This window comes from Phyllostomus hastatus, unplaced genomic scaffold, assembly GCF_019186645.2.
Source record: "Phyllostomus hastatus isolate PE091 unplaced genomic scaffold, TTU_PhHast_1.1 phas_contig_34, whole genome shotgun sequence".
NCBI lineage: Eukaryota > Metazoa > Chordata > Mammalia > Chiroptera > Phyllostomidae > Phyllostomus > Phyllostomus hastatus.
Window position 1 is genome coordinate 45,691,768 of NW_025333857.1, and position 142,089 is coordinate 45,833,856.

At 46.5% G+C, this 142,089-nt stretch overlaps 4 protein-coding genes and 1 pseudogene across 12 annotated transcripts; 1 reads left to right on the forward strand and 4 right to left on the reverse strand.

Annotated features, from left to right (window-relative positions):
* Positions 1-918: 918 nt before the first annotated feature.
* Positions 919-13,864, reverse strand: CUNH9orf24 (chromosome unknown C9orf24 homolog). Of its 3 annotated transcripts, none has more exons than XM_045840833.1 (7): positions 13,730-13,864; positions 6,676-6,820; positions 4,301-4,413; positions 3,238-3,313; positions 2,781-3,015; positions 1,517-1,603; positions 919-1,064 (listed from the first exon to the last, which is right to left on the reverse strand). In XM_045840833.1, exons 1-7 carry the CDS (start codon positions 13,862-13,864, stop codon positions 977-979), a joined length of 879 nt encoding a protein of 292 aa, XP_045696789.1. In that variant the 3' UTR covers positions 919-976. The 3 variants fall into 3 exon arrangements, with proteins under 3 accessions (XP_045696789.1, XP_045696788.1, XP_045696790.1); XM_045840832.1 differs by having other exon boundaries at positions 4,301-4,416; XM_045840834.1 differs by lacking the exons at positions 4,301-4,413; positions 6,676-6,820; positions 13,730-13,864 and adding an exon at positions 3,402-3,437.
* A 554-nt stretch (positions 13,865-14,418) lies between these two features.
* Positions 14,419-67,433, reverse strand: FAM219A (family with sequence similarity 219 member A). 7 transcript variants are annotated; one of them, XM_045840747.1, is made up of 7 exons: positions 67,056-67,433; positions 23,052-23,202; positions 21,592-21,691; positions 18,806-18,908; positions 18,491-18,571; positions 17,796-17,850; positions 14,419-17,259 (listed from the first exon to the last, which is right to left on the reverse strand). In XM_045840747.1, exons 3-7 carry the CDS (start codon positions 21,626-21,628, stop codon positions 17,101-17,103), a joined length of 435 nt encoding a protein of 144 aa, XP_045696703.1. In that variant the 5' UTR covers positions 21,629-21,691; positions 23,052-23,202; positions 67,056-67,433; the 3' UTR covers positions 14,419-17,100. The 7 variants fall into 7 exon arrangements, with proteins under 7 accessions (XP_045696703.1, XP_045696702.1, XP_045696699.1 ...); XM_045840746.1 differs by lacking the exon at positions 23,052-23,202 and having other exon boundaries at positions 21,643-21,691; positions 67,089-67,433; XM_045840743.1 differs by lacking the exon at positions 23,052-23,202 and having other exon boundaries at positions 67,089-67,433.
* Positions 44,930-65,379, reverse strand: LOC123819822 (annotated as a pseudogene).
* Positions 67,434-89,293: 21,860 nt separating the features above from the next.
* On the forward strand, positions 89,294-125,682 carry DNAI1 (dynein axonemal intermediate chain 1). Its single transcript, XM_045840827.1, has 19 exons — positions 89,294-89,323; positions 90,658-90,756; positions 90,954-91,034; positions 91,529-91,655; positions 91,913-92,034; positions 92,311-92,427; positions 93,487-93,546; positions 94,823-94,957; positions 99,790-99,874; positions 103,248-103,365; positions 103,646-103,689; positions 112,201-112,448; positions 117,010-117,099; positions 117,231-117,318; positions 117,972-118,051; positions 119,487-119,635; positions 119,752-119,851; positions 122,259-122,444; positions 125,467-125,682. Exons 1-19 carry the CDS (start codon positions 89,294-89,296, stop codon positions 125,563-125,565), a joined length of 2,058 nt encoding a protein of 685 aa, XP_045696783.1. The 3' UTR covers positions 125,566-125,682.
* Positions 125,683-125,847: 165 nt separating this feature from the next.
* ENHO (energy homeostasis associated) lies at positions 125,848-127,919 on the reverse strand. The gene is made up of 2 exons (XM_045840665.1): positions 127,590-127,919; positions 125,848-126,640 (listed from the first exon to the last, which is right to left on the reverse strand). The coding sequence occupies exon 2, from the start codon at positions 126,468-126,470 to the stop codon at positions 126,240-126,242; it is 231 nt and encodes a 76-aa protein (XP_045696621.1). The 5' UTR covers positions 126,471-126,640; positions 127,590-127,919; the 3' UTR covers positions 125,848-126,239.
* Between the last annotated feature and the right edge of the window lie 14,170 nt (positions 127,920-142,089).

The window sequence follows — 142,089 nt, forward strand, 5'->3', positions numbered from 1 at the left end:
GGTTGGCCCTTGGGACTCCTTCCCATCCATACTTGGACAGGTGGAGGCTGTCTTGGTATAACGCTCTCCTCACTAGCTCTTCCATATGGAAAAAAGTTTCCCATATGGCAAAAGGGTAGCGGAATACCGGGAGAATCTCAGCGGCTCAGTAGAGAGCAGATCCAATCGAGAACCCCACCGAGGTATCTTGGTTTCACCAGAGGGGAGGTCCAGAACAGCATAAGTCAAGGTTAGGGACCTAGAAGACTGACTTCTCCTGGGTGTTTTGCCCCCACCCGCGACAACTGTTGGAAATTCCTGTGCTGCAAGGAAGTGGGCATGCCCCGCCAAACGCCCGCCCCAGGAAGGAGTGGGATGCCCAGAGATTCCAGAACACCCAACCCCTTGCTCCCTGAGGGACATGGAAACAGAGTTTTGTTTTGTAATTTGAAATTTCTTGGTCATGAAACCCTCCAAAATTGTTTTAGACCTGGGTGGGGGAGGGCAGTGAGGTGTCTGAATATAGGTTTTGGGAGGCTGTGATTGACTGCGAGTACACATCAAGAGCTATGGGTATAGGGACAGGGCCCTGACTGCAGATTGGAGGATTCTGGGTCCACTAAGATGCTGGGGTGAGGACCATCTAAGTTTAGGAGACGGAGAAATGTTAGCTGGAGGGTGTTCCCTGCATGGCCAGGTGGACCTACTAGTTTGGGCTCTGGGGTGGAGGAGATGAACACACCAGGTGGATATGGCGTGTGGCACTCAGGGGCACCTAAGGTAAGTATTGAGATGATGGGGGTGGGGAGGGCTCAAGGCAGGTTGTCTTTGAGAATATGCACATCAGTGTAGGGGGCTTGACAGAGGCCTGAGTGAATGTTTCCTCCCTGACAGATCTTGCTGGGTGAGGACACAGGAGGCAGCCTATGGGGTGAAAAGTTTATTTATTGCTCAACCTCCTTGGCCTGGCTGGCTCAGGCTCTACCAGCAGCGGTAGTCAGAAGGTTTCCGACACAAATTCAGGGTGGACAACATAGTTGTTTCTCTGGGCCGCACCAGTCTTCTTAAAGTGACTTGTGTCCCACCTGTGAGGAGAGATGGGCTAGCCCTTTTGGACCCTCATCTGTCTGATTCCAATTTTCAATGTCAATGCTAACCTTATCTCAACATTTTACCCCTAATGCTGGTCCAACACTGACCTCGGGTTCAACCGTCAAATTTTTTATTTCCAATACCTGCTCCCTAACATTGATTTCTTACCCTCTACTTCAAGCCCTGAACCTAAAGCGTTGATCCCTTGATTCTACGTCTAATTGCCAACCTGTAACCGCTCAATGCAGACCTCCCCGCCTTCATGGGGTCCTCTACGTCCTTGCCACTTTTCACTTCCCCATGGCACTCGCGCCCCCTGGTGGTACCTTCCAATCAGTGCATCGCAGTGGACAGTTTCCACCCCAACTAAACCCGGAGTTCCCCGCCACGCCAAGAAAACAGCCTCCAGTGTGCGTGTGCATTTGCGGGTGTGCTCCAGACTCACCTAAGGTTAGGACATGGGTAGTATGGTGGCGGGGGAGTTATGACAACACATTGCATTCCGGGCCGGTGGTCGTACGGCAATACACTCCTGGAGGAGGAAGCAGTGGGAAGGGAGGGGTCAGGCCTTTTGATTTTCCCCTACCCTCCAGCCAGGAACAGGACTCCGAGCGACGCTTCAGCAATCAGTCCTACGGCTCAGAGATTCTCCCCTCAGGCCTCCTGGCCCTTCGAGAAACCAAGAAACATCACCTCTGGGAAGACACCTGGAAGTCCCTCTCCCCGTAAGGCCTCATTTCCACTCCCAGGCTGGGCTGTGCAACATGCTGGACTCTAGGGAGGGTCGTTGAGAACCTGGGAGTTCCCGGATTCTAGCCAAGGTACTCCCCACTATCGACGGGGTGACATTTCTGAGGCTCAGGCACATTCTCTCCCCTGCCCTTGTAAGGGATAAGACCCAGTCTCGTACAAGGAATCAGTCTCTCTCTGCCTAGGAAGGAGCGGAGGGTATCACCATGGGATTAGGGACAGGGTTCGGGAATAACCCCTGCATAACTGTCTAATCTGATGTGGACATTGTTGTTTTCCCAGGTTCAGCCCTCCTTGTCTGCCGCCGGGTGCAGAGAGAAGGCTGCGCGCGCCACAGTCGGCTGCAACTGGGCACCTGGGCCTCAGTTTTTCCAGAGGTGAAAAGCGAGGCTGTCTACGTCCGGAGGTGGTGCAAGGCTCCAAGGAGGCCGGGGCCGTTCTGGTAATCCAGTCACCATTTCTTTGCTCACTTACCACTGGGCAGTAACCCTGCCCATTACTGACAGTGACCCGAGGCCCAGGAATAAAGGGCACTTCTGAGAACAGGTCCCCAGGGCCGGGTGTCCAGGTAGGGAGTGGGGCTGGAGAGCGTGGGTAGGGGATGTGACTGATGTGCAAGGTTTCTTAACAAAATCCTCCGGCGGGGCCTCCGGAAGAGATACAGGAGCCAAGTTGGCCTTGAGCACGGTTCTGGAGAGACAGGATCGGAAACTTGGGGGAATCTTCCTGCAGGTTTTCCCCCTTCCGCAGTCAGTTCAGGCCGTGGAGCGGAGGGCAGAACAGGGCGGGACCCAGTGAGGGAGCCTAGCGGGATGGAGCGGGGTGGGGCCTGGTGTAGAGGCAGGTCCAGGCTAGAAGTGGTGCGGGATAGAGAGCTTGCAGCCAGGGTAAGGCTGGACTCTGGGGACCCGGATTGTTTGGGGGCACGGCCCAGCTGAGCAGGGCGAGGCCCTGCGAACCTTACAGTCGGCTGCACTGGGTACAGAGGCCGCTGGCGGCATTCGTTGCAGGGTGCCCCGGTGACGCAGTAGTCCATCCCGCGTAGACAGTAGTGGCGGCCGGAGCAAGCGCTTTCATAACCCTGGTAGGGCAGGCGGCCCGGCAGCGGGTCTGCGCACCCGCATCGGGATGCGATCTGCGGCAGTGGTTGGCTCCGCGACAGCGAGTTCAGCATGTTCACCACCACCTCGCGCTCTGGGCCCGCAGGTCCCCAGACCCGCAGGCCCCGACAGTCACAAGAATGGGAAGGGACAGGGTGGGAGACAGGGAGAGATACAGACAAAAACAGGTAGACAGGTAGAGACAGGGTCACACCCTCTCCAGGGCCCTCGGCCTCCACCCCATCGCACAGGTCCCCACCCCACTCTCTTTCTGGCCTCCCGCCCCGTTCCCTTCCACCACCTCACCACCCGTTACCATAGGCATTGAGTCGCTCCGGCTTAGGAGGGTACTCCAACGGCATTCCTCGAACTACTGTCTCCATCCCGGCCTCCTGGAAATGGGACACAGGCTACCTCAATCTCTGACTCAGAAGGACCCTCTTTCGGGGGTTCTCCCTCCCAGAACACGCAGACCAGTACCAGGCCGCGCCTCATCCCGCCATCCACGTGCTGGCGTCTCCCCCTGGCACTGAGTGTTTAGAGTTGTCGCCGGGCAACGCGTTTACTCCGCCTACTTGGGGGGCGGGAGAAGGGAATGAAACTAGTTGGAACCCACGGGGGGACCTGAACCTCTGACAATCCTGCCTCAGCGTTTGCTTTTGATTTTACCCTTCTTTGTCTAGCTGACTCTGTCTAGCACTGTCTCCGTGTTTCTCCCTCTTTAAAAAAAAATTCGGTGTCTCTAATAGGTGTTTTCAATATTGCCTGCCCGTCAGAATCCCCTGGGAGAACTTGTGAAAAGTTCTGATTCTTGAGGAGGTTCTGATTCAAAAAGGTTCAGCCATCAGCCTACAGTTGAGAACCCCTGCTCTGGTCTCAGAGCCTCTCACGTTTCCTCTTCCCTTAGTTCTGGGGCTGCCGCTGGATTCCTTCCTCTCTCCTTGAAAGACTCTCCTATATTTATCTGCACTGCTTACGAGTGGCCTTGTTCTACCTCGGTTTGTCCTTGCTTAGGTCACAAAGGAAGAGAGAGATGAGCAGGTTGACTCAGCCTATCACTGATACTTTGGCCAGACACGTGGGAAGGAGCTAAGTGGCAAGCTTCAGGAAGGCAGCACATCAAAGAGTGCACACTAACCATGTCCCGGTAGAACCTGGCCAGAGATTGGAACCCAGAGACCCAGCACAGCTCCACTCCTGGGTTCCTTTGTCTTCTAGGAAATACAAACCCTAATTTCACATATGGGAAAGAGCCCTCGGTCATTTTTAATGGCAAAAGGATGAGTAATTAATGGTGAATTATCAGTCACTGTGGTTTGGGAGGTGCATGTGTGTGCTCGAGTGTCCGAAACCCCATCTGTGCTGGGCACAGCAGATACCTTAGGCAGCCGGGGAAGGCATGTGGTGTACTTGTTCCAGTCAGTGCAGTGGTAAGGTCCCATTCTCCATGTGTTATACCGGTCACTACACAAGTAGTTTGGGTTGCATTTGTCTGCTTGATTATAGGGGTGGAGAATAAGACAGTGTTACTCCTTACTCCATCCCAGAATCTGAGACTCCCAAAATATTTCTCCTCTGATCCCCAGCACAAAACTGGACCCCCACTGATTTCCCTCAGGCCAGTCAAAGCCCAGCTTGGTGTACACTTTTCTTAGTGAGATGTAGCTCATTTTCTACCTAAGACTTGCTTCTGAGTGGGGTCTGGATCCTTTGAGCTGATCACTTTCATACTGGCATCACCCTCTCGATAGAACCAACCTGGAAACTGGCCCTCCTCCCAGTTTCTCCCTATGTCTCATCTTCCACAACCAGTCTCTAAAGTTTGCTTATTCTGCCTCCTTAAAATCACTTGAATCTATCCTATGAGTCTCCTATAATCTCCCCTGTATCCACGCAGTGCCTTAACCAGGAGACTATATAATGTCTTGATTAATAGGATGGACTCTGCAGATAGACTGCCTGGCTTCAGGTTTTATCTCTACAGATATTAATTATATTGACCTTCACTGAGTTAATTTCACTATATCTGTTTCCTCAGTTTTAAAATGGGATAATAGTGCTATCTACTTCATAGGGCTGTTGTGAGACTGAAATGAATGAACATATGTAAAACACTTAGGACTTAGAAAACTATTATTTTATTAGCCTACTGGTCTCCCTACTTCATCTTTGAATCCTACAACCCAAACTCTACATAGCAGTTTGGGCAGTTTTCACAGATGAAAATCTGACCAGGACACTCCCCTACATAAAACCCTTCAAAGCCCCATCCACCCAATAACCTTTAAGTCTGTCCAACAAGGCCCTCTGCAATCCACTCTCCTAACAGTTTGAAAGAACACATGTGAGAGAGAGACATCAGGAATGGAGGTCTAGGAGCCCTAGAGGAAGAGCAGCTGTGTGTATGGGGCAGGGTATTGGGATTGGGAGTTCTGGGTTGGTAGGTTGCACATACTGAGTTTGGGGTATTTGGGACATTCAGGTAAAGATGACCATAGTCAGATGGAGAATAGAATTTGGATGAGAGGCCAAAGCTAGAAAGAAAGACTTGGGGTTGCAATTAAAGACATGGATTAGATAAAATGGCCTCAGGAGAGGAGTAAGGAGAGGAAAAGGCTCAGATTAGTACCCTGAGGAACCCTCATGTTTCCAGAGTGAGTGGACAAGAGACCCAGGAAATTGAGGCATCAGAGAAGCTGGAGAAGGAAGATATTTCAAGAAGTAGAGAGTGGTCAGAGAGTGAAGCGCATAGGGTAGGTCTCATAAGGTAAAGATTGAAATCTGGTGGATGTGGTAGTTAAAACCACACAAGAACAATTTTAATGTCTGAGCATAGAAGATGCAGACCCCCAATTTCAACTAGATTAAGAGTTGTCATCTGTTCATTCAACAAATACTTATGAAGCCTTGTGCTGTTCCAGATGGAGAGGGCATAGTTGTGAATGAGACAAGAACCTTTACTCTTCTGGAATGTACAGAGTGAAAGACCATTAACACCCAAGCAAATGAGAAAGACTGTTTCTCATAAAGTGTAAGGAGTGAGGAAGTAGATAGAAACAGGGAGCACAGTCTGTTTCCGAGAATCTTGGTTATGAAGGGGAGGAGGAAGAGAGAATTTTTAGGCAGGAAGATATTGGACAAGGCTTCCAGGTGGAGAGAAAGAGGTGTGGTGGGAAGAGGGATGCAGCAGAGATGGGGAACTTGATGGAACAAGATGAGAGGAACTTGATGGAACTTGATGAGAGGAAAGTGTCGCAGGTTTGATTCCCAGTCAGGGTACATGCCTGGGTTGCAGGCCATGACCCCCAGCAACCGCACATTGATGTTTTTCTCTCTATCTCCCTCCCTTCCCTCTCTAAAAATAAAGAAATAAAATCTTAAAAAAAAAAAAGATGAGAGGAGATGGCACTTGGACTTGTTCGGAGGAGGTTAATATTCCATCTCTCTAAGAATAAGATCCATATCTTACTCTTCTAGTTCTCTGGAAGGCAGCTTCCAGTCCTTTGGAAGCAGACAAATACAACAGAAAAGGAGTTCCCCAAAGGCAGGGCCTGAATCACCTCCAGGGTCAGTGTCAGGTCAGATGGTTTGGGAGTCGAGCTGGAGCAGGTGAGGTCAGAGAAGAAGCCCAGGCCATGGGTGGGAATAAGAGTGATGTATGATCAGGGTGGTCAAGATTCAAGTTAGATTCAGGTTGGGGGTCATTATTAGGGTCACTGAATGAGGTCAGGGTTGGTGAAGGGTGAGGCCCTACCTTCCTTTTGAGAGAGCCAGTATTTCTCAGGCAAGTAGGGGTGGCCTGGTATGGAACTCTTATAGCTATAGTCCCGCACAGCACATTTGACCATCTTCTGAAGGGCTTCAGGGTTCACGTGGCGCTGCCTGGTCTGAGTCAGGCCCTGTGCAAGGGAAGAGTGAAGGAAATGGCTAGGTACACAGGGACTCCATCCAGGCTTGGGGTCCTATTGGACTTAGATCAAGCCCCTATTGAGAAGGTCAGCCCTGGCCAGTGTCCTAACACCCCTCCCTATGCTAAAGGGATCCCCATGCCAGTCTTGGCCCCTCTGCATAGTTCTCTTATTTGAATTACACTTTGCTTTTCTCTCCATCCAAGGCTAGGGCCTAAAGTCAGGCATTTTCTGATATTTTCATTTCTCATCTATTGACTGGGAATTCTTTAAAGGCAGAGCTGCCTGGAGCAGGGCCTGGTGGATCACCCCCGACAGAGGAGCGGGGCCCCTGGTATAATCTTAAGCTTCAGGAAAGGCTGGCTGCCCTGGGAGCTGGCTACCTTGTGTAGGTATTTTTAACAGGACGGGCTCCCTTGAAATCTGACACCTTGAAGGAGAATGGGACTGGAGGGGCCTCTGCTTCTGAAGTGGTTCTGATTTGACCCTGACACTCACTTTGCCTTGGTCCTCATCCTACCCTGACCTTGGTTCAGGCCCTGGGCCCCTCTGCTTCTTGCAGTTCACTTCACCTTATCCCATAATTCCTTGTTGGGCTAGATCTGTGGAATCTCAGGTCAAGACCTCCCTTTGGGCTCCTTTGTCCTCAGCTGAAGGCAGAATGCCAAGTTAGTTGTGGGCCCGTAGGTGTCTGTAGGCAGCTAGTATGTAAAGGCAGTTGGGTCACAGGGGCAGGACACCCAGAAAAGCCCAGAATGGACTTCCTTATTGCGGGCAGCAAGGTGCTGGGATGGTGACACTGCCACCCACATTGCCCCCTTATGATCTAACGAGGAGAGGGTTCTCTTGGCCAGGGATGAGACCTTGCTGCTCCTAGGTCTCCAGGGATGAGACCACCCTGAAAACCCCTCAGTTAAGGGGCTTCTTGGATCCTCTGTGCCAGCTGAGGTTTTGTTCTGTGGGCAGATCCTGCCCAGTCATGTTTCATATGGGTGGAGGAGTCCTATGACTTGTCACCACCCCCCGCCCTGAACTTTACACACATTCACACGTCCACACATACACATAGATCTGTGTACCCAGATACATTCATAGACACTTACAAATGTACATCTATACATACACACTCAGACATGGACACGTATTTGCAAAGACAGTCGTTTAGAAGAACTCACAGAGATCACTTTTTCCATTCAAGCCTTCCTCAGATGTCTATAAAATCTGTAATTGTCTGCTCATGTTTATGAGTAGGATTTAAAAAGCTTATTGGAACCTCTGAGCTGTGGGTGGACTTTGTCAATCATGAGCCTCATTGTAGGGTGATCTGGCTAGACTATTTTTTACCCACTCTGTCAGTATCTGTAGGTCTTTCCTCTTGGGCTGATCATATCTTTCAGAAGGGACTCTCAATCTTTGGCCTGAGGGTAGTGACCTAGCTGCCAGTGTTCTGAGAACTAGTGGACAAGAATGCTGCTGAAGGTTTTAGCATTCAGTATACAGAGGTTCACCTGTTTTCAATATGGTACATTGCCCACAACTGGGCCTGGTATCCCCAGTCCTGAGATCCTCACCAAAAAATAAGCCCTCTGACTTTCGCAGAGATGGGGTGGGTAGTCACCCTATGAACTGCTTCTTAAACAGTTTTCAAATCATCCTTATTTTAGCCTTGGTCCTCTTCCATATTTAGTTCCAGAGAAGCCTAGTATTTATTATAATAATGCCTGAGGCTTGTGAAAATTCTGTACTTTAATGTTGATTTATGTCTTTTGTTTCTCACTGTTGACTTTGGATTCAGCTTTCTCAGATTTGCAGAGTCAGTTACTACTTATCTATCACACTTCCTACTTTCTGAAATTTTGTTGCCATGTCTCTTCTTTCTCACGATTCTTGAGAGTTTATGTCTTAAATATCCATTTACTGTAGTTGTTGAGAGTTTCAGGAGGGAGTCAATACATGTGTTTAAACTTAACCCTGAGACTTACAGTTCTTTATATATTCTATATACTAATCCTTTGTCAGTCACATGTTGCAAATATGTTCTCTCAGTTTGTGGCTTATATCTTCATTTTGTCTGTGAAATCTTTTGATGAACACAAGTTCTTAATTTTAACATAGTTGAATTTACTAATCTCTTATGTAGTGTTTTTGTGATTTAAGAAATATGTCCACACTCTAAGATAATGGAGATAACATCTTTTTTTTCTAAAAGCTATAGTTTTACTTTCCTTATTTAAGTCTTTAATCTGTCAGGTATTGCTCTGTGTGAGTTAGCGATCAATTTTAGTTTTGTTTATATGGATAACCAATTGTCCCATTGAGTACCTATCTTCTCACACAGATTTGTGACACCAAGCCTGACATAACTTTTCCCATAGCTTTATTTTCCGTCAACTCTGTTGGATATTGTCTCCATATGTGTGTGGCTCCAATTCTGATCTGTTTTATTTCATTAATAAATTTGCCTATCCATACAGTAATAGTATGCTTAATGCATTTATATAGTTTGATAATAAATATTAATATCTAATTGGCAAGTCCTCTTCTTTTTTCCGTGTGTTTTAGCTATTTCTTGAGCCTCTGATCCTCTCTATAAATTTTAGAAACAGCTTGTCAAATTCTTGAAAAAGATCTTGAGATTATTTTAGTGACTTTTCCTATCCACAAGCATGTGATATCTCTCCATTTAAGTATTTTTAAAAATATTCAAAGTTTTATAATATAATTCATATAGTCTGCACACAGATTTATTTCTACTTTTATTTTTGTTGCCAGAATATGTATATTTTAAATTGTTTCCTAAATATTTGTTGATGTAAATATGTGATTGTGATTGACTTTATATTAATCCAATTTTCTAAATTCTTATTCTAATAATTTTTTTAAAGATTTTATTTATTTATTTTTAGAGAGGGAAGGGAGGGAGAAAGAGAGAGAGAGAAACATCAATGTGTGGTTGCTGGGGGTCATGGCCTGCAACCCAGGCACGTACCCTGACTGGGAATCGAACCTGCGACACTTTGGTTCGCAGCCTGCGCTCAATCCACTGAGCTACGCCAGCCAGGACAAGTAATTTATAGATACTATATACACAACTGTATCATCTGTGAATGACAGGTTTTTATTCCTTTCCTATCATTGCATGTTACATGATATTATTTTCCAATATACAACTTACCTGATATTGTTTTCCAATATTTTGGTTTTTTATATAAATTTTAAAAAATAAGTCATTATAATTATTTTCTATAATTATTTGCTTAAATTTATCTCATCTTTGCCAGTTTCCTAGCTCACCATTTCTTTTCGCATCTCAGACTGTTCTTTCTGTGGTAATTTTTGTTCTACCCAAAGTATGTCCTTTAGAATTTTCTTTACTATGGGTCTGATGGTAGTAAACATTTTATTTTTTGTTTGCCTGGAAATGTATTTATCTTTTTTCTTTATTTTGTTCCTGAAATGAGAACACTTGGCAAACAACTTTTCTCTGTTTTTAAGGTCATCTCTGGAGCTGGTGTTGTGCAGTTCACGGTGAGGTACCTAAGTGTGGAATTCATTCTATTCATTCTGTAACTGTAGATTAATTTTTTTCATTAGTTCTGGAAAATTCAGAGCTTTTTCCTCTTTAGATGATGCCTATTCTTTCTGTTTTTTCTTTTTGGGACTCCAAATAGATGTGTATGGATCTTCTTCCATATTTCACATTTCTTAATGTTTGTTTCATATTTTCTCTGTCTCTCAGTGCTGCATTCTGGAAATTTTCTTTCATTCTCTCTTTCATTTCACTGATACTCTTAAGCTGTGTCTAATCTGTTCTTTAACCCATTCACTATCCCAGATGGATATTTGGTTTTAACACATATAGTTTTTATTTTTAAGATTCCCATTCAGTTCTCCTTTACGTTTGTCTGGTATTTTAAATATATAATCTCTTGTTGTTTGCTCATTTTGATAATTCCACATTTTATTTGGAAAAATTCACGATTATTTTGTACTCTTTAACTGTTAATTCCAATATCTGAAGTCCTTGGAGGTTTAAATCTGTTGTTTCTGCTGGCTGTCAGTGGTGGTTTGTTTTCTTATATCTCTTAATTGTGAGCTCTGATTTGATTAACCTTACTCTGAAGGATACCTAGAAACACACATTGAAGATATTTTTCACCATGAAAGCTATACATTCATCATGTGTGTGTATGTGTGCACACTCTGGGGAGCAAGAAGCCAGAGGTTACTGAACTTTCAGGTTCAGTTTGGAATTTACAGGTTTAGTTCCTCCACCTTTTGGCTAGCTTAAAGCTTAAACTCCTGCTGGTAGCGCTGATATTGGCTTTTGTCTTCAGGGCAACTCCAGTTTTTAAGTATACTTATCACTCACCTTCATGAGAGTCCAAAACAAAATAAAAATTAATTTTTATGCAGGACCTCACTGTTTTGAAGCAGGAGGAACTTTCAGTTTCTGGACCACCATTCTGCCAGAAACAGACGACTTTCCTTCATTTTTAATTCCACTGCTATCTGGCTTTCACTCCTCACTACCCACCGAAGCTCTCTGGCCAGGTTACTACATCCAAGAGATTCCTTTCTGTGTCGACAACATTGATACTGACCTTTGTCTAACAATGCTATGTTGACTGGTTTCTCTTTGACCTTCCTCATATCACTCTGTCTCCTTTTATGGCTCTTCTTGGTTTACCTACCCCTTAAATATTGATATTCTCCAGAGGTCTGTCATTGGCCATTTTCTTACCCTTCCTTGGCAATCCTATTCATCCCTATGACTTTAGTTACCACCTGTGCACTGATTTAAAAATCTATATCTGGAGTCCTAACATCTTTCTTTTGCTTCAGAGCTAAGTATATCCAACTATCCACCAGAATTTTTTTCTGAAAGTCCTTAATTATTTTTGTCCCAAATGAACTCCAAATCTCTCTCTATGATCTGTGATTCCAAATCTCAGTTAGTAGCACTACTGTTCCTCCAGGCGCCAGAACCCCAAAGCCAGGAATCAATCCTAATCTCTTCCCTCCTCTTTATATCCTGATGGTAACCAAGATATGTTGACTATTTCTTAAAATTTCCTTCTATCGATTATGGAAGAGCAGGCAGGCACTCTCATATTTTGCTGGTGGGCATGTAAATTATCACAAACCTTTTTACAGCAATTTGAAGTATATATGAAAAGTTTTAAAAATGTGTATATCTTTTCTCCTACCAATTTAATGTCTAGGAATTTATTCTTAGGGAACAGGTGATGTATACAAAGATAATTTTGTATTAGCAAAATTATATGAATACTCTAAACTTCCAATAATATATGACTTCTTAAATATATTTTGGTACATGCATAAAATAAAATACCTAAGGTCATGAAAATTATAAAATGTTTTGGATGAGGAAAATGACCTGATATATGGCTATATATTAAAAAACTTTCAAGATTAAAAATATTAGTATACAATATGACACCTTTTTCATAAAAAATATTTGCTTCCTAAGAGCATGTAATAATAAATTAACAGTGGTTATTTAGGGTAGTGAGATTATAGGCTTTTTCTTTGTGTCTCTTTGAGTTATCACCATGTTCTGCATTGAGCATATATTTATTTTATAATTATAAAAATTATTTTAAAAACTGTTGCCTATATTTAGGACTTCCAATCAAAGTGGAGGATATGTCAGCTGTAATTGAAAAATAAATTTAAAAAAAGAAAAATTCTCTTTTATCCAACAAAGTCCCTTTTCACTGCCACAGTGTCTCCTCGTCTCTCACCTACATCCTCCTCCCTCATCCTTTACCATCTCACTGGGCTTCCTGCCCTCAGCCCCAGCCCCTCCAATCTCCTGCCACTGTAGCTGGAGTGGCATAACTCACAATCTAATCATGTCACTCACAGATTAAAAAACCTGGAGCATTATGTTCTAGTTGCTTAACACAGCCTGAGGCCCTCTGTGGTCGCAGGTTCCTCTCTTATGGTAGGGCAAGCCTCTCCGGGTGCTCCAGCAGTTCTCAGTTCTTGGTGGGTCCCTGCCCTCAGGCTGCCCTTTCTTATGCCTTTCCTCTGCTGGAAGCCCCCTCCCCCTGGCTCTCTTAGTAGATCTGCCTTTCAAGTTCTGGGAATGTTCTCCCCTTCCCAGCTCTTATACCAGCGCCTATGCCTCTGCTGTTCCGCACGGGGCAACCCTACTTAGTTCATTTGTTTGCTGAGAGTTTCTGAAAGGCAGGGTTGGGCCCTTCATTGTTGTATCCACATTGTGCCTGGCACTTGTAGATCCCCAACAAAGTTTGTTGGATGGTGCACACAGATAAATTCCCTTAGGCAGTCAGTTAGATTCACAAATCTCTCCATTTTGTGCAAGCTGCACAGACACACTTGGCTACCTGTCTTCAAGTACAGACACACATCTACAAGGAGACTGTGATACACATGCATGAAAACATGCCCGTTGGACATTTTCTGGCATATCCCACTGGCAGCCTCGGTACCTTTGCACTTCCTGATCGTCCTGCCGGGAACTCTATTCTTTCAGCCCTTCACACGGCTCTCATCTAGGTCTCTCATCTAGGTCTTCTGTGACCTCTCTATTTAAGTAGCTCTCTCTGGTTACTTTCCATTTCCATTACCCTCTTCCTTTTATAGTGCTTTCGATAATTTATAAATGTCTTGTTCATTTCTTGATTATTATCTAACTCTTTCCATCTCCTACCCTGGTGTAGTAGGCACCATGAAGGCAGGATCTTGTACTATTTTATATATTATTATAAATTCCACACCTAGGCAAAAGAATAAAAAACACACATGCAAAGCTACAAATAATTACAAACTTAATGACAGCCACACACTGCTGTTCACCCAGACAGGCATGGCCGTACACACTGGCCTGTCCCCCCAACCTCTACTTACCGGGGTCACAAACTTGTTGGCTTCCCAGGCCCACAGAGGTGGGTCCTTATAGACCTCCTTGATGGAGGTAGGAGCCCTGTAGGAGTCAGTGTAGGTGCTGATAGGGGTCTTGGTCTTTTGGGAGAAGAGGAACATGGTGGGGTTTAGGGAGTGCTGTGGTGGGCTCTACCTACCAAGGGCTCCTCGCAAACCATCAGTGACCATCCCCTCTCCCAGAAAGCCCACACCTCTAGCCCAGCAGGTGCCCCTAGCTGCTGTGACCCCTGCTCATGTGAAGGATCTCTCAACATCCCTCTCCCACAGCCTTCCTGCTTCTACCCCACCCCGCTTCCCTCTCCAGGGTGGGCACTGCCCATTATGATATCACCTGGCTTAGTCCCAGCCCTGGAGAGGTAAGGCCAATTCTCTCCCTACTTTCAGTCTCTTCCTCCTTCAAGCCTCTAAATAGAGCCCAATTTCTAGGAGTTCAGAGGCCCCTGGAGATCTATGCCAAGCTTCTCACTTTGATGAAGAGACAGGGAGGTTCCGAGGGGCCAAGTGACTCACCAAGGTCATGCAGCAGGTCAGTGGCAGGCCTGGCCTGGGAACCCATGAACGGAGGTAGAGTGAAATGTACATTCAGAGGATCAGCTTTCTCCCCTTCCCAGCCCATGTGCCCCTTGCCCACACCCCAGGTAGGGAGCTGAGGCTGGCTTGTTTGATGCTTTTAATATCATTATTTGTGTTACACGATACACAATCAAGGATGATGGTCAATACTGCGATGGAAATGTTAAAAAAAATATTATACACGGCTCATGTCTTCCACACACCTTCCTGGAAATAAATTAGTGAGCGCGGAGAAACCTGGCTGGGTGGCAGCCAGAGCTGAGGGTAGAGGGAGTGTTAAGGCAGTATCTACAAGGGGGAAGGGTGGCAGGGGGCAAGCTAAGGCCTCAAGTCCTCCCCTTCATCCTCCAAGACACTTCCTAGACCCAGAAGGTGCTGGCTGCCAGCTTTCTACCTCTCCCCACCACCTACCTGTACACTGCTCTAGTTAGAAACTCTTGCCTGCCAGGAAACTAGGCATGTCCTGTGAAAAGGGAGCTTTTCCCTAATTCCTCAGGGCCAGAGGGCCATAGTCACACGGGAAATCAGCAGCAAAGGTCTGAATGAGCCCTGGAGGCGGCCCTGTCTGGAAAAGAGGAGGTACCCATGTTCTGGAAGGGTGAGTCAAGGAGCCCAGGTGGTGGTGACAGTAGTAGGAGGCTTGGCTCTGGGGCCTGGATGACAGGGTGTAGGGATCTGACCAGAGTGGGAGAGATGGGCACAGATGGGGGCTGGTATGGGCCTTGTGGGCCCCACAGGGACCGTCTCTGTCCTTGCCTCCCTTTGGCATTTTCTCTTCATCTAACCAGGGCCACTGTACTAGAGGAGGTAGGGGTGGGTTGGAGGAATTGAGGGTGGAGAGCTGCATCTCAGCACTTTGAAGCTGGTAGCCCCTGGGTGTGGTGCAGGGAGAGCTGCTACCCTTCCTAAGCTAGCAGCCTTGCTCTTTCCTCTCATTGCCCTCTCTCCCTTCCAGGTCCCACCTCCCAAGGCTGGCATCCGGAGAAGGGGCTGTGGGATGACAGCACTGAAGAATGGCGGGCATACACCCTGGCCCTGGGATATGTGGTTTGTGGGGCATAGACCTGAGCGGTCTTAGGCTAACTGTGCTTTCATTTTTCTTCATATGGGGGCAGGTCTATATTGCCCAGTCCCAGGGGAGGGCCTTGATCACCTCCTCCATCTTGACTTTCATCATCAGCTTTTCTGGCATCTTCCCCACTCCAGCAATGGCAGCAGAAGCAGTAATACACACATTCTGACTCATAGACACCTCATATAGCTACACACACTATATATACTCACATACATACTATATACCCACATACATATACGCATTCATAGACACACGCGTGCATTCCCAATAGATCTGCATGCACTCAGGACATACGCAGGTCCCATAGACCTTCCCCTTCTCCTTTCACACGGACATACAACTCAGGAAGCCTCCCAGGTATACTCAAAGACATACAGAGAGTTCCCTCTATACCTCCACAGAAATGCCTATCAAAAATTCCTCCAGAACATTAATAATTTCAGACGCTGCTCATTTTACAGTTGAAACCCAGTGAACACAAGTGGCTTGCTGAAGACCACAGGGACAGTGCCAGAGCCAGGACTAGAACCCAGGCTTCTGACCCCCAGTGCAGGGCTCTCAGTCCACTGCACTGCTGCACAGCCTCTCACACTGTTAGCAGACCACACAGCCACTTCCTCACCATCTCTGACAGAAACAGACATTTAGAAAGACAGGCCCAACACAGAGACACAGAAGCACACCTGCACAGCTTCAGGCACACACACAGTCTGCCAAGCTCTCCCTGCCACACACATGTGGCCACAGTGTTCTCCTAAGCTTGCTTCCTTAAAAATTCGCACTGGGGAGAAGGATCTGAAATCTTAGGCTAGACTGAGATGGGAATAGGGCATTCGAGGCCCACCTTACCTCCTGCTTCCAGCCTGGGACAGAGGCCAATGAACAGAAACTGTGTGTGTGTGTCTGGGAGTGGGACGGGGTGGGGAGGTGTATTGGCAGAGAGATGAATTGGTTAGGGGCCGGTGAGAATAGATCATATCATCTCAACCATCCCAAATTCTGGCCTCTTTCTAAGACCCACTTTACTTTCTAAGAGAACTAAGAGAACAAGGGAGGAAGGGGTGAATAGAGCAAAGAGAAGGAAGAAGGCAGTGATCTGATAGGTGGGGGACAATATTCCACTGGGCGACTTTGCCAGGCTTCCCATCTAGAGATGAGGGGAGAAATGCAAATAGGTACACGGGCAGGCAGGGGGTGCTGGAGGGGGCTCTAAGGTACTGGGCCCTGCCCCACTGCCTTGGGGCCTTTCTCCCTCAAAGCCCTTTTCCTTACTGGGCTGGAGGATTCATGGCTTTGCTGGGGTGGGGCCAAGCCCCTGGCTTTGATCCCTCTCCCCACTTCACTACTGTCAGCCTTCTGCTGTCCAGCCCCCCACTCCCCCACTGGACTGCAGCTTTGGGAAGGTGGACAAGGTGCTGGGCAAAGTCCCCCAAGTAACTGAAAAAACAGCCCCTTCCCCTCCTCAGCCCCTGGGGTGGAGAGAGACCCGGTTTTGGTTTCTCCGGCTCCATGAACACACAGAGGTACACGTCCTACCATAGGAGGAAGCAATGACTTTTACGAGGTTGGTGGCTGTAGGGGACGCAGGGCCGGGGGGCAGGCAGAGGAGCTGGGGAGGGGTCGGCCCCTGCCCAGTCTGACCTGGCCCGCGGTGGCCCGGCTCCGTTGACTGTGGCAGCCCTACCCGCTACTGAATGTGGCAGGCAGTGGAGGACGTGGCCTGGCAGCACATGCAGGTGGGGTTCACAGACTTGGGGGGAATGAGGTCCAGGTCCTCGTCATCAGGGATCTCGTCTAACCGGTAGCCATCCTTCAGCAGCTGGATGTTCAAATCTTGGTTGATCTGCTGTAGACAAAGGGGAGGGAGGTCAGGCTCAGGGCGACCCAGAGGCACCAACCACAGCCTGGTGGCATCCCCAGGCCTTCATCCCCCCAGAGCCATCCCCTCCCAGCTCTCTCTGATATCCCTGGCTTCACCACTAATTCAGTTGTGGCCTGGCTTTCTTTACAGACCCTTCCTTGTGACACACCCCACCCCATTCTAAGGGCAACTTCTCACCTCAGGTCCTGCCTCTGTCAGGGCCCTGCCCCTATTTCAAGCCCATCTTCATAAGGTGTCACCTGTTTTTCACACTGCATTCTATTTCACCCTGGGCTGAACCCGCCTCAAACCCCAGCACCCACTAACTTGAGGCCAGAGTCTGGCCACCTCACCTTTTTTCAGACTGCCTTCCCAGGCCGTACCCTGTTAAGTCCCTGCTGCTCCCACAGGGGCTCTGCCTAGCTTTGCTCATAGCTCCCCTCGGGTGTGATTTGGCACCAGATCCTATCCCTTCTCCCAGGAGGAGGGGTGTGTCTAGGGTGGGAAGGGTGGGGCCTCACCTCAGCAGAGGAGTAGCCAGAGGAGGAGTATCTGGACATGTCAAAGTCATCATCGCTAGCCATGGAGGAAAGAAGACAGAGGGGAAGTGATTTCTGGAAATTAAATAGAAAACTCCCTGCACTCCCACCCCCATCAGTCAACACCAACCCCTCCCCCACACCTCCAAATAAACAGCATGGTCTAAGTAAAAACTGTGCTTGCTGTGCAAATGCAGTTTTAAGATAAGTCCCCTAGCCCCCCACCCCCCACCGCCTTTCTAAATAAACTGTCACCTTTAACTTCCTAAATAAAGATGCTATTCCTTTTCCCCAACCCTCCCCCTCTTTCTCTAGGCTCAAATTACCCTGGCTTGTCAGGTTTCCCAAAGTCCTGGTCAGCCAGGTGTGTGCCCAGTGGTAAGGCTGTTCCCTTGCAGGGGACAGGGCAGTAAGCATCGAATCAGGGCCCATTCTCAAGACAGCCATTGGATCAGTTGTCCCGGACCGCAGCAGACTGTGTCAGTCCGCTTTTCCTCTCTCTGCCTTTCCCCATCTCTGGGTAAAAAAAATTCCACTCCCTGGGAGAACTCCTGGCTATCCAAAGAACATCCGAATTCTGACAATAGAACAGTTGTGGCCTGTACAGTCCACTCCATGTTCATACATCAGCCAGATTCCTGTGGCTTGCCCAGCTGCCCCAACATCCCTGTACACACCTGTCAGTGTCAAGGGCTACCAGTGGCTTCTCATCTGGGCTCTGGTCAAGCGAAGAATAGCCTTTATTGGGAACGACCAGCCTGTGTGGAGAATTTGGGGGATTGGATTGGCAACTGGGTCACACAAGCCTGGAAAGGGACTGGTTTGGGCCCTGCCCCACCACTTCCCTCCCCCCACCCCCTTGGACCCTGTTGAGATTCTCTCCTCTCAGAGAGGGGCTGGGCCTGAGGAAGGAGGGAAGTGGGGAAGGCTCAGGACCAGGAGAGATACATGCTGGCTGGCAGGGTCCAGGTGGGGTGGGGTGGGGCCTCTACCTTGTCCGGGCCATGACATTGTTCTTCTTGGGTTGCTGCATGACAGGGCTACCCATACTGCCATTCTTCAGGGAGCCCTTCCGGGCCAGCTCCCGTTGCTTCTCTGCAGGGGAACAAGGGAAGGAAGCTGTGTCCTGCCCCCAGGGCCATCCTACCTTACTGCTGGGGACAGCCTAGGCTGGGCCTCCATTGGGAAACCCTTTGCTTCTCTAGGAGCTGTGGCAGGGGTCCCAATTCCAGGCCCTGCTGTTTGGTGGAGACAGTACTTGGCCCTACACAACCCAAAACAGATAGTGAGGGACAACGGAAGGAGGCTGACCCGTCTTCCAGGAGCTGTACTCCCATGTGGAGCAGCAGTAAGTGTACGCCTGCTACCAGAGAAAGGATAGAGGCAGAGATGGATGCAGCAGAAGGATGGAACAGTCAGGCTTTCCTGAAGATGATACCTTTAGAGGTAGAGAGAGCAGGGCATTCTAAGAAGGTGGGATAGTGTATACAAAAAATGCATTTAGAAGTGAGCATAACAAGTCTGGATCTGGATGGGATGGAGGGGTGCAGATGGAGGGAGGATAAGTTGAAAAAGTAGGATAAATTTATTCAGTCACTTATTAACAACATCTGTGTCACCAGTCCCCAGGTCCTGTGCTGAGGGGTTGGGGACTTGCTCTGATTACAAACCCAGGGCATGAACTTAAATGCCAGATAGAGGAGTTTGGGATTAGTGTGGAAAGAAAAGGAGCGACTGAAGGTTGTGGAGTGGGAGAGGCAGGATGGGGCTGGCAGGGTCAGGGGCAAGAGGCTGTGGGAGCCCCTCTGGCTATGCTTCTGACTCCTCTGCCAGCCTCTGCGTTCTCCGAGGCTCCAGTGCCTACCAGATTCATGGGGCTGGCCAACCGGTGACCTGTCTGGTGTGTGGCATAGTTACCAGTAGCTGCGCTGCCTGGGCTCTGGAGGAGACCTGTCAACCCTTTCCTACTCATCTCAAGTAAAGCTCAAATGTAGGGTAAAGGACTATTTTGGTAGAGAGGGATGCTAGGGGAAAGCTCTCATAAAATAACGGCAAGCTCCGCAGAGGAAGTATGGTTGGGCATTTCCAGCTACTGTGACTCTGGAGTTTCCCCAGACTGCTGTATCTTTTAGCCTCTCACCTCCCAGTCACCGACCCTTTTTCTTTGCCATTGCTCATCAGCCTCTAGTTTTCCTCCCTGCCTCTTTTCAGCAGGCAGCAGCTACCATTACTACTCCAAGCCTCTAGGGGGTGCAATTTGCTTTAAAATGGTGGTGATTTTTCCCTTAGTGCAACTGAGACAAGGTCGTGAATTTAAATGAGGAGCTTTGGTGGTAATCTGATGGAAAGGGGAAAGAAGTGTTATTTTAAAAGTATGTTGGAATTGTTTAAAAGTGAAAAATGCAAACAATATACTGGCAAAACCAAATTACAGTCTACTATGCAACCATTTAAAAGAATGAAATAATTATATACTGACATTGGAAGGGGCTCCAAGACATTAAGAGAAAAACAAAACCAAGAAAGTTTCAGATAATGTTAAAATACAGAATAAAACTAAAAAAAAAACAAGCTTTAAAAAGTTTGGAATGATTATCTTGGGAGGAGAATGTGATGGGGGAGAGTAAAAGAAGTTCTACTTGTTAAAATACCTGTATTTTAAAATTAAACAATAATACATAAAACTTGCTGCAGTATGAGTTTGGTGTCTTTGGAAAATGAACAAATTCCATTGAGAGAACTGCACTCTCATTTAGAAAAACAGCCTGAGGGGTTCCCTAGGTAGGGTCTGAAAGGAGAGAAGCAAGGTAAAAAAAAAATTAAAGAACAAAACTATGTGAAAAGGAGTCCTGGCACCTGCAGTGCGTGGAGGTTTTAGCGCAGATGGGTAAGGGCTCTGCTGAGGGGCCCACCACTGGTGGGCAGCTCGAGCCTGAGGAGAAAGGGATGGCGGAGGAGATTTGAAGGATAGCAATGACTTGTGTTTAATTGTAAACCCTTTCCTGGATGTACTGTGTTGTAATTCCTCTTCACAAAACCCAATCTTTAGTAGAAGTCTATTATATGATGCAGCCTGGATGAGCAAAACTCTAGTCCCTGAAGAGAGAGGGGCAGTGTTTGGCCTAGGGTGGGTGGGAACAGCAGCAGCAGAAGCTATGGGCAGTCGGTGGCTGGGAGCCAAGTGACTTCAAAGAGAAGGCTGTAGCATAAACTGACTTCAGAGTGGACATGAGAAAAACCCCAAGGGAAAGGTGACCCTGGAAAGGGGGGAAATATTTGAGTTTACTAAATCAAAAACAACGAAGAGAGAATTCCCCCAAACAGGAGCCAGTCAGTTCCAGGGATCTCCGGATGAGCTGAGGAAGGAGTGTGGAGAGGGCTCGGCTTCTAGGCTTTGGAATCCTCTTTCCTTCCTAACCCTCAGACATAGCAACTAACACCCCATCTCTAAGGAAACTTCTCAGCCTGGTTCAGTATTTAATGGGACTTCCGGCCCTCTCTCTAGGGTTCCATGTTTTTATCCCTGCAGCTACCCCGTGGAATAACTGGAGCCATGTTGGCCTCAAAGATGCCTCCTAGAGTTTTGGGTCCTGCAGAGAACTGTAACTTCCTTCGTTGCCTTGCAGGAGACAAGGTACCTGGCAGTGCCAATGACTTGGTGGCTTGAGTCTTGGAATGAGTTAGCCTGAGTTGGTTTATCTGTGGCACCTCGTTGCAGACCCAGCCCAGAGCACCTTGTCCACTCCCCACATCTCTCTTACCCGCCAGACCCACTCACCCAGCTTTACTTGGAGCGGGGATGGTTTGTAATTCATGGCTACTGACTCACCCTCCCGGCCATCACAGTCCCCGTCTGAGATGGAGCTGGCAGCTGGGTCCTGGCGAGGAGAAAGCAGAGAGATAGGGAGTTGTTAGGAAGTGAACCCAGGGGGCTGCTCTCAGCACTGAAGCTGGCCTTCCCACTTATACCCTGGGTCTCTGAGGGCAATTGTTCCTGGCAGCAAGCAGGAGATTCAGGGAGGGAGAGGCAGATTCATCCACCTTGAGAGGAAGACCCTGCACTGGGTAGAAAAGGCAAGAATCTCAGCCTCACTTGCACTCATCTAGGTGTCTATCTTCAAAGTCCTGTGTAATTCAGCCTCCACTAGAAAGCCCACTGTAATTCTTTAAACCCACGGGACCTCCTTCTCCAGCCTCCCAAACAAGTTTCCTGCTCCTCTGGGCCTTTCCTGTGCTCTTGTTTGGAAAGGTCTTTCTAGGTTCCCGTGAGTTTAAGTCTGTGTTAGGTCAGAGTTGGTGTTCCCCAAGAGAGGCCTTGTCTTTGTTTCCCCTAGCACTGGACAGGTCCCTTCACAGGATCCAGAGAACTGACTGGCCAAGTCAGGTCATACTTCATGGCTGCAGCTACTGGACAAAAAAAAGTTCTCATGAGGATTTCTCTATTTCACAGATGAGTTCTAAAGAGTGTCTTTTGGTAAAGCCTGAAAGTTTGGCTGAGTATGCTAGGTGAGAAGACAAATAATGATAAATCAGCTGGTGGCCAGTTAGTCCTGTGCTGCTTGTTCCTTAATCTAGCCTCACTAGATTATCCCTTCAAAATACCACAAACCTATGCTACAAGACCTAGGGTCCTGGAGCACCCTGCTTCAGTCAGTTGGAAGGGGCTGGAGTTGTTCACATTCTTCACGAGAAACTGATGACCCATTGATATGAGTGCTGCCATCCAAGGTGTCTACATAGGACCAGAATTTGAGGACTGCTCTGCTCAGAAAGGGTCGAGTGCTGCAGGGTGGGTCCAAGGCTGTGCCTGTTCTGATTCTGGGGATGCAGAGAACAGACAGGCAGGTAGAGTGCTCCAGGACTGGTCCCACAGAGATAGGCTCAGAGATCTGAGTGGCTGCTGATGACTCAGCAAGGGAAGGATGTATAACAATTATGGTGGCTTTTGGTCCCTTTAGAATGAGGCAGTAGAAATGAAAACATGCTTGTTACTAAAGGGAAAGGGAAAAGTCTAGAATGTTTGGGAGGAAAATACTGACCTTCTTTGTGTTCTCTCAGGCTACCCAGAGTGCAGGGCTGTGTTGCCACAGTAGTTTACAAGCTCCAGAGGGCAGAACCCAGGCTTCTGTCCTCTGTTCTGACCCCCCCCCCAGCCCTTAGCTGTGGTTAATGACAAACAGTAGGAGGCTCTGCTCAAAAGGGTCGGGTGCTGCAGTGGTAACTTCCCATGCCACAAACCTTTCCAATCCTTCATCCTCTGCCTCTTTGGCTCAGCTCCTCCTTGGGAGACTCCTTACTGACAGCACCTGTCCCTTGCAGCCTTGGAGAAGCAAGCCTCTAGTGGGTTTTACATGGCTCTCTGGAGGCAAAATAGCCTCACAAGTGCTACCTGTAGGAGACATGGAGACCTGAGAGCTAGGCTCTGGCTTTCCCCTTAGGCCGCAGGGAGGGCTCACTCCCAAAGCAGCCTGAGGGGGGCTTCCAAAGGGTAAATCCCATAAAAGTAACTATGGGACCCCACCAGGGAAGCATTACCACCTTCCCAATTTCCTCAGTCACATTACTTTTTCTGTAGCATTTGTCACATGTCATACATACAGCATCTACTTGGAAACCGTTTCCTTCACTGGCTTTTGGAACACTCATTTCTGTCTCATCCCAAAGCCCTTTGTTTCCTTTGCAGGGTCCTCACCTCAGCCCCCATCTCTCCCTTTGGGGAACACTGATATCTCCTACAGTTTGGATTAATACATTTACGCTGGTAACTTCTAAGTCTATGGCCTTCCAATCACGCATCTCCTGCATAACCCTCCACCCCATCTATCCCATGAGAGTTCTAAGCCTCACTGTCCTTTCCCTGGGCTGACTTTTAAAGCATAAGCCCTCAGGCATTTGGGGCTAACTTTTCCCCTCTCAGTACAGATGAGTTCATCAGTTTCTTCTCTCAGGCTGGACGTACTTGGCAGCAATGGTAACATTGGAAGGAGGCTGTGCAGGAAGGACAGGGCCTGCATGGGGGCTGGGAAGCTGTTGAGCAACTCTGGTCACAGGGACCCACATGTGGTCCTTAAAGACACTGGGAAGGTTCTGGTGTCATCTGATCTCTGAGTGAACCTGCCAGTCCTTTTGGGTCATGAGTCAGGGTGCAAAGCCTTAGACTGAGAGGTCACATGCAAGGCAAACCATTCAGCATCTCCCCGTCACTGTCCGTGATAAAAGACCATCTCAATGGCAAGAACAAGATCTCTGGCACTGTGCCTGAAAACTCAAGTCTTTACTGTGGACTTCCTGTATGTCTTTCCTGAGAAACGCAGCCAATGCACTATGATCATCACATGGAAATGTAATCAGGGAGCTTAAATGTGAAATATTCATGAATATAAGTATCAGAGAGGAATCCAGGCAGAAGGAAGCATCTGGCTCCAAGAAATCAGGGAGAATTTAAAATGCCCCCAAGGACATCTGATAGGAGTTAGATCCGGGAACTAGAGTGGGGATTAGCAAGATTATTAATAAACACTCAGCAGAGACAGACATTGAAATTCATCTCTAACAGCAACCCATGTTTCTGCAACCCTTTACAGTCTCCACCGGCTACAGAAATGATTAATAGCCCTGTCTTACTGTTTCTGGGACAGGATATATAGGCTAATGGCCAGTGCAGAGCCAACATAATGAGAGGAAGGCAAAAGTGCGAGAAGAATCCTTAAACTTAGTTCGGTCCACTGATTTTCATTAAACTGTGTTCCCTGAACCCTGAGCCTTGGGAGGGGCTGAATACAAGAAGGGAGCATAGGAGGGAGTCTGGCTTCTCTGAAACCAGAGTAGATCTACTTTTATTTCATTTACATATCAGCCTTTCTGTAAGATTTTTGGTTGGAGAAAGGGTTCTGTTGCTTAAAAAAAAAGATTAAAATCCACTGATTTAATCCAGTCTGGTCCAAACATTAAAAAATGTTTTATTATGGAAATTATTAAACTTACACAAAAGTAAAGAAACCAATATAGTGAGATCTGGGATAACTATCACCAGCTTCAACAATTATCAACTTATCAACCCATTCTCTTTATAAACCCCAGCTCTTCTATTTACTAGCTGTGTGATCTTGGCTTCAGTTTCCTCATCTTTAAAATGGGACTAATACTAATACCCATGTCAAAGGTTCTTGTGAGGCTAACATCAGTTAATATATGCAAACACATAGTATAGTACTTAGTATAGTACATACTGAGCACTATATATGTGCTAACTATGAAGTTATTACTAGTACAGGTTCCATGAGGCCTGCACAATCATGCACAGTATGCCTGTGAGTCACTGGCCCACAGCTGCAGCCCTGGTACCACGCAGGCTGGGGCTTGGCTTATGTGGGGAGGTATCTGTGGAAAGGTGTTCTCTCCGCAGGGTGAGGAGGGCCTGACCAATGTGACATTCTGACTCCTCTCTCTCCTTACTCCACTATGCTTCAATTTTCCCTCACTTATGTAACAATGGCAAGTCTGGGGATCATAAAGGAAAATAGACAATAGGCCCATCCTTAAGGAGCTTCCAGTAATTATCAATAAAGGTAACAAGAGCCATAGAAAATAGAGGGGGAAGTGATGAAGGGAAGGTGATCAGAGAAAAACTTCACAGAGGAAGCCACCTTAAAATATTTCAAAACATTAGTTCACCAGTTGGCTTAAGAGGGAGAAACAACATTCAGGAAAAATCTGCAAAGGCTCAGAAGCATACAACTAACATTGCATATTCAAGGATAAGTCAGTATTTTGTTATAGTTGAAACCTAGAAGGTATGATGAAAAGTTGCAGGAAATAGTGTCATGGGATCAGGAGGATTTAGATGGTGGTGGAAGATGGGCCTTGATTTTGTTCTTTACTCGGAAGATAATGGGGAATCAATGAAGCCTTAAGCAGGAGAGTAACATGGTCAGATCTGAGGTGTAAAAGGACCCTCTGAGGGCCATGTAGAAGATGGATGGCAGGAGAATTAGACTGGAGGAAAGGATAATTAGGAAACTATTGCAACAGTGCCAGCAAAAGATGACACTAAGCAGAAGCAGAAGTTAAAAGGAGAGAAAGGAGGATGTTAAAAAGAGTAGAATTGGAAGATTCTAGAGATAAAATGTAGGAGGAGGAGTCCAGACATTCCTAGTTTATTGCCTGGATTAATTAGGAAAAGGGTGCTATGCAGTAAGACAGATAACGAAGGAGAAGGCATGGCTACACTGCCAGGAGAAACCAGATGAGTTCCGTTTGAGACATATTGTGTTTTAAAGTGTCGTTTGGACACCTGCTTGATATCATTAGTAGCATTTTAAGTTTGGGATGTCAGGAAAGAGGTATGGGCTGGTGGTGATGGAAGCCACAGAGGATAATAAGTCATCTCAGAGAGACTGAGGAGAGTTTTAAAAGTCAAGAATCAAGGAGGGGACCCTGGGACATATCCAACTTTAGGGAATGAGTGGAAAAAGGAGACCAAGTAGAAGAAGAAAGATGAAATGTAGGAAAAGATCTAGAAAGTCATTTACATAGTTTCAAGGTGGAAGAAAAACAGTGTCAAACAGATGGATCCATAAAACAAAAACCAAATATTTAGAAATAAGGAAGTCATAGGTGGCCTCAACAAGCTAAATTTTAACTGAGTAGGAATAGAGCCTAGATTACAGGGGATTTAGGGGGAAATAGGAGATAAGGCAGTAGAAATGGAACACAGGCTATTCTTTCAAGGAGCTAGACTCAGAAGTGAAGAAATGAGAATGAATAACAGCCAGAGGATGATTTGGACTTTTAGCCTTTTTTTTTTTAAGGTAGGTAACGCCACTGTACTAGACTGAGGGGAAGGAATCTGGGTAAAAAAGATGATTGATGAGAAATGGTCTTTGAGGAGTCAAGAGGAGATAGAACCAGAACCTTGGACCAGAAGATGAAGGTTTCTTACCAAAATGCAAAGGAGGTAAGTATAGGTGGGGTATGTAGATATCATGGAGGCAGAAAGACGAGTGGAAAGTTAAGGGAATTCATTCCTAAAAGCCTAGTTAGGTAAAGGAAGGTGTTGAATACTACAGGATGGGAAAAGAGGGATACTTGGTAGCTGGACAGGAGTGGAAGGAGATCAGACGGGCTGGGCTCCCAGCTACAAATTCTCATCTTTCACCCACCCTTGATCTCATTGCCAGAAGGAAAGACGCTCTCCGTGGTGCTGAACAATTTTGCCTTTGTCTTGTGGGCTGAGCATGGATGATTCAGGGGACAGACATGATTCAATTTTAATGTTTTCCCACAAGAAAGGCAACCTGTGTCCTAGCCTCCAAGCACTAATTCTCATGACTATGAAAATTCAAGTGGATTTAGAATGAAGTATGAAGACCCACAGTGCTTATACAAACATTATCTAACCTTTCTTTGCTGAACACACATGAATTTCCTCTGGTTTTAGGAGGGAGTTGGCAGAGGCAGTTCTGAGCTGTGAAATGCTGGAAGGAGTACTTCTGGAATGGAGTACTGTCTATACCCTGTTCAGTTCCCCTGGATAAAAGCCAGGAGCACGACAGACTTAGTTCAGGAACAGGGCCAGGAGGACAGTGCTGATAAGGAAACAGGAAAGTGGGGAAGACCTGGACCTGAGACCACTCTCTGACAGGTGAGTGCAGCATGATACAGTATCAAAGACCAATTCAATCTGTCACAAGTTGTCCAGAGATGAACTCAGAAACTACCTGGGGCTGTGGTCCCTCTGTTCAGGGTAATGCCACTCTCCCAAAACATCTTTTGGCAGGAGATAAGCATGTTTAGATACCATATTTTAGAGGGATATACAATGTCTTTATGTCCAATGTCTGTGGCTGGGCAGAAACTTAATCTCTTGTCCAAAAATACTCAGTGGCAACCAGGCATTGGTTACATCTCTCTACTCTCTTGTAGATGGCTTTTCATTCATCTTCTAAGACATTGCCATCTGTCTCTGACTCTACACCTCAACATGAGAATCATTAGGACAGTAACAGCTCTGTGGTATGGCCCGAAGTCCTGAGTCCCATTTCCTGAGTCCACTTGTTAACCAGCTCCCACTTTTATTTCCCCATTTCTCTCTCTCCAGGATCTCTCCAGGAACTGCTTGCAGTGCCAGGCAATTGGTCAGGACTTATATCCCTTTGGGACATGTTAAGACTCTAGGGATCTCACTTATAGGAAAGAACAAAGACTTCTCACAGGGCTAAAGTCTTTGGGAGAAGACCTAGAGGAGAGTCCATGGAAACATAAGGGAGATAGTTTCTCCAAATGTTTAGTGTCTCTTACAAGGAGGGGAAGAAGGACAGAAAAGCTGGAGAAAAATCTGTGAAGCCTGAATTTAGGAGATGGGGCAGAGGATCCTATGTAGCTTAGGGAGACCTCTTTCACCAGTCTAAATCTCCTCAACCTTCTAGGTTTTTCTTTAAAAGATGACTCAATTCAAATAAAGTCAACACACTGAGTGTCCACTCTCTTTCCAGTCCTGGACTGAGTGCTGACAGCAGAATGCAAAGGAGGAAAGCACTCTCTTTCTTTATGCACAACACATTTCTGAAGAGCATTTGGGACAAAGTTTGCCAAAAAGAAGTGAGGAGGATTCTTATCCTCATGCTAGAGTTTAAGAATTCAAATTGCCCTGTAAGCAGCTGAGGATTTTCTGTACTCTTAAACAGTTCCTAAGGGAGAATTCACTACTAAAAACAAGCACCACCAAACTTTAGTATTTTTGTGGTGGCTGTTATTGGGAAAACAACCAAAATGGAGGAGGGTGCTGCTGACCCCGGGCCTTAGTACAACCAATTGTAGCCACAATAAGTTTAATAGACCCATTATAAGGTAATACATGCTAAAGGTTAGAAAAATCACCTTAATAGTTTCACTACCTTGAGACAACCTCTGTTCATATTCTAGTGTATTTCTGTTTTTTTTGTGTATACTAATGTAGCAACACTCTGGAGTTTCCTCTCTCTGGGAGTTAGTGCTACTCCTGTCCTCCTGGTCAGCAGTGGGTCTCCAGGTACAATGTTGGTTCTATGTGGTCCTAACCCTGCTTGGACCAGGTGGAGCCAATCAGAGTCTCTCCAGAATTGGGAAGTGGGACTAAGGGGAGATATAAAGCTGAAGACTGTGGATTAGATAGCGGAGAAAGCCACTAGGCTTGGAGATGAGAATAAAGCTGATGTTCAGAAAGAAGCAAACACAAGAGATAGAAAAAGTGTTCCCTAGGTTTTAGGCTCTAGTTCTAGAACTTACCCTACTCTTCTAAGACTTGCCTACATGCCTGACCCCTAGACACTATAAGAAACCCTAGTGTCCTTAAAGTCCAGTTTCCTCTGTAGCTTTAACTAGCTTGAGTTGGATTTTGTTCCTGTAACCAGAGAGTACAAACTAATACATGCACATGGAATAACATTTTAAAATACACTGTGTCTTATAGTGTGTATTTTAAAAAATTAGTATTAGAAAATAATTAACTTTCCATATTTTACATAGTTTTGTAATCACCAATTTAATGGCTGCATAATGTCCACAGAAATGATATTCAATAATTTTTTTTAAAAGATTCATTTTATTTTATTTTTAGAGAGGGAAGGGAGGGAGAAAGAGAGAGAGAAGCATCAATGTGCGGTTGCTGGGGGCCGTGGCTTGCAACCCAGGCATGTGCCCTGGCTGGGAATCGAACCTGCGATACTTTGGTTCGCAGCCCATGCTCAATCCACTGAGCTATGCCACCCAGGGCTATATTCAATAATTTTTTAACCATTCACTTATCTGGGACATTCAGGCTGTTTGCAAATTTCACAATAATAAAAAGTGCTACACTGAAATCCATATTTATTTGCATTTAGGATCATTTCCTACATTAAGTACAATTTCTAAGTCAAAAACATGAGCATTTTTAGGATTCGTGATACACACTGACAAACTGCTTTCCCAAAGGATTGTTCTTATTTACAATGCCTCAAGTCATGACTGAGAGCCAAAGCTGATTTTTAATATTTTATTCTTCACTGTGTGTCAGAGAATTTCAGGTCATCATATCCATTATCTTCCAAGAGAGCTCTGCTCCAGTCCTTATTTACCTGGTTCCCTCTCGGGAATCTTCTATAGTTTCCTCTGGGCATCACCTGCCAGACAAAATACTCCTGACTTGAGGCCACCAATCAAAAATGAAAGGAGAGAAGACTGTTACACTGAGGCTTGGGAAAGGCTCTAAATGAAGCATCAGTACTGCCAGGCAGCTGGCCGCCAAGCTTCAGCCGGTCCTTGGCCTGTGTAAGCATGTCAGCCATAGGAACCGCGACTGTAATTGCAGAGCCAGGAGGCAAACTTCACAGAGTGGGTCTCCCTTGCTTTCAGACTTAGGGTGGGAGAATTAGCCAAAATGGCTCTGAAGTTATCCCATGGGGGCAGGGAGGCAGCTCCTACTCCCTTTCCCATTATTTATTTTTTCAAAAATAGCTACTCAGAAACACAGAGAGAAAAGAATAATAAAGGATATAAAGCTAGTACTAGGATGGCAAAGAACTGGATTCATTTTTGAAATGGGGAGAAAAGAGACCAGTCAATTTTTAAAAATATTTAGAATCCTGTTCTAGTTTTTTTTTTTCCCCCATGGGTAGGACTGTTTTTCTAGATTGATGTTGTACTATTGATTCATGTTCCCACTCATAGGGAATCCCTATAACCAAGAAGCCTTTGTTTGGGATATAGGACAAATACTTCAATTCAGGGACACCCACCATAGCAGCTGTGGCTTGAGGAAAGCCTGTGTATAAAGGCCTAAGGAACAAGCCTAATGACCCAGGCGACAGGAGCCATAGCCAGAAGTTGAGAAATCTTGGTTTCTCTGGGAGACCTGACTTGGCTTGGCCCCTTCATTCCTACCCTTAAGCTCATAGCCTGAGTCAGATGTTGAGGAGGCTCCTGCCTTATCTTGAACCAGCTGGAGACACAGGTGTTACCTATATAGTCTTGTGACCTAAAAGGTTTTTGAGCCCCACATCCTGCACTCACCCTCCTCCCTCCATTTCAACCTCTTTAGAAAAAAAAATTTCGATTAATGGACAAAGGGATCAAGGTGTAAACTTCTTTAAAAATAGAAAAACAATGGTTAAAATGGTAAATTTTATGTTGTGTATATTTTACCTTAATGATAAAGAAAGACTGGTTGGCAGGGCCCGAGGTAGGAGAAAACGGTGTGAGAGTCACTAGTGGAGAAGAAGAAGTCCCTTCTCCTCTTTTTAAATTCAGGTTCAGACAACACAGATTTGGGGGATGAGGCCTTTCATAGGAGAGGGGAAATGATTATAAAATCAAGGGAGCTGAAGGGGCTGGGGACTCTGGGTTGAGTTTCCTCTGACCTGGGGTGCTCCTCTGGCAGGGCCCAGAGGAGGGAAAGAAGGGAACCAAATATTCAGGGCTAATAGAGCTTTAGGGAGTGTGGTCCAGAATATCTTTCCATTTCCTTCCAGAATGTGGATTCCAGTTCCCTAAGGTAAGAAAGGAGGCATAGGACACTGAGGAGAGATACTGCCCAATAATCAATAAAGGTCATTTGGTTGGACAGCCCCGCTCTGAGCATGGTAGAAACCTGAAGAAGGAAAAACGTCAGTGGTCACTGATGTTTAGCCTGGGCCAGGCTGACTTATAAATCCTCATCTAGATCTTGGCCTCAAATCTCACTTGAGGATTTTGGTAATTTCAATTACTCAAGTAACTCTGCTTGGCCTGCAGTGGTCCATGAATCTTTTGGACTTGTTGGTTTTCCAGGAAAGCAAAGTAATAGTCCGGCAGTCTATGGGATGCTTTCACAGAGCTGTCATCTCTGATCCCTTTCTTTTGGCCTTTGAAGAGTAAAGAGCTACTTGTCTGCAATGAACCATGGACTAGAAGGGCTGATATTAAACAGCTTCTCCCCTCTGTGGCATTTCCTGCTCCTGTCCTTCCTCTCCTTTTCAATCTGTCCTAACTTTCTAACCTCCATGATGCCTAGCAAGCCCCACTTTTTGCTCACAAAGACAGCTCTAAAGCTCAGCTCTCTAGCCAGAGCAGTCTCTTGTTCTTTTCCTGTTTGTCTTCCCAATAATTAAACATGGGTAAGCTCACCACAGATTAAAAAAAGCTTGATATTCACTGAACAGCAACAAGGGGCAGGCAGGGCACAATGTATTTGGGAAAAGAAAAACACCAAGACCTGATTCTTGTCAAGCAAACTTCAGTTTAAGAGGGGGAGATGATAGGCACACAAATGTATTTTTAAGGTGGAGAAAAGAGGGTGAGAGGCAGGAAGGCATGAAGGGTGGTCAGGCCCGGGCAGAAGCCTGGTTAAACAAGAAGTCTGGGTATTAGGTAACTGGGTACTTCGGAAAGAGGATTTAGAACAATAACTGGCTCATCCCTGGGGGTCAGACTCTATTTTTACTACTTTTAGTTGCTGCTGCTGCTACAACCCCTACTTTGCCACAGGGGTGGGCTGAGTACAGCAGGGGCTTTCCTTTACCACTGAGATGCACAAACAAGTCTCCCACAGAGAGTTAAGAGGCTCTAGGTGGGTGGCTGAGGAAGTATTTTTATTGGGTAGGCAAATAGGGATTCAGTCCTAAGAGTACTTAAGAGAGAGATCTGTGCTCTGGCAAAACAAACCCTCACTGCCTCCAATGTAGCTTAGGGCCAGCAGTCACTCTTGCCAGGCCTGCTTTGCTTAGCAGGGAGGCCAATGCTAAGAGACCCTGGAGGCTCAGGGCCCAGTCCAAAAGTAAAGGAGGTTGGAGAGGGTTGACCAAGAAGTCAGTCTGTGTGTGTGTGTGTGTGTGTGTGTGTGTGTGTGTGTGAGAGAGAGAGAGACAGAGAGAGAGAGAGAGAGGAAGAGAGAGAGAGGGAGAGAGAGGGAGGGAGAGATGAGAGAGAGAGGCATAGGTACCAGTTGGTGGTAGAAGAGTAGGAGAAAGGGAGATTCTAGCCTAGCACAAGCTCAAGGCAAATTTTCAGTCATGAAGCTAGCCAGTTGCTGGTTATACATCTCTCCAGGTATACAATACTTACCTTCTAAGCTAGATGATTCTGTGGTCCCTGGCTAAGGAGGATAGACAGCCTTTTTCCCTGCCTACCTGTCATTCCCTGGTTGGTGCAGTGACACTGACTGGCTAACTCAAGGGTACAGCTGCATTCCTGAGGAACCCATAGGAAGGGTCCCTGAAACAACCAATAACCAACATTCACCCAAAGAGCTCCCCTACAGCTCTGAAGTCCACATCTCTAAGGAACACTTCCTCCTTTGCTGTTAACTACAACCCCCACCCCCAACTCCTCCCCACCTGTGCTGCCTTCACCAGACAGCTCTGACACACCCACACAGCCCACATCCCTCCTTACCTGCTGAGCCTATCTATGTATCTCTCGGATAGTGCTTTTTAAGCATTAGTGTGCATACAAGTCATCTGGAGATACTGTTTAAATGCAGATTTTAATTCAGTAAGTCTGGGGTGGAGCCTGAGTGTTTGCATTTCATACAAGCTCCCAGGTAATACTAATGCTTCAGTATAGGGACCACACTTTAAATAGCAGGGCTCTAGGCCAGCCCCTCTACACACACATCATCCCCAGACAAACCCCTCAAAGAGCTCTCTTCCCCAGCCTTAACCTGGTTATATCCTTAGTGTGAAAAAAGAACAATAGTTTGGTGGGGGAAGATAAAGGGGGACTACCCAAAGCTCATGAGGCACCTCTGCTAAGAGCTCTGGCTGGGCCCAGGAAGGGAGTTGTTCAAAACAGCTTAGCTCAGGTGTGGTTTTTCTGGAATCCATCAAATCATTTATATAACATTCCTTGAATACCTACTATATGTACAGCTGTGGTAATGGGAGCTTTATATATATTATCTCACTCAACCCTCCTAAAAGACCAATGTAATATTGATCTTTTAGTTTACCTAAAAGAATAAGGTAAATATTCCATTTTGAAAGTGAAGAACCAAGTTGTATAAAGTAATATATTCAAAGTCACACCTTAAAGGCAGTAGCACTAGGATTTGAATCTAATTTGCTCATTTCTTGTAACCTAGTCCCTCCTCAGAGACATCAGATAAAGTCATGAGATTAACAGCATATCAGAACCACACAGCTGTGGGACTGTTGTCTTGTAAAGCAGGCACTTGAAGGCTGGCACTAGTCTAATTATGTCTTCAGTGCTCAGCACACACTTGAAGCTCCTTTTTAGAAAATGCCATGGATGCTTTCTGATCACCAACTTCCTGCTCAATGAGTCTCCATAGGAAGGAAATACTGGAGCCACTTAAGTAGTCAATAACTCAAGAAGCAGAAAGAGAGAGACACTGGCAGGAAGCTGAAAGCAAGAAAAAACATTGAGAACTAAGAATGCTGAGCCCAGGAGAGAAAAGCAGAGGTCAGTACAAGAAAAGAAGATGGAAAGTCTCAGCTACCAAAATTCAGTTCTGGTCCCACATTTTAGGGGCACTTATATTGTAAGCACTATAATGGGTGGTGTGGATACAGAGATAATATGATCTCTGCCCATGAAGAGCTCACAGACCAGTGAGTAGGGCAAAAGAATAAGCAGATAATTTTAATTGTACACCGAGTGCTAGAACAGAGGTTTGTATTGTATAGAGTGTTGTAAGTACATAGGACAAAATTACCTATCCTACCTTGGGAAACTAGGGAAGATTTATTCAAAGAAAACTGAGGCATGAAGGATGAGTAGAAGGTAGAAGTGAACCAGATGAAGAAGAAAGAAATAAGGGAGAAAAAAGAGAAAGAAGCAGGGAGGAAGACATAGCAAAAGAAATAGCTCAATTTTCTTGGAATGTTACAAAATAGGAGGTAAAGTGGCAGGTAATGAGACTAGAATGGGAGGAAGGCTTAATATTGTGGAGGGCTTTATAAGTCATATTCAGGGCTTTGGACTTTAACTGGAAATAATGCGAAGCTATTGAAGGATTTTCATCTCATTGTCAGATTTATATAGACAGATCACTCTGGGAGTAGCGTAGAGAGAAAAATGGGAAGGAACGATTAATCTGTAGTCAGGGAGACCAGATAAGAGGCATTGCAAGAGGTGATAAAAGCCTGAAAAAAGGCAGAGTCAGTGGGGTTAAAGAAGGGGGAATGGAGAAGAAAAAACACATTGAGGTCAGACTGCCAGGGCTCAGTGGCTGATTGGATTTGGGTTTGAGGGAAACGACGTAGGCAAAGATAACTCCCAGGTTTTATCCTGGCTCAGGTGACTGGGTGAATTGTGGTGCCACCAAACAAGACAGAGGAACAGAAATAAGAGCAAGTTCTAATGATTTTGTTTTGTGCAGGGGTATGTGTATATCTATAGTTATGAAAGGTCAAAGGAAAGAACTTGGGGAACACCAATAGTGAAGGGGTAGCAGAAGAAGATTGACAGCTGTGGTCAAAGAGACAGGGGACCAATGAGAGGCTGGTGTCATGGTTGTCTGGGAAGGACAAGTTTTTGAGAAGAACAATGTTAGAGAACAGGGAACCAGAACTAGAGTCCTGGAGTAGTACTTGTATGATGGGAGAGACTAAATGGCTGAGGGTAGGGGAAAGAGCCAGCAGAGAAGGACGAGTTGTTTGAACATCGACTAAGAGAACTCAAGACATACTGTTTTTTCTCTAGTTTCCTGATATTTTAGCAACAATTTTATTTTGTTCTCAGTAATTATGAGTCTAACTCTTGGGAGGCTTGAGACTCTCCACAGAGAGAAGCCACCCATTAGGGAAGTCCAGGCATGGTCCAGAGACCATGGCAGTTCTGCTGTTTCTTAAGAAATGTGGGTGGACTTCCAGTCAAGATGGAAGTGTAAGTAGACATACTTTGCCTCTTTGTGCAACCACAGAGAAAATTACAACTAAACCTCAAAACAAATAACAAAAACTGTCAGAAAATCGAACGATATAGAAGTATGATAACCAAGGATTTAAAGAATCCACATTCATCCAGATGGGTAGGAGGGGTGGAGACGTTGAAACAAGCAGAGAAGTGTGCACAGAGATTCATTGTGGTAAGGAGAGATGGTGGCGGCAGAATGGGTGGTCCTATATCCATGTGTGGTGGATAAAAATCAGGAGGGTTACCTTGGGAGCCAGTGATCCCAGCCCAAGTCCAGACTGCACAGCCCAGCATTCCAGCATTGGGAAGATAAATCCCCATAACTTCTGGCTATAAAAAGCAGTGGGCACTGGGGTGGTGGAAGATTTGGCCAGATTTTCAGAAGACTCCGCTTAAAGGGACTGCACAATCTTAGAACACACAGAAACCTACCCACTCTGGGATTCAGCACCAGGGCAACAGCTGGAAGGGTGCTAGTTGCATACAGGGAGTGGGTGAAGTGACTAGAAATGGGGCAAGGGCCAGGCAAACCTCTAGAAGCCAGGAAGCATCACTGTCCCCTCTCCAAACCCACCCCCCACACAGAGCCACAAAGCAGTGAAGCAGGTTGCCCCACCCTGGTGATTACCTAAGGCTCCACCTCACACAATTTACAGGTGCCTTTTCTACTATAGACCACGGTACTAAGACAAGAAGTCAAAGCAGCTCTACTGGATACACAGAAACAAACAGGGAGGCTGCCAAATTGAGAAGACAAAGAACTATGGTGCAAATGAAAGAAAAGAACAAAAGGCCAGAAAAATAACTAAAGGAAATGGAGATAACCAACCTGTCAGATGCAGAGTTCAAAACAATGGTGATCAGGATGCTCAAAGAACTCATTGAGTATGGCAACAACATAAAGGAAGGAATTAAGGTTACACTAAGTGAAATGAAGAAAAATATACAGGGAACCAACAGTGAAGGGGAGGAAGATGGGATTCAAATCAATGACTTGGAACATAAGGAAGAAATAAGCATTCAACCAGAATAGCAAGAAGAAACAAAATTTCAAAAAAAAACACCCCCAAAAATGAGGACAGCATAAGAAGCCTCTGGGACATCTCCAAACATACAAACATCCAAATCATAGGGATGCCAGAAGGAGAAGAAGAGCAAGAAATTGAAAACTTATTTGAAAAAATAATGAAAGAAAACTTCCATAATTTGGTGAGGGAAATAGACATACAAGTCCAGAAAGCACAAAGAGTCCCAAACAAGTTGGACTCACAGAGGACCACACCAAGACACATCATAATTAAAATGCCAAGGTTAAAGATAAAGAGAGAATCTTAAAAGCAGCAAGAGAAAAGGAGACAGTTACCTGCAAAGAAGTTCCCAAAAGACTGTCAGCTGATTTCTCAAAAGGAATTTTGCAGGCTAGAAGAGACTAGCAAGAAGTATTCAAAATGATGAAAAGCAAGGACTTACAACCTAGATTACTCTATCCAGCAAAGCTATTTAGAATGAAAGGGCAGATAAAGTGTTTTCCAGACAAGGTGAAGCTCTGTCACCTTGTCATTATCACCTTGGTGAACATTTCATGTGACAATGACACCAAGATTATCATCATCAAGCCATTATTACATGAAATGTTAAAGGGACTTAAGAAAAAGATAAAAACTATGAACATTAAAATGGCAATAAATTCATAACTATCAACAACTGAATCTAAAACAACAAACTAAGCAAACAACCAGAATGGAACAGAATTATAGATATGGAGATCATTTGGAGAGTTATCAGCTGGAAGGGTGAAGGAGGAGAATGGGGAAAAAGGTGCAGGGGTTAAGAAGCATGATTGGTAGGTACAAAAATAGACAGGGGGATGTCAAGAATAGTTATAGAAAATGGAGAAGTCAAAGGACTCATATACATGACCCATGGATATGAACTAAGGGGGAGATTATTGGAGGCAAGGGTGGTACTAGGTTGAAGTGGGGGCAAAGAGGAAAAGATTGGGACAACTGTAATAGCAAAATTGATAAAATATATTTAAAAAAAAAGAGGAAGAGTAATTTAAAAAAATGAAGTGTGTGCAAGGGTGTGTTGAAGGCAAGGGAGGGTGACCAAGGCCTGACCAACTCTGAAGTAACTGCAAGCAGAGAGGTGAGTGGGTACTCCAAATTTGGGCTGTACTACATGCCCTCTGACTTGGCCTTTAATCATCCACCCCAGGTGGTGGCAAAAAACAGCAAAGACCATGGTTTTCTAGTTCTTGGGGCAGGAGGCCTGCACAGACCTAACAGAAACAGCCTGGAAACCCAGGACATAGTAAAGAAGACTGTATTGAGATTTTCTAGAATGCTGAATCACTGTTTCACCAACTATGAACATCCAGCAGAGGCTCAACCTTGGAACCTATACTCCGAGTGATACTATGATTATGTGATGGTTATGATTTCTCACTTTAAAAACCATCAGTAATATTTTTCTGTAAAAACCAAGTAAAGAATTACTTGACTGCAGTATTAATCCACCCCTCAGGTATAGTAACAGAGTCAGTAACTGTATGCCTTCACTGTGAGGAAAGTTAAGAACTATGCAATTAGAGTTGGGGTAGATCCTAGTTCTTCTGTCTCCTGCATCTAAACACTAGAACTTATGGGCGAGTGGGGAGGGCACTGAGGTCTAGGAAAGCCAGGCTTGCGTTAGGGCAGAGGACTGGCAACCTCAATGAGGTTAGACTGACTGCTCCCAAAACCTTGACCTTGGGGCCTATTGCTTTTTGGGGGAAAAATCATATTTTGGGGATGGGCAGACTGTTGACTATTTTCAGAAACAGGTCTAAAAATGCTACCAGAGTTGATTGTTTTATGCTATTTGATGCATTTGAAATAAGCTGATTTTTTTTCCATGAAAGGATGCTCGTTCTGTTGTGTTAAATCTTGGTTACAATTAGAGAGGAAACTTCAAAAGTTCCTGTTTCCTGGCAGGGGAACAATGCTTTCTCTTTACTCCACAGCCTTGTAGTAGTCAGAAGGTTAGTTATAAGGCCTCACATCTGGGCTTCAAAGAAACACAGAATAACCATTTCCAGGCCTATTTTCGCCTTTATATGGACACCTAATTTCATAGGTGTCCTGCCTTGTTCATGTGGTAACTTCCACTGCCCTCCCCCACACCCCACTCCCTTCCATCTTTCACTTCAGTGAAAACCTGAGGATCAGATCCTCAGTGATTTTATCTTATTCCAATGTTCAGGAGAGTAATTTTCAGCTCCTTGTTACATCCAGGTAGGACTAAGATGAGTTCTCTCTCTGCAGACAGGAGAGAACTAATGGTCTACGGAAAGAACCCGAAAATCCTGGATCCTAGGCTACACTCAACCCTGGGCTGCTCTGGATTCTGAGAGAATTTTGCCACCCTTGCCCCTCCCCCGCCACCATCAGGCTCCAGCCAGCTGCAAATTGTCTGGATCGAGCTGCTTTGACACGCTGATGTTATCGGCCTCACAGTGCCTGGAGCATGCAGATAGGAACAGGCAACGGCGCCGTCTCACCGGACGTAGTAATGTAATTTAGTTTCTGAAATCCAAGTATAAAATCTTGAAAGCTGACGTTTTTTATCTACCTCAGGAGGGGGGTGATGGTGTGGAATTCCCAGTGGAACCATCTAAATAGGGAAATGGCTTCTGTCATGTATTAATAAACAGTTCAAAGCAATGGAAAAGCATACAGAGAGTATTTGTAGGAAAAATAAGTATCCAGTCTTTCCTGCCTCCTCCCTCCTTCCTCCCCTGAGCTGTGCTAACAAGTGAGGAGCGCCTCCATTTGTGTGAATCCCAGGCTGAGGGCAGAAGTGTGTCTCATGAGCATTCCTGTGAGAGTCCCCTGTGCTACAGAGATGGAACAAGCACCAGCTTCCCCCAGGGGCAAACGGTGGCACTTTTGGGTGGGTCTCAAAGACCTGTTTTTTTTTGAAAGGAGTCATTCAAACTGAGCCAAGAATGGTGGTAAAGAAGCAATTACTCACCTTCCTTTCCATTTCCCCAACCTTGTCTCCTGGACTCTGACCCCACCTCACTAAACTTTGTATCGCCAGTCTTCCTTGGTTTTGGTGGGGCACCAAAATCCTTCCCACCTCTCGGCTAGATCTTACTTGTCCTTCAGGCCTTGGCTGACACATCACTCCTTAGAAGAAGCTTCTCATCAATACCAGGCTAGGTAGGTTAGGCCCCTCTGTTATGTACTCTCACAGTCCCTCCTTTCCAAACATTTCTTTCATGCACTTATCAAATTTTACTTAAATGATTATTTGTGTAATTTATCTGTTTAATAAATGTTCACAAAGGCAGGGATCATGCCTTTCTCCAATGTGTCCTCCCAGTGCTTAGCAAAGAGAACAAAGGGCCATAGTCTGATAATAGATTTCCTTTACTTGGTTTGAGCCCACAGCAAAAATATTTCGGCAACAGAGGGGTGGCAAAAGGCCGGCGGCCTGCCAGGCTGTGCCAGGGCTTATCTAATGGTGTTGCAGACAGATGTTGCATTGTGTACTTCTTGTAGTGCCTCTTTATCTACATAAGCCTCTGGTCGAGGGCTAAAAGATTACCTTCCAGGAAGTTGTTTTGGAGAACAGCCAAAGTAGGAGTCCCCAGAACCTTTCCTCACTTGCTTCATTGAAACTTGGCCTAGCTAAAACCCCACTTAAGGTCCATGGTCAAAGCAGCAGCTCAACCCCAGGTCAGCTTTTGTGGGGACTGATCACCAGCTGAGCAGACAGAGCTTTCTCCATGACTTAAGGGCCAGGTTCCAATTTTGCTTTCAGGTCAGATATAGACTCCTACTTGGGCCTTTACAAGAGTAAGGCTCAACTCTTATTGTTGAGTATTAGAGGAATGGGCAGTCAGCTTAGAATCTAAACCAACAGAAAACCCTTTGGAGGGTATAGGGGTGGGGCTGCTCTCATCCTGTCTGTTCAAAGAGTTTTTTCATAATGTGGGGCTTGCAACCATGTTTACCAGGCAGTGCAGTGCCCAAGGCAGGGGAGCTCTTGGAAGTTCAGACCTAAGGGCAAGGAGACAGCAAAAGAAAACACAAGAAACCTCCCTGAACAGTAAACAAAACCTCTGGCTGGATAATAGGGCCTGTGGATTCCAGTTTTGCCTATGAGCTGCACTGCCTTTGACAGTCTAGACAGGTCGATTCACTCTCCAAGCTCACAGGTCTGTTTTTATTCAGACCCTGAGATTCTAGAAAGCCTCCAGGGCAGAAAATAAATGAGTTGTCCCAGGTCAGTGCCAGATGGCAGTCCTGGGATTAGAATTCATGGGCCCTTCTTTCCAGCCAGCTGCTCCCTCCCCTGCGTCCTGAACTGTTTTTTTCTTCTGAATGCTCAAGATTGCATTCAATTAAGTAAGGTTTGTGGTCACATAATCACTGCTCCTAAATGAAACAATGACTGCAGGGCATTCACTGTAAGGAAGGCAAACATGGGGGGTGGGCACCTTTGCTCCTGAGAGAACAGGCCAAAAGCAAGCTTTGGATGAGGTTAGACCTGTTCTACTTTAACAAAAACCAACATAAACAACTCTCTTGGGGTTTGGCAGAGTCCTCATCTGTTCTCATTTCTTCTCCAGGCTTCCTTCTGTGTCAAAAGCCTGTGCTTAATCCCATAGTAAAGGCCTCTCTTGGAAGCTGGAATACACTATTTCTAGAGGCAAGAGAGGGGCTGGGCTGAGAGACAGTTTGGATCCAGATCCTCTGAGCATCTTTCCATCAATAAATTAGTTACCACATTGTTAATGTTCCCAATCTCCAGGAGTGCAAGGGGTGGCGGCAGCCCTAGTCCTTCCAGCCCAAATTCTGATAGGTCCATTCATGGTTTAGGAAACACCAGACATTCTTTTCTCCTCCCTGCCCTTCCCTACCCCACTGACTGGCTGACTAAGAGAGGGAGCCTGCAGCTGTTCTCTGGTGGTTTCAACGTGGCCTTACCATCTATTTCTTTGGCCAGGAAGTTCCTTTTTTTTTAAAGATTTTTATTTATTTATTTTTAGAGAGAGGTGAAGAGGGGGAGAAAGAGAGGGAAAGAAACATCAATGTGTGATTGCCTCTCATGTGCCCCACCCTGGGGACCCAGCCTGCAACGAAGGCACATGCCCTGACTGGGAATTGAACCGGCAACCCTTTAGTTTGCAAGATGGCACTCAATTCACTGAGCCACACCAGCCAGGGCAGGAAGTTCTTTTATATAAGAATGTCAATGGCCTTCAGGCTCAGAGATTGCCTTCAATAAGGGACCCAGGAGCCTAAAACAGGTGAAGAAAGCAGTGGAGGAGAGACTTGCACAAGAGCAGGGCTGCTTGGCAGAGATGGGATCCTGAATGTTTTTACTCATATTCAATTTAGGCAGACTTACCTTCTTCCTCACTCACTAGCCCAGACAACCAAAGTGAGAGCATAGTAATTTCATTTGCTTGTTCCAATTCATTTAGCCATGGAAGAGGCCTGGAGGTAGAGGAAGAAATTTCAACTAGAAAATCAAATTCCTAGTAGATGATTATGATTCTGCCCTTCCAGACTCCTCACACACACAGCCCTTTTCTGGATAATTTGTGGGAATTGGGAAGAAAACCCCTCTACAGTGGTAATTTAATTCTCCTCTGCCTAGGGTCCACGTCTAGGGTAGGGGTGGCAGGCTGTGAAGCTCCAGACTCACTAGTTTTATTTCTGCAGTTTCTACTTGCTATATCTGTGACCTTCCACCTTATGTCAATGCCCTTCCCCTAAAAGTGATGTCTTTAAATCAAGTGTATTCCCAATGCCAGGCTAAAGGTACAGTGATATAAGGCTGCAGGTTCAGGCCTTGAAACTTGTTCAGTATTTCCTTTGCCCCTTCCTTCTCATTCTCAGATTGAAGAGGGAAGTGCAGGGGTATTGGAGACAAAGGCCCATTTCACATTCCTTTGTTCCACTACTCTTACCCTCCCCCAAGACTCCTACAGCTCTGAGGTATCAGGGTGTCAGGTCCTGGCTAAGGACACCTTAGAAGTTGACACAGTTGTCTTGAAAGCTTATTTCATCTTCAAAGTGATGGTGACCTCAGTAGAGAGCTCAGTCAGGCTAGATATTTGTGAGGGAAGGTGGGGCAGGGGCTAAAGGGGATATGGAGGAGTCCTTGGATCCATCGGGCTTATCTTCAAAGGAGAAGATAGCAGCCCCTCTCACAGCTAGAGACATGTGCAGGAAGGCTGTTTAAAATTAAATAAGCAAGGCCCTTAAGGACTCAGTCACCAAGGCTTTTCAGACCTGGCAGGGACTGGGCCCCTCGCTGGAGCTATCCAGGGTCCTGAATTGCCTCCACCTGACGACCTGGGCAGCTTAGGATGAGAACCCTGTCTGTCGGTTAATGCCATATTTAAATGCTGTTGGCCCCTCTCTGCCCATCCTTAACACCAACTGCTTGTTTGGACCATGTCCTGCACGGCCTGAAGTAGCTCCAGAATAATTCCAATCATTCTCTATGGCTGTAGCCTGGGCTTCATGCCAGCAGCCTGGCTCCCTGGCCAGATTTACAACAAAGTGTAAAGTTGAGGATCTTGGTATATGTGAAAAATATCTCAAGTACCTCTGGATGCTCAGGACTAAATGGGCCTGGCTCAGGGACAAGGTGGCTGTAGGTGAGGGAGAGAGTTCTCCATCTGGCACATCCTTGGATAACTCCTCCCCTCCCTTCTGCAGCCGTTGCACTCACATGCTCATACACACACGTGCAGACACACATGCCAGATCCTCCGACCTGTCACTGCAGAGGCTGTACTGCTGCAGAGAAGGTAGAGTCTCCTTTGTCTGCAGCTGAACAGAATGCACCTGCTTTGTTCCTATCATGGATATTACAGAATTTTGGCAAAGAGCACCCAAATTAAACTTATATAAAATAAAATATTGATTTCTTTTTTTTGAATTCAAGAGGAATATGTAGTCACTGTATGAGATCAGGACAAAAGAATATTAAAAAAACACCCTTAGTCATATCACCCAGAGTTATATTCCATGTTAACCTCCTGGCACACAATCTGGTTCCTTCTGTGGCCATGCGCACACACGGGCACATGAGTGTCAGGAAGAGGCAGTATAGAGCAGTGGTTAAGTGGGTTTTAGAGTAAGTCTTAACTTTGCCATTTACTTGTCTGTGTGGTCTTGATTAAATTTCTAATCTGTATGTGTCTGTTTTTCATCTTTAACTGGGGAAATAACAATACTCATCTCATAGTGCTGTGAGAGGATTAAATGGGATAATGTACACATATAAAGTTCTTACCATCATCCCTGACACATGGTAAGTAGTCAATAAAGGGTAGCTTTTACTATACACACATATACCCCATAGAATTCATGCTGTAATGCTGTTTAATGCCTAATTTTAATACACAAATTATTCTCCATATCAGATAAAAGTTGAAGACTGGGTGAATTAAGTTCATTACTTCATCTTACTTCTTTTCCTGTCTGGCATAACTTTCTAGGCCACAGTGGGGTAAGCTAGGGCATGGGAAACAGAATGACTTCCTAGCTCAGAGGGGAAAAAAAGCAATCCTTGACCCAGGGCTCCTAGCTTTCAGCCTGAGTCCTGCAAAGGAAAATGGCAGTGCCTTTCTTTTGGTCAAGGTTCTCTCTGCTTCTTGAGCTTTGGGCCTCAACCCTTTGGCCCACCTGCGCTCACCAACACTTTCTGCCTCTCTGCCCAGGAACGTCCCACTTTCCTCCAGGTGCTCCTTCCCCTTGGCACCCACACAAGTCCATTTGCTTGGCTTGAGCAAGCCTGCTTCCCCTGAGTTCTGGCCATTTGATTCCTATGTCTTCTACCCAACATTTCCATACCTACTCTACTAATACTGTTCTCTTTGAGGTCAGCACTGAGCTCCTACTTAAAATCCAGTGGTCTTTTCTCAGGTGATATTCCATTACCTTTCAGTATCATTGGACAGTACTGACCAGATCTTTCTAGAAATTCTATTTTCCTTTGGCTTTTTTTTGGGGGGGGGCAATTTGTATCCTTTATTATCTCATGGTAGCCAGGGGTGGGGGTGCCAGCTGCGAGCCAGGCTAGGCTGAGGGCCTTTCTCCCACAGGGTGGCACATGGGGTTCTCAGGTCTGTTCCACCAGTGGGCTGGTTTTTAGACAGAATGTCATGGGTGCTGGGTAGGAGGCTCTGAGGTGTGTGGGCAGTGGGTCTGGGTAGGGGATACACACTTGTGGAACTATAAATAACAAGGCAGGTACTTCTCTATGATTAGGGACTCTTCCTTGGGACTATGTCACTTCACCATGCCAACTGTTCTTGTCAATGAGGAACTTAGTGAAGTTCTATTTGATGGCATTGCCCAGGATGCCCCTTCTCTTGGACTGGACTTTTGTCCACTTCCACAGTGGGTGGGTGTCATCCCCGTTCACACAGATCTTGCTATACATATTGAATTTGACATTATAGCCGGCTGCGAACTCTTTGATCTCGGCATTAGTCCCTGGCTCTCAAACTGGTTGCAAGGGAAAGCCAGGATCCATAAACCACATTCAGCATATCGGCTAGTTGAGTGTAGCTTGTGTCTATTTTGCCTCATTGCAAGAACACGTTCGTGATGATGCACATGAAGCCCTGGTACTTGTCCATGCGCCTGTCGATGTCTTTGGCTGAGAACTCAGTGCATGGACCGGGCACAGCGCCAGTCATAGCAGGATTCGCACACGGTGCTGGCCAAGCCAGGGCTGCCGGAGACCTACACAGTAGGGAAGGCTTTAGCAGGTGGCACAGACGTGCCTTGGCCTTTTTGAAAACACCCCATATCTATCTGTTTTGACCATCCTCCCTACTGTTCCTCCAGTCATGCTCTAGACATAGAACCTTTCCTTAGTAACTGGCTTCTTTCACATGTTCTCTTCTTGCATGTGGAAATATAATAATGGTATAAACTTATTATTTCAAGTAATATCTTTTTGGGTTTTACTCCCAAATCTATGTCTCTAGCTCCGACCTCTCTCTTCAGCTCCAGACCCACATTTCTAACTGCTTACTACTTCCATTGATCTCATACCCCTCTGACCTGTTTCTACCTTTTAACTACCTTTCTCTTGTTAGTGGCACCACCATTTCCCCAGTTAACTTAAAAAAAATTGAGGGCCATTTAAAAACTTTTTATTTTGAAATAATATTATATTTATAGAAGAGTTACAAGGACAGTGTGGAGAGTCCTTGCACACCCTTCATTCAGCTTCCCCTAATCTTAGCATTTTAGATTGCTTGAATCTACACCATTTTCTAAAGTACAGGGTATATGCAAATTTCTCCAGTTTTCCTATTAATATCCTAGGATCTATATTGCATTTCATCAATATGTCTCCATACTCACCTTAGTTTCTCAGTCTTTTCTTGACTTTCATGACCTTGACTTTTGAAGGGCAGACATATTCTAGAATATTCCTCCAATTTGTATTTGCCTGATGTTTTCTCACGATTAGATTGAGGTTACGGATGTAGGGGGAGAATACCACACAGGTGATGTGTCTATTGCATCACAGCATATCAGGGGGTATATGGCTTATTATTGGCACTGTTAACTTTAATCACTTAGGGTGGTATTTGCCAGGTTTCTTCACTGTAAAGTTATTGTTTTTCTCTTGTTCTGACCGCATTTCATTGGTCAGAAGCAAGTCACTAAGTCTAGGCCACAATCATTGGGAAGGGAATTAAGTTCCATTACCTAGAGGGAGGACTATCAGAGAATTTGTGGACACGTTAAAACAACTACAGTAATTAATACCTATATTGATTGGGATTCTTATAGGATATGCAAATATCGTGTTTCTCTTTAAAGTTTTATTCATGAGTTTTAGCAATCAGTAGATCTTGTCAGCAGCAATTATTACTATGATGTTCTAAAGGTATTTTTTTAAAGATTTTATTTATTTATTTTTAGAGAGGGAAGGGAGGGAGATAGAGAGAGAGAGAGAGAGAAACATCAATGTGCAGTTGCTGGGGGTTATGGCCTGCAACCCAGGCATGTGCCCTGACTGGGAATTGAACCTGCGATACTTTGGTTTGTAGCCCGTAAAGGTATTTTTTAAATTTCTCTCATTCTTTCTACAAATAAAACTTTTGAATAAATTTTAGTAACTTTTTAATACATAAAAATGATAATTCTAAAAAAACTTGCCCCTTTTCCCCAGTTTATTTATTCATCTATTATATCAGTATGGATTAATGTATATTTATTTTCTTTTGTGATTATAGTCCAATACTATCATTATTTATTTTGTTGCTCAAATTGCTCCAGCTTTGGCCCCTGAGAGCCCTTTCAAGTTGGCTCCTGTCTCCTTTTGACCTGCCTAGGAGGTCATTTTAACCCACCTCTTTCCCTTTTAGCCTTCTGGTAAACTAATCATGAATCTATGGTAGCACTTTCTTCAAAATACCTAATATTCATCTTTTTATAATCTAATTAAATTAATTTTTTTACATACTCTCTGCCAGCATCTTGCTTCACGCCCTTACCAACTTATCCCAGGACATCAGGACCACTGCAGCGGTAGCTCACTCATCTGCCCAACCTGCCTCTTCTTCCTTCAACGCATCCTGTGCATCATTCTTATATTACCCTTCTGGGAATTAAACACCGCTCTGATTACAGTATCCCTTGCTCCAGATGCTTTAATTGCTCCCACTCCTTAAAAACTCCTCAATCTGACATTCAATAGTTTTAATAATATGGCTCCAGTTTGCCAATCAGGCCGCTTTTTCAATTGCTTATCTTTCTAAAACCTTTGTTTTCTGCTCCAGCTTTCAGCCTTATCTGCAGATGACTTCCAATTTTTATCTCTGATGTTAATATTATCACAATTTAAAAAATCTTCATTGATTTAACTTACAAAAGTAATACATGTTTGATGGAGTAAATTAAAACAATACAGAAGTGGTTAAAATAGAAACTTTTTATTTGGAAATAATTTTATATTTAGAGGAAAGTTACAAGGACAGTGCAGAGAGTCCTTATATGCCCCTCACTCAGCTTCCCCTGACTCTCCTTTCCCCTCCCCTTTCCTCAAGTTGGTTTTAAGAATGAAGTGAGCTTTCCAGACTGTTCAGTGTCTTTCCTAAGTTCCTATTAAGTTGCTACATCAAAGCAAACAGATTGAGAAATGTTTCTTGATTTAAGAGTTTATGATGCTAATCAAAAGGTTAAGTTCAGAAAAAACAGATCTTGGTTTGTATCGTAACCTATGCTTTCAAAGCCTCTTACTTATTATCTCATTTAATCTGACAATCCTGAGAGAAATCACATCTTTTTTTAAAAAATTGAAACTTTTTTCAGAGCAGTAACACAGCAAAACTGAGGGGAAGGTACAGAGATTTTCCATAATACTCCTGTACCCACATAGGCATAGCCAGCTTCGCCTGTTATTAATACTCCCCACCAGTGCGGTACATTTGTTACAACTGGTGGACCTAGTGATACATTGTAATCACCCCAAGTCCACAGTTTACATTATGGTTCAGTCTTTGTGTTTGTTGTACATTCTATGGGTTTGGACAATTATAAAACGACATGTATCCATCACTATGGTATCATAGAGAGTATTTTCACTGCCCTAAAAATCCAGCATCTATTATTTATTCCAATTTTACAGAGTAAAAAGCTGACATCGTATAAAGCAGAGCAGCTCCTCTGAAGTCACCTAGCCAGGGCTCGGTTCCAAGTTTCCTGACCCCTTTCCTCCTTTACCACATTAAAAGGCCATACTGAAAACCACAACACTGAAGCAACACTACGGGAGGAAAGCCAGAGCCAAAGACAATCACTCAGACTGTTGACTCATCAGCGATCATGGCTTTCCCTTAGGGAATGTGAGAATAATTTTGTCCCCGTGCTTCTCTTTTATGGTGAAGGTGAGACTGCAGGAGATCTCTAGACAAGAAATAAGAGGCAGGAATGTATCTGCTCAAAGTGTATGGCTTTCTATTTCCAAAGAAATGTTCTGCCTCCCAAAAGCTACAGGGTTTTGTAGAACTTGAGAAGCAAGTGAACAGAGATGAGTCCTAGGTGGCCAGTCAAAGCTGGCAGGGCCCAGAAGGAACAAGATTGGCCAGACCAGTGGCATACAAGTATCTGGTAGTATTTCTATAGCCCATTCATCTCCCTAATTTGTTAGTGTGCATACCTGATTGAAAAATATGGGAATTATGAGGCAAAAGCTATATCTCCTGGGCAGGCATAATACAGTAGAAAGAGCATGATTTTTGACCATTTGTTTCCTAAAATGGAAAAAAAATGAAGAGAAAAAACATAATACTAATTTGTCATAACAAATTCAAATACTTTAAGGTAAACAAATTCAAAGACATAAAAGAACATGAAAGTTTTCCTGTAAGTCAGAACCAGTTTATTTTATCTCCTCAAACTTTTAAAATGTGTATTCATATATGCAAATTTAAGCAGAGATGAATCAGATCATCCATATTCAAAATACACACAAAAACGGTAACCTTTATGTGACATGCATTTTACCACAATAAAGAAATATGTATCTTGAACATCTTTTCATGTCAATCCATATGAGAGCTTACCTCTTGCTTTTAGAAGTCTTCCTATATCCTTTTAGAAAGCTTCCTATAAGTATGCTGTGCAATGGGCGTACTATGATTTATTTCATCAGTCCCCACTGATGGAGATTTATGTTGTTTGCTTCCCTCCGCCTCACAATCATTATGTTGCAACTATTATAGTGTTATAATATTATATTTATTTCGAACTATTATATCTTATAAAAAGTCTTCATACACTTGTCTATTTTTTTAGATTAATAAATCCCTAGTCGTGGAATTGCTGACGGGGTCAACAGGCATGCATATATTACGATGCCTTTTTTCTTTCCAGAACTACTGTGACAATGTGTATTTCTCAAAAATTGGGAGAGGCAGAGGCTACTCGGAATTTGAAGTCAGAAAGACCTGGTTTGGTCCTAAAGCCAGGTGGCTGTCTGACATTTAGCAGGTTACCTTGCCTTTCTATGGGTGTAACATTACCTACTTCGCAGGGCCAGTGTTAGAATTCAGTGAAATGTATGTAAAATGCTTTGCAGCATGCCTGACACATATAAGATGTGTCAGGTAGCTGTTTTTTGGTTTTATATTGCTCTCTCCTCATTTGTTTTGTTTCCATCAAGTCTAAAGTATTTATCAGTCCCAATTTCTCTGGCCACCAAAAGGAGCTTGGTAAACTGATTAACTTGAGATTTTTAAATCAGCAGCAGGAGATATTGTCCTCTTATTGAGTGTGAGTTTCCCAGGAAAGCACTGAGGCCAATTTCCAGAGTTTTATCTTTAGTGACTAAATCACAAAGAGACAAACTCTCCCACTCTCAATGATCTTTCTTAGGATCTTAATCAGGCCATTCTTATTCTCCATGGCATGGGTAATCAGGCCCTTTCAACAGCTGATCCTTCTGGTCTTTAAAACAGGACATTTCATCCTGGCTGGTGTGGCTCATGCCTTGCTGAGGGCAAGGCATCCTAGTTGGGGGCATGAGAGAGGCAACCAATTGATGTTTCGCTCACACATCAATGTTTCTCTCCCTCTCTTTCTCATCTCTATAAAAATAAATTTAAAAAATAAAAATAAAACAGGATATTTCATTAAGTCCAGAAGGCTACAAAGGGGCCATGGAAGATGGAGGCAGCCACTGAGACACATGCACCTTGGGACATTGGGAAGTCCCTGTCGAATTCCCTTCCCATGTCCTTCCACAGTCTCTCCCAGGAGAACTGGAACTGAATCATGGCTTTTTGCCACTTTACATTCCAAAAAGTACGGATTTAGGGTTGAAATTAAACAGGGCCTAGTGACAGAAGCCTCCCAGCGACAACTCTTCAAACTGCCAAAAGGGGGCAGTGCAGTGTTATAGTTAAGAGCATGAGCTTTAGACTCCGTATAGCTGGGCCTGAAATTGGGCTTTGCCACTTATTAGCTAACTGTATGACCTTGGGTGTCACTTGCTTTCTCTGTAGAATAAGGGTATGCCTTCATATTGTTGAAAAAATTAGATGAAATGTGAGTCTGCTGGCAGATACACAGTATGTGCTCATAAACAGCAGGACACACATCTATAGGGTATATGGTTGAATATGATAATCAGATAGGACATGGAGTTACCAAGTAAAGGAGACAAAAGATTGAATTTATTCAGTTAATTCATTTACTCATTCAACAGAAGTCTAGTGAATGTTTACTATGTGTAAGGCACCTTATATGGCATAGGAGACATAACGGGAAGTAAAAATAGATATGGTCTCTATCTTCATAAAACTTGGCTTTTGGAAGTACCCATGTGAATAGAAAAAAATCATACAAACATACTCATATGTCAAATTATAAATATAAAAAGTACAATAGGAATTAGGCCACAGCCAAATCTAAATGTTCAGGGAAGCCCTCTGTGGTGAAATTATAGCTAAGCTAGTATTTGAAGGATGATTAAGAGTCAACTGAAAAAAAGGTAGAAGGTACAGCAGAACCATTCCAGGCTGAAGGAAACCTGGGACATCAGAGAAATGGAGGAAAAGCCAGTAAGGTTGGATGCAGTGATAGGGGTTAAGGTGGTATGAGAATGAGTTGGAGAGGCAAGCAGGAGCTAGGCCATATAAAGCCTCCCAGGTCATGTTAAGGATTAGTCTTTAGCCTTGGCTGGTGTGGCTCAGTGGACTGAGTGCTGGGCCTGTGAACAAAGGGTTGCTGGTTTGATTCCCAGTCAGGGCACATGCCTGGGTTGCAGGCCAGGTCCCCAGAGCGGGGTGCGAGAGAGGCAACTACACATTGATGTTTCTTTCCTTTTCTTTCTCCCTTCTTTCCCCTCTCTAAGAGTAAATAAATAAAATATTTTTAAAAAAGGATTAGTCTTTAGAGTAAGAGCAACGGGGAAGCTGTTGAAATGTAAGGGGCTGCAGTGTATATCCCTGCTACTTGGCAGCACTTTTCTGTTATCTCCTTTCATAGCAAGGAGAGGGAGAAGGCTTTACAAGACTCCTGCTGTGGCCATCTAAGAGAGGGGAGTATGAAGTAATCTATAGCAGGTCTCTCTCCAAAACAGAATGAGTCCCTCTGCATCCTCATTACCTGAAGAACTAGACATTTGAGGGGAATGTGAGTGAGAAATTCAGGGCTGTGAGCTCTGATCAGAAATCCTGTACTGGGTGGTGGGCCGTCACTATAAAACTCCTAATGTTTTTTAGCTGCTGCACCAGTCCCTAGTCAGCCTCTACCTCTCAGACTTCCTGTCCCTTCGGATGCTCCAATGCATTGGACATAAGAACTAAGGGACTAACAGCTAATAGGCTGGGGTGGTGGAATTGCAGCATTCTTGTGGGCAGACACAGGATCCAAAAGTGGGTTCAGGTTTGCAGGAACCAGCACTCAACCAGTGTGTTCCTTCCTGGTTAGCTGGGTCACAGTACCCATGGTGCATGCATGCACACATACAAGTGCATAGTCTTTACGGTCTCTCCTACGTGAGGAGAGAAACTAGGAGTGGAGATCCTGGCAGCACAGGAATACTAATGTACCAGAAGGTGGTAGCTGGTTTTTAGTCCTCATAGGTTTTTGCACTTGGCTGGAAGGAGAAAAGGACCTAAGAGTGCTAGAGCTGCCCATCCCACCCCTCCTCCAATCTCTCCCAGACCACAGCCCAGCTAAACAGGAAACCAGGCTTGGCTATGTGCCAGTGCTCAGGCTGGGGCAGGAAGCTCAGGAAACAAGTGAGAAAAACCCTCTTCAGCATAGAAAAAGGCTGCTCAGAAATCCCTGGGAAGGTAAGATAAGCTCAGCCCTTGCTACACTCCCTCCCACAGGAGGAAAAGACTAGAGCTGCCACTATTCCCCAGCATGGTCAAGTGTGGCCCTAGTAGGATTATAGAGCAGAACCAGGAGCTTCATGGTGGGTGGGGGGGTGGGAGAGGAGAGAGGTGTGACAACAGATTTGAAGTAAAGACCCTCCCCTCAGAAACATAGGTCTGCAGTGAAGCAGGATGGGTACTGGTAGCCTGAAGATTTCCTAGGGCCATCTTGGATTGATAAGAAAGGAAATGATGGTATAAGCTAAGGGAAGTGATAGAAAATTAGACCTAAAGAAGAAAGGGCGAACCAAAGGGTCACAGATTCGATTCCCAATCAGGGCACATGCCTGGGTTGCAGGCCAGGTCCCCAGTACGGGGGTGTGAGAGGCAAGCAGACATGGGTGTTTTTCTCCCTCTCTTTCTCCTTCACTTCCCATCTCTCTAAAAATAAATAAAAGTTTTTTTTTAAAAAGGAGAAAGGGCTAGAGATATCAGTGATACCTGTGGGGATGAAGGCAGAGAACTGACAGTTCTTTGTTGTCTAAATGTGAAGGGAACTCCTGATGAAATAATGGACTGAGAAAATGACTATTAACAGCTGCTAAAAATATTAGGTAAAAAGCTGAAGGTGAACCTTTGTGATGAACAGATCAGGCTAACTACACCACTAATCAATCTGAACATTACAAAAAGTAGGACAACCATGTCCCGTGTCTCCTGATGTGACGCAATAAGTATATAGAACATACTCAGAACTATTCTTTACAAAAACAATTGGATCTGAATCTGATCAAACCCTGAGATCTAATTAACAATATGCAGAAATACAGTAGACTGAGGACTAAAGATGAAGTAATTATTCACAGTAATCTAGTAGGTGGGTATAGGTGAAACAAAATTAGTCCTGGGTTGATGATTGTTTAATTTGGATGACGAACACTAGGGGGTTTGTTTCACCTTTTCTCTACATTGCATATGTTAGAAATTTTCCATGAAAAAATGTTTTAAGACTTTGAAGGTTTGCAGACTGGAAACTGCATCCTTCTCTAGTCTATTAATCTATGGGGAAAGCAGAAGTAATGGTAGGAATGTGGACTTTTTCACATGTTTCTTAAGCCCTAAGAGTTGGCCTTTGGGAGCTAAAACAGCAGAATGACACCCCCCCAGCTTCAGTAGTGGGGCACTCCAGGAAGACCCCACTCCAACAGGACTCTGCAACAGCTATGGTAGGAAGGGGCAGGGACAGGCAGGGCCTCCTCCAGTCCAGTCCCACTCAGTGGAACCCCCTCTGGGAGTCCATGGGAGCACAGAGCACTTCCATCTCTAGCCCACCCTCATCAAAGTCCTGTCGAATAGGCCAAAGACTCTTCCCATTTGGTGATGAGAAGAATAAACTGTCTCTTTACTCTCACCCCACAAAAGCTCCATTGGGAAATATAAAAAATGGAAATCACTATCCCTTTAATCACCACCAATCCTTAGATCAGAATGATACAGTAATTCATAGTCCATTTTCACTTACATGATCTCATTTATTTTATAAATAACCTGACAGTGGTCAGGAACCTAGCTGAAGGTCCTAACACAAGTGGTAGAGCTAGAATGCACCCAGCTAACTTCCTGCAACCACTGTGCACAGTGCCTGCCCTGAGGTCCATGCCCCTCACTAGTTTACCCTGAATTCCACACCCCCCCAAGGATACTCAAACCAATTCCTCTCATGGGAGTTCCCAGAGGTTTCCTTAGTCCTGTAGTTCAGCTTCTGACTCCTTTAAGAAGCTGAAACATAAGATCCCATCAGGAAGTTGATAGGGAGGCTGACAGATGTCAAACCTTGGTTCCTGACTTGTTCCCTTTGCCAATGTTTGCTACCTTGGACATCAACCCCAAATTTGGTCTCTCTTCCTAACTTCACATAATTTTCCCACTCTTCTCCAAACCACTACCCGCTACCACCTCCCTACATCATTATTCCCAGTTGGCCTTTCTCTGAGCTTATGAATGACTCTGAGCTAGGGCTGGAATCAGCAGGCCAACTGAGAGCAGAGAGGACTTTCTGGAAGCTGAAATCCTCTGGGAACACCTTCAGGATCTGCAGGAAGCCCAGTGGAAGCCACTCTCACCGGCTGCTACAATCTGCATGCCAATGTGGCCCCTGGCTTTCCCACCAGAGGCAGGCTGGCCCCTGAACAGAACTGCTTGTAGCATTTGAGTTTTGTCATAAAGAGAATGTGAACCCCATGCTTGACACATAAAGAACAGGACATCCAGGCTGGTGCTCTTCTTTCCCTCCAAGAGCTACAGATATTTTTTTTTTTCCATCTCCAGGAGAATATGTGCAAGTCATACAATGTTGGAGGACAGGTAGGAGCTCTTCATCAGCAGAGCTCACTAAATGTTATACATCACAACTCAGTCAATACCTTCTCCAGCCTCACAACAAAGCTGGCAGCACAGTCATCCATTGGCAGTGCTACCAATGGGAGAGAAGCTGGGTCATCCTCCTATGTTTTCCTACATCCCTCAGTCCTGTAAACTTGCAAAGGAAGAAAAGCCAATTTGTAAGGGATTCAGACTACCAACTCAGCTGGGGGACCTCACCCCATTAGGGAGCAAGAAGCAAGTCACTCCTTGTCAGAGCATTCAAGGTTCCTCTCACCCTGTGGTCTGAGCTCAAACATCACTTTCTCACAAGGAGCCTGACCTGACATCACCAGTGTAATGTGGGAGGCTTTGTTATTCTCTCATGCTACCTTGTTCTTGTCTTTTCTATCACTTGTTATACTTTGTAACTGTAATTTTGTTTGTGTACTTTATTTGTTTCATATCTGTCTCTCTCACTGGACTGCCAGCTCGATTAGGCAGGGGCCATGTTTGCTTTATTCATCACATTGTTCCTTGTGTCTGGGACACAGGCTTGCATATAGCACATGCTCAAAATTCATTATTTTTAAATAATGAATGAGTGTCCCAATCCATGTATCCCCCTGAATCTCCCACAATTGCCCACATGTACCTTCTATTCCACTCACTAATTTCTACCTATTCATCCCCCTTCAGATCTCTACTGGTGCTCTCCTTAGAATAACCTCTCAACTTCCTATCCACTATTACTGATCCTTAAAGCAAATAGTTGTTTTCTTCCGTAGCTCTGTTTCACAAGAGCAAGTCTCTTCTTTGCCAGACTGTAAGCTCTGGGCACAAAAGCTATCTGCCAAGGAGTTAAAGAGGGGAATTGGGATTCCAGACTCAGAAGACTCTCACCAGACTCAGAACACATCAAAGTGAACAATGCAAATCAGGATATCATATGTATCAAGTTATGTGCTAGAGGTTATAGAGGCTTTTAGGATTGGTTGGGAACTCACTAGAATAGTTAGGGAAGGCTTCCTGGAGAAGGGAAATTTATATGGACCTCCAAAGAATGGGTAGAAGTAGAACAGGCAGAGAAGGAGAGTGGAGAGAATCATTAAGAGGAGAGGAGGCATCAGGATGCCAGTAGATGAGAGGAGGGGAAGGGCCTGGCTGGATGTATTAGAGAGCTGGCATGAGTGGCAGAAAGTATGGCCAGCTGGGAGAGAAAAATGGCTAGTATAGATGCCTTAAAAGCCAGTGGAGAAATTTAAGTTCATGCATAAGAACTTAATTGGGCCCAAAGTGAAGGAAATATCATGGGCCTGAGAGTCAGAATACCTGGGTTCTAGTCTAGGCCATGCCAATCTCCATCCAATCACCAGGTAGTGGCCGAGCCTATTTACCTTTCTGGGATTCTGCTTACATGTCTATAAAATTGGCAAAAAAGATCTTCCCAACCTCCTTCACAAGGTGGTTTAGGTATCTTGAAAACATCTTTCATTTACCTAAAAAGGAATTTAAGATAAGAATAAGACAACTGCTTCCATAAACTTCACACAAAGACAATGTACTGGGGACAAAAGACAGGTAGAATGGAGGAAGGGTCTCTCCTTATTGAAGGGAAAGAAAAAGGATGCAAGAAGAAGGTGGCACTTTTGTGATGGGCTTTGAAAGACAGAAAAGATTAGCAAAAACACATTAACAGAAAACTATTTTGACATGTTTACATTGCATGTACATAATAAGCTATGTTTATTCCTAAAATGTTGTTCCTAGCTCCTACTTTAGGAAGCGTGACACTTTACACAGAGCATCATGTCTTCTACGTGCCCTGGCCTCTGGCTCAGTTTAAGAACCGCCATCACAGGGAACAGGAGGCCATGGAGTCCAGAGGTAAAAGCATGTTCACACTCCCATCCAATGGCCTTGGTTCCTCCCTGTGAAGACACGAGTAATATGAAGTCTGACCATATTTACTTTCTTAACTCCAGTCCTTTTTAGGCATTTGAAAATCATAAAATGCTTTCCCTGAGACTGTTTTATTACTAAACCAAACAGCCTCAGTTTTTCTAACTGTTCTCACATGATAATGGTTTTGATTCCTCTCATCATTGCAATCACTCCCTTTCCTGAATGATGACATCAGCATAGAATGCAGGACTTCAGACAGCCCTGACCAGCATAGCATCTTCTAGGACCTGAACTCCATACTTTTATTAATGCAGCCCAATAGCACATTAGCTTTTCTGGTGGCTATGTCATATAGTAGACTCCTGTTAAATTTTCTGTCCACAGAAGCACTAGCTCTCTTGGAAGGTCTACCCTAGACTACCCAATCACACAGCCTCACCTAGATTCTTATTTAAATTCCAATGCTGAATTCAGCCAGCTACCACTTTGAAAATAAGAGTCAATATACAGTTATAAGTGAGGTCATAATAAACTAACAAGAAGTCATAATAAACTAACAAGAACCAGAGACATGGAAACATGGAACGACTGATAGCTGCAGGAGGGGAGAAGGGAGGGGGGACTGGTGGAAGGAAGGGGAAGGGACTAGTCAAAGAACATATATGAATGACTCATGGACATGGACAACGGAGGGGATTGACTGTGGGAGAGAGTGGTAGGCTGGGTGGAGGGGGGCAAAAGGGAAAACAACTGGGACAATTGTAATAGAATAAACAATAAAAAATAATAATAAATAAAAAGAGTAAAAACACACACATGTGGTATAGTTTCTAACAGGTATGAGTTCACTACCTCACTAGCCTCAGATGACCCTTTACCTATATCAGCCGCCAGCCTAGCCCAAGATGTCCTTCCAGGTTCTTGCCTTGATTTTACATTGCTAAGGGCTACCCTATTTCAGCTATGTCCTGAGTTCAATATAACAATAGGTACAGCTACTAAATATGATCATGAACCTCAACTGACAATAATAGAAGTACAATACCAAAATATAATGAGGAGTGGCAGTCTCTCAGTAATCTGGGCTGATCAGGTCACATGGAGAGGCCTGTGTCTAGTTCCACAAGTGAGAAATTCAAAAGTATCCACTAGAGCAGTCAGGGTGATTGGGGCTTTGGAGAAATGGTGGAGAAAAAAAACAGGGGCTGTTTAGCCTGGGGGTGGGGTTGTGGGTGGGGACTGGGGGAATAGCTAAGGCTGTATATCCTACCATAGGGCCTTTCCTTCACAGTAACTGCTGGCTTAAGGGTCTCCTCTATTAGCCTACTCCTTCTTGGTCCTTTGGTCAGGGCTTATATTTTCACCTTAAATTTGGCCAACCACTTATGTGATATTTATGAGATCTCTTCTTGAATCTGCCTCTTTCTCCCTCTTATCTTCTCAGTAGAGTCAAGGATACTCCCTCTCACCTGGCCTATGTATTTACAAAGGGTTATTAACTTTATATCAAGTCAATACTTCAAAAACCCATGCTTAAGATCAGAATAGATAAGATTATTTTTATCCATTCATTTCTTTCTTTCCTTCCTTTCTTCTTCTTCTTCTTCTTTTTTTTTAAGTAGAATAAGGTTCTGGATCTCCATTAATTCCTTAAAGAGCCATATCATACGAGTCTAGCCCCTCAGTGAAGCAGATTGCTGAGTTAGCTAACATCTCCAAGAACCTTCCTTTCCTGTATTCTTTGCCTAGAATCACTATAATGATTCAAGGCTGTCAGGGTGGCAAGCAGAGTACTAGGGCTGATGTTTCCCCTGCTGAAGACCATGGCAGACATAGAAAACCAACCATGTCATTCTCACTAAACAAGGTCTCTGCCTTAGAATCCACGTTAACACGTGCTCCAGGCAGCCACCATTGATCAATAGGCATTGGCATAAAAGGTAAAATCTGCTTATCATCCATGCTTTATGTAGCCCATGAAGTAGGCCACATTTCATATATATAAAACAAATATGCAGGAATGCCTCTTGAGCTGCTGTGATCAGCAGGGACATTTAATGGTACTGCAGAGGAAGTACTGAGGAACCCTATTCAGGGAACCAGTTTTTCAGTTTAAATCCCAACTGAGATAGGATTCTTCCTGATGAGAGATTTGAACTATGATCTTTATATTCTTTCCTGCTTAGCAGAACACAAAAGGGCAGAGCACAGCCCAAGGTAAAAAGGAGAAACAGAACTGAGGCATGCGGCAGCCACACCAGTATTAAAAGTAAAGTACTAAATGGCTTAAGTATACAGTATATGAATTACATCTCAATCAAGCTGTCAAAAAACAAGTTAATGGTAAAAATGCTGGTTTTGCAACATTATCATTTAGTAGAGGGACTTGAAGGGAAATAAACCCCCCTTAACAGTATCTTGGGAAAAACTAGGCACTTAGTATTTGCTTCTGCACCTAAGTCCACTAAAATCTTCCTACTGATGGCAATAAATTCACACCCTGACGCAAAGCAGTAATATCCCACTAGAAACTAGCATGAGGGAAAATGGTAGGTTATAAAAGAGGCTCAAAAGAACTGAGAAGACTATAAATCAGACTGAATCAGAAGAGACATGAATTTCTAAGCCAGAGTTTCCCAAAGAGTATTTCATGAAACACATTGGTTCTGCAAGATGTTAATATGAAAAAAGTTTCCATGGTTACATAATCTTGGGAAACATTGGGTTAAACAAAGCTGGAAAGGTTTCTTTATGGCAGAACTTCTCAGAGCCTTGAAAATGCTAATGAACATTGTGATGGGATAGCATGTAGCTTTTCCCAAAGGAATTTGTCTGTAGATACTTTTTCCCCATAAAGCATCTCAAAGGGCCAATATTCCAAAGTATATACTAAGGAACTGCTGGTCTAAGCCATGTTTGGCTGAGGGCTTCACCAGTTCCTTTATAAGGATAAAATTGGAAATTAATATGGGAACTATAAATAATTTATAGCTTGTACATAGTTATGTTTAAGTTAACTACATAGTAAAATATATATGGTTCCCATTCCACAGTTTGGGTGTAGTTAATTCCATAAATCTTAGTTAAAGTATGCCTTCAGGTATTGTTCTAAATAATGGATGGGGTGGACTCTGCTTATGACAGCCAAGAGTCTGGTGATAAAAATGGACAAAACCAGACCAGGAACCACAGTAGCTGGACTCTTTCTGCCTGGGTGTGGCCCCTTATCATATTTACACTTCTCAGGGCCAGAATGGTCATTCAGAGGACACCCTTCATGGCCATTATTGCCTTCTTATTTGTGTACACTCTCATACATCATCATCATCACCACAGAAACTTAAAACTGACCCTCAAAAAGTATAACGATCTGATCCTCAATTTTACATCTCTGAATAACAGCAACAAATGCAGGTACATATTTGCTTGAACTGGCTCCTAAGAATGTGTAGGGGGCACTCCTACATATCCCCATCTACCCTTCCCCTAGGCCAGACCTTCTGGGCCTCCTTCCCAGCCCACTTCCATATTCCAGAGTCCGTCCGAAAGCCCAGCAGTTCACTCAGCTGATTCACTGTGAGGTCTTCGGGTCATGTGCCAACTTCTGAACTCCAGAGCAAAGTCAGATTCAGAGCTGGTCCCAACTCCACCTGCTTCCTTCCTTCCTTTCTCCCACCCAGATGGCCAAATTCCCACCAGCATCTTCTTGGGAAACAATGCCTTGAGAGCCTGCTAGGCCAGGCTCTTGCTTCCTTCAGTCAACACCTCTGGGTATCTGCCCTTAGCCTGACTCTCCCCTTCCTGCCCTTTGTGGGGCTCCCTGCCCCAGTTTTCCAGGGTTTACTGGACAGCATGAAGCAGCTAAACCCAAGAAGCTGAGTGTCCCATGTCCTCTTTCCACACACAAGGCTCCATCTGCCCTTTCAAGGAGGGGAGAGGGCCCCAGAAGCTAATTAGGCTCAAGTAAAGAAGGCTCTGATTTCCATTTCTGTTCACTCTGGGCTGTAGTCAGTCAGGCAGCACACAGCTCAGGGATGGAAATGACTCAGCCTGACTCCCAGCTACCATGGGAGAGCCTGCCTACAGAGGCTACACTTGGGGCCTTTAAGAAGCCAAGTTACCTCTGAACAATCTCATCCCAGAAGTCTGCTCCCTCAGCACATCTTGCCTGGAAGATAGCAGCTTGGGTGCTGCTTCTACCCCAACTGCAGGTTTCCAGGTTGGTCTCAGAGAAAGAAGATATGTGTCCTTTTCTATTCTGACTCCCTCAAGTGAAGTAGTAACTCACACATCCATCCTAGAAGAAATCAGTGAAAGACCCAGCTCAGCTAATCAGTCAGAAAACCTTAGGGTTGAACAGAATGATGGTAAATGTCCAGGGCAGAAACTGTGAGATAAAACACTCTGTCAGCCAACAATTTTATTTTTCTTTACCAAAGTGCTGCCAGAAAAACAAAACAAAACAGAAATGAAAACAAAACACTGTGGCTCTTTGCCGTCTCCAATTCACTTGCATTCATCGAAGCATGTTGCAGGGGAAAGTGCTCATTGGCAGGCATTTCTCAGCATCCTTTTTGAGGCTGTGGGGCCAATGTCAATCTGCTCTTAAGTTTTCTAGGTCTCTGAGTTCCCCATAACTCCAAGAATGCAGCTTCAACAGCAGAGCAAAGGAAAACAGCAGCCTTCTTCCATATAAGCAGTCCCTGAAGCCAAGAGATACACAGTCCCCTGAGTTTTCTGAAGGTGGTGATGGTCCTCTTGCCATCCAGCTATCTTACAAGAAACCTGGCAAGGGATGCATCCTTGACTCCCTACCTCTCCACCACACCTCCAAACAGGTACCACATCTTGTCTATTCCACTTTATTAATATCTGTATAGGTCCCCTCCCCTCTTTCAGCTCTAGGTTGAAATAATTTCTTTCTGGATTACTAATGCACCCACCCTCATATTAGTTTTCTGACCTCCTTCTTACCTTCTCTAATCTCTTATCCACTACTGCAGTGTCAGTCCTACAGATTTGATGATGTTATTTCCTTAATGAAAACCCTTCAGCCCTGACTGGGTGGCTCATTTGGTTGGAGCATCATCCCGCACCAAAAGACTGTGGGTTTGGTTCTCAATTGGGGCACATACCTAGGTTGCAGATTCAATCCCCAGTCGGGGTGTGTTCTGGAGGCAACCAGTCAATGTTTCTCTCTCATATCATGTTTCTCTCTCTCTCTCCCTCCCTCTCCTCCTTCCCCTCTCTCTACAAAAATCAAGATACATATCCTTGGGTGTAGATTAAAATAATAAAATACAATAAAAATAAAACACTTCAATCATTCAAGTGCACCCTTTTATTTCTTCCTCCATGCCTTTCATCTCATCTTATCAGTCTGCCAAACTTCTATTCCTCTTCTAAAAGCCAGTTTATGCCCTGGCTGGTGTGGCTCAGTGGACTGAGTGCTGGCCTACAAACCAAAGGGTTGCTGGTTCGATTCCCAGTCAGGGCACATGCCTGGGTTGCTGGCCAGGTCCCCAGTAGGGGGCGCATGAGAGGCAACCACACACTGATGCTTCTCTCCCTCTCTTTCTCTGTCCCTTCCCCTCTCTGTAAAAGTAAGTAAAATCTTAAAGAAAGAAAGAAAGAAAGGCCAGTTCAGCAGTGACTCTTTTGTGAAGCCTTCCCTAACCACTTGATGGGAGCTCTTCCAGTTTTCCTTTGGCCCTGATGGACCTGGTTCTTCCTTTTTGCAGTGCTCATTATCCTATGGTACCTCAATCCATCTTGACTGTGCAGATATATCCCTAGAGCAAAACTCCGTTTTATGGAGGTCAGTCAGCACAACATCTAGCAGAAAGTAGGTTCTTTTCATTTGTTCATTGAGGTGATGAGTAGTAAGGGATGAGATAGAGACCTGAGTAAACCTGATCCTCACTTTACAATATAGGTAAAGAGAAAAGGGTGGGCCTCATCCCAGAACCTAAGAAGTACTACTAGGTCATAAGCCACATGGACCCATTAAGAGAATCCACCATTAAATTGAAAAGTCATATGACTGACTACAAGGAGGCAACCTGAGACTCCCTGATCAAAGAAAACATGTGGGTCAATTTTCTACAGTGGCTTTTGCTATCTTCACAATGTTCTTTCTGCCACTTCCAGGAGCTGCTGTGGCCCACTCACTGAATTAATGTCCTGACCATCCCCATCCCTGAGTGTCAGGAGGCAGGAGGAGTCTGAAGCTACTTTCTAAGCTCAGGTGGTCAAAGGGTCAGAACTTCAGCATTTCTTATCTTCTCCCAAGGGAGGTAGCACCCTCTCTCAGGAGCACCCTCCATTGATCTCCACTCTTTCCTAACATGTATCTAAAACCTTCCTGTAGCCATTTGAGCCCACTCTTCTCCTGGCCAACCACTGGAAAAGTCTCACTTGTCTCTGTCCTTAAGGTACCTGGATCTGAGCATATGCTCATGAACTAAACAAATGAGTTAACATACAACCTGGGCTTCAGGGAGGCCAGACTAGTATTTCTGTCAAGTGCACAGAGACCCTGCCTGGTGTCACCTGCCATTTTTTCTCTTTGGTCTCTGAAAGCATAGGAAGCAGGGCTTTGCCTGGCACAATTAAGTGCTTAAAAGCTCCTCCCCCCCTCAACAAATCTCTTCCTCTTCAGTTGTAGACAAGTAGAAGACATGGACTTTGAGGCTGTACCAGCCAGCCCCACAGATTGACAATAGGACCAGAGAGCCTACCATTGCTGTTCACCCAAATGGTAGCCAAATTCAACCCAAGTGCTCAACAGAAAGCCTTGGACAGATGGGTGCTCCCCTAGATCAGTGAGGTATGTGGCTTGGATACAGAACTGACACAGAAGATGTGGCTATCTCTAGTGGTTTCTTTGGAAAAATCTGTGCTAGAAAACACTAAAGATTATCTAGGAGATAGACACAGCAGGAGTGGAGCCCAGGACCAGGTCTCCAAGAGGAACTCTCATTCCTTTTATAAGGAGACAGGAAGAGACCCTGGGGAGCTCCCAGGGATAAGCCCAGGCCTGGTTCAGCTGCTGAGATGCAGGCACACCAATGAAATAATTAATGTGATGGGAAAAGGAGGGAGGACACGCCCTCAGGCCAACTCCCACTCCAGACAGAAGGCTCCTCCCAGCTACTGCAATAGCAGCAGCACCAACAGGGCAGGGATCTTTTCCTTCCACTAAGCTGAGAACTAATGTTTAAATTAACACTTTGGAAACACCCACATCTGTTGGCTGTGTCTTCTCCAGCTCCTGCCACTCCTCTAGGGATCCTCTTTAAGCTTGGCTTTCTCTTTCAAGTAAATAATAAAAAGATAAAGATGCTCTCCCCCTACAGCTAATTTTTCTAAGTGAGAAATGGCCTCTGGATTCTTCCCACCACTATGTGTAGGTGAGGGTTATTTGATGATGGAGCATGTGAAGAGCCTGTATAAGTACAGCTTAGTCCAGAAAGGGTAAATGATGCTGACACCAGCATCACTCGTTGCCTTTAGGGTTTATGGAGACAGTACCCATTCTGCCCTCAGAGGGGCTCATGCTGAGAGAGTGAGAAAAAACAATAAACTTCTGTTGAACTGTGAGCTTCAGGAGGGCAGGGCCATATTTGTGTCTGTGCTGCTAACCACTGTGTCCCCAACACCTAGTATAGTATCTAGAACAGAGCAGATGCTCAATAGGTATTAGGTGAATGAATTTGCTGGATCAATGATATCAGCAAATGACATGAAATGATACGATATTCTTTGGAAGAGAGAACGAGGAGCTATTGTTTAAACTTGAAAGAGATAGTCTTCATTTCACAAATGGAGAAACTAAGTCCAGAGAAGAGGAGGGACTTCCTGGAGGTCTCAGTAAATAATGGCAAGAAATTAAATAGGTCACAGCTGAATTCAAGCCTGGGACCCTAGTTTTATGGTATACTCAAATACCCTAACGAGCCACTTTGCCTTTCTTTTGTGGTATATCGTTTTGGTTCCTTATGCCCTCAAATGAAGACTCTTGGGGAAATGCCACACAAGATTCTGCTGGTCTCAATCATACACAGAGCACTTAAGGAGTTCTGGAAATCCTCTAGGCTTCAACCTGGGAACAAGGGTCAAGAAGCAGAAATCTGCAGGGCAATGTCTATGACCCTCAAATGTGAGATGACTGTGTTGCTGCTTCCATAAAGCTCTCACTCAACCACAACAAAGCAGCCTCTAGCAGAAAAGGGTTCCTATAGCCTTCAAAAAAAAAAAAGATCTGAAGGCAATTATAGTCCTTCTGATAAATGTCTCCTTGCACTTCTATTCCAGAGTCACATAGACCAGAAGCAGCTCAGGAGTCTTCTGGGGCCATGGCTCAATCAAACCACCATTGAGAACTTCAGGCAATGATGGAGGCACCAAAGACAACTGAGAGAGCCTGGTGACTCAGTTCCTTTCCCCCTTTCCCTAGACAGTTATTGTCTCCCTTTTTTAGGATCCCCAGATGGGAGGCAAGAACCAACTCATTGCTTTCTACTCCTGACTCACTTGGACCTCCTCCTGCTCCTCCTCCTTCATCCACCCTTTCTTTTGGTTCTTAGATGCTTAGAATTGGAAGGGCAATCTAATTTGACAAGCCAGATTGGCTGAAAAAACAATCTATAAAGGAAAGTCGTCCTTAACCCAGCCCAAAGTTCTTCAAGTTTATGAGAAAGACTTCTCACCAAGATTTCCTGGCCCTCCAAATAATCCAATGATGCCAACAGGCTAGCATTTCTCTCCCATTTTAATATGGTGTGCTTTTATAAAGCTTCTCTTTTGACTTCTAGAACTGCATAAGTAGTCACAAAAGGGGTAAACACCTTTAATCTCCTGTTGGGTAACCTCTAATGATTCTATCACCTCCCAAAAGGTGTGGCTTAGAGTAGATCATGGGTTCCTGCCAAGGTCTGTCTTGGTTGATGTAATAGGCAGGTTACTTGCTCAGGAAGCTACAGGCACATCTGCAAGCCAAGGACCTGGGGGCCCAAGGGTAGAACTAGTTCTTCACCTCCAGGCCTAACACAGGGAAGAGGCTTAGGGAGCCCACCATCTTCAAGGCTTGGAGAGCTCTATGAGGTTACAGCACAGCACAAAGAACAGGGCACCCAACCTTCAGGTTTCTGGCCTGCTGTGCTTCCTTCCAGCTCCCCCTAAGGCTCCAAGGGGGAAAGAAGAAGGAAAAGCTAACAGAACAGAGCCTGGGCACTCCCTTGCTCCCCCTTCTCCCTATACGGGCTGGATAGGCCTTGCTGTCTTCAACCTGGCGGCAGACAAGCCAGTCAGGTGCCCCGCCCCTCCCCTCCTCCGGGCGGTGGGCAGCGGGCACAGTCTGCCCTAGGCCTGGCTTTGGTGCGACCGTGTCGCCCTCCCCCTACCATCTCCTCTGCGCCGGCATCGATGACATCATTCCTCCCTGACACCCTGACCGCGGACAGGCGGTAGGATAGGCGCCCAGAAAGGCTCCAAGCACGTAGGCCTGGAATGATGGGGACTCTTCCAAACGGTGGGCACTGGAGCTCCAGCGCAGCCCCGCCCCCTCTCCTGTCGGTTCTGGAGCTCTCTCATCCGCGCCTCTGATTCTCCATCTCGCCGCTGCACTCTCTCCTCCCCGGCTCCCGTACCGCCAATTTAGACTACTTGCGCTCTCCTCCGGAGAAGAAAGGAATTCCCGGGTCCTGCACCGACCCCTTGCCCTTACCAGCCCCTGCCCCCGCATTCTCATCTAAATCCAGCAAACTGGCGGGCAGGCCCTCCTCCTCTACAAGCCTATTCCAATCCCTCTTAGCCTGACTGCTCTCCGACCCCCTCCCCCGCCCTGAGCATCACAGGCTTCCAGCGCTAAACGCCTTCCCATCTCTCATGCCAGCCCACTGGGCCTGCCGCCCGCGGTGCCCCATGACAGTTCCCTTCCTTTCCCAGCTATGGGCCTCCGTTGGTGTACACTATTGTGCTCGGCTCAATTCCATCCGACGGCGCTCCCAGTATTTCCCTCGGCCTACCTCCTCAGACCCTGCCCTCCGCCCTTACAGGCCCCTTTGCCGTCACCTCGCGGATTCTCCCACCGTTTTCAAGTCCTGCAGGTCCCCCTCCCCAGAGATGTGTTTTCATGGCTCTCTTTGCCCCATTCCAAGGCTCTCCCTTACTACAGTCCCTTAGGCCTGATTCCCTCCGCCCCCTCCGGGCCCAGGCCTGCCCGCCGCCCGCCCCCTCACCAGCGGCTGCATCTCCGAGTGCGCGGTGGGCACCTGGAACCGGTCGATCTCCTCCATCATGGTGCCGGCGAGCGAGCGGGCCCGGGGCCGGGCGCGGCCAGGGACGCCAATAGGACCGCGTGGGGCGGCGGCCCCAGGAGCCGGGTGGGTGGTGCAGACTAGGCCGCCCCGGACGAGTCGGGCGGGCAGGCGGCCGAGCGGATCGATGGGTGGGAGTGGGGCAGGAGGTTCGCTGGCAGGCTAAGGCCCGCGTGGCTCCGTGGGCTTGTCTAGCAGTACGCGGCTGTGGCGGGGCCGAGCCGCAGGTCTGGCCTCGCCTCCTCCTCCGCCGCCGCCTCCTGTCAGCAGCTCAGCCACTGCGGTGACTCGGCAACTCCACTTCCGGGTCCGGGACACCGCCTGAATGTGCATCATTCATGAGGGGGCGGTGCCTGGCCCCACAGCCCCTCCCACATGCCGGAGTTACTAGCGCGCGGCCACGGATCGAATTATTCCTGAGGGGGCGGGACTTAGTGAAACCGAACTTCCCCGCACGCCCAGCCCCGCCTCCCCCTCGAGTTTGGATGGGGCGTTGGTAGCGCCTGCGCCCTGGATGCCCGTTGGTTGCTGGGTAACCGCGTGGGGGCGGAGCCGATTCCCTCCTGCAAAGGCGTGGAGACCCTCAACGACGGCTGTCCCCAAAGAACCCCTACAACTGGGAGTTGAAGTGAAAGAGAATCCGGGTTTCCTGTGAGTGATCGAGGGGACGGACAAATTTCTTGTCTTTAGGCGAAGGAGCGTTCTGTAGACCCTCGAAGTGTTAAGGTGCTTCCTGCTTCTTTGAAGATGCCCCCGAAACCGCTGCCACGTAAGCAGGTAACCCTTCAACCTGCTCTCTTGCGATGAACTCTGACCTTCACCGCCAATGACTACTGATCATACGGATCCTTCATCTTCCTTTCCCTGTTGACCTGTAACCTCCTCTCTCCTTGTGACCCCTGGCCTGTGTTCCCTCTGACCTCCGACATTGTCTTGCGTTCTCCCACTAATCCTAGCCATCTCTCCCACACTGCCCCTGACCCACTGTTGCCTACCTCCTTTTCACTTGTCCTCCCCTTACTATTCCATTACTTCACTTCACTCCCTCTACAGACCCATCCTCCTTAACTCCCCACCCCCACTAATAGATCAACATGTACAACTATTGCCCTTACATTCTTGTCCCAAAGAAATTATTTTTCCAGCACTTTGCTGTGTGACTGGTGCTGGGGTAAGTGTGGACACAGAGGGAGTACAAGAGAAGTGTACAGGAGACACAGGACAGATTATGTGCCAGAGTGGTTTAGATTTTCCATGCCTGGAGACTTGTGAAGAGAGACAGGTCAGGTACAGGGGAAGAGGAGAGAGATCCCTTTCCCATCCCTGCCCTCACTCACACACTGCACACCCCAAACACATTCCTCCAAATATTTCTGGAGCCTCCTATGTCTCTCTTCCTTGTGAGCCCCTGGTCCACTCCTGTGACTCAGTCAGTCATGTGAACATTGTGTTCTTGTTGTCATCTGGCCAGATGCTATCCCTTCTCACAGGAAACCCCAAAATCACCCCCCTTACCCACTCAGAACAGATAATTTTCCTCCCCAGCCTGTCCCTGGAAGGTGAGGGCCCAACTTCTTGAGGAACCCTCTGTGATGAAGCCACTTAGTCCTTCAAAAATTACTTTTTCTAAACTTTTTGTGAATTACTACCCTGGGACTAATATGCAGTTTCTGGTTCTATGAGGCAAGACTTCTTCTTATTCTAAATTTTCCTCACTCAGGCCTAGGTAGTTCGAAGTGTGGAGAGCAAATCTATGTCCATGCTGGTTGTGACTTTACATGTTTTGGTCTGATCTCCTCCGTGCTAGCATTTGTTCCTTTGCTTCCTTAACCTGGCCTTCCATAGCCGGTGGACCCATCTAAGATCTCTGCAACTACGGGGAGGCTGCTTTTCCCATATGGCCATGCCCTAGTGTTATGGTGGGGTTGAACTTTATTTTGAAGGTCATGTGTGTACTGGGCTTGAGCCTACTGACTTTGAACTTACATATAGTTTGTTTTAAATTCAGCATTGCTAGGGTCTGGTTTACATACAATGAAATGGATCATTTTAGTTGTCCATGTCAACAAGGTTTGACAAATATGTACATTTGTGGCCTTGACCTCTGTGGCTCAGTAGGTTGAGCATTGTCCAGCAAAGTGAAAAGTTGCTAGTTCTATTCCCAGTCAGGACACATGCCAGTGTTGTGGGGTCAGTCCCTTGTCGGAGTGCATACAAGAAGCAACTGATGGTCGGTTCTCTCACCTTGATGTTTCTCTCCCTCTCTTTCTCCCTCCCTTCCCCTCTCTCTACAAATAAATAAATAAAATCTTCTTTAAAAATTTGTACATTTGTGAACCACCCCTACAATAAAGATATAGGATACTTCCTCTTCCCTGAAATGGTCCCTTGTGCCTCGTCCCAGTCTGTTTTCCTGAACTTCCCAACCCCAGGTAACCACTGGTCTGCTGTCACTACCGATTAGATTTTTCTTTTCTAGCATTTACAGTTTGAACAAGCTTAGGCATAAGTTTTTCCAGCCGATTAGGGGAGACATTAGAGGCTAATTAGACTGAGAGAAGAGAGAGGTGGCAGCAGACAGGAAGCGGAGAAACCTGGGTCATCTGGCCCTGCACACACCCTCCCACAGGGAAGGGTTGTTTTAGCACAATGTGAATATTGGTGTGTGGGGTGTAAGAAAAGGCTGGGTTATGCTAGGTTGTATTCATCACCGTCTTGTCTCAGTAAAGCCTGGTCTGAGTCAGTGATGAGCTGATTATGGGACAACCTAGAGAGGTTTGAGGAGTTGTCCCAGTCGTCTAGGAAATCAGTCCAGTGGGGGGAGACAGAACACAGGCATACAAAGATAAGGGAGAATAGGCTCTCTGGAGCTGAGGAGGGAGACATGCAGATTGAAGCCACAGAAAAGCTTCAGGAAGGAGGCAGCTATGACTCCGATGCCTGCAATGGAGAGGGAAGCTCAGGGTTGGGATTATTAAGGGACAGAGAAGAGTTTAAACTGCACTGTTCATGTTGCTCCACTGATCAGACCTTTCAGTCGCTCCCTCTTGCTCTTAGGATAGAGTACCAAAAGTCCAACTTGCTTTGTACGGCCTGCAGAGCCTTGCAAGGTTTAGCCTTTGCTACGCACCCTACTTCAGATCTCACCATTGCTCTGTGAAAATTTCACAGCCACAGCACACTGAACTGCCCTCACTTCCTGGAAAGTGACATCCACATTCTCTTTCTCCTCTAGGCTTTGAAAATGCTGCTTTCTTTGTCTGCCTGAGTGCCTAATGCAACCTCTTCTATCTGTTGCTACCTACTCCATGCCACCCTGCCCCAAATCTCTCCTTCATCCCCTCTTCAAATATCACGCCTCAGGTTTGCTACCATATCCTCCTACACGGGATTAAGTACTCTTTCAGGAGGCAGGATCAGGTGATATCCCCACTAGAATATAAACTGTGATGGCAAGGATTATGTCTACCTTGTTCATTGTTGATTCCCTTGACCTAACACAATGCCTGGAATATATTAACTTCTGAAAATGAGTTGAATATGAATTCTGAATGCCTCAAGCAGTTTGGAAATTTTACTCTGAGTGTGTTTGAAGGACAGGAAAGGATAGAGAGAAAAGTAGGAAGAGATAACAAAGAAATATCACAGTAGAAGTATGTTTTTCTGGGTTCATGTTAGTACCTGCTTTGGTAATAGGGCTATGAATGATTCATATTTGAACTACATATACCCATGCTTAAAAGCTGGGGGTTGGAGATTAAGAGATCGAACATTCTGCCCTGGCTGGCGTAGCTCAGTGGATTGAGCGTGGGCTGCGAACCAAAGTGTCGCAGGTTCGATTCCCAGTCAGGGTACATGCCTGGGTTGCAGGCCATGACCCCCAGCAGTTGCACATTGATGTTTCTCTCTCTCTCTCTATCTCCCTCCCTTCCCTCTCTAAAAATAAATAAATAAAATCTTAAAAAAAAGAGATGGAACATTCTGATGAGAAAAAGTCATTTTCATTTAACAATTATTTGTTGAGAACCTACTATGTGCCAGGTACTGGTTTAGGTATTAGTGATAGAACAACAAACAAAAGAATCAAACACCCATGCACTTATGGAGCTTAACTTTTAGTGGGAGGTAATTGTCAATAAACAAATAAGTAAAATGTATAGTTTATCAGATGGTGTGGTAGGTATCAAGAAGAAAAATAAAACAGGAAAATAGGCGAGGAAGTTCAGGGAATCAGAAGAATATGATTTAAATATAGTGGTCAGGGAAGGCCTCACACAGGCGACATCTGAGAAAGACTGAAGGAAGCAAAAGCTATGTGATATCTGGGGGCACAGGCATTCCAGACCAAGGGCCTGGCAAGTATAAAGGAGGATGGGGGCTTGCTATACATGTTCTGGATCAGCAAGGAAGCAAGAGGGGAGAAGTGGCGGGAAAGAAGGTCAGAGAGGTGCATCTCTCTACCCCACAGGGTTAATCACATAGCCCATTGCATGTTAAATTAATCGTAATGAAGCTCCATGAATCACAATGTGTCATTGAAATGAATGTCAGGCACCATAAACCATGACCAGCTCAAAACCTCACTGGTAATGCCCCAATAACAAAGTGTTCTTCCTGAAAATTTCAAGAATTCTAGCTGGCTGCATGGGTAAATGTGCGGGAGGAGCTTTGCAACATTGCCAAATATTGCCTGGCAGCCAGACTTCTTAGTAGAGAACTGAATTAAAATCTTCTGTGAACTCCAGTTAAAAGCTAATTTTAGTTCATGACTAACAAATTTTAGTACTCCTTTATAACTCAGTTGGTTACCATAAAAAATATGAAAGTCTGGAATTTTATATCGCTTGCCTGTAAGAGCAAAAGAAAAGAGTTGCATTTTTGGATCATTTTGTGGTCTCTCCAGAATCCCCCCTCTGAGACAATATAGTAATACTGATCTTGATGAGGGTGACTGGGGTAGGAGTGAGAGGGCATGATTGTGTACCAGGCTAAAATAAATCAGATAATTCAGAGATTTGGAGTCTAGTGACTGGGCTTGAGATCCATAGAAGAAGGGACAGGAGAGGGTGAGCAGAATGCAGGGGAAGTTGACATGTTTCTGTATGTCCAAAGTAAAATATCCTCACTCTTGTGAACCTCCATAGTGCCATCTTATACCTCTTACCTTCCTTAAGTCCTAAATATAACCCTTTGCCCCTATACCTCCTAAATATCTCTCAATGTAAACCATTCTTTTCATACTTGCTGCCACCCCCCTAGCCCACCTACAGAGTTGCTGTAAAAGCCCTGTGAGAAGTATTTCCCTCACTCATTCATGCCCCTTCCAGTCAATTCTCTACACTGCATCAAGTGATATTTTCAAACTTTCGATCTGATTATGTCATCCTCTACTTAGAACCCTTCAATATCTTCCCATTGCTCTTTGGATGGGGACCACATTTTTAGAGAACCCTTCAGTTACTTGTATGGGCTCAGGCCTGCTTGGGTCTCTAAGCCTTACCTTGTACTACTTTCCCCCCTATTATTGCTGTACTTCAGTTATATGTGCTGCCCCCTCTTTCTGGAACACTCTTCACACATGTACTCACTCCCAAGATTTCAGCCCAAATGTCAATCCCTACAACCCACTCCAGTGCCTCCTGCCTTGTTAATGAAGATAGTGTTAAGTTTCCTCTATTATATAGCCTCATTATTCTTGATCCTTTCTCCTCTTTCATGCATCACAGTGTGTAATTATTCATTTGTTTGTGTAATTATTTGATTTTATTGTATCTCCTATTAAATTGGAGCTCCTTGAGAGTGGGGCCTGTGGATGTTTTTGCTCACAACTGTATTCTCAGTTCCTAACACAATGACCATCATCATATCAGAAGCTTTTAACGAATTATTATTGAATGAGTGATGGGCTGTGGTTGGGAAGTAGCACGGGGTGCTATGGAAGCATGTAGTAGGATGTCCCTAACACTGATTTAATTAGGGAACACTTGTGGGAGGAACACTATGATTGGAGATTTGGAAAGAGGAAGGAGTCTAAAATGTAGGATAAAGTGGGAGGCAGAGAAGTTAGAAGACAACAACGAAGAATAGTGTCCTAGAAGCCTAAGGAAGAGCATGTTTATAATCAGTTTACAGTGTTTATAGAGTATGCGGTCAGCCATATTGCATGCTGCTAAGAGGTCACTGAAGATAAGAACTAGACATAGAATAATTAGTAAGTCACTGGGGACCTTGGGAAGAACAATTTCAAATGTAAAAGCCAGACTGAATTGAGCTAAGAAGGCAGTAAAGACCATGTAGACAGGATTTTTTGAGATGAAAGTAAAATTTTAATATGTTAAATGCCAAGGGGAGGAACCCTGGCATAGATAGAAGAACCTGAAGAGGAAGGAGACAGATAAACTAATGGGTAGAGCCAAGTCTCTGAGGAGGTGAGAATGGATGAGTTACGGACAGAAGGTGGAAGGAACACTTTGTAGCAGGAGAGGAGAAAGGAGGAATGGATGAATGCAAGATGATAATTCAGAGGTTTAGTGGCAGGAAGTTGAGTTTTCTCTTCTCTTTCCCTAGGAGTGTTATGAAATTCCTTATGGAAGTGATAACAAGAAAACAAATTTTGCCCATGGCTGTTCCATTTTGTTATGATTACAGCCATGCTATTTTCAGAGTTACGGTCTGAGGTTTGTCATGCACAATTATCAGATTACAAAACAGCTGTGAACATTTGAGGCCAGAACTCGGTCTCCTCCCCTGTTTGCTGTGGAGCCTAATACACTGTCAGTACTCAGTACATGTCAGGTACTCAAATAATAAAGGCAGAGAGCTCTTGTGCTTATCCCTGGGCTTTGCAGCCGGCAAGCTGATGCTGAAGAGTAATTTTCATTCTCTGGCTCCAGCTGTGAGCAAGCCACTTGAAATTGTTTTCTGTCAGTTAGGACTTTGTAGAAAGTATTCAGTCTTCCCAATTGCTGAAACAGAGGTGAATGGAAGAAGCAAGCATAGGACACGGCTATTGATTAAATGTTGATTCCACTGCTTTGTGCCTCACGACACTTGGCCCTAATAATGGAGTTACTGGATTCTGTATGGTGGGTTTATGTGTCCATTTATGTCACCTTCTAGGCTGAGTACCCTTGAAGTGGGACCAACTCAACCTTGGTGGTTCTTTAGTTATTATCCTAGGATCTGGCACATAGTAAATGCTTAATAAATAGTAGGCAAATGAATAATGACTGAATGAATTCAGTGATGGGTAAATAAATGAATAATGAAAAGGTACATACCGCAGTATTCTGAATACTAGCTTTTTCTAGGCTTTCAGGAAAAGCAGTTCAGGCTTCCTTCATCCTGTTGAAGCAGCCTAATTCTCTTAATTACGTGAGGACCTTACTCCTGATGCTAAGCTTGTTTTCCTTTTATCTTACATTCCTTTTATTTTCTTTTTACCTTACATTCATTTTCTCATTTACTTATTTCCATGTGTCACATATTTGGCTTCAAATCTTGCTTTGGGACAAGTTGGAATACAAATGGGTGAAAAAGTCTACTGATTCCTAGACAGACATGCGGTTCCAAGCCTCTGTATCTTTGTTAATGATTTTGTTCCCTCTGCCTAAAATACCCAGGTCTTTTCTACTTCTCCTGCCCTTTATGGGCCTGGAAAACTCTAGGACACATATCTATTAGATAAGCAATCTATGTTGCAAAGAACAGCAATTCACTCAAGTTACCTCAAATAAAGGGAGGAGGTGGATGAAGAGGGAAGGTGGGTATGTTGGGGGTGGTGGGTGGGTATTATAAATACATGGATAGCCTAGAATTGGAATTGGAAAACTACTGGTTCTAAAACAGATGTAAGTAGCAATTACTTTCTCCATATCTCTCATGGCCTCTCTACTTCTCCTAGCAATTATGTTTCATTCCCTATTTTTATTTTCCAGCCAGCCAACTTTTCTATGGTTTCTACTAAACACCCTTTAGTGTGCTTCTAGCTTATCATGGCTGCTCTGGCCTCTCTCTAACTCACAAGGATTCCATCAATATCTTCATCCAACCGCCAGTACTCTCTGTAGTCCTGGTTCATACTCTTGGAGAAGAAATCTGATTGATCCCAGCTCATCTGTTTATGCTAGGCTGCATCCAGGAGGAACAAGATCCTATACCTCTCTTAATAGCCAAAACTGTGAGGAAGGCAGTTTTCCTTAGAAGGAAGTGTGATTTTTCCTTGGCTCCTTCAGTTCAAGGTATAACCTGCTTTATTCCAAAGTAATGTCTACACTGTTTCTGATAAATCTTTTTAATGCATTGTACACGAAAGGCCTCAGATTTTTTCCAGCCCAATGTATTCTTTCAGAGCTGATATTTACATTACAAAAGGTTCTGTCCTTTACACAAGACTTTAAGGTATTTTTTTAAATAGCACATTTCTGCAATGAATTTTAAAATACAACACACTTTATACATAACTTTTAAAGAACTTGACATATGGGACTTATATTCTGGCCATGCTGGAGCCATTCCTGGTGAACTTGACATCCCACTGTAAACAACTCTAATCCTGGATACAATGTATGAGGCAACTGTTTGAGGCATTCCTTACCAACAGTGATTCCTGGAGGAAGGAAAACACACATAAGTTGTGTGTTTATCCTCACTTTCTGCCTAGGACAATTGTAGTTCAGAGCAATAGATCCAAAGGAGAGTATGATGACACCAGTGAGATAACCCAGATGTTGGAATTAGCAGACTGTGACTTTAAAGCAGCTGTTATAAATATATCTATAGACTTAAAGAAAATACTGAGTTAATGGATGGGGAATCTAAGCAGAAAAATGGAGACAATGAAAAAATATATATTGGAAATGAAAAATGTGTGGGATGGGACTAACAGCTAAATGTGAAGGTGGATCCATTGAAATTATCCAACATGAAGAGCAGCGAGAAACAAGATTAGGAAACAAAAAGGGACCTTAGTGGTTTGTGGGAATATGTTATATATGTATCTGGGACCTGTATATAGTTGGAATCCCAGAAGGGAAGAGAGAAGGGAAAAATAGTTGAAGGCATAATGATAAAAAATATCTTAAATTTGATGGAAAACATACAGTATTATCAGAAGCTCAGTAAGCCCCAAGAAGGAGAAATACAAAACAAACAAACAAATAAATAAAAACTACACCTAGGACCCTCATAGTCAAAATATTGAAAACCAAAGATAAAAATAAAACCTTGAAAATAGCCAAAGAAAAATGACACATTTCATACAGTAGAATAATGATATGATTATGGCTGACTTCTCACCATAAACAACAGAGGTCAGAAGATGATGAAATGGCATATTTAAAGCACTGAAAGAAGACTATTGTCAACCGAAAATTTTATATCCAGCAAAAACACCCTTTAAAAAAGAAGGATAAAATAAGTATGTGTTCAGATAAACTAAAGCTGAATTTGTCATCAGTGAACCTTTACTATAAGAAGTACTAAAGAGCCCTGGCTGGTCTGGCTCAGTGGATTGAGCACCAGCCTTCAAACCAAAGGATCACAGGTTCAATTCCCAGTCAGGGCACATGCCTGGGTTGCAGACCAGGTCCCCAGTAGGGAGTGCATGAGAGGCAATCACACATTGATGTTTCTCTCCCTGTCTTTCTCCCTCCCTTCCCCTCTGTCTAAAAATACATAAAATCTTTAAAAAGTACTAAAGAAAGTTTTTTAGGCTGAAGAAAAATAATACTTGATGGAAGCTCTATCTATAGTAAGGACCAAAGAGTATTAGAAATGGTAAATATATGGCTAAAGGCAGAAGACTAGCTTTTTTTTCTTCTGTTATGTTTCTTAAAAGATGACAGCTTAAAGCATAAATAATACCATTGTAAGGTGGGGCTTATACTGTACATAGAAATAAAATACATAACAACAATAGGACAAGGGGTGAGGTGGTGGTGGTAAATGGAATTCAAATGCTATAAGTAGTGAAATAGGAAGTTGTGAAATAGGAAGTTGGTTGTATGGTATGTATTTCATTGGTTCAATTCCCAGTCAGGGCACATGCCTGGGTTGCAGGCCAAGTCCCCAGTAGGGGGTGCATGAAAGACAACCACACATTGATGTTTCTCTCCCTCTCTTTCTCCCTCTCTTCCCTTCTCTCTAAAAATAAATAAAATATTTTTTTAAAAAGAACTAGGTAGGCTTCAAGACAATAAATATTCCCAAAGATAAATAAGAATATTTTATAACAATAAAGGGTTGATTCAAGAGGAGACATAATCACAAATGTGTATACACCCATTAATAGAACTTCAAAATATCTTAATCAAAAACTGACAGAGCAAAAGGGAGAAATAGAAAATATACAAGTATAATTTCTGGTTGGGAATTTTGATAGTCTTTTTTTAGTAGCTGAAAGATACAAAAGATCTGTTAACTGTCTTGACCTACTTGACATTTATAGAACACTACACCCAAGAACTGTAGAATGAAAATTATACCCAAGAACTACAGGATGGCCATAAAACTAGGCCACATACTAGGACATAAAATAAGTCTCAGTATATTTGAAAAGATTAAAATCTGACAGACTTTAACTCAATTCAAACATCCCTCCGTGAAAGAACCTCAGCATAGCAGGAATAGTTTGACCAAAATAGGATTAAATTAAAAGTAAATAGCAATGCTTTAAATCCTCAAATATTTGTAAATTAAAGAACATCCTTCTAAATAATGCATGTCAAAAAGCACAAGAGAAATTAGAAAACATTTTTAATTGAATAGTAATGAAAACACAACATCACAAATTGTGAAGAGCTACAAATGTGCTTAATGGAAATGTAAGTTTTATTTTTTTATTTTTGATACATTTTATTGATTATGCTATTATAGTTGTCCCATTTTTTTCTCCCCTTCATTCCCCTCTGCCCTGCAGCCCCCCTCCCACCAGCATTTCCCCACTTTACTTCATGTCCATGGATTATACATATAAGTTCTTTGGCTTCTGCATTTCTCAAACTAATCTTAACTCCCCTCTGCGTATTTTGTACCTACCATTTATGTTTCTTATTCCCTGTATCTTTTCCCCCATTCTCTCCCTGCCCCCTCCCTACAAATAACCCTCCATGTGATCTACGTTTCTGTGATTCTGTTCCTGTTCTAGTTGTTTGCTTAGTTTGTTTTTGTTTTTTAGGTTCAGTTGTTGATAGCTGTGAGTTTGTTTTCATTTTACTGTTCATAGTTTTGATCATCTTCTTTTTCTTAGATAAGTCCCTTTAACATTTCATATAATAAGGGCTTCGTGATGATAAACTCCTTTAACTTGCTCTTATCTGGGAAGCACTTTATCTGCCCTCCTATTCTAAATGGTAGCTTTGTTGGATAGAGTAATCTTGGACATAGGTCCTTGCCTTTCATGACTTTAAATAATTGTTTTCAGCTTCTTATTGCCTGAAGGTTTCTTTTGAGAAGTCAGCTGATAGCCTTATGGGCACTCCTCTGTAAGAGTCTCACACATGTTGGACCCCAAAATAACCACACCAAGATACATCATAACTGAAATCCCAAAGGTTAAAGATAAACAGAGAATCTTAAAAGCGGCAAGAGAAAAGGAGACAGTTACCTAAAAAGGAGTTCCCATAAGACTATCAGCTGATTTCTCAAAAGAAACCTTGCAGTCAAGAAGGGGCTGGAAAGAAGTATTCAAAGTCATGAAAAGCAAAGACCTACAACCTAGCTTACTCTATCCAGCAAAGCTATCATTTAGAATGGAAGGGCAGATAAAGTGCTTCTCAGACAAGGTGAAGCTAAAGGAGTTCATCATCACCAAGCCATTATTACATGAAATGTTAAAGGGACTTATTTAAGAAAAAGAAGAACATCAAAACTATGAACATTAAAATGGTAACAAATTCACAACTATCAACAACTGAATCTAAAACAACAAACTAAGCAAACAACCAGAACAATAACAGAATCATAGATATGGAGATCTTTTAGAGGGTTTTCAGTGGGGAGGGGGAAAGAGGAGAATGGGGGGAAAGGTGCAGGGATTAAGAAGCATAATTGATAGGTACAAAATAGGGGGATGTCAAGAATAGTGTAAGAAATGGAAAAGCCAAATAATTTTATATGCACGACCCATGGACCTGAACTAAGGGGAAGAATTGCTGGAGGGAAGGGGGGTACTGGGCAGAAGAGAACAAAGGGGGGAAAATTGGGACAACTGTAATAGCATAATAAAATATATTTAAAAAAGAACATAGGTGGGAAATATGAAGACTGTATATCTATTTAAAGAAACTGAATTCATAATTTAAAACCTTCCCTCAAAGAAACTCTAGTCCCAAATTATTTCATTCTTTTAAATATGTAAGAAATAAATAACGTCAGTCTTACAAAGTCTTACAGATAATGGAGGAGAACTAAACAAAACCTACCCCATTTGATGATGCTAAACTCAAAAGCTATTATATAAAAATCAAAGCTCTTGTAGAAGAGAAAGTTACAGGCTAACATTTCTCACATGCATAGATGCAAAAAAATCCAACAAAATATTAGCAAATCTATTACAGCAATACATAAAAAAATTATATATCAGACTAAGTGGGATTTATCCAAATAACACAAAGTTAGCTCAAAGTTAAAAAACCAATCAAGGTACTTCTTCACTTTAACAGAAAAAAAAGAGAGAAAATTTGTATGATGACATCTCAATAGATTCACAAATTAACTTGACAAAATTCAACATTAATCCACAAAAGATTAGTATTAGAGTCAAATAACATGATAAACTTGAAAGTGTTTAATAGACTGGAAGATGCTATATAAATGGAAGGTATTTTTATTGTCACCCCCCTGCTGGATGCCCTTTATTTCTTCTTCTTGTCTGATTGCTGTGGCTAGGACTTCCAGTGCTATGTTGAATAAGAATGGTGAAAGTGGATGTACCTGCCTTGTTCCCAATTTTAAGGGAAAAGCTTTTAGTTTTTCCCATCAAGTATGATGTTGGCTATAGGTTTGTCACATATATGGCCTTTATTACACTGAGGTATGTTCCCTTTATTCCCTCTTTGCTGAGAGTTTTTATTGTAAGTCGGTGCTGAGTTTTATCAGATGCTTTTTCTGCATCTATTGATATGATCATGTGATTTTTACTCTTCGTTTTATGTGGTGTATCACACTTATTGATATTGTGCCAAACTTGCATCCCTGGAATAAACCCTACTTGATCATAGTGTATGTTTTTTTTAATGTATTGCTGGATCTGGTTTGCTAATATTTTGTTGAGGATTTTAACATCTGTGTTCATTAGGGATATTGGCCTGTAATTTTCTTTCTTTATAGCATCTTTATCTGGTTTTAGAATTAGGGTAACGGGGCCATGTAAAATGAGCTTGGGAGTCTTCCCTCCTCTTGAAGTTTTTGGAATAGTTTGAAAAGGATAGGTGTTCTTCTTTGAATGTTTAGTAAAATTTACATATGAAGCCATCCAGTCCAGCACTTTTGTTTGCTTGGAGGTTTGTTTGTTTTTTTTTAATTACTGCTTCAGTTTAATTATTTGTAATCTGTCTATTCAGGTTTTCTGAGTCTTTCTGATTCAGTTTTGGAACACTGTGTTTCTAGGAATTTATCCATTTTCTCTAGATTATCCAGTTTGTTAGCATATAATTGTTCACAATATTTTCTTACAAGTTTTTGTATTTCTTTGGTGTCAGTTGTTACTTCTCCTCATTCATTTCTGATTTTTTATTTATTTGGGTCTTCTCTTTTATTTTCTTGATGAGTCTGGTTAAGGGTTTGTCAGTCTTTTTTATCTTTTCAAAGAACAAGGTTTGGTTTCATTGATCTTTTGTATTTTTTAGACCTATTTTGTTTATTTCTGCTCTGATTTTTATTATTATCCTTCTTTTACTCACTTTTGGTTTTGTTTATTGTTCTTTTACTCATTCCTTTAAGTGTACAGTTAAACTGTTTATTTGATATTTCTCTCGTTTCTTAAGGTAGGCCTGTAATGCTACGAATTTCCCTCTTAGGACTGCTTTCACTGTGTCCCATAGATTTCGGGTTGTTGTGTTCTCATTTTCATTTGTTTCAAAGTATCTTTTGATTTCTTTTTTGATCTCATTTTTAATTCATTCATTGTTTAGTAAGATGTTATTTGGCTTCCATGTCTTTGTGTGTTTTTCCTTTTTTTTTTCTTGTTATTAATTTCTAGTTTGATACCATTGTGGTCAGAGAGGATGCTTGATATGATTTCAATCTTCTTAAATGTATTGAGACTTGTTTTGTGGCCTAACATGTGATCAATCGTAGAAAATGTTCCATGTACACTTAAAAAGAATGTATATTCTGCTGCTTCAGGATGAAATGCTTTGAAGATATCAATTAAATTCATCTGATCTAGCTGAAGTTGATTTTTTGTCTGGAAGATCTATCCATTGATGTCAATGAGGTATTGAAACCTCCTACTATGACTGCTTACTGTTGTTCTCTCCCTTTATGTTCATCAAGATTTGCTTATACATTTAGGTGTTCCTGTGTTGGTTGTATAAATATTTACAAGGGTTATATCCTCTTGTTGGATTGCTCTCTTCATCGTCACATGATGTCCTTTGTCTCTTACCATAGACTTTGTTCTAAAGTCCATTTTGGACAACACACTTTTCAACTATTTAATAACTATCCTCACAACGGGACTCAATGAGATGCATAGCAGACTATATTAGGATAATAAAATAATGACAACCACATAGTATATACTTCCACTGTTATTTGAGGGCTTACTGAATACTGGGCCTTGAGTTAGGTGCACTTCATGCACTATTGTACTTTATCTTCACAGCAACACTGAGGAGTGCACTAATATTTTCTCTGCTGTATAGATGAGAGAATTAGAATTAGAGAATAAGCACCTTGCCCAGGGTCTCACATATAACTCATGGCAGAGTCAAGAATCTAGCCAAGGCTTACTCAAACTTCAGCTTTTAAACCCTACCCTACCTTGCCTTTTATAGTTTTATCTGGGAAAGGTCCCAGATGCAGTTGGCTTCTGCTGTCCTGTGCTTCCAGGAAGGCACAAGCCTGGCCTCCTGTTCCCTTTTTCTGCATTCTGAGCACTGTGCTAACACTACATTAATAGGAAAAAAATGGACCTCTTTAAATGTATTTTGTTGATTTTTTAAATTCTCAGCCAGCATTTTAAATTATAAAAGTAATGCATGCCCTGGCTGGTGTGGCTCAGTGGATTGAGCGCTGGCCTGTAAGCCAAAGGGTTGCCAGTTCGATTCCCTGTCTATAGTACATGCCTGTGTTGAAGGCTAGGTCCTCAGTAGGGGGCCCATGAAAGGAAACCACACATTGATGTTTCTCTCCCACACTTTCTGCCTCTCTCCCCTTCTCTAAACATAAATAAAAAATATTTTAAAAATAAAATTAAAAAGTAATGCACATTCACATTAAAAAATATTAAAGCCATGAGAACGAGTGTAAAGTGAACAGTATTGTTCCCCTTCCCCACAGTTCCCCAATCACATTTTTTGGACCAAATCATTGTCAACAGATTTTCTATATTCTCCCAGAATTTTTGTATGTATATGCAAATACACATACACCCATATTTTTTCTTTTAATTTAGTTATTTTTAAAAATTGCAATTACAGTTTACATACAATTAGTTTCAGGTGTACAACATAGTAATTAGACATTTACATAACTTGAAAAGAGATCACCTCAATAAGTCTGGTACCCATCTGATACCATACAAAGTTATTCATATACACATATTCTTTTTAAAAAATTTTTTTAAATTACAGTTTACATTCATTATTATTTTGTATTAGTTTCACAGGTACAGTATAGTGGTTAGCCAATCATATACTTGACAAGGTGTTCCCCCTGATATTTCCAGTACCCAACTACCACTATACATAGTTATTACAATATTATTGACTGTATTTCCTATGCTGTACTTTACATCCCCATGACTGTTCTGTAACTACAAGTCTGTACTTCTCAATTCCTACATCTTTTTCACCTAGTCCCTCAACCCTCCACCCCCTTGCCTCTGACAATCATCAGTCTGTTCTCTGTAGCTATGAATCTGTTCCTGTTTTGTTTGTTCATTTATACTGTTCTTTAGATTTCACATATAAGTGAAAATCATGTGGTATTTGTCTTTCTCTGACTGACTTATTTCACTTAACATAATACCCTCTAGGTCCACCCATGCTGTTGCAAATGGTAAGATTGTTCTTTTTGATGACCAAGTAGTATCCCATTGTATTCATGTACCACAACTTTTTTAATCCACTCATCTGTTGATAGGCACTTGGGTTGCTTCCATAGCTTAGCTATCTAAATAACACTGCAATGACATAGAGGTGCATATATTCTTTCAAATTAGTGTTTTGGATTCTTTTGGATATATTCCCAGGAGTGGAATTGCTGGGTCATAAGGCAGTTTCATTTATAGTTAACTGAGGAAACTCCTTACTGTTTTTCACAGTGGCTGTACCAATCTGCATTCCCACCAACAATGCACAAGGGTTCCCTTTTCTCCACATCTTCACCAACACTTGCTGTTAGTTGATTTATTGATGATAGCCATTATGACAGGCATACCCACATATTTTTAAAGTAAGCAGTTGGGTCATGTATTCCTGTCACTTTTTAAAGAATTTAATAATGCACCTGGGAAAGCTTTCCATAACAATACATGCAAGTTTATGTCATTCTTTTAATAAGATGCATAATATCCCATTCTATATAATAATTTATTGAACTAGATTTCTACTGATAAATATTTGAGCCTTTACATTTAAAAATATTACAAATAATGATGCAGTAAGCAATTATGTGTATACATCTATGCATGTGTGTAAATATTCCCATAGGAAATATTCAAGAAGGTGGAATTACTGAATTGAGGGGTATCTGCGTTTAAAAGTTTGGTAGGTATTGAAATAATGCTATAAAAAGTTTGTATCAGTTGGCACTTCCAAAATAGTATATGATGGTGTCTGTTACCCTTCATCAAGTGTTTCAAAATTTAGAGATCTATTTCAATTGTACTTATTGAGTACCTTCTGTGTGCTTTAGACACAGCTCTAGGCTTGGGGATTTCAGATGCAGCCTGTGTAGTTAGAGGAAGATTTGTTGGTAAATTACTGCTCCTTTGGGACTAAGAGCTTTTACCCTTTTAGAAACAGGAAACTGCAAGCTGGTGAGGTATTTAGTTTCAATTTAGCTTAATGGAAACCTGTTAGTGAGTTTTAAAATAAGGACCAAGACAACTAAAATGGTAAACAAAGTCCCCTGGGTCCCAGGCAGGAGGATGTAGCGTCTGTGGGTTTACATGCTTCGAAGAGCCCCTCTTTCCAGGAACAGTCGTGTTTCCACATTGAACTCTTTGGGGGAGATGTGATCTGTTGAAAGGTCTAGTCATCCCCATGGCGGGTGCTTCCTAGTAGGCACAGGGCAGCATAGATCCTATGTGGCTGAGGGCAGAGCAAGGTCTATAAGAGGGAATACGATGCTGCCAACTACCGTGTATTGGGCATAAACTCTGGCCAGCAACCACTCTATGAACTTTACGTGCATCGAATCATTTAAATCCTGCTAACAAGTCCATAGTTGTCTGAGAGGATGTTGTTACGACACCCATTTTAAAGGTAATCATACTGAGATTCAGAGAAAGCAAGTAACTTACCTAGAATCATAGAACTAACAGAGTGAGATCTCCAACCCAGGTATGGTTGACTGTGAAGCCCACATTTGGGCTTCATGGTCACATCTGATGTCATAATTAAAATAAAAATTGTGTGTGTGTATGTGTATGTGTATATATACACACATATATACATATATATACCATATCATATCTTCACAATTAGGTACAACTTAAGAATTTTTTATCTCTTTATGCCTAAAACACGCTCAGGGACAAATGGGTTTTTATATTATTCTATGAGTCATATACCAAAACAGCTTGAAGTGTAGGTAAATGCCCAATAGGTGGCAATAAAAATCACCTGTTACACTGACCAGAATTTTTATTTTCATAGCACCCTCCAAACAACTGTGGGAGGAAAAGAGTCAGAGATGAGGTGGATGTTGTATTAGGTAGCTTGGGATTCATCTCATGGCTGATGGGGAGCCTTTGAAGGCTTTAAGTCAAGAGAGTGGCATGATCAGGTTTGTTTTAGAAAGACCACTTACAGAGATGGTTTTGGAGTCAAATCCTGGTTATTATTGGGTCAGTTGCCTGATCTCTCTATGCCTCAGTTTCCTCATCTGTAAAATGTGAATAATGATAGCACCTGACCTATAGGATGTTTGTGAAGATTAAATGAGATAATTAAAAAAGATAAATTACTTAGTAAGTGACTGGTCCAGAATAAGTACTCAATAGCTGGGACTGATAATGACATAATTATTAGAGTAGAGAGAAATTGGAGCCAGGGAAATCAAATGTAGTTAAGCAAGAGATAGTAAGGACCTGAATTAAGAGGGGATAAAACTGGAGAGGATAGTTAGGGAAGATGTCAAAGAGAATTGTTAGGCTTTGAAATATGACTAATGGGAGTGTGAGGAAAAGGCAGGTGTCTTTGATAGCTCTCAATTTCCAACCTGGGTGACTGGGTGGATGGTGGTGTGCTGAATGACATAGGAAACACTAGGGAGAAAAGGAAGTTTGAGGTGGAAAAAATATAATGATTGAGGTGGAAAAAGAACATAATGAGGTCAGTTTTTAGGATGTTGAGTTTGAATACTCTGTCATCAGTTTAAATGTGAGGTTCTGGGAAGTCTGAGCTGTAGAAATAGATTTGGGTTTTATCATAAGGTAGAGGATGAAGCTGTGGGTGGGAATATTTTACACACTCCCCAAGGGAGGAGTATGTAGAATAAAAAGACTGGGGGGTCACATATATTCCTGGAGGGATCAAGGATATTGAAAGGAACTATTGAAGAGGTCGGTGATATGGAAATGAAGTTGGAGAAGGAATTTTAGCCCTGGTTGGTGTGGCTCAGTGGACTGAGTGCAGGCCTCTGAGCCAAAAGGTCGGTCGTTTGATTCCCATTTGGGGCATGTGCCTGAGTTGCTGGCCAGGTCCCTGGTTGGGAGCATGCTGGGGGCAGTGGGTTGGATCGATGTATCTCTCGCACATTGATGTTTTGCTCCCTTCCTCCCTCCCTTTCCCTCTCTCTAAAAGTGAATAAATAAAATCCTAAAAAAAGTTTCAAGAAGGAGTGTGTGAGCCCTCAGCAATGTTAGGTCCTGTAAGAGAACTGAGAAGTGACCACTAGACGGCTGTGTTATTACCAGTCACTGCCCTAGGATGCTCACACTAAAATCTGTAGCAGTAAGAATAGAAAAAATGCTCTACTGTGAAGGAGTTCTGGCTGGGACATCTGTTATCCCACTGATGACCTGGGTTACTTTGACTGTCATGGTGGTTGGGGAGATGGGGGAGATTCCTCTTCCTTCACCACTCCTTGGTCAAACAGAATAACTTCTCCAAGAGAAGAGGTTCTTCTTTGGTAAATAGTGTAAGAGTGGTGGACCTCCCTTGCTGGAATCTCCAACTTGCCTCCTATGTGTACTGCAGTATTATGTTTCTTTTTGTAATACTGCCCCTGTTTTCAGATAAAAACTCAGAGACAACAGAGTGTCTATTTGACCAGTTCTTGTGGTGGTGATGGAAGGTGGTGCAGAGCTTTACTCAAAATGGGAAAAGGAAGAATAGAGGGAGGTAGGAGAAAGGGGGTAATGTGTCAGACTTAGATGAAGGACTAGCAGAGGCTAATTGGGTAGGGTTTTGTTAGGCATAGACAGTGGGAACAGGGAGGGGGAGGGGGAAGATGGTGTTCCTTCAAAGGAGGAACAGTAAAAGCAAAAGTGTAGAGGTGGGAAAGCACAGGCCAAACTCAGGAAATGCGATTAGCCTCACTGAGCTGCACCTCAAAGTCTAGCACATGAAGGGGGGGAGAGCAGGCTGGAATGGAGACTGTGGCCAGATGGTGGAGTTCCAAGGGCCAGGGCAGGGAGTTTGGGCTTTCTTCTTCTGTGGTTTGACGGATTCTGGCTAGAATCATCAAAAGCTTTTCAGGAATTCAGGCTTGTGTGTCTCAGGCTTCTCCTTCTGGAAGACCAAGGGCCCATAGTGGCAGCCTGACATTCAATCTCCTTCGCCATGGTTGGGAAGTCAGGGCTGTAGCTGATTTCATTGGCCTGTTTTGCATTTATTATAGTGTGGCTTTTATAGTGTGTTAATTGAAATATTTCCAACTGCCAAAAACAATTACACTCAAATTGCCTTGTCAGTTCTTTTATTGCCAGATAAATGTTTTACAGACATTTATGGGGGCAGTGGTAACTGGATCTCATTTTCTATTTAAGGCTGGCAGTTTGGGTTGGGATTGGCCCTCCAATACTCTGATGTGGGCCAGAAAGCTGTTGGGCATTGTGGCGCTTCCATCTCGTTACCTTAGGGATCAGAGGCTCTTTAAAGAAAAGCAGCTTTCTGGCTCATGCAGCTTAGCCTCAGAGAAGGGTTCTCATCACTGGAAACCTTGGTAACCTGGCAGAAATTTGAATCCTGCTGCCTGCCCTGCCAGCAACAATCCCAGCTCAAGCAGAGACACACTCTACTCTCCCCCTGGAGTCCCTTTTCTCTGCCACCCCCCCTGCCCCCACCCACTGCCGAAACCTCTCCCATAGACCCTATCACATAAGGTCAGTAAGAGCCCATCTAGTCGAACTCCCTTGCTTTGCATTTGGGAGACTGAGGCCCAGAGAATTCCCAAAGATCACACAGGTAGGTAATCAGCAAGAGCTGGGAGCAGAGGTCTCTTTCCCATGCTCCATGCTGCCACCAACATGTGCCCTTTGGCTTCTCTGCTGCCTTGCCCCCTTCTCCAGAGCTCCAGGCTTTTTCCAAGAGCCTCCTCCTCATCTTTCCAGCCTTCACTGATCTTCCTCTTGTTTGATCATCCAGAACACCTATTGTTCTGTATAGCTACTGCAGTTTTCTTTTGTTTGGTGGAAATTTTACTGTCTCTGTCACTGTTCTCATCTAGACTTCCCACATGCTCTGTTCTCCTGAAAAGCCCTTCTGAAAAACATTTTCTCCACCTGAACAACCCTACTTGTCCTTTGATAGCCGGCTAAGAAACTGCCACCTCTGGAACCCTTTCTTGTGCACCTCAGGTTGAGCAGGTGCCTTCATGCATTCTTACAGCACCCTGTGCATACATGTCTCTATCGCTGGCTCACAGCAGGCTTTCAAAGGCACATATGCTGAATGAGTGAGTGAGTGAGCAAGTGAGTAAATGACAAACACTGATCATACCCTCTGTCCTCTATGGACCCTGAACAAACTAGGATAGGGACTTCATCTCTCTTTGTACCACTGCCTAGGTTAGCACCTGGCACATAAATAGTAGATGCTCAATAAATGTTTATTAGGTAGAATTGAGCATGCTGCTCTTAAGAACATAAAAATTGATCATGTTAGAAGTAGAAGGTCATCATATCCAGTCCCATGCACTTTACTGACAAGGAAACTGAGGCCCAGAGAGGAAAATCATTTTTCCCAGGGTCATGACTACTAATGGGTTTAATGGCATTCATTCATTTTTTCAACAAGTATTTTTGAACACCTTCTATATTATGAGACAGCAGTGTACAAAACAAAGTGCCTGCTTTTAAAGAACTTACATTCATTTTAAATAAGCGTTTAGGAATATAATCTACCCTTTAAAATTACCTTAATGCCCAGTACAGAGCTGAGCATTTAAAATAAGCTTTTTAAAAAAATGTTTGTTGAACTAGTTGCAAATAAGACATGCCCAGTGCTACATTGCCTGGTTGCTCTCCACGAGTCAGTCCCACTGATGGTGGCCTGGGGGTTGCCTCAGACACAGGACCTCCTTGGCTGGGCTAAGAAGCACATGTTGCCCCAGTTGGTATGGCTCGGTTGGGGCGTTATCCTATAAGCCAAAAGGTCACAGGTTTGCTCCCCAGTCAGGCACATGCCTTGGTTGTGGGTTCAGTGCTCATTTGGGGCGCTTATGAGAGGCAAGGTCCCTGGGCAGAAGCCTCCCTGTGGTACTGTCTCTAATATCCTCATGGAGATTCGCTTATGACTTACCCTCTGTTTCTGTTCTTTCAGAGCATGGCTGTAGGCAGAGGAGCCAGGAAGAGAGTAAGTGCTGAAACTACGCCATCTCTCAGCAAGAAGCTAATAACACTTTTTCTCTTAAAATTATTAGCTATATATTTTTTAAAAAATTCAAGTGGGCAAAAAGAATATTAAAATCACCCTTAAACCTACTACCCCTAGAAACCTCTTAGTTAATATGGGATATTATATCTTCCCTGATGTTTTTATGCATACTATAAAAATTACATGTATTTATTTTTAATGGAATTTCAAACTGTATGTTATTTTATAATCTCCTTTTACATGATATATCTAGAATACCTTTTACTACCAATAAATACTTTTATAGCCTTATTAATAATTAGTGCATGGTATTTTACCACATTTTCCTTGAGGCCATCCCATCATCAGTTCAACCATGCCCTATTGTTAGACATTTAGATGTTTCCTCTTTTTCACTATTACAATCAATCCTCCAACAAACTTTAATGCATTTAAATCCATGGGCATCTCTGTGGTTATTTCTTTAATATAAATGTCAACACATAGATATCTGAATCAAAGAGGATAAATACTTATTAGGCTTTTGGCAAATATTTCCAAATTGCTCTTTAGAAAAGTAGTGCTGATTTTTGAGTGCTTATTTCCTCACAACCTCACCCACACTGGATATTAGTTTTGTTTGGTTGGTGTTATTTTCATTCATTGTTGTTGTTTTAGTTTTTACCAGTTTTATAGTGAAAAACTGCATTGTTTTATTTTGTACATCTTTAATTGCTTGTGATGGTGAGTATTTTTTTCTATGCCATCAGCCACACTGGCAAGGTGTTTAACTGTCTACCAGGCAAAGGAAAAACTTTTCCTGGTTTTTTTGCTCCAAGGATCTGATGGGACTGTGAAGCTTAAAGTTACTAAGTACTGAAAGTATTGCTGTAAGAGTAAACTCAAGGTGGCAAATTGGAAGGTAAAATATGAATTCAAGTTGAAGCAGTGTACAGAATAGCTGGGTGTCCTTTCATATTGCATAAAGCCCTGTCTTTGGCAGCTGATCCTGGCCATCAGCTCTGGGCTGTGTGGGAAGCACTAGGGAGGAGCCAGTTCTTCTTGTCCACCACAATGTTCCAGCTATGGCCAGACCCCCAGGGGTAAGGCCTGAGCCCCAGGGCTGAGGCGGCCATGATCTTTCAGGCAATGAGAACTCTGGCCTGAGCAGTTCCGTTGGACTCTTTCATGAGTGGTCTCGGGTATATTTTGTGTTCTGTGTATCATGACAGAGCTTGGCTTCTGAGTTTTCTGGATGAAGGGGCTTCCTGCAGCATTCTCACTTATCCAAGCAGACCAGGCACTCCTGATCCTCACGTGAGGTTTTTATCCAGGATGAAGATTCAGGGACTGAAGTGGGAGAAGGGGCAGATGAATGGGCCCAGTCCAAAGTCACGATCAGACCCCCTGACCAGCTGGAGCTGACTGAGGCGGTAAGTTAGCAGCATCCTATTCTTGCTCCTTCTACCTCCTCCAGCCTCAGAGTGTGTTCTTCCATAGTACTGATAGAGCCTGCAAGAACCTGGTTGTCAGATGTCTGCTGACACTCTGGTGGGGAGGGGTCCTCCCAAGCATCAGAGTGGGATAGTGACACTCCATGTATGACCCTCTTAGTATTTCTTTTCTTTAGGAGCTAAAAGAGGAGTTCACCCGAATTCTGAAAGCCAACAACCCACATGCACCCCAGAACATCGTCAGGTACAATTTTAAAGTAAGTCATCCCTGCTTCTCATTTGCCATGTGACCTAAATAAGTGCCAAATGCCAACCTTTTCTAGATTTCTGTGGTCCTTCTGTATGGAACAGGGGGATTGGGCATTTGGTGTCTCTGAGTATCTGTCCAGCCCTGGCATCTGCTAAGTACAAGGCCTGCCCTGTTGTGGTGACACTGTCTGACCTGAGGTGAAACAGGTGAGCCAGGATCCCTTGGCACAGATGTAGGAGCCAGTGATAGGTAAATTCAAGTTGGAAGCAGAAGGTATTTACAAATATATCTTTAATGAGAACTCAAAAGAAAAACTTTATTCCATTTCCCCCCTCTTTTTTAAACTGGCATGCAGTGAAAATTTCAGGCTAACTGAGGATTTGGTGTTATGCTTCTGTTAACAGATAGACTATCTTAGGTCCTAAAGAGTGAAAACAGGCCACATTCTGACTCTAGCCCTTTTGAGGACCCCTGGTCTGACTCAGCCCCTTCTCTTCTTAGGAAGGCACATATAAGCTTATTGGCTTTGTGAACCAATTGGCAGTTCACTACAGCCAGGTCGGGAACCTGATCCCCAAAGACTCGGATGAAGGTCGGCGCCAGCACTACCGGGATGAGTTAGCGGCAGGTAGGCCTACGGGCCAGCCTGAGGCAGCAGTCTGGTCCCCTTTCTCTGGTTACTCTAGGGAATTGCAGAGTATCTACTTATGTACAATCCAACAGTTGGCTGTCCCAGATAGATCTGGGAGCTAGCCCGTGAGGCTCAGGCCAAGGAGAACCCTGGGGTGGGGGTGTGCCTGAAAGTCAGGAACCCAAAAGCCCTGCCCTGCCAGGGGATGGGGAAGTGGGCCTGGACTTTGAGCTCATCAGCAATGTCCTGCCAAGGTTCACAGGAGTCTGCCAAGTTGGTGTTTTCAGAAACAGAAATCCTTGAAGAAGAAGAAGAGCCCAAGGAAGCAGAAACAGAAGCTGAAGCTGGGAGTCAAACGAATGTACCTGCAGCAGCGGTACAGTGTAGTACTGCTCTCCAGCCTGCCCGTTCCCTCTCTCCAGCTGTAGATGGCAGGTGGAGAGTGGAGGGGAAGGGGGCTTCAGGGTTGACTCGTTGTGGATGGGGCTCAAAGTGAGAAGTTAGAGGCTGCGGGTACCAGTGCCTCTGGCATCATCACTCTCTCCCACTGCCATCTTATTCCAAGACATGTCTTCTCCCTACCCTCCCAATTCCCCAGTACATTTTCCTCATAGCTGAGTCCTGGTCCTGTGGGTCTTTTTCTCCACACCAGGCAGCTGAAAAAGTGACTGAAGAAGAACTGATGACTCCTAAGCCCAAGGAGCGAAAGCTCACCAACCAGTTCAACTTCAGTGAGAGAGCCTCACAGACCTTCAACAACCCTCTCCGGGTAGAGCAGCCCCCGCCCCGGCCCTTTGGTCTCCCAACTCTGCACTGTGCATGGGAGGGAAGAAAGCAGGCCTGACCCCAGCCCCAGCAGCCCTCAGCCTGGCAGGGTGACAGGGTAGATGCCATGGTTACTCTCTCCATGGAGAGCTGGGAGCATGTATTCAGGTCCCTGTGCATCATCCAGGCAGGAGTTCAGAGGGAGTAACAAGGAGAACGAAGCCCTCCACTGAGACAGTGAAACTTGAATTGGTGTTGAAGAGGAGGTCAGGATCTGGGGAAGAGACGGGAGGCCAGAATATGCTGGGGAGGTGGGGCTATGAGCCAGTTTGACCAAAGGTGATAGTCTCTGTGATAGACTAGCTGGAAAAGGCTAGAATAGTTCCCTGGCTTCACGTAAGTGTGAAGGACCCTGAGTACCAGGCAGAAAGAACCTCTCAGGATTTCAGGTGAGAGACTCACATGTCTAAGGCCGTATTCTACAGAAATGAATCTGTGAGTGGATGGCAGAGGTCTGCAGGGTGGGTTTTTGACAGCTCTTTATCACCTTCTGCAGTCCCTATGCTAATGTTTGGTAGTCTGAGTGATACACATTGGGGAGGGGGTGCATTTCCCTGGTGAAGCCAGAAACCCCAGTATGAGAGAGAAGACTTCTCAGGGTGAGGGATATTAATTAGCCCAATGGCCTGTCAGAGGCTGCCCTCTGTGTCCTGTGTCTAGAGGCTGGCCACAACAAGGACTGATTGATTTCCTGCAGATCTGTCCAGCCCCCACATGGAGTTTTTCTTGGTTGAAACTGGCATAGTCAGGCTTCACACCCTCCCCTGCCCCAGCTTAGGCTTTTTCTGAAGCAGACTTGGGTGGAAAATGTAGGCTTTCACTGCATCATTTGGTCATTTTACTGCCCTAGCTCTGGCCCTGGTCCTCTTTACTTCCCCAGTTCTTGGCCCCACCCCTCACCCCTCAGCTCCAACAGAAATGATTCAGCAATGGGTATACTATTGGGTTCAGTGAGACAAAGCTAAGCACTTTCTGTAGGTTTCCTGTTGTCATTATTCTCTAGGACCGAGAATGTCAGATGGAGCCTCCTCCCAGGACAAACTTTTCAGCCACAGCCAATCAGGTGAGACCCCGAGCCAGTCTAAAAACCATCACCTACCCCTACCCCATTCCTCCTTGTCTGGCTTGGCAACAGGGGAGACTGGTGTGGTCAAAGAAGCCTCTGACAGTTTGCCCTCCTCATCCATCCACTTCCCTGCTTCTTGTTCAGGCTCTGAACAACAGGCACGTGAAACACTAGGTTCCACCCTGTGAGCTCTCAGTCAGACAATAAATTCCCACCCAGTGAGCTCTGGATCAGCCACATGACCCTGTCCCCAGGGCAAGGCTGACCAAGGGAGAGAGAGGTGTGACTTCTGGCGGGGGTGGGGGGGACATTTGTTCCCATGGACTCTATAACCCATGGCACCCTGTGGCTGACTCTGAAGTATTAACACTCTAACCCTGCTCTTCCAACAAACTCAGTGTTCCTGCTGACCCTCCTTCCTCCTCAAGTCCCACTGGATAGGCTGCTGATTTGAGCAGAATATGGGGCCAAGAGATCTAAATTCAGGCCCCAGCTCTGCTGCTCATACTGTAAGATCCTGGCCAATCCATGTTACCCTGAATGACTGTTTCTTTTTCCTGTCAAATGAAGACAACAAACAGCCTGACAGGGTTGTTGGAGGGCTCTGGATGTGGAGTACTGGCCCATAGGTGAATTGTTAAATGTAAGGTCTGACTGTCTGGCCTCCAGGTGGCAGTGACTGCCCAGCTCTGAAGAGCACATAGTATGATCTGGGGCTTTTGTCCAGCCTCAGATCCTTGCTGCTTCCTCTGCTGCTATCTTGGGCTTCTTTTGCTGTCAGATCTAGTTAACAGGGTTTCCCTAACTTTTTGTTTATCTTTTTATACTGAGAATGTATGGTCAGTGCTGTAAACAGCCAGCTTGAGCCAATAATTTTATCCTATCTCCGTGGGGGAAGGTTTTTTTTTTAAATTTCCTAGTTCAGAGTTGTGTAAGTTACCAAGAAAAAAGTGAGCTAGGCTCATGTTTGCCCATTTGTTTTGCCTGGTAGAGGTTGTAGGCTGAAATAATACTGACCTCCAGCTGACAACCAAGCTCCTGGGCTGCAAGGTAGAAAGATCAGCCCAGAGGTGTCCTGAGAACTCTTTCATCCCATGGCTAGCAGGGAAGATAGATGTTGAATACATAATTACAGTAGACCAAGTACAAGGTGATGTGATGGCACGTGACAGGGGTTGGCGTGATCAACTCTTTAAGACCTGAAGGCTGAAGAGAAGCTGGCTGGCTGAAGATTTTGCCCTGTATTGATCCTTCTGATTTCACCCTTGTCTAGTGGGAGATCTATGATGCCTATGTAGAGGAACTTGAGAAGCAGGAAAAGACCAAAGAGAAGGAGAAGACAAAGACACCCGTGACTAAAAAAATGGGAAAGATGAGCATGAGGAAGATGACATTTATGGAGTCCCAGGTTTGGTGAGGGTTACCATGGCTCTGTCACAGAGGATGACTGAGTTAGACTTTGGACCCCGGGTAGACATAAGCCTGACTATCTGGGCTTTATAGACACGCAAAGGGTTGGGGGCTCAAGTTGAAGTATGAATAGTTCTTTCCTTGTGGGAAGATGTGAGAAGAGCTACAACTGCCTCTGGAATTCCACAGCTCCCCCAAATTTTATGTAAATCTGGAAGCTAGCAGAGATTGAGTATTGCTAGGTTAGGGGGCAAGAGAAGACAGGAATGATATTGAAAGCCTGATGTGCACCCTGGAAGAGCTGGGGAGTCTTCTCAGGGTGGGATGGGATGTGAGAATAGGGCACCCCCTCCATGGATAGGGGCTCATGGGGTTTGGGAGGACGATTTGTTCTTTGACCTTTAGTCCTTGGGTTTACTTGAGCTCAAGTTTTTAGGTGAATCTTGAGGGCCAAAAGCCAAGTTAGAGCTGATCACAGGTAACAGCAAATCCAGGCCAATGAGTGTGGCCACTCTTTGATGGATTTACTATGAGGTACCACAAAGGAGTTGTTATAGTGGTCATAGTTAGGGGGTCTCAACGTGGATGTAGCCACATAGGTTTGACCATCATCACAGAAGTTACAGTGAGAGGTCACAGCAGAGAGGTTCGCCACAGGAGATGTTGAAAGGCCACATTTGTCCCTTGAGTAAGAGAAAGCTGGGTCAGGAGCCAGAATCCCAGTATGGAAATCAGGATGAGTTTGACCTGCAATAGAGTAGGAAGAACAAGGTCCATAGGAAGTGAGTGTCTGAGTTCAGCACCCTGGAGAGCTCCCAAAAAGCTCTCAGGAAAGTGGTTCTGCTCCACCCTGGAATAGAAGCCAAATGGGCTAAAGAAGTTTTGCTTCCTTTGCTGAGGTAGGCCCGCTTCCACTCAAATGTGATTTTATCATATCCCTGACAAAAAGTCACATTTTAGGAGCTGTTTAAGTATTCCTTGCCTTGGCTTAATAGATACTGCCCCAATTCAGTTTCTTTTTCCTTTTTTTCCCCCACCTGAGTTCAAGTTCTTCTTCTTCTTCTTTTTTTTAAGTATATTTGATTGATTATGCTATTACAGTTTGCCCAATTGTCCCCCCTTTAGCCCCCCTCCACCCTGCACCACCCAACCCTCCAGCATCCCCCACTTAGTTCATGTCCATGGGTTGTAATATAAGTTCTTTGAGTTCTCTATTTCCTGTACCATTTTTTACCTCTCCCCATCTATTTAATGCCTACCAATTACGCTTCTTCTGCCCTGTACCTTTTCCCCCTATTCCTCCTTCCCCCCTCCCAACTGAAAACCCTCCATGTGATGTCCATTTCTCTGATTCTGTTCCTGTTCTGTTTGCTTAGTTTCTGTTTTTGTTGTTTTTCTTTCTGTTTTTAGGTTCATTTGCTGATAGTTGTGAGTTTGTCATTTTACTATTCACATTTTTTATCTGCTTTTTCTTAGATAAGTCCCTTTAACATTTCATGTAATAAGGGCTTGGTGATGATGAACTCCTTTAACTTGTCCTTATCTGGAAGCATTTTATCTGCCCTTCCATTTTAAATGATAGCTTTGCTGGATGGAGTCATCTTGGATATAGGTCCTTGACTTTCATGACTTGGAATACTTCTTTCCAGCCCCTTCTTGCCTGCAAGATTTCTTTTGAGAAATCACTGATAGCCTTATGGGCACTCCTTTGTAAATAACTCTTTCTTTTCCTCTTGCTGCTTTTAAGATCCTCTTTTTGTCTTTAATCTTGGGTAACTTAATGATTATGTGTCTTGGTGTGTTCCTCTTTGGGTCGGTCCAACTTGTTTGGGACTCTCTGGGCTTCCTGGAAGTCTGTTTCCTTTGCCAGATTGGGGAAGTTTTCCTTCATTATTTGTTCAAATAAGTTTCCAATTTCTTGCTGTGGTTCTTCTCCTTCTGGCACCCCCATGATTCGGATATTGGAATGTTTCAAGTTGACCCAGTTTCAAATGCCTCTCTTCATTTTTTTAAATTCTTGTTTCTTCATTTTGTTCTGGTTGGATGTTTATTTCTTCCCTTTTTTCCAAATAGTTGATCTGAGTCTTGGTTTCCTTCCTGTCACTATTGGTTCCCTGAATATTTTGCTTTATTTCATTTGGGATATCTTTCATTTGTTCTTTCATTTATCAACCAAGCTCAGTCAGTTCTGTGAGCATTTTGATTACCAGGGCTTTAAATTCTCCATCAGATAGGTTGGTTATCTCCTCATCGCTTAGCTCTCTTTCTGAAGTTTTGTTCTGTTCTTTCATTTTGGCCCTATTTCTTTGCTCAGAGCACCTGTTAAGTGGTAAGGGGGTGGGGCCTTGGGTATTCACCAGGGCAAGGCAACCTCCCTTGCTGTGCTGCAGCACTACTAGTGGGGGAGGGGCCAGAGAGGGAACAATGCAGCTGGCCTTCTTGTCTCTAGCCCACTTTCCAACCAACTCTCCTGTGAGACGGGGAGTTTCTCCCACTGCAGCAACCACTATAGTCCGCAGCCAGCTCTGTGTCTCAGTTTCCCCTAAGTTAGCCCTGCCCATGCAGCCCGCAGACTCTCCACAGCCAGCCTTGCCTGCAAGGTCTGCCGCCTCTCCTCCGGTTCTCTCCGTTCACCACCTTACTGTTTTCCTTGTTCTGGTTGACTGTTTCTTTAATTCCGTGGTTGTTGGAGTTCCATGAAGTTTGATTTCCTGGCACCTTTAGTTGTTTATTGATTCTAGATTGGTTGTTATCCTCCTTTTGGTTATGTAAGGAAGCAAAGGGTTTCTGCCTATGCCTCCATCTTGGCCAGAACTCCCCTCTCTCAATTTGGTTTCATTCAATCATAGACCAGGCTCTTGGTGGTCATGACCATACTGGATGTTGGAACCCTGGAGTGAAAGATTAAGTCCCTGCACTGCATGTTGCCCTGTCCAGACCCTTGACTTTTGCTGCGCCATTTCTTTAGAGGTTAGGGGCTTCACAGGGGCTGCCAGCCTGGGTCAGGGTTCACTTGAAGATCTGTCTGGGGTTTGGCTGTGGGCTCTATGCTGAGCCATGGTTACAGAAACCTTACTGGAAGGTGGTCAGATTGGAGAGGAAGTGGCTGTCTGTGTGGGGCTGAGAGTATGGGCCTTGGGGTCCACAGACTTGAGTTTACATCCTGGCTTTGCCACTTATTAGCTGGGTTTTTCTAAAACATGTTTCCTCATCTGTAAAGATATCCTATTATACCTACTTTGCCAGATTATCATGAGAACCTAAGATAATGTATGCACAGCCCCTAACATAGTATTTTCTTGGTGTTGATTGGTAGGTGGTGCCATACCACAGTTGGTGAAGCTGGGAGGGTTCACTTGAAGAAATGCTAACTCAGGAGATGAGTGCCTGTCCCCTACATCAGAGGAGCTATTACTAGACATACAATTCCCTGTGGCCAGAGGACAGAGTTAAGACCATGAGTAAAAGACTCAGGGAAGTAGGTTTCAGTAAATAGGCTGTCTGACCACAGAAGATGCTGCCTGACATAGGGAGGTCATTTGCCAGGAAGGTGTTGAGGCAGGAGAATTCCTGCTTTGAGCCATGTAGTAGCAGCAGTAGCTGGGACTAGGTGAACACTAAGGACTGTGATTGTAAGATTCCAGGGAATGTCTTTGGTCGCTTTTCTGAGATAAACTGGGAGTTAGTTTGAGACCTGACAAAGGGCTCTCAAAGGGCATTTCCCCATATGTGACTTTATAAGCCCCCACCACACTGGTCTGCATGTTTCCTCTGACACTACCATCACCATCGCCCACTGGGTAGCAAGTTAATAATACCATGTGTGTTATTACATTCATTCCTACAGTGGCCCTATGATGCCAGTGGTATTGTTCATCCCCACTGTATTACAAATACTCTAAGACCCAGAGAAGTAAGCAGCTTGCCCAAAGTTGCCACCTGGCTTCTAATCCATGGAATGGGATGGGAATGCAGGTCTGGGTGGCTCCAGAACCCATTCTCTTAATAACCACTTTCTGACACTGCCACTCCTGGGAAATCTCATCCTTGAGAGCCATGGGCCTGGGTCTCTGGAGCCCCCTTGGATGGCTGCCCACTCAGCTGGTTCACTCTTGCCACCTGCCCTAAACTCATGGGCTTTTCTTGTCAGTCCCAAACGTTTTGCTCCTCTAATAACCTGCTAAGTGGTTCACCTTGTGGATTTATGGAATTTTATAGAATGATGGTCTTGTTTATTTGGTTCAAACTGAGTCATTTTTCTCTGACATGAAACTTCCTACTTTCTCTTTGGTCTGGCCAGCATACAGGGCTCTAGATTGGAAGTCAGTTCTGCCTGATACTCCCTATGTGTAAGCAGGTCTCTCCCTCTCTGTCTTCTTCAACTTCTAACTAAATCTCTGAGGCCCTTAATGAGACTCTTTGTCATTGCCTGTGCTGGTGAAATCTCAGGTTCCCACCTAAGAAGCCTCTTACCTGCCCTTGTCTGCTTTCCGCTCTGGTACCCTTCCAGTCTTTAATGCCCTGTCTTGTGCTCAGAGACATGCCTTTTCCAGAATAAGCTCAGAATGAAAGAACAGAAATCAGTCTCTGCCCAGGAGCTATGTATGGCAGTGTAGACTCCTTGTGGTACTTGTGAGCTAGGCATTCCCAGTAGTGTGTGATGGCGTAAGCTGGGCCTGGAGACATGAAGAGGTACATTTACAGAACTCCCTGGGGTGGACAGTGTCAGAGAAGCATTGCTGAATCAGTTACAAGGCTGGGCTGTAGCCTGGGACTTGATCTTTCATGTGCTGGCTTATAAGAGAAACTGTCACTTCTGTACCTCCACAGAGTGACGATATCACCAAAGTGGCACAAGCTGCTAAAATTGTGGAGAGGATGGTGAACCAGAACACATATGATGATGTTGCTCAGGGTAAGATTTAAAGTTCTGGCAACTACTATTATTGTATTGAATTATATTATTACATTGAAAATCCCTCATACAAATCAGTATTTGAGTGTCCCACGTAGGTCCCATAGGTTCAAGGGGAGAACAAAAAAATTCCTTCTTCCTCTGGATGTCACTATGGAGACAAGTCTTATACAGGTCAACCATTAACAGTGGCATAAGAAGAAATGTGTGTAGTAGTGAGATCTGACAATGGTGCAGAAAAAAAAACCCCACAAAACACCTGCACATTAGTGAACCAATGTCATCTTCCAAGAATCCTGGGAAGCGGGCAGAGCTGAGATTATTAACCCTACTTCATTCATGAGGAAGCTTAGGCCAAGGCCACCTGGCTAGTGAATGGCAGAGAGTATCCACAACTAGGTCTTGAGCTTCCTAATTCTGCGCTCTGTTCTCTACTCTGTCCTGCTTGGGGATCATATAAATGCTAGGATGCAGACAGAAACTCCTCTGGAGATCCTAGAGAATGGAGGAAGGGAAATGAGGGATGAGTGGCAGCAGACAGCTTCAGGGAGGGTTGAGCTTGATGCCAAGGGATGAACAGAGTTTGAGTAGGAGATTAGCAGGAAGATGGGTGTTCTGGGCAGGGGACAGCATGAGCAATGACCTGGTGGTGAAAATGAATTCCAGTGGACTGTGGGGACGAGTGGCAGCAGACTCAGTGACCCAAACAGGGGCTTTGTTGGAAAGTGATAAGAGTTCAGGCTGGAGAGGTGGTTGGAGCCAGTTAAAGGAGGGCCTTGAATGTCATACAGGGGATCTGAGCTTTCTCAGAAGACAGATCAAAGATACTATACGGGCTGGAACACAACCCAGTGAGAGCAGGATGGAGGAGAATGTGATTGGGCAGGATGCAGAGACAGGGGTGGAAGTGAGTTTCTGGTGTGTGGTGGAGTGGGCCTCACCACACCTTGCCCAGACTGTGTCAAGGGGATGGAGAAAAGGGGCAGTCATCATAACGAAAAACAAGTGCCAGCATTCCCTGGGAATGGCCTATGTACCAGGCATTATGCCATGCTATTTACATGTGTCATTTTATTTAATCCTGACAGCCACAATCTCAGGTAAACACCATTATTTTTTCCATTTCATAGGTGAGAAAGTCAGGCTGTATTATTGCTACTTGTTCAAAACCACAGGTATCGTGAGGTGTGAGTGGTGCAATCAGTACTCAAACACAGGCCCCTTGGATCTGTAGCCTGGGCACTTGAGCACGAGGTTGCAGAGCCACTGAGCTGGAAGAGGCATTTCAAATAAACATTCAATAGGTCTATGCTGGTGATTAATTAGAGATGAGGTGAAGAAAAAGATTGATTCAGAAACACTTAAATCCTGGGGGCCTGGGAAATTCTTTGACAGAGCCAAGAAAACGGAATCCTTCCCAGGGCATGAACAGTACATTCCCAAGTGGCTTGTATTTCCCTAAGAGGTTGTGCATTTATTTGGAGCAGCTGCGTCCCCAGAGTTGGCAGCTCCTCGCTGCTGGCTGGTCTCCTCTGCTGACAGCCTAGGGCTCTTCTTGGTGACTTGATGTTCATTGCTCACCCGTGGAACATAGAGACTGGGGCTGCCAAGACCAGAAGCCTAAACAAGCCCCCTTGTTATCATTCAGGCTGGAAAGCAACCTTGAGTGCTTTTCAAAGCTGTCAAAGTACACAGCAGCTCTGAATGAATTTGTCACTCACACAGCTTGGCTTCCTGAAACCCAGCCTCTGCAACCAGCCCCCCAAAGGGTGGCAAACGTGATTAATATCCATGGAGAAATTGGCCTTGGTGAACCCTTTTCATTTATAAGAACACAGTCACATAAAAATTCATTGAACTTTGATTTTTTAAAATTGCATACTCTCTTCCCTCTGGGAAAGTGTAATCATGAAGCAGAAGTGAAAACAGAGAAGTGTTACCAATTAGTCTCTCTGAAACGTGGCACTTTCAAAGACAGCTGATCTCAGGCACCTCTGAAAGACCCCTGATGTGATGAAGACTCATGCCTCTGACCACTCTAATTATTTTTTTTGTCCTAAGACATTTTTGAGGTTTGAATGTGGTCCCACAGTCTCCAGGTGTGGACATTGTAAGAGAGGTTGGGGCCATGCCTGGACATGTCCTTCACCATGTGGGATGAAAGGATTCATTTTTTCATAGATCACCTTTGGTTGGAAAGAAGACTGAGAATCACTCACTTCTGCTGATTGATTTCATTGCATTCTTTGAGCAGTCATTGGTTGTTTGCTCTGTGGCTGGCCCTGTGCTAGCTACTACGGGTCCAGAGATGACTAGCACATGCTTCCTGCTCTCTGGAAGCCATCTGTAGGGGAGACAGGCAAGAGAATAAATAGAGGCAACACAGTGTGGCAGACGTTTCAGTACAGGAGAGGCACAGGGCTGGAACGGAGGAAGAAATGAACTCTCCTCGAGAATGTGAAGGCCTCACGGAGGAGGAGCAGTTTGATGTGGGTCTGGAGTGAGCAGGAATTTGCCAGGAAGACGGAGGAGTAGGGCACTTGAGAGGGAATGTGAACAGCTGGCCGAAGTGACATGCAAGTAGTGGCCTGGAGCCTTGGTTTGGCAAGGGGACCCTGTGCAAGGGGAGCCATGGAGAGGTTCTCAGTGGGGTTGGGGAGCCACAGAGGGGTTCTCAGTGGGGTCAGGGAGGTGTACGGTGAGGTGATTTGTTTGTTCTCACTCTGGTAGCTCTGTGGGACGTGGGCTGGAGGAGGAGTCACTGGAGGTAGGGAGACCAGTTAGGAAAACAGTGTGATGATCCGGGTGATGGCTGTTGGGCCCTGAACTTGGGCAGTGGCTAAGAGTTTGAAGAGAAGTGAATGGGTTAAAAAGATAATCGGAAGGAAAATATGAGATGATGGAGAGAGATGAGTCAAGGGTTGCCCAGGTTTCTGGCTTAGATAAGTAGCAGGATGGATGGGGCTTCCACCTAAGTTAGAGGAAATGCAGAGAGGGTAATTTAGAGCAGGAGACGAGCCTGAGTTCAGAGAACCCATGAGGGATCCAGGCAGTTTCACTATAGTGGGGCTGGGCAATGGCTACTAAGATGGGCAGACCTGAGATTTTATCTGTGTAGACATGGCCGCTTTATTGTAATTTACCTCCAACAACAAGGACGACAGTAACAATAACATGTAGAGAGAGTTGCTTATGTGCCTGGTATTTTTCTCACTATTTTACATACATTAACTCTGTTGATCCTCACAAGAGTCGTTTGAGATGAAACACAGAGAGGTTAATTGTTTTGGCCAGGAGGTACAGACAGAAGGTGGCAGACATGGATTAGCTACAAAGTGGCAGTCCCAGGGCTGACAGCCTGTGTGTGTTTAAGATTTTAAGTACTATGAGGATGCTGCTGACGAATACCGGGACCAGGAGGGTACGCTGCTGCCTCTCTGGAAGTTCCAAAACGACAAAGCCAAGCGCCTGGCGGTCACCGCCCTCTGCTGGTGAGTATAGGCATTGACGCAAACCTGGAGCCCCTGAGTGCCTGCTGTTGCCAAGCCCCAAGCAGAGCACTTCTACAGAACTCAGCCACCTTGAGGGTGACATGGAGTATTACGAGAAAAAATGAGATGGGGATTCTTAGAAGATTGTAGGATAAGCCCATGTCTCTAACCTCAACAGATGTCTGCAGTGTAGGTAGGCACCAGTGTTCATGGGAAGTCTCAAGTCCATGGGCGAGCCATATCCATTTCCTCGGCCAATGGGTTCATATTTCTTTTACAGGAATCCAAAATACAATGATCTGTTTGCAGTGGGACATGGCTCCTGTAAGTAATCTGGTTATTTTTTTTCCTGCTCACTTAACCAGCAAATACTAAGGGCCTATTCAGTGCAGAGTTCTTGGCCATGTGTGAAAGATACAGAGATGACTAGGATGCAGCCACTGCCTTTGGGGCTCATAGCCAGTTGTCAGGAGACCAACAATCACACCAGCAACTAGTGCTGCTGGGTGAAGAAATATGCCAAAATGAGCCTTGAAGGGGTTATTATGAAGAAGAAGGAAGACGAGGTCACTTCTGGCAGAAAGACCAGCATAGGCAAAGGTCTGGAGGCACAAGATATATGGCAGGAAATTTAGTTGTCGAGGGGCCAGGGTCAGCCCCCACAGGGCTTAGTAAGCCATTCCAAGAGGCGTGGCCCTTGTCCTGAGGACAGTCTTCTGACCTTCTCCTAAGGGGAAATCACTGAAGGAATCTGAGAAGGGCAGGGACACAACCAGTGGAGGTGGAATTGCAGGCAGACCTGGGGAAGGACGGGATGGTGGGGACTGAGGAGGGCAGTGTTCCTGATCAGGCTTGGGAGCAGGCAGGGGCGGGACAAGTGCATCACTTGGCCCCGAGCCCTGGGAGACCACTGTTATCCAGGGCACTGCTGCCCATTCTCTCCCACTGCAGCAGGAGACAGCACCATAGTAACTGTGTCAGTTTGCCTTCCCTTCATGTTTCTGGGTCCCTGCAGAAGCCCCCTACCTCCTTGCTGGGCTGGACGTTCCCCCTTCCTAACGGGAGAGGGCCCCACACTTCGCGTTAGCCGCAGCTCCCTAGGCTAACAGCTTATTCTCTAGCTGGGAGGATCAGCTTCTGCAAACAGGAAAGCCTCTCCATGCTCCAAGCTGCTGCTGGCTGGCAGGCTTACAAACTCCTGGTCCCTGCCCCTCAGACCGCCTGTCTGCCCATTCTTTGACCAGGGTGGAGAGTCGGTGGGAGGGGAGGGGGGAGGGCAAGGAGGAGTTGGTGTTTGTCATTCCTCTCAGGGAGGAGATCTTGGAGCTGCTCCCAGTCTCGTGGTCCGGGCTGCCTTTGAGGATGCCCTAAATGCCCGCTTTGTGTCCCCACTCCTGAAGGTGGGCTGCTGCCAAGCTGGAAGCGCCCTCCCCCTCTGGCAGGGAACTAGCACATTCCTCCCCCTCTGCTGCAGCTACTGGGCCTGGACCAGGGCCTGGGGGCTGGGCAGGCCCTCCCAGGAGTGGGTGTAGACCTGAATGGGTATGAGGCTGCTCTCAGCCCAGGCTGTCTGTCCAGGCCTGAGATGAGGTGTGGGGAGCTCCCCAGCCGATGGGAGGAGAAACTGCTTGGGCTCTAGCCCCATCTTCCTCTCACAGAGGGCCAGAAGCAGGGTCGGCTGATTGGAGTCATGTAGAGAGAGACCGTCTATGGAGGTAGCCGTTGCCAGGAGCAATGAGGAAGATTAACTCGCCCCCAGGAATAGATGACCTCAAGTCCAACGGGCCTAGCAGCCTCCTTTGGACAGGCACTTGCCTAGTGAGGGTCTCTTTGTCCTTTGTCGGTCCTTTCAGCCGTATCTACATTCTTGAGAGGTGTCAGTCCGGGGCAAACCTTCTGGCTGAAGGGTCACTTTCTGGTGGTGTGACCTATGGCCAGAAGCCTTTCTGAGCCTTGATTTCCTCACTGGCAACAGGGAGAGGCTGAGGCACACTTATTTAAAAAGGGGGAGCAGACCTACCCTCTGAGCTGGACCATCACTGTTGATTTGGCTATCAGTCTTTCCTGTAGCTTCCCTATAGGACCTCAGGAGACCTGAGCAGAGACAGGAGGCTATGGGGGCAGAGGGGGATCGGACAAGGCCCCTACCTACTGTTTTAGAAAGCAGGCCCTGGCCCTGGCTGGTGTAGCTCAGTGGATTGAGCGCGGGCTAGGAACGCGGGCTGGGAACCAAAGTGTCTCAGGTTCGATTCCCAACTAGGGTACATTCCTGGGTTGCTGGCCATAACCCCCAGCAACCGCACATTGATGTCTCTCTCTCTCTCTCTCTCTCTCTCTCTCTCTCTCTCTCTCCCCCTCTCTTCCCTACCTAAATAAATAAATAAATAAATAAAATCTTAAAAAAAAAGAAAGCAGGGCCTGGTGGCAGTGGTGGCATTTGCTGTTGATGTCACTGGCATGGGAGTTGCTGACTGGCTTTCAGACAGCCGTCTCTTCCCCAGAGCCCTGCCTACCTCAGTACGACGCTGCAGGGGCCTGAGCAGAGCCCGGCAGGGCTGGGACTCAAAAGGGCCCCTGCATTCACTTCTGAGGTTGCCTCTGGGAGTCCTATGCTCTTGAGTGCCCAGGTGCCTCCCTGGAAAACAGAGAGCAAAGCTGAGGCAGGCCAAAGGCACTCCAGTTACCAGTCAGGGTTATTGTGAGGAGCAGCCGGCTCACCAGCATCCATCACATTGTTCTTGGAAGCCCCCAGCTGTTAGCCTTCCGTCGTCAGACTTTGCCTCATGGGAACAAACACTGAAGCGAGCATTTGGGTTTGCTGTTGGGTTTGACCCTGATAAGCTCAGCCCAGACCTCCTTTTGCCTGGAATTCTCATAAGTTTATTTTCTGACACAGCCAAATAAGACTTTGGTAGGGGTAGCTATGTACCCTAGGGAGGATGGGGGCCAAAATCCCCCATTTTGGGGACAGGGCAGGTTGCCTAGAGCCAGGCCTGGAGCAACCTGGTGGGAAAAAGGGATTCTGGGCCATTGCCTGCAGCAGCACAGAAGCATTCACACCTGCCCGCCCCCCCCACTCTGCCTCCCAGGTTGCATGCAGGGCAGAGACTGGGTGCCCCCTGGGGCCAGGCTCCATGTTCCCAGCAGAGCAGAGAAAGAGGCCATCAACAGGCGAAAGCAGATGGAGGAACGTTGGAGGGCAGAGGTAGCTGGTCCAGGAAAAGGGGCAAAGCTGGGTTGCAATTATGTCGGCCTGCTGCACTGATGGGGTCCTTTCCAACCCATTAGCCAGTTCATGGCACGGGAAAGGGGACTCTTTATGATCTGTCAGGCAGGGATGGTGGAACAGATCTTAGAAACTCTGTGTGGTCCCGCCTGGCTATCACACAGGAGATCAGGAGGAAGCTTCCCAGCTGTCTCCTAGCTGAGCATCCTGGGGAGGGGGTCGGGCTGCACCATCAAAAGGAGCCAAAGTCAGGCCCTGGGTCCCAGTGCTAAACCCATTCCCATTCAGTCACGCCACATCCTGGCCTGTTCCTGAGCCTGCCCAGGCCACAGATACGCTTGTAGGGATTTAAATCTTCCCTGATCATTTATTTGTCAGCTTCACTAATTAAGCAGTGTTAATTTCATTTACTGAAAATGGAAATTCATCTACCTCATTTCTCCTGGTTCATCCTCCACACACAAAATCCATCACTCCTCGGCTGCAGGCTGCGTGAAATTTACAGGACTAATTATGTTGTCAAGTCTCTTTGTAAATACAGTCCATAAAGGCCACTGTGCTCGCTGGGTTGTAGTGCAAGGGCAGTCCCGTTGTTAGTTTAATTACTGGTTAGTTATTTAGGTTCTCAAATGTTTGCCTCATTTTCCCTAAATCAAATTAAATGTCCCACTTGATGTAGTCTGTCTCCAAGGCTTTGCCCTTAACTTCCCACACCGTTTAAATATGAATTCTAATTGGATAACAGTACTGGGAAAGCCAGCTGCCTGGGAGGCTGAGCCCCGCCTGGCACAATGGCCTCAGGGCCGTGCTGGAGGTTTGGAACCCTATAGCACTGATACCCTTTCTTGGGGCAGCTTTAGGGTGGTCCCCTGCTTTTGGGGACTGTAAAAATCCTAATCCAAGGGGTATTGCTGTTCCTGGAGTCCAAGGTGGTAGGGCTGAGGTGTGGGGAACTGAGGGAAGATTTCATTACGGTCATCAGAAGTACTGGGGATCATTGCATCCATCCCCCTGACTTCCAGAGGGACCGCTTCCAAAGCATCCCAGGAAAGGTGCCACCTATGGGGGCATCTCCCTCTGATACCTAAAGTGAGGTTTGAGTCAGCCTTCCCCGAATGCCTACAGAATTAGTATCCTGTTCCCGTTATAACAAATGATCACAAACAAAATGGCTTAAAACAATACAAATTTATTATCTTACAGTTCTGGAGGTCACTAGTCTAAAATGAATTTCACTGAACAAGAATCAGGGATTGTCTGGGCTTCATTCCTTTCAGAGGCTCTAGGGGGACATCCATCTCCCTGCCTCTTGCTTCTAGAGGTTGCCCACATTCCATGGCTTGTGGCTCCCTTCCAGCCAGCAGTTGCATCATTCTGACATTTGCTTCTGTTGTTACATCTCCTTCTCTGACTCTCCAGTCTCCCTCTCTTTCCCTTATAAGAACGCTTGTGTTACATTGGGTCCAGCCAGATAATCCAGGATAATCTCCCCATCTCAAGGTCTTTAAATTAATCACATCTGCAAAATCCCTTCTGCTGTGCAAGTAACATATTTATGGGTTCTGGGGATTAGGACATGGATATCTTTGGGGGGGCATTATTCAGCCCACCACAGCCCCCTTCCATGTGCCTCTTGTATGACTTAATAACGGGAGTCATTAAACAGCTGCTGCCTCAGAGTCAGCCCTGAACTGGACTAATTTGGAATGCCACAGTGAGAAAGGAGGGGGCCTGCTGTCTGGGGTTGGCACGGTGTCTTTGTCTTGGCAGCTTGTCATCTACTTCCCTGTTCCCACTGACCTGGCTTTAGTCTGATGCTCAAACATGCCTTCTGCCTGCCTTGCCCTCCCTGAATCCTGAGCAGGAGCCCAGGCTTCTCCTGGCAGCCAGAACTCTCTAGAGTGGCCTCCCACGATCTAGAGCTGTTATTTGCAGGGCAGGGATAGAGCTGGGGGTGCTGAGGCCCCCGCTGGTGATTGCCAGTTGAAGAAAACATTCATCCCTGCTCCTCACTGGGCACTGCTCTGCCTGGGCCCTAGCAGAGGGAACTGAGGGCAGTGAGAGGTCTATGATAGAATTAAGCTACCCCTCCCCTGAGACCATGGCCTTCTAACTGCCAGATCAGGCTCTAGGAAGTGGTTGATTCTTCTCTTCCAGATCTTGTGGATCACTGAAGATCAAGTCAGAGAGGCCTTAGAGATTATCCAGCAGAACAGGGTTAGCAGGAGGCAACCCTCCCATCGGAGAGGGCAAGCCCGCAGGGCCACACTGGGCCATGCTTACTCCCTCCTTCGGTAGAAGGTGAAGTGAAAGACCTGCTCTTCTGTAATGATGAGATATACGCAGAGGATCTCCTCAAGGTGGGGGACTCTCAGGGGAGAAGCTGAACAATCTGGAAGGCTGCCTGGAGGAGGGTAAAAGTACAAAGTGGAGGAGACCTAAGGCCAAACCAGCAGCACTTTCCCTGTCTCAGGGTCACAGACCAAGTTCTCTTTCCCTCATCTCCCTCCCTCCTTCCCTTCCTCTTCTTGCCCCTTTTTTCCTTTCTCTATTCCTTCTTCTCTTCTGCCTAGCCACTCATACTGAAATCCTGTTGCCTGGAGGAAACTGGATTCCTTCTCTGCCACTAGACTTCAGTCTCTGCTTCTTTAAAAAAAATAAGAAAGAAAATTTTATTGAATTTATTGAATAGGTCTCAAGTGTACAATTCTATAATACATGATCTCTATATTGTATTGTGTGTTCACCACCCAAGTCTCTGCCTCTCGATATAACAGAGGGCTCCCATCACTGTCACTGGATTCTCCAGCCCTACTTTTTGAGGAGCCAGAGTTTGTGTGATTCAGGACAAAGTGCCCCAGGGCCCAGGGCCCCAGGCTCTGTACCCTTGAGCCTAATGGAATTCTAGCCCTCACTGGGAAACGAAGCACTGCAGGTGACCTCAATGCCAGTGTTATAGTGGGACTGCTGGTGACCTGGTTGGTGGCATCATACAGGGAACGGTGAGGGGCTGGGCGATGGAGTCAGTAGGAATGCTTGGAGCCTGAGCTACGACATCACATGGGGACCACCAGCAGTCTGAGGAGTGATGCTGTTTTAGGACTTTTAGAGGACAAGATGATGATGTCCTGGGGCAGTGGGAGGTTTGGGCTGTGATGTCACATGTTGTATACTTGGAGAGTGAACAGTGAGGTCTCACAGGGCCCACTGGAGTCAGAGATGAGAAGGTTATAGAATAAGACATGGAGAGGAAACGCCAGTTAAATGAGAGTTTCCTTTGCCTTCCTGGTGTAGTTTGGCAGCTAGAGCCCTGAACTGAAATTCAGGAAACACACGGTCTAGCCATGATTAGAAACTGTGATCGTTATCACAAGACCGCTCATCTGGTTACAAGTAACAGAGGCCACTAGCGCCGGGTTAGGAAGGGGAGGCTCACTGTCCGGATGCATGCAGCTGGGGAACTAAGGCAGACTCTGAGGCCTCAGTGCATCCCTCTCTCATGAAATCTATGCTTCTCTCTGCCAGAAGTTTCCTCTTATCCTGTTTGACCACCCTGTCCCTTACACATTCTCTCTGTCTCTGCCAGTCACCACCACCCTGTTAGGTCTGGTGCCCCTTCCCCTTCTTTCTTTGCCTCCATGTGAAAACCAGATTACTGTCATTGTTCTGAGCAGGCCAATTTCAGCCATAAACAGGATACTGGGTGTGGTGAACACCATGCGATGGGTCTGATATACCTGGGTACACTGTTTCTCCCCCATAATATCGGTTTACCCATCTGTAAAATTAGGGGGCCGTAAGGCCAGATCCTAGTCCCAGTAAATGGGTCAGAGATGTCCTCACTACAGGTACGAAGCCAACTTAGGGTTTCTTACCCTCCTTCCATGGTGTCACTGGTCAGGAAGACTCTGCACACCTGTAGGGGCAGGGAGTGCTTGCAGTTTGTCCAGAGCAAGTAGGTCATCACTGCTGTCCCCCAAGGGACCAGGTCCTGTGAGAGCAAGTGTGAAGGTCATGCCCACTTTGTCCCATCTGGGTCCTCAACCTGAGCATCAGTCACCTACCTCCCCACCCTTTCATTCACTTACCTGCATGCCTACCCACTCACCCTCTGTCAGTCTTGCCAGCCTCAAGGACAGATTGGACGTTAAGGGTATCTATCAGCAGCTCCCCTCTGGCCGGGTGGTGAACAGTGTGATTCTTCAGCAAGCACTTACCTCACTCCGCTGCAGGGTCTGGCTCATGAGCGCAAGCTCATGTCATGAATGGAGGGTCTCTGTCCCCACCAGGGTCCAGCTTAGGGGGCAGCCCTGATCAAGTGCTCAGGATTTGCGTGATGGACAAAAGGAGCTACAAGTGACTGTCACACTGCCGACTTCAAGCCCTTCATGATCTGAGTGGGAAAGAGACTCCCCTCAGCCAGCTGCGGATCTCTCCCTTGTAAAGTCAGCCCTTGGGGCCTACTCTGGAGCCCCCTGAAGGAGGTGCTGCCAGCCCACCTCCCCACTCCCACCTCAAGGCCAGCTCCCTACTAGCTTTGAGATATCACCAGGCTCAGAGTAACCCAACTTAGCTCCAGGGGTCCTAGAAGCACCCCAGCTGCTCCTCTTTACGAGAGGCTCACTTCCCCCAGAACAGAAGCATTTTCTTTCCCGATCACTATGTGGGGGAGAGGGCCCTCTTCTCAGCAAAGAGCTCCCTTAGCATAGGGTCCCAAAGATGGAAGGTGACTCTAGCCTTTTATCTTTTCCGCTCTGGCTCTTCTGAACTTAGAAAGGTCCTGGGCTTGTGGCAGGCGTGCTAGACATAAGGGCTTGGAACTGGATTCTGTGCAGTGACTGCATTATCAGGAAGGGCACTAGGTGTGCAGAGAATGAAAGAAAGAGTGGGAGGTACTCCCTTGACATGGGAGAGGCAGGGAGGAGAAACCCTGCCGACTGGTTCATGGTCGATCACAAAACTGAACCCAGACCAGAAGGATGGCACAGGCGTCTGTGGAGGCCTGACTAGCTGGCCTGTGACATCTGGATTCTGGGAGCATGCCTAGATTTAGGGTTCAGGCTGCAACTGGGGACTGTGGGGCCAACGGGTATAGGAAAATGCCCCAAGGTAGCTAGTTTGGGACTCCTATAGACAATTCCGTGTTAGCCCAAGCTGAACCACTGTCCTGGGCTGAGGGGCTGGGAGGCACATAGGCATTATGAAGGCATATGAAGATAGCAACTTGTCCCTGGTCCAAGAATCTGAACCCTCTCTGGGGATACTGCTCCTTCCTAAGCCCATGCACATTCTTCATGTAGCCACTTTTTGAGTCTGCATACCTCAGGGAGGGCTTTTTCCACCCCAGGGAGAATAAGGAGAATGATGGTCAGTGTCTCGGACAAGCCTGGTCACCTTGACTGGTTGTTGGATCCTCCCATGAAGGAATAGGCCAAGTTTCCTGATCCCATTTCACAGACAGAGAAGATGAAGCTTGGAGAGGAAGCCCACACCCTCTGGCAGAAGCTGAGCAGGGCAGGGCTCGTGCGTTTATTGGAGAAGGGGCATGGGGGCTTCCTGGCAGGGCAGCTGGGTTTTCCAACCACTGTGGCCCGTCTTCCCTGGGGCAGATGACTTCATGAAGCAGAGCCGAGGCATGCTGCTGCTCTACAGCATGAAGAACCCCAGCTTCCCTGAATACATCTTCAGCAGTGACAGCGGCATCATGTGTCTCGACATACACGTGGACCACCCGTATCTGGTGGTGGTGGGCCACTATGACGGCAATGTGGCCATTTACAACCTCAAGAGGCCCCACTCCCAGCCCGCCTTCCGCAGCTCAGCCAAGTCTGGCAAGCACACGGACCCTGTATGGCAGGTCAGCCTTGAACCGGGAGGGGAGGTGTGGGTATGGATGAGTAGTGTGTGGACTTGGGCACCACTGGGGAAGGGGCCTTGGGGAGGGGAGGGCCACAGGCAAGGGGGTGGGGATCACAGGTACCAGCGTTGAAGCCAAGGAGCTGGGTGTGAGAAGGGGCAGAGAAGGGCAGAAGGTGAGACTCCAGAGGGAAGGGGGTCAGCAGTAAGAGCTGGGTCTGCTGCCCTAGAGCTCCATCAAACCTGCCCATCTGTCCGATAAGGTTCCCTTAGGTATGGTGATTAGTGACCCAGAGCCTGTGGCTAGAAGCCCTGCAAGGCCTGACAGGCCCCTGCTGAGTATGTCAAGGGCTCCAGTCTCCTGTCTGTGGGCTTCCTCAACTCCCCACAAGGCTCTCCTCTGCCATCTGGGCTAGATTTGGGGGAACTCGCAGACAGGTGTGGTTGCTGCCCATTTTCCGCCCTCTGAGCGGGACCGTGAGGCCCCGTTGGCAAGGTCTGACCCTGACACTTCTTTGTAGCACCCATCTTTCCCAGACAGATGTAGAATGGGGCCATTACCGGGACGTTGGGTGTAGATTTCACCCTGTCTTCCATCTTACCACACTGGGAGTGCATTTCATTCATGGTTTTACTCTCCGTGGCACTGGCTTTGTGGGCCCTTCCTCACTGTGTTCCAAAGGTCCCTTTCTTCTGAGGTCACACACCCTTAACCCATGGGCAGGTCTGGGAGAATCTCACGATAGGTTTTGGGCTCAAGTTGCCCAGAAGGGCTCATCAGGCAGCTGTTCCCTCATCTTCTTTGCTCCCTGCTCTGACACGGTGTGCGGTCAGGCTCTGCACCCGTCTCTTCTGGCCCTGAGGCCCCTCAGTCAGGTGGACACTGGCCCCAGGTGCTGGCTCTCAGCTCTCAGACAGGCCTGAGCAGAGAGAGAACTCTCCAGGCACAGGGGACATGGTACTCTTTCAGCTTCACCCTTTACCCAGAGCAAGGGCAGAGGGAGGGAATACTCCACCCACAAGACACCCTCCCCACTACTCTCCACCAAAGCGGGGGCCACAGCTCACAGCCTTGGAGTTCTCTCTACTGAAAAGCACCCCTCCCAGTCCGTTGCCTCCATCCACAGATGTCTTCAGGGATTGTAAAGCCCAGGGAGAGGAGAAAAGAGCCGCTTTGACAGGCCTGAACTAGCATCAGCCCTTAACCCCTGCTCTCAGAGAGTCCAGGGCTAAGCATGGAGCATCTCATGTTGGCCTGACCACCTCCCCAAGCCCAAAAAAAGGCAAGAGGCCAAGGCTGCCACCCTGCTCCCACTCTGCTATGTTCTCTAAAGCAAATAGCAGGTTGGGAAAAGAAATGGGGCATGCAGAAGCCACACTGTCCCTCTCCCTGGGCAGGTGCCAGGGAGACTGGAACCCATCTGGAGATGGGTGGCCTTCTGCTCTCCCACCATCCTGTCAGGAAAACAGAGCTGTTGCCTTTGCAGAACTGAAGACTCAGAGTTCTTGGCTGAAATCATGGCTTGGGACATGGGAGGGGCTTGCCTGCCTGTCCCTCACTCATTTACTCACTTCCTGTTGCCTTCTTTCCCTTATTTCCTGCCCCCCTCTTCCTCATTCATCCATTTGGTAACTCCTCCCTGTTTGCTCCTCTGGGAGCTGAGGATGCCTAAAGGCTTGGGCTCTGGAGTTCCTTGTGGGGAGGTGACCGCAGCCACAGGCAGAGTGTGGCCAGGCAGTATGCTGTGGGCTACAGAGGGCTCATCGGTCACTGAGGAGGGGCACTCAGATTGTCTGAGGGATGGGGAGCAGGGCCAAGAGGGCCAGGGAGGTCTTCCTAGAGGAAGCAATACTGGAGCTGAATTTCAAGGGATGAGAAAGTATGAGTTAGATAATGAAGGATACAGAGGGGGTCCCAGGTACAACAACACAGGGGCATCAAGCAGAGTGGCCTGCTGGGAAACAGCACATCTTCGGGAGCTCAGTGTGAGAGACGGGGAGAGGGAGCAGGACCTGCGAAAAGCACGGGCACCCAGGCCTGAGCGTGCTTCTCTGGGACGTAGGAAGCTTAGACTGTGTAGGTCGGTGGCTTCAAATGAAGTGTTCGTGTGGGAGACTGATGTGTCAATAAGACGAAAGTGGAACTGTGCTGGAGTATCGGTGTCCTGCTTGTTTGAGGGTCCCCTGTTACCACTCCCTCTGTCCCCTGAGGTACTTTCCCCAGGCTCCTAAGATTTTCCCCTGGCATAGTTTGAAAACCACTGCCCAGCCATCAGAGGGCCTGGGACAGAGGGGTAACGCAGTCGTGTTTGTGTCTTGGACATTTCCTCTGGCTGCAGCAGGAGAAATCTTGAAGCCTGAGCTAGGGCAGAGGCAGTGGAGAGAGAGATGGGAAGATAAGGTCCAGAGCTGTTGAAGCAGTAAAACCAACAGAAGGAAACAACTGATTTCTTATGGAAAAAGGAAGAATGAGTGATGCTTCCCGGGACTCTGATTTGGGGCACCCAGTAGGGCATCCATGGAAGTGGGAAATGCAGAAGAGGGACAGGTTTGGCCAGAAGTTAATACCGATGCCACAGGAGGTGTCCTACAGGCAGCTGGAGGAGCTCGAAGGAGAACCAGGCTGGTGAATGAGATATAGGAGACAGCAGAGTCTAGGTCCTTCTCAAAGGGACAGTGTCTCAGGGGGACTAAGGAGGTTCCTTTGGATCCCAAATGCCAGGCTGGGGTAGGTAGATTTTGTTCTGTTGGTTGCAGGGAGCCACAGAAGGTTTTGGAGCCAGGGAGCAAATTCTGTTCAAAGAGGACTGAGTTGCTATCTCATGACACAGGCTGCTTCCCAGGGAGCTTGCCTGAGTAGCCCCGCCCTGTTCAGGCCCCACTGTGAAGCCTCAACCAGCAACACTTTGCTGGGTGTGTGTGTGTGTGTGTGTGTGTGTGTGTTCTGTGCCACACCCGGGAGGTGGCACGAAAGATCCAGGAGCACAAACCAGGGTCAGGCAGGTCTGCTCTAACCAGATAAGGCAGGAGAGAAAGAATCTGTTGAGAGCCCGCATCCCCTCCCTCCCTCCTGCCCCCTGGGCATTATTCATCCTCTTACCCCCACTTGCCACCCGCACCCCCACACACTCTACTTCTCCCCTCCCACCTCTACCCCAGGAGCACGTGTGTGACTTGCGCACACACACATACACACTGACTTGCAGATGCACACACCACCCCCCACTGGGCATCAGGCTGCTAAGTGGGGTGTGAAATACAATTTCCATGCATGCTGGTGGCTGCTCATTAAACACTTCCCTTAGCAGTTCCCTAGCGCCTCTTACAGCCCGGCCTTTGACACCCCTGTCCCCTCCCCCCTTTAAAGGGACTACCTTTACACAGAAGGGGAAGTGGTCTCAGGATCGGGGGCCAGTTCTGACTCGTGTCTCACAGGCTCTGTGGTGGTCTAGGCCCTCTCAGTGAAAGCGCAGAAGAGCAGCTCTGATCCAGAGGGCCTGGGTGGTCGCCGGGGAGGGGTGGCCCTTTCCTTCTCCCCCGCTTTCAACAGCCATGGTGACAGCTGTGGTTACAGGCAGTGGCACTGGGTTTCTGTCTTCCCTCACTGGGCCTCTGCCTGTGGCGGGAAGGCACTGTGGTCCTAGCGTGGAAGTCTGGAGGGAGCAGGAGGATGGAGCGCTCTGGGCACCCACCCCCTCCCCAGCTCTCCGGGACACGGCTTGGCCCGGCCTCCACATCTGGCAACAGGAACTGGAGCCTCAAGCGTGTCATCTTCATAAGACAACAGCTCTCTCTCTAAAACACTTTCCCATATGTTTGCGCCTGGCCCTAAGAAGATGGGTGGGGCAGGATTATTAACCCCAATTTGTAGATGGAGAAATGCAGCTCGAATCTGAGATTTGAGAGGAAGATCCTGGGAGCAGGAACTGGCAGTAAAGTGAAGGTGGGAACAGAGGAGAGGTTGCCCAGGAAAAGGCTGAGCTTGGAAGAGGAGACTGGGGAGGGAGCAAGTGAGCGGGGAGAAGCCAGCTGCAGAACATGTGTACCCCAGTCCTAGGATGATAGTGATAATGAGGACATTAGCTAACATTTATTGAACAGTTAATGTATGCAATGTTCTGACCTAAGGGCTTCACATTTATTATCTCATTTTTTCTTACAACAAACCTGTGCCATTACAGTTCCTGTTCTATAAATGAGGAAACTGGTCGATGGGCCCCGTCCTTTCCAGGCCCCATCTATGTACAGAGGCTGAACACGACCCAGGGAGGAGTTGGGCACCTCCCATGGACAAGCCAGTGGATTAGGGCAGTGACCTGACTTGGCATTGTTGTCCCAGGATAGTCAGGGCCAGAGGGATAGGAGAGACAGAGCTGGATAGAAGGAGGGAGAAAGGGATGGAGGGAGGGACCGAGGGAGGGTCGATCAAGGGACTCTGGGAAATGGGCTTCCAGAACTTGCTTTTGAACCTCAGATGGGTTCTTGAGGGGTCCGTGGTCAGCTTACAGGCCTAATGCAACACCACAGCAGAGTCCCGGAGCTCAGAGTTTGGGGTGTTTCAGGTCAAGTGGCAGAAGGATGACATGGACAACAACCTCAACTTCTTCTCTGTGTCATCTGATGGCAGGATTGTGTCTTGGACGCTCGTGAAGGTGCCTGTTTCCCACAAAGGGTCATGCAGGGGTGGATGGGGAGCTGGGGAGGCTGAAGGGGAAAGGGACCCCCCCAACCCTGCTGATCCAGCCCAGTCCACATGCCCTCCCCATCCCCTCTGTGACTGCAGAGCGAGCTGGTTCACACAGATGTCATCAAGCTGAAGGTGGAGGGCAGCACCACGGAAGGTCTAGAGGAGCTACAGCTACACACAGTGGGTAGGAGCCTCAGCTCACTCGCATCCAGGCCTGGCCACGGCGCTCAGGCCTCACGAGGGTCAGAGATGGTGGCCCTCCCCAGTGCTGAGTATTCATTCCCTCCTCCACTTGTGCTGGGCCGAGGGCTGGAGGTAATGAGAAAGCCTGGCCCTGGTTGCCTAGGCTTCGGCCCTTTGCAGACCCTCCCCGTGCAGGTTCCGTCCCTGTTTGCAGACCCTGTTCCTGTTTATGCAGATCAAGTGCTGTTATGCAGATCCAACCCTGTTTACGTAGATCAGGCCCCTGTTTACCCAGATTCTGTCTCTGTGTACTCAGTCCCTACCTTGTTTATGCAGACTACATCCCTGTTTGCACAGACCACGTCCCTGTTTGTAGACCCTGTCCCTGTTTACCCTGACCCTGACCCTGCTAAACTCAATCCCAGCCTTGTTTACCCTGGCCCCCATTCCTGTCTGCAGAAGCCCTGGCCGTTTGCAGAGTCCCAGTTGCCTGGGACCAGCAGCAGGCCTGAGGGCTCATTTCCGTTTGTTTGGCTGGACACACAGCCTTCTCAGGGGCTGGGCTCAGGCTATCCCCGGGGGCCTGCTATGGAGGGGAGGTACTGTGAGCCCCCCGCCCAGGACCCTGCTGAGGTTTCTCCCTCTTCTCCCAAGGCTGTGGCACTGCTTTTGACTTCCACAAAGAGATCAACTACATGTTCCTAGTGGGCACAGAGGAGGGAAAGATCTACAAGGTGAGGCCCTGTGCCAGCTCCTTACAGGGTGGCTTAAGCCTGAGTACCCTGGGAGCTTGTTGTTCTCAACAGACCCTGTTCTGACAAACCTTAGTGCTGCTCATCAGTTCTAGAAGGCCTCTGGGGGAAGAGAGTGTATTTCTTGAACTGACTGGGTAGCAGAAAGAGGGGCTAACTGCGGGAAAGGGAAGGAAGAATCTAGAGCAGCGGTCCCCAACCTTTTTGGCACCAGGGGCCAGTTTCATGGAAAATTTTTCCACGGATGGGGGTGGGTGGGGGTGGAAAGAGATGGTCTCCGGATGAATCAAGCACATTACATTCAAGCTCACTTCCTGCTGCGGGGTCCGGTTCCTAAGAGGCCCTGAGGGTACTGATCTTTGGCCCAGAGGTTGGGGATCCCTGATTTAAAGGGTGACTTTAGTTTAGGCCAGCATCTTTCCTTCAGGGCCATCCCTCCCTTCCTGGGAGTGGAGGAGATAGAGGTGGGAGTGGGAGTTGGGGGAGTTGGAACAGTTTGGGAAGATTTCCTGGTGGAGATACGAACTTGAGGTGAGCTTTGAAGCCCAGGAAACAAAAATTTATCTCCTGAATATCGGGTACATCCCATCTGGCAGGATGAAACTTCATGGTCACTTTCTGCAAGGTCTCAGTGTCAGTGGGTGAACATCCTTCTGAACCTCTCCATCCACCCGGAAATAGCTCTACTGCAAGCTTTTCTCCCGAGGCTCAGAGACACAGAATGTTAATTACAGGCGGCCTCCTGGGAGTCCCTGCGGCCCAGCTAGAGCTGGTCTGAATGCAAAAGAGGTTCCCACCTCCTCTCCACCCCTCCCAGTGGTGGCCCAGGAGAGGCTGCAGGGAATAAAATTAGTCAGTCACACTGTCTCCAGGAGGGAGGATGTAGGGGCATGCTGGTCACGGCCAGAAACGGAATGGCAAATCATGAGATTGGGATATGCTCCTGCCTCTGCACCTGCTCCTTACCTGGGCAAGGTGAGAGATTTAGCAATGTTGCCAGAATTCTGTCTGTGGGCTGCAGACGGACCCAGGGCTCTGTCTGTCTGTCCATCGGCCTTGGCCTGGACACAGGCTAACCACACCTCACCCAGGACCCTCAGGCCTACCCTGCTTTGGCTCAGGAAGTACAGCCCTTTTCTCCCTGGCATGGAATCCTCTAGGCAGACTACAGCACTTTCCCTCACCTTCCAGGAAGGCTCCCCTGCCCACCCTAACTCCCAGGCCCCTGAGCCCCTCCTTTCTCTCCCATGTGTTGTGGGTGAGAACAGCAGCCAGCAGCCTGGCCCCAGCTTCACTGTGACAGTGAGGCGGAATGAGGACAGAAAAGTCTCAGCTTCTGATCCTCCGGAGCCCCCAAGGGAGTGGTGGCTGCCGACCTCTTTCACTCCTGACCTCTGATCCCTTACCCGACGCCCAGTGCTCCAAATCCTACTCCAGTCAGTTCCTGGATACCTATGATGCCCACAACATGGCGGTGGATGCTGTGTCCTGGAACCCATACCACTCGAAGGTCTTCATGTCCTGCAGCTCCGACTGGACGGTGAAGATCTGGGACCACACCGTCAAGTGAGGGGCCCGCCCTTGGCCCTGCCCTCCCTCAGGCCCCACCCTGGGGTGGGCCTGTGGGCTCTGGCTCTGTGAACTCTCTGTGTCCTGAACTTTCCATCCCTCCACCGCGGCAGGACCCCAATGTTCATCTACGACCTGAACTCAGCTGTGGGCGATGTGGCCTGGGCGCCGTACTCCTCTACCGTGTTTGCAGCGGTCACCATCAATGGGAAGGTGAGCACCTTCTTCCTCTGCTGCTGAGCCACTACTAGAGCTAGGATGAGGTTTCCTAGGGTCTTCCTCCTGGAGAGCCCGGGCCGGGTCAGGGAAGACAGGAGGTGACGACTGTCTGTCTGTGTTTTCAAGGGCCAGGCCACCCTGGGCCCTGTCAAAAGAGGAACTGTTCATCCCATGAGCCCTGGAGGAGAGAAGGGGCAGTTCTTCTGGAAGGAGAGAGCACTCTGGGGGATGAGATGCCACGAGGAGCAGTTATCTTCTCTAAGACACCTGGGGTGGGAGCTACAGAGGGGCAAGTACCAGCCTGACCTAAGGAAAAACTTAAGTCAGAGTTGATCTGTAATGAAAAGAGTGTCTAAAAGCTGGTGAAGTCTCCTTCCCTGGAAGTGTGTGAATTGAGTCTGAGAAGGGGAGACGGGCGTGGCCTGTTCAACACTGAGAATTGGTAAAAGCTCAGCAAAAAAATATTTTGTAAGAAAATTCTGAGCTGCAAACCCATTTTCCTTGTGGGCTTCGATATGAAATGTGAGGCACTTACCTGAGGAAAGACTGTAGTGATGAACGTATCCCGCTAAAGTCAGGCTGTCATCTCTTTGCTGAACAGATGTTCGCTGAGGGCGGACTGCGGCGTCCAGCCCCAGGCTGGGGCCTGGTGCTTCAGGTCCCTGCTCTCATGGAGCTTATATTCTAGGGAAGGGAAAGAGACAAAAGGCAACAATAAAATTCCCATAGTACTAAGTTTAGACAGAAATGAAAAGAGAATGATGTGCACACAGCCCTGACTGATGAGGCTCAGTGGGTTGGGTGTCATCCTGCAAATCAAAAGGTCGCTGGTTAGATCCCTGGTCAGGGCACAGGCCTGGGTTGCAGGCCAGGTCTCTGGCTGAGAGTGCGAGAGGCGGCTGATCGATGTTTCTCTCCCACACTTTCTCCCTCCCTTCCCCTCTCTCTAAAAATAAATAAATCTTATAGAATAAAAAAGGATGAGGTGCAAGGTTCATAGTTGCATTATTTCTAATGGTGGTCAGGAGGTGGAAGGAACCCAAGTGTCCATCAATTAATGAACAGATAAACAAAATGTATGTCCTAAAGGATTATTATTCAGCAATAACAAGGAATAAAGTACTGATACCTGCTACAACATGGATGAGCCACAAAAACATGCTTAGCCTAAGAATCCAGTCACAGAAGATCACACGTTATATGGTTCTATTTATATTTGTCTAAGTAGGGAAATCTGTAGAGACAGAAGGTAGAGTTGTGATTGTCCAGGGCTGGGAAGGGGCGGTGGGAGAAAGCGGGAATGACTGTAATGGACACAAAGGGTTCTTTTCAGGGTGATGAGTATGTTCCAGGATCGGTCGTGGTGATGGTTGCGTAACTGGATCTACTAAAAACCAAGGATTGTGTACTTTACATCTCAATAAAGCTGTTTCATTTTTAAAAGAGAGAAAGAGACTGATGTAAAAGAAAAGGGTTGGGTGGTCTCTTAGAGTGAGTGGTCAGGAAAAGCTTCCTCAGAGAGGTGCTACTCCGGCTGAGGGCTGAAGGAGAAGAAGGAGCCAGCCACGTGAAGACGGGCGTCAGCGGCACTCTGCCCGGGGAGCAGCCAGTGCTGGCGCCCGAGGCGAGAATGAGTGTGAGATGTCTGAGGGGTGGGCAGGCGGGTGTGGCTGGGGTCCGGTGAATAGTGGGCGAGAGTATGAGATGAGAGTGGAGAATCTAGAGCAAGGAATTTGGATTTTAGGGGTAGTGCCGAAGGGCACTGTTGGGGGACTTTAGATTTTTTAATAAAAGGTACGCCTGGCAGCTACATGGAGGATGGATTGTAGCAGAAGGGCAAGTGTGGGAGCAGGAAGTCCAGTTCGGACACTGACACGGTTGTCCAGGCAAAAGTCTGCTAGTGATCTGGACCTAAGGGATGGTGAAAATAAGAGCAAATGTCTGCTGAGCACTTAGGTGACAAGTACTGTTTGAATACCTTACATGTATTAACTGGAATAAACCCTGACTCTGCTGCGCACTAGCAAGGTCGCCTTAAGATCCTCTATCTCCTCATTTATACAGTGGAGATAATAACAGAACCTACCTTGCAGGGTGGCTGTGAGGATTGTAATTAGATAATACAACTGTGTACCTTGCTCGTCCAGAGTCTAGTACATAGTAAGTACTCAATACATGGTGGCTGCTATTGTAGTTAATTCTGCCTAGACTTTAATTTTCCCCTAAACTTTTTATTTGCATTTTCTCAACCACAGGAAGAGCATAAACAGAGACACAAATCCCCTCTCTACTGCCTCCACTTCCAGTGTGCCAGGCTTCTACCGTGTCTCCCCGAAAGCCCAGGGGCTGTTTCTCTGAAGCCTCCTTAGCCCCAAGTGTGCTGACCCCCGCCTCTCCACAGACCCACGTGTTTGACTTGTCCATCAACAAGTACGAGGCCATCTGCAGTCAGCCTGTGGTGGCCAGAAAGAAGAACAAGATCACCCACGTGAAGTTCAATCCCATCCACCCCATCATCATTGTGGGCGATGACCGTGGGCATGTCACCTGCCTCAAGCTCTCACCCAACTTACGCAAGATGCCGAAGGTATGCTTGGGAAGTTTGGGCTACCAAAAGAAATAGTCTCCACGGTAGTGGGGTCTGGGAGAAATAGGAGGGGCCGGGGGGTGGCCCCCAGGTTTGTGGCTTGAGAAACCCAGGCTAAGAGTGATGTCATAGCCCAAATGAGGAGCAAAGGAGAAGCAGGTTTGTGGGGAGACAATGAGATCAGATTGTATCTGCTGAATCTGAGTTTTCTGTGGGACCCCCCAGGTGGAGATACTCAGTGAGTAAGGTGACCATATGGGTCTGAAGTCTGGGGGAAGCAGGCGGGCATCATTGGCTTATTTGGTGCAGACCAGGTCACCCCAGCATGGGGCTTAGTCACTGCTTCACTGGCTGGGTTTACACAGGTCTTCAGTGCCAATGGTCCCTCAGCTGGGAACTGTGGGTTCACACGGGGAAGAAGGAAATGAGCCTGAGCCGCGAGGACAATAACTAGGTCAGCAGCCAGGCAGTCCTCCTTTTGAGCTCTGGTTCTTTTCTGAAATCTCTAATGATCAGGAGACTCTGCCCAGAATCCAAGGGCCCCAGATACAGGCTACGTGATACAGAGCCATGATCTCAAAGTCCAGTCCTCAGATTTAGATTCAGACTTAAGAACCCAGGCCTTAGAATCCAGAGGCCGAGGGCCCAAATTAAAAGTCCAGACCCCAGGAGTGCAGAGTTCAGTTCTGCCCACTTGGTTGGTAAGAGAGGAAATGGAACTTGCTTTCTGCCAAATCCTGGGCCAGGATCAGAGCTGGGCCAGGGCTGGGCCAAGTCGCCCAGAAGACTGTACCTCGTTGTTGCAATTTGAGGCATTTACTGCAGTTTGAGTCAAGGGCCTTTCTCAACAACGCAACACCCGCCCCGCTGCACCCCTGCCAAGGCAGGAGCCACTGCACCATTCCTCTGGTGCTGGCTTACATGGCCAGGGAGGCAAGGGCTAGGAGTTTGGTGGGGTCTGTGATCGTAGCCAGCTGGGGGAGGGGGTAGACTTGGCTATAAATACTGCTGCTAAGGCTGCTAAGCGCCTGCAGCTGTGGCCCAGAGGCTGTGGTGGGCTGGGGCTGGGGCTGGGGCTGGGGCTGGGGGTAGGGTGGGGTGGTCGGGTGTGGTCTGAAGTTCTTTGCTGAGCCCAGCTAGTTGGCCTCAAGGAAGGGGAAAGAGGCAACACAATTTGTGGAACAGATAAAATCTGCTCTTAATTTAGTGAGAGAGAGGCCGAGGCTTGAGCTGGCAGAGCTGGACAGCTGGTGGGAGGCACGATGGTCACCTCTTGGGGCAGGAGTACCGCCCTCATGAGGTGAGGGTGGTAGGTCTGGGTGGGACCTGCCCTGCCCACCCTGACCCAGGGAGGCAAGCGTCTCCCGCAGTGAGTTTCATATATTATCCTCTCAGAGCCAAGGTCAGTCATGGCTGGGAGAGCTGGGCTCTGTGTATCTGGTGACCTATGTCACTGAGGACCTGAGGACATGGGCACCTTGGGATTAGAGGACCTGAGCAGGTGACAGCTGAGAGATGATACTTGGGTGGCTTGGAGGTTCCAGTGAAATTGCTGTCTGACCCTATCAACAGCTAAGTGCTTGGTGCAAACAGAAGTCCCCTGGTCATCCATCCTGGCCTTCCCAAACGGGCTTGGCCACACAGGCCTAACTCCCAGCCCAGGGCTTCCCTGGGAAGCTTATCAAAGATCAAGGACTATTTAACCCTAACTGCTGTGTATATATGTGGGAAGTTGAAGCTCAGAAAGGCAAGGGACTTGCCCAAAGTCGTATAGGGAGTTAATAACAAAGCTGGAATTGAAAGCCAAGTCTGCTACCTCCCAAGGGATGGGATGAGGCCAAGAAGAGAACATGAACTTAATTTGGGAGGGAGAGAAAAAGAGGCATCCTTGTCCTCTGCCTCTAGAGTATAGAGGTAAACTGGGCAGTGGGAAAGGCACTGGCCTGCAAGGGGAGGGGAGACAGATTTGGGAGCAGGTGCAGGGGTCACACCAGGAGGAAATAAGAGCTCCGCATGGTGTCAGCAGCTGCATTGGGGCCAGGAAGGGGCTGCTGGCCTTGCACGCTCTCCCACCTCACAGCCCAAGCCAGATCCAGGCTGGGCTCTCAGCAGGCAAGGCTGGGGCGGTGCCAACGAGCAGTGGGCACAGGTGGCTGAGAGGGCAGGAGCCGAGGGAAGGCAGGAAGTGGCAGCTGCCCCAACCTAGCCCACACCCCACTGCCTGGGCAGAAGGGAGGATGGGACTGGTGCTGATCTGCCAAGGAGCTCTCAGGACCCGTGAGTGACACACACAGCAGTGTTCCGACTCTATCTCAGGGCCTGGCCTACACGCTAAAACATTAGAGTGCTCTGTAGGAGGGAGTGAGGGGCCATAAACTCAAGATCTGCTCCTCGGAGGAACGGAGGAATGGACCCAGCCAAGGACCTATAGAATCACGTAGGAATTATCCCATCTGCCCTCCTGGGTCTGCTGACACCCTCCCCCAACCGTGGCTGTGTGTGACACAGCAGGCCTGGCTCTAAATGGCACACAGCTACCAACCTGACCTAAGAGTATTAGAGTACCAGGTGAGGGCACTCGTGTTTTCTTCGCACCCCCTCCCTCACAAACACTTAACCTCTTAACTCCTTGTTAGAACTCAGCCAGGAAACTTCCCACAGGAAGGGTGGCCCCAACAGTCAGAGGCCCACCTCTCCCCAGGGCTACAGTCCCCCTGGCTTGAAAGGCTTGTTCCCGAGGGTCAGTGGGTGGAAACCCTCCCTCGATCCTCCCAGCATCAAGACCCTATGTCCATTTGAGGTTCAGAGCCAAAACTGGATGCTCCCTGCAAGCCTCAACCAGGCCCTTGTGGCACCTGTCCTGGGTTGGGATAAGGGTCAGGTAGGAGTGGGGGAAGCAGGGATCTTGAATCTGACAGGGCAGAGTACAGCTAGGGCTGGCTGCGCAGAGGAGGTACTGCTGGGCCCCGGAGAGGTGGCCCACCCCTCACTACCTCTCCCTTTGTCTTTCCCTTCTCCCCAGGAAAAGAAGGGGCAGGAAGTGCAGAAGGGTCCAGCTGTGGAGATCGCAAAACTGGACAAACTGCTGAACCTGGTGAGGGAAGTAAAACCCAAGACCTAAGGGCCTGGCCTCGGTCCCTGTCCTCTTTCTTGAACCCAGCACTTGTAGCCTCTGACCCTGGTACCAGGCTCACCCTTAGTGCCTAATATATGACCCCGCCCCGATCAGCTCCCAGCATTGGCCCTTAACACCTGCTCCAGCCTTGGTCCCAGCACCTCATCCCAGGACTTGGTCCCCCATCACCACTATCCACTCCTACTTTGCACAAGTAAACCTGTGTCTGGAAGCCCACCACCACCTTGAATTTTGTTACTGCAGGGCCCTCAGGAAGAGGAGAAAATCTCAGGGTATAGCCATACTTCCATTTATTATCCAGCAAACAGTGGGAGGACCCGAGGAGGGGCCCAGCCTGGACACCCTCCCATTATTGCCAAGGATTCCAGTTTGCTTCCCCAACTGAGAGGGCCTAGAGGCACTCAGCCTAGGGAGAGGGTGGACCCAGCCCCTGGCCCTTGGGATGGAGCAGAGTCCAGAAGGCCCAGGCCCTAGCACCAACTCATAAACCCCCACCCGGGGCCTGCCTACCCAGGGCCACCAGAGCCCCTCGTGGAGCCAGGCTGGCTAGACTCTGGCCTGCTGGGTCTGGCTCCAGACAGGCTGGACTCTGAGTTCTGGAGCCCAGGCTCTGGATAAAGTGGACTTAGGTCCCAGACTCTAGGCTAGGCCAGGGGCCTTCAAGGCTGCAGTAGGTAGCTGCCTTCATGGCTGGGCTTCTGGGGCGGGGGCGCCTTCTCAGGACAGGGGCCAGGGCTGGAGTTGGGACTGGATTCGGAGAGCGAGTCAATGTCGGCAGAGCGGGAGTGGCAGGCCCAGCAGAGAATGACCCAGAGCAGCAGCAGCAAGAAGCCTACTAGGCCGTTGCAGACGATGGCGATGAGGGCGCCCTGGGAGATGGCTGCCCCCATGACGGGCTGCACCCTCAGACCAGCACAGGCAGCGGGGTCCACAGTGGGGCTGCCTCAATGGCAAGGCCCATGCCGAGGCAGGACTCCGGTATAGCTGGCCTTCCGAGGAGGCTGTCCTGTCTGCACACTCAATGATTCCTGGGCAGTAGAGTCCACCTGCAGTCCTGAGCCTGTGGGGGGTACAGAGTAAAGGAAAGGGTGGTGAGGAGAAGGGATGGAGTAAGACCTAGGAGGAGAGGAGGAGAGAAGAGAGCCCCCTCCCACATCTCAGGCTCTCTGGCAGAGCCCAGCAGGCCCAAATCCTCCACAGAGCCAACACCCCATGCTCAGGCTTCTCTGGGCACCTGGAGGGGGTGTAGAGCCACAGTGGGGAAGCTGGAGTAGACAGCGTATATTTCATTCTCGTTAGAACAGGTGGGCATGTTCTGGCCCTGCCCACCCAGCTTCCAGCCCTCTAGAGCACTCCGGGAGTGGGTGGGACCCAGGGAGTCCAAAACCTTGGAAGATGGGATTGTGAACAGCTTCAATGTGGCCTGGGCGCCTCCCCCCTCTCCCGATTCCAGCCAGCCAGCCCAGGAGACCTCCAGCAAGGCCAGCTCACACAGAGGGAACTTTGTGGAGGCCCTGGCAGGCATGTTGTGGGTCTGTGTATCCAAGGTTGTGCACCTAGGTGTGACCTCTCTGTGGAACTGTCTCTCCAGGTCAGGTGCATGTCTGCGTGTCTCTCAGCTTCCTTGACTGATGTGTGCATCTGCCTCTATACACCCTCTATATTTGTGTAGCTGTCTGTGTGTCCCCATCTCTGAGTGTTGTATGTCTCCTTTCTCTCCCAGTCTGTCTCTTTGTATATCTCGATCAGTCTCTGTCTTCCTCCCTGTCTCTGGGCATTTGGGTCTCTAGTGTCTCTTCCTCTTTCTTCATGGCTGTGTGTCCCTCTGTCCCCATAGACGTGTCTCTCTTCCTTTCTCCGTGGGGTCTGTCTCGGGATCTGTGCGTCTCTTTTGTGACTGTCTTTGTGTCTGTCTCTCCCGGTGGTGTCTCCGTGTGTGTCTTTTTATCTCCGTCTCTGGGTCTCGCTGATTCCCGGCCCCCGTGTCCGTGGGAGAAGGGCCCCCTTACCTGAGTTGAGCCCGGTGCACGCCCGCCAGAGGGTCCAGGGCAGCGAGAAGCTGGGCGCCGACTGAGGCTCAGAAGCCTGCGGGCGGGGGGCGCGGGAGGCGGGCCGGGGCGACGTCCCCTCCCCCGGCCCTCCCCCTCTGCCGCGCAGCCTCCGCCCGCCGCTCCCGCCGCGGCGCGACCGGGGCGGCCTCTGCCGCGGGCGGTCTGCGGCGAGCGGGCACCTCCTCTCCCTGGGGCGGCGCCTCCTCCGCGGCCGCGGCCGCTCGCTCACTTGCTAGGCGGCGCTCGGGCGGCAGCGGCGACGGCCCGGGCGTGCAGTTCGGCTGGGCTCGGCTGCGTTCGGCTGGACTCGGCCAGGCTCGGCGGACATCAAAAACAGCGAATTGTCCCGCCTCCCCGGCAGTCGGCCGCCGGCCGCCGGTGAGGGGCGGAGCCATCCCTCACGCCGCTACCGCCATTCAATTGGCTGGCTGCTCCAGGCTCACGTGCCATTGGTCGTGTGCTGGGTGGGGACTGACCCGCCCCTTGTGCAGGCGTGGGCGGGGGTGGCAGGAGAGCTGATGGGGCTATTCCGTTTAGATGATTGCCCAAGGGGAAGGGGCAGGAAGGGCCACCTACTTGCCCGGCTTTCTTACACCTTTCACACCTGAAAGAGCTGCACACTCAGCATCTGAGAAAGGCCAAAGCCTTTATACCCCCATATCTGAGGGGACAGCTTCTCCACATTTGGTAGCGGTCTCTGCATCCCTACATTTGTGAACAGACAACTTCTTCATCTTGAAAATTCCCTGTACTCCCTCACTTCCACTCCCACCTGGGTGTGGAGTCTGCTTCTTCCCTGGAGAGGGTCTGTAGTTGGCTCTACATTCCCTGGCCCCAGAAGGTGTGAGCAGCTTTCCCAACACAAGTCGTTTGGACACATTTACTGAATTCCTGCCCAGTGTTTATTGGTCAAGGTTTGTGCTTTATGCTGCCGTGGGGGAGCCTGGGACAAAGAGGAATAGGGTACCCTGACAGATGGCTCAGCCCCGGCTGGAACAGGCATGACTCCATCCTAGAAGCTCTCCCAAAGGGAAGATTAGCTTGGGCAGGGGCCATCAGGTAGGCCTTCCTACCCTACCTCATATTCCTAAGTGTTTCGAACTGGACCCTCTTCTCACCACATTCTACATGTTCTCCATGGACGCACACATCCCTGAAGCTGTACCATGAAGACAAGGCTCCCAAATCCAGCCTTAACTTCATTTTTAAAGATTTTATTTACATTTAGAGAGAGAGAGAGAGAGAGGAAGAGAGGGAGGAAAAAGGAGGAGAGACACATCGATGTGCGAAGGAAACATGGATTGGTTGCCTCTCGCATGCCCTCACCGGGGAACCTGGACCAAAACCAGGCTTGAGCCCTGATGGGAACCAGCAACCCTCCAGAGCCACACCAGTCAGGACCCAGCCTTAACTTATCTTTGGAATTCTAAACTAAGATCAAAGTGCCTACCAGATTCAGAGTGGTTTTGGTTCCTGGTTCTGCCACTTACCTAACTTTGTAACTTTGGGCAAGTTACTAGTCTCTTCTAGGTTCCTGATCTGTTAAATGGTTATACTATCTCTCATATGTATATCAATGGATATACATAGCTATCTCTCAGGGTTGTAATTCACTAATTCACTTAGACCAGACCAACCACATTTCAGTAAATGCCAACTGACACAACCCCAAGGATTACATGGTTAAGGGACCCCCTCCCCACAATTCCATGAAATTCACATGAGATTGCTATAAATCCAAATGCTGTCTGGAAAATGAGAAAGGGAAGGGTAAAATAATCAGAAAAACGGAGTCATCCAAACCTTCTGAATTACTTAGAGACTGTCTAAAAAAAACTTTTGGACCCTACTGAGTTCACCAGAGTGGATTAATTTTAGTTCCCCTGCGCCTGTTACCCAGCAGGGTGGAACCATTGTGAGCAAGATCAAATCAGATCTAGGAAACAGAGGAGACTTGTATCACTGTACATCTGAGTGCATTGTGAGTGAGTTTGTGACCTAGTTGCAGGAGCTCAGATTTTATCCGGGAAACAGTGGGGAACCACTGAAGAATTTTGAGCGGAGGAATAATGTGATAATATCCAGAAATTAGAAGAATGATTTGAGCTGCTGGGGGAAAGGAGGAATTGAAAGCATTTGAGTGAAGACAAGGAGTAATGACAGGGACTGAAATGATATAGGGGAGCAGGAGTGGAGGGAACAGGAGAGCATTGAGGACATTTGGGATTTACAATTGGCAGGACTTAGAGAGCTAGACCTACCGGATATGGGGGTAAGAGGAAGAGAAAATTTTGGATAATTCCCAGATTGATGACTAGGAGTACTGTGATGCCTTTTACTGAGACAGGGAACATGTGAGAAGGGGTGAGTTTCATCAGGGGGCTGGAGCTGGGGGAAAGATGAGTTCAGTTTTGGATATGATGAATTTGAGGTACCATGGAAACCCAAGTTGGGATGTCCAATAGACAGTTGAATAAATATGTCTGAAGTTTAGGAGGGAGGTCCAGGCTGAAGATAACATTTTGTGAGTTAACATCAAACAGTAGTCAAACCAAAAAAGTGGATGAGCTCACCCAGGAAAAGCAAGAACTGGTTTAAGCAAAAAAGATACATTTATAATCAGATAATGAAACCTAAAGACAGGGATGCCTCAGGAACAACTGGAACTAATAGACTCAAAAGATGTTAGGTTTTCTCTCCACTTGCCAGCTCTATTATTTTCTGTCTTTTTCATTTCTCTCCCCTCCCCCACCCCAGGCCCTGTATCCCTGCCTCCACACAGGCTTCCAGTGCTCTTCTGGTCCACATGCTGGAAATCTTGACTTCAGATGATCCCAAAGCTTAAAATCTTATTGTTGAGGTAGCCAACCAGACACTGGCTTTTCTTGGTTGCAGTTTGCAAATTCTCAGAAAATACTCTGATTGGCTCAGCTTAATAAAATGCTTAACTTGGGACTAATCAACTGTGGTCAAGGAATGAATGAGGATCAAATTGCCCAACATGGTCCACAAGATAACCCCATGGACGTTGGGATGGGGGTGGGGTTCCCAGGAGAAGAAAGATCCTGAAAAAGCAGAATGGCAGGTGTCCCCTGTAGTTCACTCTTTGCCCAACACACATTGTTTTCCTATATATGATTCAAAAAACGCTCTCACTTACACAATCCAACCATCCCACATGCATATGCTAGTAAGTTCACCTCATTTTGGAAGGAGGAAAGCTCAGAGACAGACATTTAGCTGTTGTTTCTGGAGTTTTTCTCATAGGACCACTGTTCTTCAAATACAGCTTCTCTGGGTAATGTTCCTTTGTGCTTTAGTTATCAGCAGGTCCCTGCAAGATGCAAACATGGTTTCTGATAATCCTATTACCTTTGCTTAAGCTGCCTTTGAACTATCTATAACACCCCCTGCAGAAGCCCCAAACCTTCTAATACTTAGAGATGGAAGAAAATAGAGAATAAAATGAAGTAAAAAGAAAGCACTGTATAGTGGTCAGTAAGCCTAAGCATCATTTATATATTTTTGGCCACAAGTAATAATGAAAATGATAGGACTAGGAAATCTCATAGCATCTGTTTGCTGACATACTTATTTGGCTACGGGGTTCCTGATAGGCTGCCCCAAGGTCTTGCCCCACAAGGATGAAATCCTCATCCAGGGTTCTGAGAGCACCATTATGAAGGATTTCTCTGTGGGGCACTGTACTGATTAGTACTACACTTCCTGGTGGTGTCTTAGGGGCTGTTCCAGGACTGAGCAAGCATAGATTTCTGCATTTATGAGGGTTGGGCGCGGTTTTATTTTTCCTCCCAGATGATACAGTTCTTTTTACAACCACAATCAGCTGTCTGTCAGTTTCATCTGGGGGAGAATTCCTTTTGCTAAAAACGTATCTCATTGATCCTAAAGCACATGTTTTTCTAGTTTAAACAACTCTGAAATCAGAAGATGTCTTACAGTTAATGACATGTAATAGTTTTTCTGCCTGTTTTTTTTAGTAGTTCATAAAATAACTTGCCTCTTATAATTGATGGAACAGATTTATTAGATAATAGTAACTTTGTCAGTCAGAGTCCTTTTCCACAAATAATAGATTCCACTTTGGATAGTTGAAGCACAAAGGGGATTTGCTTAAAAGATAGTATTTAGTTCAGCATTATTAGGAGGGCTGGGGAAATGGGCTTGAGGCTGCTTCTAGGAATAATACCCAAACCACACCACACGACCTGATGAGGAAACCACACCACTGCCATTCCAAATCCTAAGCACCAGGATTTCAGTTTGACTGCCAGCTTTACAAGCTCCATGGCACTTCTGTGGTAGGAACTCAACATTGCAACCACTGGGAATCCACCGCTGTCACCACTAACTACCATACCCAACAGCTGGACACTTGTGGTACTTACCAGCGAGAGTAGAAATCAAAGCCCTATGTCTAACCTGCTTCCACCCTGTATCAGTCAGGATTAGCTAGGTAACACAGCAGTTACAGATCTTACTGGTTTAAAAACAACAAAGATGTATTTCTTGCTCATGTTATAATTCCAGGAGAATGAAGGGGGGTGGGGAGAGGAGTCTTGCTCATTGTGGTTACTTGGGGATATTGGCTATTGGAGACTCTACCATCTTATGATGATTCCATCTCCTTACTATAAACCCTCAGAGTTTGCTGGGGCAGAAGAGAGGGAGGAAAAACTGGCTTCTGCTTATATTGCATTGATCAAATATCTCGTGGCCACACCTAACATGAAGGGACAAGGAAGTGTAGTTCTCCTGGTGCTCAGAAGGACAGAAGAACCAGAAACACTGGTGAAGTTGACCTCACTCATATTCCTCATTTACGCATTCAAGTTTCACATGGGGAAAGGAGCATGACAGTAAACAAGCTGCAAGGGATACTGGGAATTTTAGTTCTGACTTCTGTACTGAAGAGGCTGGATTTTAAAATGAGAATTAAAAGATGAAGGACATCCATGAATACAACATATTTCTACTACCATAACAATACTAGAATTTTATAGAACCATACTCTCTGAATCTCCAGATGTGCCAAGAAGATACAGGACCTGCCCAAGGTCTTGGAGGAGTGATTTCTCTTTTTTAGCACTATGTCTAGGGGTTCTTTCAATGTCTCTGACTATGCCTTCTGGCTTCACCGGGCATCATTGGCTGGAGTGACAGGGCTGGACGCTTTTCTTCAGCCTGCCCCAGAATGATGACCTTGCCCTACTCACATTCCAGTCAACTCACTTCATGAAGGGAGGCACCATCCCATTTGCTTGGCAGGGCAGGGACATCCAAATGGGTGGTCTGCAAGCAGTTAGGAGACAATAGAGTAAGTATTTAACTTGGATAAGGAAATGTGTTTCAGTGTTGACCTCAGACTGCTAGATGCCTCGCTGAATTGCAGAAGCAGAGTATATTATTGGCCGTTCTCTAATGCTGCCGGCCTGATTAGAAAGCTGGGGGGCTCTAGCAACCGGGATGAAGATACGCTGGAAGAGTCAGAGGAATTGGGAAGCTCTGCTTGTTGCCCCTCCCCTGCCTCCTTTCTCTCCTTTTTTTTTTCCCTCTCCAGACAAGCTTCCTATGCTTCTCCAGTCCATCAATTAATAAGCCCAGTTTCTGACAACTCTGAACTTTACAGCTTAAATCCAAGTACCCAAAAAGATGTTGGCTCATCTCTTTCAGTTTTAGTTCTGGCTCATCCTCAGTTTCAGTTCCAAAATCCCTAGGGACTTGCGCTCATAAGCCTGACTCTGGTCAGATGCCATTCCCTGCACTAATGATCCGTGTTGGGAGGGTCATAAGCTGGTGACTCCCGTGATAACGGTGTGAATGAAAAGTAGTTCCTACCAGGAGGGAGGGCAATTCAAACAAAACATGGATGCAAGGGAAAAGATAAATCTGCAAAGAAAATAAGGAAGGAGGTGTCAGAGAGGTAGAAGGAAAACCAGGAGGGAACATAATTTCAGGACAGAGGTTCAAGGATGGGGGGGTCAGCAATCCAGAATGTTAAAGAAAGTTCCAGTAGTTTGTATAAAAGGGACCACTGGACTTAAGAACAGAGGTGGTTGATTATTTTCTAAAGTAGTTCCAGTGGGCAGTGGAGATGGGTATGTGGTAGATGCGAGATTTTAGTGGTTTCAAGAGTAAGAAGTAGATGCAGTGTAAATAATTCTTTCAAGATGATTGACTATAAAAATTAGGAGGAAGGAGAATAGATGGAAGGATCACAAGAATGTGGAGGAGAATAGATATGGAAGAATCACAGGAAGTTTTTCATTTCTAAAAATGTCTTATGTTCCTTATGTGGGCATGTTTAAGTACTAGTGGGAAGGAACCCATCAGTTCTGCGCCTGTTTTACATGCGGGTGAGAAATTTAAATACTGGTGGGAAGGAACCAGGAGAAGGGAATATAATTGATAGTTCTTCTTATTACTACTGTCCATCTCCCCTGGTCTGTGTAGATGTAGGCAGGCAAGGAAAGGGATGAAAACTAAGGCCCTGGCACAAGGTCTGAACCATTTCTGCTTTGCCCAGGCCACACTGGAAAGTAGGGCAGAGAGAGAAGGTGCCCGGGGCACCCAGGGCCCTGGGACTGCATCGCAGTCTCTACCTAGACAGAAAGGCCTTGTGTGGGGAACAGAGAGTCCCAGGGCTGGAGCCAGTCTTTGGCAGGTGGGGGCAGGCGGACACAAAGCAGCTACACTCTGGCACAAGCAAACTTGCCACGTGCTTCGATTTCCCTGTCTCAAAGCCGTGCCTGTCCCTGACTGGGATCCACTGACTTACTCCTCGTCAGCCCTGCCAAGCGGTCACCTCCTTTCTCAGTGGCACTTCCTCACCTCCCTTCGCTCCTCAGCCACTCTCCCCACCTTCTGCTCTCACGGTCCCTGAAGCTGGATCAACAAGGTCACTGCCACCTCCTTGTCACATCCAAGGAATACTTGTTAGTCCTTATCTTTGTTGACATCTGGGCAGCACTGAAGCTGTTGATCCCTTTTGAAACTCTATCTTCCCTTGTTGTTCACCCTCTCTGGGAACATTATTTGTCCTTCTAAAACAACTGTTGTGTATTAACTGCCTAGACTCTGTCAGAGCTTTACGTCATCATAGATATCCCTTGCTTGCGTGTAAGAAAGGTCCATGGAACAGATGAAGGAGCCTGAGCTCAAGGCAATCAAGGCATTTTTCTACGGTGCCCATAGCAGCCATGATACGGTCTGGATTTAAACCCCAATGGGCTGCATCACCCTTAACTGAAGCATGCTGTCTGTCTCCCTCACCTCTCTGGTCCCTCCTCAGCTTCTTTGGTAACTGTGCTGTCTGCACCCACTCTCTTCTCTCTTCTCCTTAAAAGATCTCCTCTGCACTGTGGCTGCAGTGCCCACTTCTGTGCTGACAATTCTGTAGCACCAACCCAGACCTCGCTCCCAAGTCCCGGACTGGTATTTGTTTTTGCTGCTGCTGCTGCTATGGTTATTAAAAGAGCTAAGATTTATGGTGTGTTTATAACATGGCAGGCACTGTGCTCATTTCTTTCTGTACAGTATTTCATTAAATCCTTACAACAACCCCATGAGTTAGGTACTGTCTTCCCACTTTTCATTTAAGGAAACTAAACCTTAGATTAATCAACTTGTCCAAGGTCAACAGGAGCCCAGGTTTGTCTGACCTCAGTGTCCATTCTTTTAACTACCGACCAGATGCCTTCCACCAAGAGGTCCCCCAAGCCTTGCACTTGACACGTCTACCTCTGAGATCGTCGGCCCCTTACTTGCTCTGTGACTGTAGGCATGTGTTTGGATGTCTGAGCCATGGTTATTGTCAAAGCCTGTGCATCTCCCATGCTAACTAGATCAATAAACAGTCCTACGATCTCTCAATCAACAGGGCTTGTACGAGTCTCTTCTCTCTCCCTCCCCTCCCCACCCCACGTTCATTAAGACTTGGTGACTACGTGCTCAAAAAAGCACCATTTTCCCTGCTCCGACCCTAGTTCTCCTACCTGTTCTCAGGTCTCCCACGCCATTCATTCAAAGCACCTCACTCAGGCCTGCTCATGCGGTCAGCCAACAAGAGTTCCGTGTTCTCTTCCCTCCTTGCCCTCCTCTGCATGGCCCCCAGAACAGTCTTTCCCCAACACAAACCTGACCCTGCGGCCCCAGCAACCAGGGGCCCCTGACACTTGGCAGAAGCCTCTGGCTTTCAAAGCCCAGACTGCCTGGCCCCACCTCCTCTGCAGCCCCTCTACAAGACAGACCATGGAAAGTCCTCACCATTCCTGCTTTTCCCTCCCGTCCTTCCTCTGCTCTACCCCCCCCCGCCCCCGGGGCAGCAGGTGTCTTTGCCTCTCCACAGTAGTCCTCCCCAACCCCTGGTAGGTGTGTTTCCTGTGACACTGAGCCCAGGGGTGGGTGTGCCAAGGTGAGCAAAATTGGTAATGTTTCCCTATTTTATAAAAACTAAATATATATGCTAAATAAGTATATTTTGTACAACAATGTGAATATACTTAATACCATAGAACTGTACACTCAAAAATGGTTAACACAGGAAAGCAAAACAAAACTAAGTGTAATTCCTCTCCCAGGTGCGAGCTCCTGCAGCTAGTAGGAAGGTCATTCTGCGGGCTCCTCCTCACCCCACCCTCCCCAACTGTGTGGAGGTTATTTATGCTGTGATTCACATGGTCTCTGCCGAGATGCCCAGACTGGGAGTTCAGTGCCCAGGACCCTTCCTTCCCAAGCCCACACTGCCCCCACTCCTAGGGCATGGGTAGAGAGTGTTTGTCTCACCTGTCCCTGCAAACACAGACCCTCTCTTCATTTCTGGATTGCTTTGCCCCTGTCCTCCCTCCTTAGCATAATCACCTGGCTTTTACGAGGCCAGAGTCAGGAATGTGTCTGGAGTTGACTCTGCCTTGGGGCTGAGATCCTCGTCCCAAGAGACAGGGAGGGAAAAAGACCCAGCCCCCCGCCTGACACAGGAAAGGGAGCGCTGTGGCAGGAAGTTATCCCCGCACTCCACTTCCTGCCTCAGGCAGTCCAACCCCTTGGGGGCAGAAATCAAAATGTATCCTTCCCCGAGTACACAGACACACACTACCACACAGACACACCCGCCCCAAAGCAGAGACACGCATACATACAAACAAAGACACATGTATACAGGAACAACAAGCCTACCCATGGACACAGGCATGCACATGAACACACACCCAAACAGAGATACACGTGTCTCAAACTCACTACATATCCAGGAAAATACACACAAAATTCACAGTTCTCCGTAACACACACACGTAAACCTACGGACAGACTCACACAACAGGGAATGCTTTGGCCCAATGACTGAAGAAAGAAGTCGGAGATAAAGACACAGGTCAGTTTCCTGAGACTGGGGAGTGTGTAAATGTGGAGGACAGGCTGGAGAGAGAGAGAGAGAGAGCCAGGTAGAAAGAGGGGAGGGAGAGAGCCTGACAATAAGGAAAGAGAGTAACGGTTATTTCAGCCGCTCACTGAGCCCTCATTTATTCATCTGTTCATTTACTAGTTGACAAGCTGGGTCTGCTGCTGGGCTGGGGAGGCAGACAGGAGACCTGTCTATAAGCGGCTGTAACACAGAGCAGTGAGTGCTGTGATGGGGACGCACTGCCCGCCTCTGGGCAGCCGTGGAAAGCAGGTGATGTCAGGGAAACTCGAAACAGACACTGAATAAGTAGGACGTGGGATGAAAGAGATGGATGGGGAGGTCAACTTGGGCCAAGGGAACAGCAACGGCTCATAGGAAGGTGTGATATTAGTTTCCTGTGGCTGTTCTAACAAGTTACCCTACATTTAATGGCTTCAGACAACACTTTTCTTCTCTTACAGTCTGAACGTCAGAAGTCTGAAATCAGTTTCATTGGGCTCAGGAGTTAAGGTGCGGGCAAGGCTGGTTTCTTCTGGGGGTTTGGGGTCAAGAGTCAGTGTCCTTGCCTTTTCAGCTTCTAGCAGCTGCCTGTATTCCTTGGCTTGTTGACGCCTTCCTCCACCTTCCAATCTCTGCTTCCATCAACCCGTCACCTCCTCCTGCTTCGTGTCTATTAGGATGATTATGATTACATGGGGCTCGCCTGATAATTCAGGCTAATCTTCTCATGTCGAGACCCTTAACTGAATCAAGCTGCAAGATCCCTTTGCCATTTGTAATTAACATTCACAGGTTCTGGGAATTAAGATGCTGACATATTCGAGGGCTATTATTTAGCCTACCACACGGGGGATAGCATATTACCTCACCATCTAAAAAATGTCCTCTAAATGTAAATCTTGTTATCCCCAGAATGAAGATTAGGAATCTGAGGCTCAGGAGGTAAAGTGATTTGCCTTAAGCCAAAAGAAATAGATGGACAAATAAATAGAAAGATATTCTTCATTATCTTTGTGGAATGTTACCTTGGAAAAATCTGAGATCAGATTGAGTTTGCCCTGGTATGTGACTTGCTTTTTATGCCTAGGTTCTTAAAGTATTCCTATTTCATCCTCAAAGTCTGCTAACTAAATCAGTGTGTCTTAATGCCAATTATGCTGCATTAATTTTTTTAGTATGTGGTATGCACTTTCAACCTGATTATTCAGTTCTTCATTTCAGGGAAAGCTTTTCTGTATTTCATACCTTAATACCTTTTTCCGTTCCATTTTTGGAATCTCTACTTTAGGGCTGCCAATAATTATGCTTATGGTAGCTTATCTTTGTCCTATTAACTTCACTCTGGTTGCTTTAATATTGTTATCTTGCCAATCACATTTCCTCTCAGTATCACAGACTTTTCCTGTACAACATTCATTATCTCGATTTTCAGCCATACCTGTGTTTTTGCTCTTTCTACTTTATTTGTTACATCTGTAATGGTCTTGTTTTTGTCCTTTATTATTTTTCCACCATTCTGTAAACTCTCTTTTTATCTCATCCTGTTTTATCATCTTGTCTTTGAGTTCTTATTCTATTGATTTCATAGTATAATTAAAGCCCTCTATAACAGGAAGAACTTCCCAGGAATCTGCTTTTTTTCCTTTGGTGAGTTTTCTTCCAGATTGGGTTTTTCATCTATTTTTTGTTTTTGTTTTTTCTAAGACATATTTTATTTCTTTTTGGAGAGAAGAAGGGAGGGAGAAAGAGAGGGAGAGAAATATCAGTGTGTGACAGTTACATGAACTGGTTGCCTCTCACAGGCCCCTGGGATGCAGGCCTGGGGACGTGGCCTGCAACCCAAGCATGTGCCCTGACTGGAATCAAACCAGTGACCTTGTGGTTCACAAGCAAGCACTCAGTCCACTGAGCCACACTAGCCAGAGAGATCTATTTTTCTTTTTTATTCAGTCTTCCTTGTTCCTTTTCCTTCTCTCCAATCCTTTCCTTCTCCTTCCTTCCCACTCTCCTATCTCCACCCCTCCTTCCCTTCCTTCACCCTGTTTTCTTCCTTCTGACCCATATGGTGGCTGTGGTTTGTATGGCTAAAGGCCATGGCCTTCCTTTCCTCTTATAACTGTCCACCATGGTTCACTTTGGCAAACCTGTTCTCGCTCTGAAATGTAGGTCCTTGAGCTCCTTCTCATATCCTCTGGCCCAGTTTATCTTTCCCTGGGAGCTGTGGTTTGAAAGCTGGCTATTGCTTTCAAACCTGCCCCCCATTTCTGTGGCCTGAGGGTGGCTTGGCTAGAGCCTGAGTTCTGTGTCTTCTCTGGGGCCCTGTTCGCTATCTTGCCCCAGCTGGGGTGAGGGGCACATCGCACCCTGTAGGCATGGCTGGTCCGCCCGCCCCCCCCGCCCCCCGCCCCCCGCCCAGCTCCATGTGCTGGAAGATGCCAGGCCACGGCAGCACTTCCTGTCTCTCCTGGGGTCTCACGAAGGAACACAGGTGCTTCTACTTACAGTAGTTTTTTTTTTCCAGATTTTTCCTAAGTCTACTTATTCACCACAGAGTCCACTTCACTCACATTAAAGGATAATAGTGATAATTTTTGGTGTTTTGTTGACTCATCTTCTCTCAGTGCTACTTTTGGGCATGAGGTGAGGAAATACACCACTCCCTCATCGCACCAGAATCTTCTGTCACTTTCCTTGGCTATCACATGTTTAAGGTGATATGAAAAAGAATTTCCTTGTTTGGGTGCACTCGAGTTTGTAGCAGCATTTTTGTGTTGTTTTGTTTGGCGTTTGTTCATTTTGTGAGTGGGCTGGGGAGCAGAACGGGGTGGAGTGAGTCTGTGTCGGCTTCACTTTGCTGTCCTCACCCGAGGATCCCTCGCCCTGCCTGGTCCACGTGTCTCCCTCAGACCCTCCTCTGGGTGAACCTTAGCAGCTCCCAGGCCCCAGCCCTTTCACGTCCCTGGGGTGAGAGAGGCCCACAAGATCAGGCCTCAGCTCATGGTGGGTGTTCAGTCCACAGTAAAAAGGGAATAAGAGGGGAAGGTGGCGTCAGAGGGACCACAGATGACTCACAGGAGAGCATCAGGGCAGGGCACAGTGGGAACCAAGGCGAGGAAGTAGAAGAGAGAGGAACAACGATAGGGGAACACTGATAGGGGAACCCTGATAGGGGATGGAGGCAGGGTGGGGGGAGGGGTGGTGTTTGCCTGGAGGAGTGCCAGCTGAAGGGAGCGGGAGAGGAGGGAAGGCAGGGTCTGGGTCTATGGGCTGGCCTGGGGGCCACCCCTAGGTGTGAGCCAAGCACTTAGCTCTTGGGTCTGGAGGCAGGCATGGGTAGAAAAGTCTAGATCCTGTCTCTCCTCCCCATCTCAGCCCTTCCCAGGGAACCTTCTTTGATTGCTCAGTGGCACTGCCCTCCTGTCCTGGTACCCTAAGGTAATACAGCCACAGGTAATGACTTGTGACCTCAGCTGTGACCTCATCAGGTTATACTCTCCATCATAGGCTACATACTAACACACCACGGACGTGCCCCTGGTCACCCAGCCACTCAAAAACAGTTACACAGTTGCGTACTACCACCACCACAAACTAGCACGTGGCGGCACAGGGAGACACCGTTGCAGGCACACTTGGCACCCAGTCTGGCTCCTCCTCTGGGGCTCTTGCCTCTGGTTCTCCCAAGGGCTTGCCCTGCCCCCTGGTGGCCACTCCCTAAGCCCCTGCCCTTCTGGAAGGACTCTAGCTATTCACCCCCCTCTGGGCCTGATTCCTGCCCAAAGAAGCTTCTACCCCTGCACAGCCGCTTCCCTCCGACTTGCATTGTCAGACCAGGCCCCCCCCGGCTCTACCTGCAGAGCGGCCTCCCCCATCACACTGGTGCTGTAGGCAAGGCCTTCTCCAATAGGGTGACCAACTGTCCCGGGTTTGCTTGGGACTGAGGGGTCTCCCAAGACTTGAGGCATTCAGTGCTAAAACTGAGCAAGACCCAGGCAAGCTAGGACTAGTTGGTGCTTCTGTTCTCAAACCCATGTGCCTTCAGACTAGTCTCCTCAGCCTAGACCCTTCAGACCCTCTCCAGATCGGCCCACCCCTCAGACTGGCCCTCCCAAACACGACCTCTTCAGCAGCATGTCCCAGACCAGCCTCCCTTCAGAGTAGACAGAGCACACCAGCCCTCTCAGGCCCACTCACCTGCACACTCGTCTGCCCCATCAGACTGGCCCTGTCAGATGCGGTCCCCTCCAGCCTCTCTCCTCAGACTGGCCCTATCAGACTCCCCTCATCAGATCTCCTCCCCCCTCTGCCCTTCTCCAGGAGAGCAAAGGGTGTAAAGATTACACCCCAGCCCTTTTTTGCCCCCAGGGCTTTAGCCCTGCACCCCCAGACAGGTGCTACTATCCCAAGGTCAGGTTCAGTAGCTCGGGGCTGTGGGCATAGTGAGCATGTGGGCTTCAAAACGTAAAGACACACAGGTGCAGGGTGCAGAGCTGTGGACTGGAGCCAAACATTCTGTTCTCTCTATGTGAGAATGAACTTCCTCAGAGTCCCAGCTCAGGGAGTGAGCTCACTAGCTCTGGGGTGTTCTCAGGGCCGGAGGCTACTCAGGAGGGATTCCTGCCTAGTGTTTCCCGGCCACCTCCCTCCCTCCTGGCTGGCTGCTGGAAGGCAGATGTGGAACGCGTGTGGGGCTAGCCGCCTGCCCGGCAGCAGGAATGAAGGGCAGGGAGGTGGCCGAGAGGGGGCAGCAGAAGCCAGGGTAGCCCCTGGCTCGGGTCAGCGAGGCTCAACGGCCACAGGCTGGGTTCTGGACCAGCACAGGGACATGATGAGGGAGGTGAAGGGGAGGGAGGGATGACAGAGTCAGGGAAGAGGCACAGAGATGGAGATGGAGATACACACAGTGAGAGCAGAGACTCTGAGATGGGCAGGGAGACGGGGAGACTGGGAGAATAAGGGAAGACTGAGAGACGGAGGCAGACAGAGACAGAGATACAGAGATGGCTGGAGAGACAGAGAGGGCGGCAGAGGTAGGAG

Excerpts from the sequence above, each read along its gene's own strand:
- ENHO (XM_045840665.1), bottom strand. The coding sequence starts at position 126,470 with ATGGGGGCAGCCATCTCCCAGGGCGCCCTCATCGCCATCGTCTGCAAC.
- DNAI1 (XM_045840827.1), top strand. The coding sequence starts at position 89,294 with ATGGCTGTAGGCAGAGGAGCCAGGAAGAGA. Across the intron at positions 89,324-90,657 it reads GCAGAGGAGCCAGGAAGAGA|GATGAAGATTCAGGGACTGA; the intron begins GTAAGTGCTGAA and ends GTTTTTATCCAG. Across the intron at positions 93,547-94,822 it reads TTTCAGCCACAGCCAATCAG|TGGGAGATCTATGATGCCTA; the intron begins GTGAGACCCCGA and ends ACCCTTGTCTAG.
- CUNH9orf24 (XM_045840832.1), bottom strand. The coding sequence starts at position 13,864 with ATGTTCCTCTTCTCCCAAAAGACCAAGACCCCTATCAGCACCTACACT. Across the intron at positions 3,016-3,237 it reads GGAGCGACTCAATGCCTATG|AGCGCGAGGTGGTGGTGAAC; the intron begins GTAACGGGTGGT and ends CTGCGGGCCCAG. Across the intron at positions 1,604-2,780 it reads CCAGTGCAGCCGACTGTAAG|GAGTGTATTGCCGTACGACC; the intron begins GTTCGCAGGGCC and ends TTCCTCCTCCAG.
- FAM219A (XM_045840741.1), bottom strand. The coding sequence starts at position 67,115 with ATGATGGAGGAGATCGACCGGTTCCAGGTGCCCACCGCGCACTCGGAG. Across the intron at positions 21,692-67,055 it reads ACTCGGAGATGCAGCCGCTG|GACCCAGCTGCCAGCTCCAT; the intron begins GTGAGGGGGCGG and ends TCTCCTCGCCAG. Across the intron at positions 17,851-18,490 it reads GTAGCCCTTGACACTGACAG|CGATGATGACTTTGACATGT; the intron begins GTGTGTACAGGG and ends CTCCATGGCTAG.